Source organism: Budorcas taxicolor, chromosome 10 (assembly GCF_023091745.1).
Source record: "Budorcas taxicolor isolate Tak-1 chromosome 10, Takin1.1, whole genome shotgun sequence".
Classification (NCBI taxonomy): Eukaryota; Metazoa; Chordata; class Mammalia; order Artiodactyla; family Bovidae; genus Budorcas; species Budorcas taxicolor.
In genome coordinates, this window is record NC_068919.1 from 26116305 (window position 1) to 26260483 (window position 144179).

Genomic DNA, 144179 nt, shown 5'->3' on the forward strand with positions numbered 1-144179 from the left:
TCACCAACACTTGGGAACTTGAGCTTTTCTTTTTTTTCATATTTTTATTGGCCTATGCGGCAATTATGGCAGGAAACCTTCTCATTGTGGTCACTATAACCTTGGACTCTCATCTGCACTCCACACCAATGTACTTCCTCCTTGGAAACCTCTCCTTTCTTGACATGTCTGTTTCTACAATCACAACCCCTAAGATGGTTGCAGATTTTGTCAGGGAGAATAAAACTATTTCTCTATGGGGCTGTATGGCTCAGATGTTCTTCCTTCACTTTTTAGGGGGTAGTGAGATGACACTTCTCATAGTTATGGCGGTTGATAGGTATTTTGCAATATGTAAACCTCTTCACTACACAACCATCATGAACCACCGGGTACTCAGAGGCTCTGTGCTGCTATCATGGGCTGTTGGCTTTGTGCATACAATGAGCCAGATGGTGTTTACCATCACCTTGCCCTTCTGTGGTCCCAATATAGTAGACAATATTTTCTGTGACCTTCCGCTGGTTATAAAGCTTGCCTGCACTGAGACCTATGTTCTGGAGTTGCTAGTAATTGCTGACAGTGGACTATTGTCTTTCATCTCCTTCATACTCTTGCTCATTTCGTACACTGTCATTCTGGTAACCATTCGACATCAATCCTCTGGTGGTCTCTCCAAAGCTCTGTCCACACTATCTGCTCATATTACAGTGGTCACTCTGTTCTTTGGGCCATGTATCTTCATTTATGCTTGGCCATTTAGTAATTTTTCAGCAGATAAATTTCTTTCTGTGTTTTATTCAGTTATCACACCTTTACTGAACCCCATTATTTATACTCTGAGGAATCAGGAGATGAAAGCAGCCATGAATAGACTGAGGACCCAACATGTGAGCTCCAGAAAGACCTTCTAGGCAACTAGCATGATGACAAAGATTTCTAGACCAAAACCCATATATAGTACATCTTGGAATAAGTTGGTATTAATTTGTCTTTTTGTAGTTTTTTTTTAATATTCATAATGTATATTAAACCTACCAATGCTCCATCATCACATCTCTATGATATATTTTGTTTTATTGAAAGAATAATTTTTAATTGGGCTGGAAGAAGCACAAGCTGGAATCAAGACTGCTGGGAGAAATATCAATAACCTCAGATATGCAGATGACACCACCCTTATGGCAGAAAGTGAAGACGAACTAAAAAGCCTCTTGTGAGGCTCCTCTTAAAAGTGGAAGAGGAGAGTGAAAAAGTTGGCTTAAAGCTCAACATTCAGAAAACGAAGATCATGGTATCTAGTCGCATCACTTCATGGGAAATAGATGGGGAAACAGTGGAAACAGGGTCAGACTTTATTTTTTGGGGCTCCAAAACCACTGCAGATGGTGATTGCTGCCATGAAATTAAAAGATGCTTATTCCTTGGATGGAAAGTTATGACCAACCTAAACGTCCATCTAGTCAAGGCTATGATTTTTCCAGTGGTCATGTATGGATGTAAGAGTTGGACTGTGAAGAAAGCTGAGCACAGAAGAATTGATGCTTTTGAACTGTGGTGTTGGAGAAGACTCCTGAGAGTCCCTTGGACTGCAAAGAGATCCAACCAGTCCATTCTGAAGGCGATCAGTCCGGGGTGTTCTTTGGAAGGAATGATGCTAAAGCTGAAACTCCAGTACTTTGGCCAACTCATGTGAAGAGTTGACTCATTGGGAAAGACTCTGATGCCCTGATTGAGGGCAGGAGGAGAAGGGGATGACAGAGGGTGAGATGGCTGGATGGCATCACGGACTCGATGATCGTGAGTTTGAGTGAACTCCGGGAGTTGGTGATATACAGGGAGGCCTGGCGTGTTGTGATTCATGGGGTCACAAAGAGTCGGACACAACTGAGCGACTGAACTGAACTGACTGAATTTGTCTTTTTGTAGTTTTTTCAATATTCATAATGTATATTAAACCTACCAAATGCTCCATCATCACATCTCTATGATATATTTTGTTTTATTGAGAGAATAATTTTTAATTGAATTCAGTTCAGCTGGGATTAAATTTCTTAGATAAAGAAATAAGGAGAGAAAAAAAAAAACTGACTCACTAACTGTAGTGTGAAACCCAGAAATATTCAAGACTAAATTTCATTAAATAAAGAGAACTCAAGTATAAATTGGTCCACTTTTAAATTCAAAATGAGGGATCTTTCAGCTAAATTCTCCAGTTGACCAAATGTGCAAACAAAAGTATTAACTCACAAGCACATACACACATAAACTTACAATTTTGCATATCCTAATATGTATAAGATTATTGCTTTTTTGACAAGGAAAATTTTCTATAAGTAGATAGATACAAGGAATAGTCATCTGCTGGCAAGAAGCACATATTTAATTCTTAAGGAAAATAGAAATTCCACCCTAACATAAAAGTTACATACAGTTCATTTTCCCTTATTCCATCATTCATGTTTGTATTCACAGGTGTTCTCATATATCTATCAAGAGTCAAGTAAGAACATTAGTACTATTTCAATCCACATGGAAAAGGAAAAAATAAAGAAGTCTCTCTATATTCAGTTATTTACTTCACAATAAAACAGAAAGTATTCAAGCTACTTGCATTGCATGAAGTGTGCCAATTTACAAGTTTGATAAACAGCTCATGGGTATTAGAACACAAACACATTCTATGATCTCTTTGGCATCAAATTCAAATGCTCTGCTTTTCCCCAAACATCCAGTGTTCCTATTATGGGCATCTATCCAATACTTTTTCTTCATTGCCTCTAAACAATTTGTTATTGTTCAGTCATTTAAGTCGTATCTGACTCTCTGCAGGCCAAAGGAAGGCAGCACCCCAAGCTCCTCTGTCCTCCACTATCTCCCAGAGTTTGCTCAAATTCATGTCCATTGAGTTGGTGATGCTATCTAACCATCTCGTTCTCTGGTGCCCTCTTTTCCTTTAGCTTTCCTTTCCCACCATCAAAGTCTTTTCTAATGAGTCAGGTCTTTACATCAGGTGGCCAAAGTATTACAGCTTCAGCCTCAGCATCAGGGTTGATTTCTTTTAGGACTGATTGGTTTGATCTTCTTTCAGTCCATACTAATTATATGCTAAAGTGTGCTTTAAAAATGAATCTCTAGCCATATGTGCTTGATATATTTCACGCTAAATTTTTATTTAAAAAAATACTTTGAGGAGGGTTGGAAAGGTCCCTGGAGATCACTGGACATATTTATATCTTTCCTATAAAGTATTTCGATGGTAGAATTTAATCTAGACACTGATATGGCATGTGGTTTGATCAAATTTTTAACATTTTGCCTTATTTATTTCAGATTCCTCTTTACTACAAAAGTGGATTATTAGAAATAATAAAGACCTCTAAGCAATCCTCTATATCCAATTATTTTATCATAGCAAAGATAACAACTATCATCAACTCCATGAGTATCACTACCTTGTATATTTTAAAAAAATACTTTCCTCATTTTTCATACATTGTGAAAAAATACATTTTGCGTAGTTTTAACTTGATACAGATGGTACCCATATATTATTGCCATTATTCTAAAATTTGTTTTTTCACTCATTGTTATGTTGTAAAGATTCATCTACTTAAATATATCCTGCTCTAGTTCATTGTTTTTATTTCTTTTGACATTTTAATCATTTTAATTAAAAAATCTATTTCAACCTAAAGTGATACATCTGACATATTATAATAATTCATCTATGGTAGTTATGGAATTATGCCTAGAATAACCTGTTCCCTTTATAATTTTTCTCATATATGGATTAATATTAAGTAAATTATTCAGTTTTTCTTCCAAGCACTGTTTTCACTGAGAAATCCCTACAAACTAGTAAATGGTGAATTTGACATCACTATTTTGGAACAATTCTGTAGCGACTTCTGTTACAGCTAATTGTAAGAAATTAAAATTTGTAAAGGGAAAATTTTAATTTTAAGAAACGTTTATAAGATGTATAAAAAGGCAAACCAGAGCCACCTATATTATTTTGATTTATTATAAAATCCTAGTTCCTTTAATTCTATGATATCTTAAAATGTCATATATAAAATAAGATTAATTATTTACCATCAGTTGTAAAGTACAACATTTTTTTAGAGTTTATTATTTATTTGTTTTACTTAATAATTCTTAGTTTTGTAATCAAGGCCACTGTTTTATTTTCAAATCTGTGTTAATCTTTAGGCATGTGGCCTTCCTTGGTGGCTCAGATGGTAAAGAATCTTCCTGAAATGCAGGAGATCTGGGTTCCATCCCTGGGTCAGGAAGATCCCCTGGAGAAGGGAATGGCAATCCACTCCAGTATTCTTGCCTGGAAAATTCCATGGACAGAGACGCCTGGTGGGCTGCACAGTCCATGGGGTCACAAAGAGTCTGACATTCTTTTTAAAAATGTGGTTAAAATATAACATCTTAATTTTCACTTGTACAATGATGTTAAATATATGCACCTTGTGAAATAGATCTCTAGAAATTTTTCATCTTTCAAAAATGAAACTCCATAGCCATTATACGAGTGCTCTTTTCACGTCGCCTCACCCTGGCAACCACCAGTCTCCATTCTGTTTCTAAGGATTTGAGTACTTGAGTCAATCATGAAGTATTTTTATGTTCTTAAGATGGACTTTAGATTAGTGATCACATCATCATGATTATCTGGGTCGTGAAGATCTTTTTTGTACAGTTCTTCCCTGTATTCTTGCCAACTCTTCTTAATATCTTCTGCTTCTGTTAGGTCCAGATCATTTCTGTCCTTTATTGAGCCCATCTTTGCATGAAATGTTCCCTTGGTATCTCTAATTTTCTTGAAGAGATCTCTAGTCTTTTCCATTCTGTTCTTTTCCTCTACATCTTTGCGTTGATCACTGAAGAAGGCTTTCTTATCTCTTCTTGCTATTCTTTGGAACTCTGCATTCAGATGCTTATATATTTCCTTTTCTCCTTTGCTTTTTGCCTCTCTTCTTTTCACAGCTGTTTGTAAGGCCTCCCCAGACAGCCATTTTGCTTTTTTGCATTTCTTTTCCTTGGGACAAGCCAGACATCTTGGAATGTAAAGTCAAGTGGGCCTTAGAAAGCATCACTATGAACAAAGCTAGTGGAGGTGATGGAATTCCAGTGAAGCTATTTCAAATCCTGAAAGATGATGCTGTGAAAGTGCTGCATTCAATATGCCAACAAATTTGGAAAACTCAGCAGTGGCCACAGGACTGGAAAAAGTCAGTTTTCATTCCAATTCCAAAGAAAGGCAATGCCAAAGAATGCTCAAACTACTGCACAATTGCACTCATCTCACATGCTAGTAAAGTAATGCTCAAAATTCTCCAAGCCAGGCTTCAGCAATACGTGAACCGTGAACTCCCTGATGTTCAAGCTGGTTTTAGAAAAGGCAGAGGAACCAGAGATCAAATTGCCAACATCTGCTGGATCATGGAAAAAGCAAAAGAGTTCCAGAAAAACATCTATTTCTGCTTTATTGACGATGCCAAAGCCTTTGACTGTGTGGATCACAATAAACTGTGGAAAATTCTGAAAGAGATGGGAATGCCAGACCACCTGACCTGCCTCTTGAGAAATCTGTATGCAGGTCAGGAAGCAACAGTTAGAACTGGACATGGAACAACAGACTGGTTTCAAATAGGAAAAGGAGTACATCAAGGCTGTATATTGCCACCCTTCTTATTTAACTTATATACAGAGTACATCATGAGAAATGCTGGACTGGAAGAAACACAAGCTGGAATCAAGATTGCCAGGAGAAATATCAATAACCTCAGATATGCCGATGACACGACCCTTATGGCAGAAAGTGAAGAGGAGCTAAAAGGCCTCTTGATGAAACTGAGGAGAGCGAAAAAGTTGGCTTAAAGCTGAACATTCAGAAAATGAAGATCATGGCATCTGGTCCCATCACTTCATGGCAAATAGATGGGGAAACAGTAGAAACAGTAGCAGACTTTATTTTGGGGGGCTCCAAAACCACTGCAGATGGTGATTGCAGCCATGAAATTAAAAGATGCTTACTCCTTGGAAGAAAAGTTATGACCAACCTAGATAGTATATTCAAAAGCAGAGACATTACTTTGCTGACTAAGGTTTGTCTAGTCAAGGCTATGGTTTTTCCTGTGGTCATGTATGGATGTGAGATTTGGACTGTGAAGAAGGCTGAGTGCCGAAAAAGTGATGCTTTTGAACTGTGGTGTTGGAGAAGACTCTTGAGAGTCCCTTTGACTGCAAAGAGATCCAACCAGTCCATTCTAAAGGAAATCAGTCCTGGGTGTTCATTGGAAGGACTGATATTGAAGCTGAAAGCAATACTTTGGCCACCTGATGCGAAGAGCTGAAACTAAAACTGTGCTGTTGGAGAAGACTCTTGAGAGTCCCTTGGACTGCAAGGAGATCCAGTCAGTCCATTCTGAAGATCAACCCTGGGATTTCTTTGGAAGGAATGATGCTGAAGCTTAAACTCCAGTACTTTGGTCACCTCATGCAAAGAGTTGACTCTTTGGAAAAGACTCTGATGCTGGGAGGGATTGGGGGCAGGAGGAGAAGAGGACGACAGAGGATGAGATGGCTGGATGGCATCACGGACTCGATGGACGTGAGTCTGAGTGAACTCCGGGAGATGGTGATGAACAGGGAGGCCTGACGTACTGTGATTCATGGGGTTGCAAAGAGTTGGACACGACTGAGCAACTGAACTGAACTGACCCTTCCATTGTATGTACATTCCACATTTTCTTTATCCGGTCATTCATCATTGGACATTTAGTTTGCTTCCACCTCTTGCCTATTGTCAATATTGCTGCAATGAACATAGGTGTGTAAATATGTCTTCAAAATATTGTTTTTAATTCTTTATATATATATATATATATACTGAGAATTCAAATGTGTGTATCAAATGATAACTCTATTTTTATTCTGTTTTTTATTTTTGAAGAAACTCTATAATTTTTTTCCAGAATGGTTGTAACATTTTATATTCCCACTAACAATGCAAAGGCTTTCCACTTGTCTGAATGTCCACATCCTCATCAGCACTTATTTATTGGTTTTTGGCTTGATAGAAGCCATCCTAACAGTTGTGAGGTAATATCTCAGTGTGGTTTTGATTTACATTTTCCTGATGATGACTGCTGTTGAACATCTTTTTTCACATGCTTGCTGACTATTGTATATTTTCTTTGAATAAATGTCTATTCATGTCCTTTGCCCATTTTTCAATGGGTTATTTGGTTTCATATTGTTAAGTTGTAGAAGATCTTTATATATTCTATATATTAACTCCTTATATATATTATTTGTAAGTATTTTCTCCCATTCTGTAGTTTGCCTTTTCACTCTCTTGATTGTTTCTCTGGCTACAGAGAAGTTTTTAACTTTGATATAATTTTGTCTGATTTTTGCTTCTGCTATGTTTTGCTCTCCTATCTAACAAAATTAAATTTTAATACCAAATTCAACATCTTAAAAATTTCATATATTTTCTTCTTCAAGTTCAGTAGTTTCAGGTATTACATTTAGGTATCTACTTCATTTGGATTTAATTTTTGTATATGGTGAAATGTTAAAAGTCCAACATCATTTTTATATGTGTATATCTAGCTTTCTCACCCCTCTTGTTGAATTTAGTTTATTCATTTTAATGGCTGCAGTCCTCTTCTAATGGGCATTCTAAAATGTATTTCCCTCTCTGCTTGGAAAAAGTTTAGAATTATCTAATTATTTACTATTATAAATAATGTCTCAATTGAATATATATATACAGATATACATGCTCATATCTATCTATCTATCTATCTATCTATATATGTATAGATAGATAGATAGATAGATATGCCTCTTTGTGCACATGTGGTAATTTTTGTAGGATATTTACCTAGAACTGGAAGTGCTGAATTGTAAGGTATAAACCTTCTAACTTTACTAGAAATTACAGTTTCTTTCTAAGTTGTAGATGTTTATACTCTACCGAGGGTCCTAATTTCTCCATGACTTATCAATATTGAATTTTGCAAATTGCTGTGTTTTCTTTCCATTTAGGTGGATATAAAATTTTAAATAAAATATTAAATTTTAATTTTAAAACATTACATTTTCTTGGCTAATAGTGGATTTGGGCAACAATTTCAATATTTACTGGATATGCTTTTTCATCTTTTTAGTTCATACTTCAGAAATCTTTGGAGATGCTATCATTTTTATACAAAAAATTACATAAACTGAAAATGCCTTCACTCCTATAGATGATATGAAAAGTTTGTGATGTTTATACATACACAAAATTTAATTGTTACAGTTATCAATTTCTTTCCTTTAGATTTAAAACTTTTGTCTCCTCTATAGTACGTTTCATAATTAATCTTCCAAAGTATTTTATTGTCTTTATACTTTTTTATAATTTTAAACATTTATTTCTCACAGTTATTTAATCCAAGAAATTAAAATTTGTATTGCTGTATTAAAGGATTAATATCCATATAATTTAATATCTATATAATTTATTTTATATGGATACAAGCTATCATCTAAATATGATTTATTGAATAGATTTTCCCTACTGATTTTAATGTCATCTTCTGTATATATCAAAGATTCATCTATGCTTGGCTCTGTTCCTGGACTCTATCATTTTGTCCATTAGTTATTATATTTCTCAGATACAACAATACAAAATATTTATATGGTTGGTACTTAGCACAATTAACCTATACTCTCCAAGTATGCTACTTTAAGAGTATTTAAGTTATTCTTGTCACCTAACTCTTACAGATGATTTTAGCATAAGTTGTCAAATTAGACAATAATAATCTTAGGATATCAATTGAAATTGGAGAGAATTTATAGATCAGTTTGGAAAAAATAGATAAGTTTATGATTTTGATTATTTTAATCCATAAACAGTATATCGCTTTAGATAGTTACATTTTATTCTTTTATAGTGAGTGATTTTTGTTTGATTTGTTATCAGGCATTATATTTTCAAGCTAGTCCATAGAAATAGCTTTTGCTCTATATTTTAGTAGATCATTACTAATGTAGAAAAAGAGCAGTTTTCATATATTCATTGTATATTCATTAAATTTGTTGAAATTTTCTACCATTCATTTGTATTTTGTATATAGATTCCTCTTAAAGTCCCACTCCTTTAGTTGACCCCGTTTTGTCAGAGCTCTTCACTGTGACCCATCCATCTTGAGTGGTCCTACACGGCATGGCTCATTGCTTCACTAAGTTATGCCAGTCCCTTCAATGACAAGGCTATGATCCACGAAGAGGTATATAGAAAACATACAGCAATTTTGTCCTAATCTTTTCTAGACCAAGTAGTTATTGTTTTCTGGATTTTTTCATATTGAATGGGTTGGAACCACCGGTACAGTGCTGAAGAGAAGCATTTTTTCCCCCCTAAATACATAATGCTTGTTTCTAAAATACCATCATGGATGATATTTTTTTGAAATTAAGATGTATCTCTTCTATTAATAGATTGGTAATATTTTAATAATAAATGAATATTTAATTCATAAAACTTCTCTGTACAGTTTGAGATAATTATCCTCACTCACTCATTTAATCTGTTACAATAATGGACTTAACATTTTCAATGCTTTTTTTTAATCTTGATTATTTTTCTTTTTTTATAAGTGAAGTATAGTTGATATAGAATCATGTTAATTTAAGGTGTACAAAATAGTGATTTTTGACATTTATGCAGATTAAATATTGGCTACCACAATAAGTCTAGTAAACATGTCAGCATACAAAGTTGTTACAATATTTCTGATTATATTTCCCAAGTTTTAATCAAATCCTCCTGACTTCTCTATTTTATAATTGAAACTTTGTACCTCTTAATCTTCTTCACTTATTTTTCCACACCCCACACCAAACTCTTGTCTGGATATGTGTGTGTTAGTCACTCAGTCGTATCTGACTCTTTGTGACCCATCGACTGTGGCCCACCAGGCTGCTATGTCCATGGACTTCTCCAAGCGAGAATACTGGAATGGTTGCCATTCACTTCTCCAGGGCATCATCTCAGCCCAGGGATCAAACCCAGGTTTCCTGCATTACAGGCATATTCTCGACCATCTTAGCCACCAGGAAAGCCTGAGTCTGGATAAATGTCTGAATGTCTCCACTACTTTTCTTCCAGTCCAAAGATAAATATGCAAAAAATAGGTAGCGATACATGAAATATTTTCTTTGTCACTCACACCTACCTGAAAATAGGAAAGAAGCCATGGCATTTAAAGAACTCACTGTATCCTACAAGGATCAGAGCTGATTTTGACATGTCCACAAAAGATGGTCTTACCCATTTTCAGAGAGGAAACATAGGGACAGTTTTATACACAGACCACACACAAGTATACATATATTTGGTAAAGTTCAATAGTGCCTGGAAGGGTATTTTCCGCAAAATGTTCACTGATTATTACTTGCCACACATCCTAAAGTTCCACTATTTTTGTCATTCTTTTAGTGATAAAATCATTTCCTTAAAAAAAGTACTTAAGTATACAAAACTACAAACAGTAACATATTTGCTTGGTTTTAGTCATGCATACCATAAGTTTATCTCCTTTATTCCATGGCAACGTGCTGAGACCAAAGCCCTAGGGAATTGGTGTCCAGTGGATGTGGAGACTAGGAAAAGATAGAAGAAAAGGTAGAGAAGAACTGGAAAAAAAGACCTAGAAGCTCAATTTGTGTACCAGAAAAGCAGGTCTAACTATAAGAAACTGTACCTGGAGATTTGGGGTTCTAGTTGGAGTCCCAGAATCTGCAGGAACTGCTATCCAGTGTTGCTACCTTCTGAAATGAATCAATTGTTGTCTCTTGTTCCACGCAATGGCTTTGCATATGTTTATACCACTCAGTTCATAATACCAACACTTGAAATTAACTCAAACTCAAATTAATAAGCAAATTGTGATCTATCCATGTGCTGAGAAATTAAAAAGAATACTATAGAAAACAGAATGCCAATAAATTAAATATTTTACATAGAATGGGCAAATACCTAAAAAAGACACAAGAAGAAATAGAGATGGAAGACATAAAGAAAAAGAACTGAATTAGGAATTATAAAACTTACTAAAATCAAAAATCCAGGCCCTAATGGCTTCATTGGTGCATTCTACCAAATATTTAAATAATAAATAATTCCAATTCTCAACAAACTTTTCCAGATAATAGAGGAGTAGGGAACACTTTTACTCTGGTACAAAAGCAACACAAAAATAACACAAACAACTACAGACCAATATCTCTCATGAATATTGATGTAACTATATATTACATGTCAAACACACTTTACATATAAAGATATGGATTAACAATGAAAAGATGAAGAAGAAGAACAAGGTCAGAAGACTGACATTACTAGATTTTACTATAAAGTTACAGCAATCAAGACAGTATGATATTGCCTAACCTAGGTAGCATATTGAAAAGCAGAGACATTACTTTGCCAACAAAGGTTCGTCTAGTCAAGGCTATGGTTTTTCCAGTGGTCATGTATGGATGTGAGAGTTGGACTGTGAAGAATGCTGAGCACCGAAAAATTGATGCTTTTGAACTGTGGTATTGGAGAAGACTCTTGAGAGTCCCTTGGACTGCAAGGAGATCCAACCAGTCCATTCTAAAGGAGATCAGTCCTGGGTGTTCTTTGGAAGGACTGATGCTAAAGCTGAAACTCCAGTACTTGGACCACCTCATGTGAAGAGTTGACTCATTGGAAAAGACTCTTATGCTGGGAGGGGTTGGGGGCCGGAGGAGAAGGGGACGACAGAGGATGAGATGGCTGGATGGCATCACTGACTCGATGGACATGAGCTTGGGTGAACTCGGGTGAACTCTGGGAGATGGTGATGGACAGGGAGGCCTGGCCTGCTGCGATTCATGGGGTCGCAGAGTTGGACACAACTGAGCGACTGAAGTGAACTGAAAGAATGGAAAGATATATATGTAATGGTATAAAGGCCAAGAAATAGACATATGTAGGCGAGTTTGTCAATCAGTTGACAAAGAAACAAGCACAATATACCAAATATCTCGTTAATGCAGGAACAACTAGACATCCACATGAAAAAATCCCAAGAATCTAAAAATAGACCTTACATCTTTCACAAACACTAACTCATTATGGATCACAGATGTATTGTAAAATGTAAGCTATAAATATCCTAGAAAATAACATAGGAGAAGCCATGTTTGGTATACAATTTTTTATATAATAGCATTAAATTTTTTTTACACAATAAATGCAATTATTTTAATGGTGAACTTAAATCAGTGTTAAAACACTCAGTAATATTGCATATTTTATTTTTCTAAGGACTTCACTGGTGGCTCAGACAGTAAAGCATCTGCCTACAATGTGGGACACCGAGATTCAATCCCTGGGTCGGGAAGATCCCTGGAGAAGGAAATGGCAACCCACTCCAGTACTCTTGCCTGGAAAATCCCATGGACGAAGGATCCTGGTAGGCTACAATTCGTGGGGTCACAAAGAGTTGGACACGACTGAGCGACTTCACTTATTTTTCTAAATTTGTTGATGTATAGTTTACTTAAAATATTATTAATATATTCATTTCAAGTGTATATTACATTTTAAATGGCTCAGTAAAATTAGTGTGTTTCAGGTTACTTCTATTTATTTTTTATGTATTTATTTACTTACTATATAAATTTCGGGTGTATAGAATTATAATTTGACATCTGTAAACCCTACAAAGTAATCACCACCTAGTCTAAGTATACTTATCATTCATCATCAGTCAGTTGACACTCTTAACCCATTTCACCTACTCTTCAACCCCTTTCCCCTTTGGCAGTTACTAATCTGGTCTCTGTTCCTATGAGTTTGTGTTTGGTTTGTTGTCCCAGATTTCACATATTACTGAAATTATGCAGTATTTGTCATCTTCATCTGATTTATTTCATTTGGCATAAAACCTTCAAGGTCCATCCATGTTGTCACAAATGACAGAATTCATTCTCTTTTAGAGCTGGGTAATATTCCATTTTGTATATACACCACATCTCCTTCATCCATTCATCCACTGATGGGCGCTAGTTTCTTTATCTTGGATATTGTAAACAAGGGGACAGTGAATATAGGGGTGCATATACCTTTTCAAGTTAGTTCTTTGGTTTTCTTTGGATATTCAAAATGGAATTGTTGTTTCATATGTTAGCTCTATTCTTAATTTTTAGAGAAGTCTCCATATTTCTTTCCATAGTAGCTGCATTAATTTACAGCCTGACCAATAATGTACAAGGACTCCTTTTTTGTCACACCCACTCCAACATTTGTTGTTACATTCTTTTCAACAATAGTCATTCTAACATGTGTGAAGCAATATCTCATTATGGCTTTGATTTGCATTTCCCCAAGAATTAGTAGTATTGAACACTTTTTCATGTATTTGTTGTCTTCTTTGAAAAAAAGTCTATTCAGACCCTCTACCCATTTTTAAATCAGTTTTCTTGTTAAGTTGTATGACTTTATACATTTTATAACCACCTGTCAGATATGTGATTTACAAACATCTTCTCCCATTAGATTCTCTTTTAATTTTGTTTATAGCTTTCCTTGCTGTGCAGAAGCATTCTAGCTATTGTAGTTTAATTTGTTTGTTTTTGCTTTTGCAGGTCTTGCATCAGAAGACACATGCACAAAAACATCAGTAAAACTGATGTCAATGTGGTTATAGCCTATGCTTTCTTCTAGGTATTTTATGGTTTCAGGTCTTACACTCATGTCTTTTTTTTTTTTTTTCTTTTCCTGAACCCGTCTTCCACCTCCCTCCCCATATCATCTCTTTGGGTTATCCCAGTGCACCAGCCTCAAGCATCCTGTATCCTGCATCGAACCTAGACTGGCGATTCGTTTCTTACATGATATTATACATGTTTCAATGCCATTCTCCCAAATCACCCCACCCTCTTCCTCTCCCACAGAATCCAAAAGACTCTTCTATACATCTGTGTCTCTTTTGCTATCTCGCATACAGGGTTATCGTTACCATCTGTCTAAATTCCATATATATGCATTAGTATACTGTATTGGTGTTTTTCTTTCCGGCTTACTTCACTCTGTATACTAGGCTCCAGTTTCGTCCACCTCATTAGAACTGATTCAAATGTATTCTTTTTAATGGCTGAGTAATGCTCCATTGTGTATATGTACCACAGCTTTCTTAAACATTCATCTGCTGATGGACATCTAGGTTGCTTCCATGTCCTGGCTATTATAAACAGTGCTGCAATGAACACTGAGGTACACGTGTCTCTTTCAATTCTGGTTTCCTCGGTGTGTATGCCCAGCAGTGGGATTTCTGGGTCATAAGGCAGTTCTATTTCCAGTTTTTTAAGGAATCTTCACAGCGTTCTCCATAGTGGCTGTACTAGTTTGCATTCCCACCAACAGTGTAAGAGGTCTCCCTTTTCTCCACGCCCTCTCCAGCATTTATTGCTTGTAGACTTTTGGATCACAGCCATTCTTGACTGGTGTGAAATGGTACCTCATTGTGGTTTTGATTTGCATTTCTCTGATAATGAGTGATGTTGAGCATCTTTTCATGTGTTTGTTAGCCATCCATATGTCTTCTTTGGAGAAATGTCTATTTAGTTCTTTGGCCCATTTTTTGATTGGGTCATTTATTTTTCTGGAATTGAGCTTCATAAGTTGCTTGTGTATTTTTGAGATTAGTTGTTTGTCAGTTGCTTCACTTGCTATTATTTTCTCCCATTCCGAAGGCTGTCTTTTCACCTTGCTTATAGTTTCCTTTGTTGTGCAGAAACTTTAATTTTAATTAGCTTCCATTTGTTTATTTTTGCTTTTATTTCCAGTATTCTGGGAGGTGGGTCATAGGGGATCCTGCTGTGATTTATGTTGGAGAGTGTTTTGTCTATGTTCTCCTCTAGTTTTATAGTTTCTGGTCTTACGTTTAGATTTTTATCCATTTTGAGTTTATTTTTGTGTATGATGTTAGAAAATGTTCTAGTTTCATTCATTTACAAGTTGTTGACCAGTTTTCCCAGCACCACTTGTTAAAGAGATTGTCTTTAATCCATTGTATATTCTTGCCTCCTCTGTCAAAAATAAGGTGTCCATAGGTGTGTGGATTTATCTCTGGGTTTTCTATTTTGTTCCATTGATCTATATTTCTGTCTTTGTACCAGTACCTTATTGTCTTGATGACTGTGTCTTTGTAGTAGAGACTGAAGTCAAGCAGGTTGATTCCTCCAGTTCCATTCTTCTTTCTCAAGATTGCTTTGGCTATTCGAGGTTTTTTGTATTTCCATACAAATTGTGAAATTATTTGTTCTAGATCTGTGAAAAAGACCACTGGTAGCTTGTAGGGATTGCATTGAATCTATATGTTGCTTTGGGTAGTATACTCATTTTCACTATATTGTTTCTTCTGATCCATGAACATGGTATATTTCTCCATCTATTAGTGTTCTCTTTGATTTCTTTCACCAGTGTTTTATAGTTTTCTATATATAGGTGTTTAGTTTCTTTAGGTAGATATATTCCTAAGTATTTTTTTCTTTTCATTGCAATGGTGAATGGAATTGTTTCCATTAAAGACACTCATGTCTTTAATCCATATTGTGTTAATTTTTGTGAATGGTGAAAGATAATGCTCTAGTTTTATTTTATCACTTGTGACTGTCCAATTTTCCCAACACCATTTATTGAAGTCTATTTTTCTTCAGTGTATGACCTTTTCTCTTGCCACAAATTGTTTATATTCATGTGGGTTTATTTCTGGACTCTCACCTCTGTTTTATTAATCTTGTGTGTCTGTTTTTGTGCCAATACTAAAATATTTTTATTATGATAGCTTGATAGTTAAAATCAGACAATATGATACCTCCAGCTTTATTATTCTTTCTCAGGGTTGTTTTGGCTATTGAGGATTATTTTTGATTTTTACAAATTTTACAGTTATTTGTTATAGTTCTGTGAAATATACCTTTAGAATTTTGATAAGGATTGCACTGAATCTGTAGATTCCTTTGGGTAAAAGAACATTTCAGCAATATTAGTTCTTTCAATCCATGAACCCAAATCATCTTTTTAATTTGTATCTCCTAATTGCTTTCATCGGTGTCTGACAGTTTTTACTATATAGAACTTTAACCTCTGTAATTGTATTTATTCTTAGGCTTTTAAATTCTTTTTGATGAAATTTTTAATGGGTTTGTTTTCTTAATTTACCTTCCTGACACTTTGATATTAGTGTGTACAACTGCAACAGACTTCTGTAAATTAATTTAGTACTCTCTGAGTTTACTGAATTAATTTACTAGTTTTTACAGTTTCTTGGTGAAGTCTTTAGAGCTCTTTATATATAGTACCATGTAATCTTCAAATAGTGACATTTTTACATCTTCTCTTCAGATTTTGGTTGGTTGGTTTAGTCACTAAGTCGTGTCCAACTCTTGTGACTCCATGCACTGTAGCCTGCCAGGCTCCTCCATCCATGGGATTCTCCATGTAAGAATACTGGAGTGAGTTGCCATTTCTTTCTCCAGGGGATCTTCCCAACCCAGGAATTGAACTCGGGTCTCCTGCATTACAGGCAAATTCTTTACCACCTGAGCTAAAAAGGAAGCCCCATGGGATCTTCCCAACCCAGGGATCGAACCCAGGTTTCCCATATTGCAGGCAGACTCTTTATCAGTGAGCCACAAGGGAAGCCCAAGAAGACTGGAGTGGGTAGCCTATCCCTTCTCCAGCAGATCTTCCTGACCCATGAATCAAACCTGGGTCTTCTGCATTGCAGGCAGATTCTTTACCAACTGAGTTATCAGGAAAGCCCTCTTCAGATTTTGATGACTTTCATTTTTATTGCCTAAGTGCTAATGGCTAGAACTTCCAATACTATGTTAAACAATAGTGGAAGACTGGTCATCCTTGTTCTGTTCCTGATCTTAGAGGAAAATATTTTAAATTTTGTTCAGAGTTTTTATTGTTAATGGATGCTGGGTTTTGTCAAATGCAGTTCTGCTTCTGTTCAGATAATCATCTGATTTTTATCCCTCTTTTTGTTAATGCAATAAGTCACAGTGATAAATTTGTGAATACTGAAACATCTTTACATTTTTGGAATAAATGTCACTAGACTGTGATATATGATTAAATTAATTCATTGTTGGATTCAGTTGTTAATATTTTGTTCAGGAACTTTACATCTATGTACATCAATGTTATTGGCCTATAATTTGTGTGTGTGTGATGTCCTTGTCTGGTTTTGGTATCAGAGTAATGTTGGTTTCATTAACGTGTTTGGAGAACTTTCCCTCTCCAAGTTTTTAGAGAGTTTAAAAAAGGTAGGTATCAAATCTTTTTTGAATGTTTTCTAAATGGACGAGTAATCTTGCCATTCACATTAAGATTTTCTATTGGTGGTCATATATCACACACTGGTCAGGAAACGGTTTCCTAAAACTGGAATTAAATCTTAATTGTGTCTGATTACTTATATCTAGTTATAGATTAAGACTGCAGAATACATCTTAGTACTTACAAGTTAAATAAAAGTAATTTAAAAACCACTATTCTTAGCTCCTTTATGTGTGATTTTTCTTCACTCCCAGTTCTAATTTCAAGAATATGTAAAAGTTACTGCTCTTAGCAAAAATGTCCCTAAGAGATGTACACTGTAAATTATTTTCATGATTCTTGTTCTGTCTAGAACAGGTAATAGGACAGATTCACCCAAGGGATTCCTTCCAGTGGTGAATATATGTCAGGCTGAGGGAAATTTCTCCCACAGATACTGTTTCCACTCTACAGTGGATGTTATCTCAAGCATATATCAGAAGAGAAGAGTAAAAAGTAATCTGGTCTCAGAAAAATATAGTCTTAGTAAGTTATCTCATATTCTCTAGAACTTTCTGCCTTAAAATAATTTAAAAAATATTTCTATGTATCTGTTTCATGCATGCCCACTATGCTTAGAGTTGAGTATGACTTGTTTAGCTTCTGACCTTTAAAGATATAATCAGTTATCCTACTGGAATTTCCATGGTCACTTTAACAACAGTGTGCATACCATTATAATGCCATGCTTCAGAGGTGCTCTCAAGTCTGCTTCAAGAGATCACAGTTCTTTGAATATTATAACAACTACTTGATTATGAGCAACTTCCAGCTATCCTAGCTAAATGGTCCTTCCCATTTAAAAGATAAGAGTTTTATATCAGAGAGAGTACTACATACTAAGGTAACTTTCAGCATAAAGACAGAAGAAAAAATAATTATATATCCAGTGAGAAGTGATGCAGTACTAAGTTACTGTAGGGTTAATAGGATTTAACAGGATAGGAAGAAAAGAGGGCAGCTTTAGGTAGAGAAAGGAACTTGGACAATTTCCCTGTGTACTTTCCCTAGTGTATATCTCAGACTATCTATTAAATTCTCTGTGTCCAAGTTTCTCTTTGTAAAATTGAAAGTGTTGATAATCACAGTTTTAGAATTGCTATTATAAAAAATTAATAGAATGATCTTGCATCTAGATGGGGATGAAAAATGCTTGGCTGTATTTTAATACTCTGAAAAGGGTAACTCAATTTGTCTCCTAATTTTTTTTTTTTCATTTTCACTAATCCCAAAGTTATAACTACCTCTTATTGTGAAAACTGACCCTAAGCTATAGGATTCTAAAGGTACTTTAAAAAAATGTACTTGAAGGCTTTCTTAAAATACAAAACACTTCCTAGATAGAAGCAGATGTAAAAGGTGAAAAACTTGTTAAGCTTATGGAAAGCAAGAAGCAATTCTTGCTTCTTGATATTTCCTTTGCATCCATATCCTATAAAGTTGCTTAATGTAATTTAAAGAAAATGTAATCAGTTATTTTAAATAAAATTTACTTTATATATTTTGGTTATAGAAGGTGATTGGCAGTCAACTAAGATTGTTTCTTAAAACCTTTGGAAACTGAAGAGCCTTAATCATTTAATAAGGAGGGGAAATAACTAGTATTTATTAAACACATGCTGAATACCAGATAACTTTAAGTAATTTCTGTGTTTTCTCATTTGAAGACAAGTCTATTAGATTGGGGGACTTCCCTGGTGGCTCAGAGGGTAAAGTGTCTGCCTTCAATGCAAGAGACTTGGGTTTGATCCCTGGGTCAGGAAGATCCCCTGGAGAAGGAAATGGCAACCCAATCTAGTACTCTTGCCTGGAAAATCCCATGGACAGAGAAGCCTGGTAGACCACAGTTCATGGGATCGCAAAGACTAGGACAAGACTGAGTGACTTCACTTTCTATTAGATTGAGTGTTCTCTTTTCATAGATGAGGAAATAGAAATAGAAATAAATTTAGCTCAAGATCACAAGGTCAACAAGTAATAAAGCTGGAGTTTAGACCAGATCTGACTAATCTAAAAGGCCATGGTTATTCTACTAATTATCTCAAATGTTAGATTGATATTAATTGATATAATCAGTCTACTAATATTATGAAATATTAACAAGTTCAAAACTGATTTTAAAAACACTGTCATTTCTTTTTGGTAAATGGTTCCTCAGCAATGTACATATTAATCTTTTAAGAAATTCCTCTCTCAAACCCAGTTGAAATTCTGCTTTTGCTACTAGCTATCTTCTATATCTCTTATCCCAAGAGGTATTAAAATATATATATAGAAAACTAATCCTGATCTATTATCTTGACAGGTTTATCTTGACAAAAATTAAGTTTCCAAGTAAAGGTCAAATGGTTCAAATTTCTCAGGGGACATAGGTCTATTGTGTGTAATATAGGATACTTTCTTTAGAAATTAAACATATCTCTATCATGGAGGATATATTTATCTTTAAGCCATGAGACTATTATTACATGTTCTCCCTTTCACAGCACATGTGTGAATCATCTAATTTTTTGAAGAAATTATTTTTCCTTTCCATCCTTTATACTTCTGAGTTCACATTATAAGGGAAGCGGAAACCTGTGCTCATGATGAGGTAATAGTTTTCATTGTTCACCTGTTCTCCTTAGCACCACCCTTGAGATTTCAAAGGATAAAAGAAAATGCAGCACCTAAGAAGTAAAACAAAGCCAAGGGAAATAAAAAGAGAGGGAAGAGAGACACAGACCATTGTGGCTCAGCTGGTAAATAATCCACCTGCAATGTGGGAGACCTGTTTTCAATCCCCGGATTGGGAAGATCCCCTGGAGAAGGGAAAGGCTACCCTCTCCAGTATTTTGGCCTGGAGAATTCCATGGACTGTATAGTCTTTGGGGTCACAAAGAATCAGACAAGACTGAGTGACTTTCACTTTCACTTTTGGAGATACACAGTTATATTTCCACCATTCAGCTCAAGAGGAATTCTTAATGTACTTAAGGATTAATATAAGCTATATCTTTATTCTATTTAGAGGTCAGTAATTGATGATCTCTGAAGTTTTAACTTTATGTTCAGTCAGTACTAACAAAGACATACTTTGCTTACACATGTCTGTAGCTTATTGTAATCTTAGAAAATATTTTTTATACATTTACGGTAATATTTCAAAACCTAGGGGTTTCCTACCATCTACTGATATAATTGAAAGTAAATATTTTCTATTCATAAGCTTGAGTTATAAGGAACGTTCATTCAGATGTCATCAAAACAGAACCTGCGTCTGAGTTAACCTCCCTTTCTCACATATGTCTCCAGACATTTTTTCTAATAGATTTAGTTAACTAAATGAATTCTATTGACTTGTGATCTTAAATAATGATAAATTATGTGCTTGATTTTGCATGCGAATTATCATGCCTGGTATTTATTATATGGCTTTTTCCCTAAAGATTGTTCCGATATATAATGTAGAGAAATAAGGAAAAATTTTAATTAAATGATGTCTTATAGAAGACACTCAAAGGGGGCTTAAAGAAATCAGTGTGCATAATAGAGAGAAACTGTAATTTTGTGCCATGGCTTTTGTTCTGGATTTCAGGATCTATTCACCATCATCTTCCTAAGTAGACTACTCAAATCATAGTTATTACAGTGTAACAGTTGTTGGTCCTGCACTCAGATTCTTTTCACTGGGGAAGTAGACTGAAACTAGTTTCTCAGTGACACTACAATCTTTTCTCAGCATTTCATTTTGCTATCCACCTTTCTCACTTGTTCTTTGTGGGAATATCCTCTTAATTAATCATTTATAAGGAATCTATCTTGGAAAGCAGATTTTAGGCATTTACTTCTCTTTTGGTCATCATACCATGAGTATTTTCCCAATATTTGTCTTCCCAATTAAATTTTCACTTTCAGATATAGATGTTAATTTTCGATGAATTTAAGCTTCATTGAGATAGAATTCCAACCAATTTCTAAAGATTAAGTATCCTTTCCCATTCCACTAACTTAAAAATCTGTCTTTTCTCCTGGTTATTTTAGAGCACACACTGAATTAAATGGATGCAGGAAATCTGTCTGTAGTGTCAGAATTTGTGCTTCTGGGACTTTGTCACTCATGGACTATGCAGGTCTTACTCTTACTGATGTTTTTTATGCTTTACCTGACCACTGTATTTGGAAACATTGCCATCATAATCTTAATCATCACTGACCCCCATCTGCATTCTCCCAGGTACTTCTTATTGGCCAACCTTTCTTTTGTTGATATATGGCTTTGCTCAGTGACCACTCCTAAGATGATTACAGACTTTGTCAGAGAGAACAAAACTATTTCCTTTATAGGCTGCATGTGTCAGGTCCTGTTTGTGCATTTTTTTGGAGGGGGTGAGATGGTGCTATTGGTGGTAATGGCCTATGACCGCTATGTGGCCATCTGCAAGCCACTCCACTATTCAACCATAATGAACCTGCAAAAGTGCACTGGGCTTGTGGTGACTTCCTGGACCATTGGCTTTGTGCATGCCATGAGTCAAATGGCTGTGATTATGCAATTGCCTTTCTGTGGCCCCAGGGAAATTGACAGCTTTTTCTGTGATATACCACTGGTAATCAAGCTTGCCTGCATAGACTCTTATAACTTGGGAATATTAATGAATGCTGACAGTGGCGTTCCAGCCATGACCTGCTTTATAGTTTTGTTAATATCCTACACATATATTCTTCTTACTGTTCGCCAAAGCTCTAAAGCTGGTACATCTAGGGCACTCTCTACCTGCACTGCCCACATCACAGTGGTGGTGCTCTTCTTTGGGCCTTGCATATTCATCTATGTGTGGCCACTCAGCATCACCTGGGTGGACAAATTTCTTGCTGTGTTTTACTCTGTTATTACACCTCTTCTAAATCCAGCCATTTATACCCTGAGAAATAAAGAGATAAAAACTGCGATAAAGAGATTCAGAAGCTACTACATATATCCCAAGGGAAATATTTAATGCCCAGAAACCTCACTGGAAACACTTCAAATTGACAATATACTGACCTTATAAAAGAGGTTGAAAATTCTAGGCATTCAATTTATATCTTATATTTTATGCATGAGAAACACTGGGCTAGAAGAAGCACAAGCTGTAATTAAGATTGCCGGGAGAAATATCAATAACCTCAGATATGCAGATGATACCACCCTTATGGCAGAAAGTGAAGAGGAACTAAAAAGCCTCTTGATGAAAGTGAAAGTGGAGAGTGAAAAAGTTGGCTTAAAGCTCAACATTCAGAGAATGAAGATCATGGCATCTGGTCCCATCACTTCATGGGAAATGGCTGGGGAAACAGTGGAAACAGGGTCAGACTTTATTTGGGGGGACTCCAAAATCACTGCAAATGGTGATTGCAGCCATGAAATTAAAAGATGCTTACTCCTTGGAAGAAAAGTTATGACCAACTTAGATAGCATATTCAAAAGCAGAGACATTACTTTGCCAACAAAGGTCCATCTAGTCAAGACTATGGTTTTTCTTGTGGTCATGTATGGATGTGAGAGTTGGACTGTGAAGAAAGCTGAGCACCGAAGAACTGATGCTTTTGAACTGTGGTGTTGGAGAAGACTCTTGAGAGTCCCTTGGACTGCAAGGAGATCCAACCAGTCCATTCTAAAGGAGATCAGTCCAGGGTGTTCACTGGAAGGAATGATGCTAAAGCTGAAACTCCAGTACTTTGGCCATCTCATGGGAAGAGTTGACTTATTGGAAAAGACTCTGATGCTAGGAGGGATTAGGGGCAGGAGGAGAAGGGGACTACAGAGGATGAGACAGCTGGATGGCATCACTGACACGATGGACATGAGTTTGGGTGAACTCCGGGAGTTGGTGATGGACAGGGAGGCCTGGCATGCTGCAATTCATGAGGTCTCAAAGAGTCGGACATGACTGAGCGACTGAACTGAACGGAACTGAACTGAACTGAACTGAAGTACATGTTATGATCCGTGAATTCCATGACCCCACAAATCCACTTCTATAACCATTGTTGCTAATTGCTTTGCTATAAAATAAACCTGATCAAATGCAGTGTTTAGCAATAAATGATTTCTGACCATGGTTATTTTGTACTAAATTCCATTTAGCAAGCACTGGAGGTGGCTGGAAAAATAGGTTAGCATGCATAGAATTTATTAGTCTACTACTAAAGTTTCTTCTATAATGGATACCCTTTGGTAAGAATACACGAGACACAGATTTTTCATAATCTGTGCCCATTCTGAGAGATCAATTACCACCAATTCTCCCCCAGGAATTCTTTGCCACCAGTCTTCCAATTCCATTTACTTTAAGTTCTGACCATGTAACCGAACCATTAATAACTTTTCATGAATCAGTATATATGCATGCTTCTAGCCAAACAAAGTGGACAACCAAATACACTGCTTGCATTTCTTTCAAATGGGAGAATTTCTTATTAGTGTTTTTCAGGACCATAATCAGAATACTGACAATGTGCATGCTAAGTTGCTTCAGTCGTGTTCAACTTTTTGCAGTCGCATGGAGTGTAACCCACCAGGCTCCTCTGTCCGTGGGATTCTCCAGGCAAGAATACTGGCATGGGTTACCATGCCCTCCTCCAGGGGCTCTTCCAAACCCAGGGATCGAACCCGAATCTCTTATATCTCCTGAATTGGCAGGTGGGTTCTTTGCCACTAGCACCACCTGGGAAGCCCAAATACTAACCACAACTAAGTTATATTCAACCACAATATTTCAATAAATTGGGACTTTAAAGCTGTAGCCTTTTTCTCCTAGTTGCTACCAACATATCATGCAAAACCATCTATATGTTCAGGCCCAAATTTTAAATTTTCATTCTACTCATTATAAGGAATTCCTGTGTTAACTATAGGTGTACGTTGGGGGCAAAGGAAGGCAACTGGACAGTAGTAGTTGTTGAATGAATTGAGTCATAAATTAATGTAACTTCTCTATGCCTGTGGCCCTGCCTAAATCTAATCTCTTATGTATGATTTCCACTTGAAAATAAAATACTCTTTTTGCATCTCAATTTAAAGCCTTGTATAGTAAGACAGCATCCACTTCATGATGGTGTTGAGGAAGATCATCACAAAGACGTAATCACCATTTGGACTGATAAGCTGGACCTGGTCAATTGGAGGCTTTTTATCCCCTCCTCTGTCCTTCCAATATGTGTATTCCACTTGTTTGGGTCAGACAGTAAAGTATCTGCCTGAAATGCAGGACAACTCGTTTCAATCCCTGGGTCGGGAAAATCACTGGAGAAAGGGAATGCCTTCCCACCCCAGTATTCTTGACTGGAGAATTTCATGGACAGAGGAGCCTGGCAGGCTATAGTCCATAGGATCACAAAGAGTCAGGCACGACTGAGCAACTATCACTTCAAGTTCCTAGTGAAATATAGTCCAGACCCAAAAGGTTCCCTATAAATCAAGAAACAATCAAGGTACATAAAGCAATTCAAGCAACTTGGAATGAAATACTAACTTCCCTTTGGAAAGGCTGGCACCTGTAGTGGTTCAGCAAGTGTTTGTTGAATTGAAAACAGAAATGAAGAGTCAGAGGAAAGAGGGAGTGGGAGATTTGTTGTAATGTCGCAGAGGTGCTCTGACTTACCCATATAAGGAAAACAGCTGATAATTTTAGCACACTAGTCACTTATATTATACTGGCCCATATAATCTGATCTCTCAAAAAAAAAAGGAGCTCAGAAAACAATATTTTCTCTATAATTGAGCCCTTTTAAGAAATGTTTCCCACTTTGATCTCTGTGGTTAGTACTCCTTAGAACCGCTGCAGGACTAACAACAATTTTTTGGTGACCCCTTGCAACTGGGAAAGGTTAATTTTGAATTTATGCTGTATCTGCTTCTGTAACTTTAACTCTCATCTTGCCACTTTTGTAAGCATGAATAATGGACTGCCTTGAGGAGATAACCTGAGCTGCTTGCCTGTGACAGACCATAAGGAAGTGAAACCAACACATTCCGCTGCCTGAGGCTTGGCATTCTGGGGGATGTTTGCAAGGATTGAATAGTATTTACTTTGTCTCGTCATCTCCCCACCCCATCTCTGATCCATAAAAGAACCTGGCAACCAGGCCCTGATAAAATGATTATTTTGAGGTGCCAGCACCATCTTCTCAGTCAGCCAGCTAGCTCCTGATAAAGTCTCTTGTTGATCCCAACACCTTGTCTCTCAGTCATTGACTTACCCTGTGAAGAGCAGAGCAAGCTTGGACCCTTGATGATTCAGTGAACTGAGTCCCCTGGCCATTTATTATGAGATCTCTACTTTGAATTCTCATGACATTAAGAGAAGAAAAAAATATTGGAACTTTGGTTTAAAAAGTAAATGGAGAACAAAGGAATCTATGTCTAATAAAATATGACAGCAAAATATCTTCAAGGAAAACCAGTGTCTCCTGACATTTTAATGCCTATTGATAAATATCATTTAGACCAATACCAGTGAAAAAGGAATGTGAAGCTCACTCAGTCGTGTCCGACTCTTTGCGACCCCATGGACTGTGGCCTACCATGCTCCTCCGTCCGTGGGATTCTTCAGGCAAGAATACTGGAATGGTTGCCATTTCCTTCTCCAGGAGATCTTCCCAATCCAGAGATCAAACCTGGGTCTCCCACATTATAGGAAGACGCAATACCTATTAACAAACACATTAGTAAAAATTAATTAGAATTCCATTGGAAGCATATCCATGGAGTTTCCTTGAAAACACTAAACCTGCTTTTTACCTCATTAATACAATTACCATCCCCATTTTAGAGATACTAATATTAAATGATATGGAAATTTAACATGTTGGCAAAAGTTAATATGCAAACACAATAATTTTTTGATTCCAACGTCCATGGGTTTAATTCCTACGCTACATGTTCTCTCTTTTAGATCATTGCAGAACACATAAGTAAGAGTTCATGGGTCTACTTAGCTCTATGCTTAGCTGAGTATTTTTGCCTATATTATCTCATTTATTATTTCTAATAAAATGGTGAGATGGAAACCCAATATTCTTCCATATCAGATGAAGAAATAAGATTGTGACAGCTCAGTTAAAAGACGAAAAGGTAATGGAATTTGTGTGCTTTGGTATTCAGCCCTGTGATTTTTTTTTCTATACATTAAATTCAGATATACTGAATATCTCTAACTCTTTAATGCTATTCAAAAAATCCACGTGCACATACAGAAGACCAAACGTCACCATTCTTATCTTATTTAACACCATTATTTTGTTGTTTAGTTGCTAAGTCATGCTTGACTCTTTGCAATCCCATGGACTAGTAGCCCTCCAGGCTCCTCTGTCCATGGGATTTCTAAGGCAAGAATACTCTAGGAGGTTGCCATTTTCTTCTCCAAGGGGGTCTTCCTGACTCAGGGACTGAACCCTGGTCTCCTGCATTGGCAGGCAGTTTCTTCACCGCTGAGCCACCAGGGAGCTCCATTTTAATACATTGTCCCCAGAATTTGATTTCTGTTAGTTAAACTGCTATGATCTCATTTTATAATCAGTTCAGTTCAGTTCAGTTCAGTCACTCAGTCGTGTCCGACTCTTTGCGACCCCGTGAATCGCAGCACACCAGGCCTCCCTGTCCATCACCATCTCCCAGAGTTCACTCGGACTCACGTCCATCGAGTCCGTGATGCCATCCAGCCATCTCATCCTTGGTCGTCCCCTTCTCCTCCTGCCCCCAATCCCTCCCAGCATCAGAGTCGTTTCCAATGAGTCAACTCTTCTCATGAGGTGGCCAAAGTACTGGAGTGTCAGCTTTAGCATCTTTCCCTCCAAAGAAATCCCAGGGCTGATCTCCTTCAGAATGGACTGGTTGGTTTAGACTAATTTCTACATAACATCTAGCTTGGAGAGAAATGAGCAAAAACTTAGTGTGTGAACTGCAGCATTCTCTTTTACATAAGAATTATACATTTACCTAAAAAAGGGAAAGGTACACATAAGCCAAGTATGATTTTGAAAAAAATAAGGTAAAACAAAGTCGATAACTAAAGTCTTTATTCATAATGGAAAATGACATTTTCTCATTTATCTTTTTAGTATTAAATTTTATGCTATTTTATCATAGAGGTAAAATTCACATAATGTGATGTAAATCATTTGAAGAGTACAATCCAATGACATTTAATACATTCACAGTACTGTTCAATCATCATTTCTTTGCAATCATTGTCCACTAATAAGCCCCTGACACTTATTAGTTTGCTTCCTGTCTCTATGAATTAACCTATTCTGCATATCATACACAAAAAGAATCAAAACAATTATGTTACCTTTAGTGTCTGGCTTCTTTCATGTAGCATAATGTTTTCAAGTTTAACCATATTGAAACGTGTATTAGTGCACTGTTTCTTTTTATGGCTGAATGATATTCCTTGGTATGGATTACCATATTTGTTTATTCATTCATCAGCTGATGAACATTTGGATTGTCTCCACCCTTGGCCATTGTGAATAGTTCTATTCTAAACATTTGTGTACAAGTTGTTATTTCAATACCTGCTTTTATTTCTTTGGGATTAAATACTAGGAGCAAAATTGATGGGTTGTAGGATAATTGTATTTTTTTTATAATTTTTTTAAATAATTTTTTAAGGAACTGCAACATAAGAAGGATACATTGTATGGACACTTACTTGACATTTTTCCCATGATTACACCAGAATCATGGGCTCAAGGGAGGAACATCACAGATAAAGTCCTATTTTCATCACCTCCTATCAAGGGTCTCTACCATCAACATGATTTAAACTGCTAACGTTGCCCTTAATCATCTGATTGAAATCTTTGTCAGTTGCTTCACTGTAAAGTTTCTTTCCCTACTATCCACAATGCACTTTTTGAAAAAAAAAAAAAAAGTCATTATACTCGGCCAATACTTAAGGAATAGGGAGCTAAGTTCCCCTTGTATAGGACAGCATAATTTTTCTGTTATTCTTGTACATGGGTGATTTCTCTTCTACCTCATGTACTAATTTATTCAATCATTTATATCTGTATGAAATCATGGATTTTATTTTATACTTTGGATTATAATATAATACTGTTAATTATAATCTATATATATATTATATATATAATTTTTATAATCTAATATTGGGAGATTTTTTATTTGCCTCCTAAGTCCCTTTGATATATATCCACATCAAAGTTTGTGATTTTATGTGTGTTTGAGCACTTCTTTATATTCTAAGATTAAAGGATGCTCCAAGATTATTTTGCACCATTCTTCTTCATTCTTCCCTATTCCTACAATAGCCATTTCTCGAAAGATCCTTGGCTCCTGTTACTGGATAGTGGCATTAGAAGCAAATTTGCATTCATTGTTACTACAGTGTCATTCCTTTTAGGTCCTCACAGAAAATGCAGCAAATGTCTAAGTCCATATATCCAAAACTGCAACATCATAAAAAGTAATTTCACCATACTAAAATCTCCTATGCTTCAGCTATTCATCCATCCCCCTAAATCTCTAAGAATCACCTTTATTTTCACTGTCTCCATAGTTTTGCATTTTCTAGTATGTCGTATATGGGGAATCATATAGTATGTAGATTTTTCAGATTGGCTTATTTCATGTAGCAAGATATTAAGGATTTTCTATATCTATTCATGACTTGATAGATTACATCCCTTTATTGTTGTATAGTATTCCATTATAAGGATGTATCACAGTTTGTCCACGAACAAAATTCCGGAAATATTGGTTATCTCTAGTTTTTGATAATTATGAATAAGCTGCCAGAAACATTAAAATTCAGGTTTTGTATGAACAGAATTTTTTAACTCAATTTGGTAATACCTAGGAGTACTACTACTTTATCAAATGGCAATAGGATCTTTAGCTTTATAAGGCACCACAAAGCTGTCTTCCAAATGTATGTCTTTATTTAGAATTGTATTAACCAGGCTAGAGATTTCAATATACTATTATTTGGATGGCCACCCCATTTGATTTCTTTGTGTAGGAGTATAAGAATAACAGTCTTACTACCTTGATTAACTGAATAGAATCTTGTCACCATCCTCCTCTACTGTTGTGTCACCTAAAAACTTGGTGAAGCTAAAACATGGGATTCATTTCTTCCCTAGAACACATAGATAGATTTACCAGGTAGATAAGACAGTGACTATTAAGTTTATATAAATTCTTGAAACCTGTCCAGAGTTCCCCATCACTCAGGAAGAGTGAAATGTCTGTTTATCAAAAGTTCTCTAACAATGAGAAGGAAAAGAAATGAACAAAAGTTATCCTGCAGATATGCTGCATTATAGCCACCTTTTCTTTATGAGTTTATGTGGAGCTGAGATGAAGTATTTTGACTCTGCCTCCTCCATATTCAAGAATATTTTACTATAGTTGCCATATTTGTATGTTTGTGCTACCCTATGTTCAAGAATATTGGACTTGAAGTAGTTTCCTGATTTACCGTGAGTTTCCATTCCTTAAATATAGTCAACGATACTTTAATGCACAGATGTTCTAGGCTATATGTCAAGACAGAGGATCTTCCCATGCCTGATCATCAGCCAAGTTGACCAGTGGTGGGCTGACATCGTTAACAGTATCCATATAGTTAATGTCAAGCCCAATAATCCCATCTTTGTACCTCATTGTCTTTTCACATCTGCTTTCCAAACCACAAGCATCTATTCCTAAAGTGTGAAGAAAACACTAAAAATGTGTTGTTACATAAATTTCTCTCTTAATTTCTCTAAAAGCAACCACTTACATTGACTGACAGATATTTAAGCATAAATTGATTTTAAATAAATTGGAATTTAAAACATCCTTACATGTACTATATATTCCACAAAGCAAATAAGACTCTTCCATAACATATATGCTAACATATGCATATGTAATTGCATGGAATAACCACTAAGTATGGATAACTTTTTTTCTGATGAAAAAAGTAACAGAGATGGGTGGAGACAGACTATCACATTTCTTTCTCAAGCTTCTAAAATGTTGGAATCTTGTCAATAATATTGAATTTATATAATAGACCCTAAATGAAAAATAAATGTAGGCTTCCTTTATTGCCTTTTATCTTATAGAATATTGATAATATTTCCCTTTACTCAATGTTCAGTTCAGTTCAGTCGCTCAGTCGTGTCCAACTCTTTGCGACCCCATGAATGGCAGCACGCCAGGCCTCCCTGTCCATCACCAACTCCCGGACTTCACTCAGAATCACGTCCATTGAGTCAGTGATGCCATCCAGCCATCTCATCCTCGGTCGTCCCCTTCTCCTCCTGCCCCCAATCCTTCCCAGCATCAGAGTCTTTTCCAATGACTCAACTCTTCACATGAGGTGGCCAAAGTACTGGAGTTTCAGCTTCAGCATCATTCCTTCCAAAGAAATCCCAGGGCTGATCTCCTTCAGAATGGACTGGTTGGATCTCCTTGCAGTCCAAGGGACTCTCAAGAGTCTTCTCCAACACCACAGTTCAAAAGCATCAATTCTTCGGTGCTCAGCCTTCTTCACAGTCCAACTCTCACATCCATGCATGACTACTGGAAAAACCATAGCCTTGACTAGATGGACCTTAGTCAGCAAAGTAGTGTCTCTGCTTTTGAATATGCTATCTAGGTTGCTCATAACTTTTCTTCCAAGGAGTAAGTGTCTTTTAATTTCATGGCTGCAATCACCATCTGCAGTGATTTTGGAGCCCCCCAAAATAAAGTCTGACATTGTTTCCACTGTTTCTCCATCTATTTCCCATGAAGTGATGGGACCGGATGCCATGATCTTTGTTTTCTGAATGTTGAGCAATCTGCTTACCAATGCAGGAAATGCAGAAAAGACATGGTTCGATTCCTGGGTCAGGACGATGCTCTGGAGTAGGAAATGGCAACCCCCTTCAGTATTTTTCCTGGAAAATTTCATGGACAGAGGAACCTGGTGGGCTACAGACCATGAAGCCACAAAGAGTCAGACATGACTGAACAACTGTACATACACATTACTCAATGCTAAACCAAGATCATTGTTCAAATAATCAGAAATTTTTGATACTTTATAATGTTTCTAATCTTCATTGAAACCCAACAAAGCCAGCAGTCAAGGCTGTTTCACCATGGAAATATGTGGTGAACAGCAGTGACTAGGTCATCTCCCTCTGCTGGTCATCCCCTGTCTACCCACCCAAGTCATCTGGAACTAGACATGACAACTTCGTTCTGGAATAATTTTTTTTTTCTTTTCTAAAACAGTAAGCAAAGAGATGTTTTAAAACTGTACTTCCAGTAGAACTTTTATCCTTGTCCCCACAGGTCTCTTTCTGATCTACACAAAAGGAACACTTTCCAGGTGAACTCTCAATTCAGAGAGACTCAGAATAAAGTGGTCCCAAAGGAACCTAGCTTGAGAGTCTCCTATCCCAGAGGGCACTTTCTACACTAAATATATGTCTCACAGTCCCCCATGAATGCTGATCACAACAGAAAGCAGATTCTATTTTGACGAAGTAATAATTTTATTTCAGATTCTAGTTAAGAATATAAACAATGCTTTATTCTTGGGGAAAAAAGGTAATCAAGTATGGCATCGCTCTGGTAAGGATATAGTCTATATGTTCTGTAAATATCTTAATTTCCCCCTTAGTTCCCTTCCTCTATCACATTTAAGAGAATGTTTCAATATCATATTTCCATACGTGCTAATTAGGATGGTTTGGAATTGCCGTATGCTCCTGCTGCTAAGTCGCTTCAGTCGTGTCTGACTCTGTGAGACCCCATAGACGGTAGCTCATCAGGCTCCACCGTCCCTGGGATTCTCCAGGCAAGAACACTGGAGTGGGTTGCCATTTCCTTCTCCAATGCATGAAAGTGAAAAGTGAAAGTGAAGTTGCTCAGTCATGTCCGACTCTTAGCGACCCCACGGACTGCAGCCTACCAGGCTCCTGCGTCCATGGGATTTTCCAGGCAAGAGTACTAGAGTGGGGTGCCATTGCCTTCTCTGGGAATTGCTGTATACCTTCCAATAATATCATGGATTTCTTCTCCCAGTTACATGCTGGGACTTCTAGACTCCCTGCAGCATCAAAAGGAATACCTTCTATACAGCCCTACAGCTCCCTTTTTGAGGATGTGTTCATGTCCTCATAGAGCCACAATCATTGGTGTCTACAGTTACCCTGAATTAAGGGAAACTGTGTTCTAGACACAGGTATGTAACTGTAATTAACAGAAATTTCTGAATATTGAGAGAAGTGATTGCTATTAATTTAGCTCAGGAAGGAAAATGACTAAGAACACAAAGAGAAATCTCTTAAAGTTTGTAACAGTCAATAGTTACCATGTAAGTGGAATTACGCTGTTGAAACTGAACAGAAAGATGCACAGAATGACAGCACAAATGAAGGACTAGCATCAGAGAGCACTGGGATTGCACTCCAGTCATGCTGTTTCTCAGCTCTGAGACTCTAACAGGTTACACTGATGGTCAAACTCAGAATAAGATGTCTTTCACGGGCTTATTGTGAAGATTACTTTTGATAATGTGGGTGAAAATTTCTAGCACAGGGGAGCTAGTCAGAGAGAGACAGGGAGATACAAAAAAACAGAGAGACTCGATTTATGTATGACCCTAAAAATAGCAGCTTAAAAAAATGAGAATTGCCTCCTTTTCTTTTTTATTTTTAATTATCCTAACTTTTGATTCTTTTTTGTGGGTCTTGCTTTAACTCATTTGATTTTGCAACTGTACTCTTAAAAATCTTTAGATTTACTTCTCCCATGTAGTATTTGCTTGAAAATTAAATATAGTAGCTCAGCTGGTAAGGAATCCACCTGCAATGTGGGAGACCTGGGTTCAATACCTGGGTTGGGAAGTTCCCCTGGAGAAGGGAAAGGCTACCCACCTCAGTATTCTGGCCTGGAGAATTCCATGGACTGGAATGGCCCTTGGGGTCACAAAGAGTCAGACATGACTGAGCAACTTTCACTTTCATTTTTCATAATTAATTTAGCAGTGATATTTTATCTTTTGTAATTCAACTAAAATAATATTAACAACATTTACAGCAATTAGGTGAGAAAGTAAACATAACCTTTTTCTTCATTAGTATAACCTCGAATGACTGCAATCAACTTTTTTTTCAATGAAGTGCTCAAAAGTGATTACAGTTCACAGTAAGAAAGCATTCAATAAATTCCTGTTTACCCTATCAGAAAAAATTAAAAATCCCTTCTACATCTAGGGTTTTCTAATTCTGTTCTTATTTTCATCCCTAGTATAATAACTGTGTGGATTTAAACAACAAACATATAATCAACAACAACTTCAATTATAGAAAACAGGGAGAGTAAACCAAGACTAAAGGAAAGCAAAACCAGAAGCAATGAGTGCTAAGAGCAGTAATGCAACTTCATACAGTTTGGGAAACCCGTATCTTCTTATCTCAATTACAGGCTATATCGCTTTGAATTTCATGAACAGAATACGTTTCTTCCTGATGCTTGTGATTTACTCCTTATGCATGCAACATGTATTCTTCCACACTTTTGTTGATTAGCTTATCTGCTCTTATACATAATTAACTGTTTCTTGGTAAAAAGCATTTTGTCATTTTATCAAAGCTAGTATTAATATCTCTTTTTTACTGGATCTATTCATTAAAATTATTATTACTCTTCAATAATGTGTTAAATATTGTTTGAGTTTTTCAAATTTGTGTATAATAAATCTTTTTATCACACAGCTTCAAAAGATATTAATAAAATGTCACTTTTTGTAGTATTTTTTAGATTCCACATATGAGTGATATCAAACAGTACTGGTCTTTCTCTGGTATTTCACTAACAGTAATACTTTATAGGTCCATCCATGTTTCTGTAGATGGCAGAATTTAAGTCATTTAATGTAAGTCAACTATACTTCAATTAACAAATGCAAATGCCGTTTTTTTGAAATCATTATTTAACTCAGGTCTGCTGTATTGAATAGATCATCATTCTTGATTCACAGTATATTCTCCTAATTTTTCCATGTCCATTTTGAGTTTGTTTGCTTGTTTATATAATAATAAAACTATACCTATGAAACATTGCCCAGTCCAAGACCTAAACAGATGATAATAATGGACAATTGCTTATGTGTTCATCCTCACGCAGAATCTTGGCTTTCCACAATTGAGGTTACATTTTGGGACATAGTTTTATGACTTATACAAGTTCCTCCAAAATATACTGTTATTTTTGTAGTGCTCTTCATCTTATAAAATTTATGCTGAGAGGATCTATTTGAGGCTTTTTATTTCTTTATTACTATATTTTACTAACACACATTCATGTCATTTTATATAGCTGTACTTTGTTAAGATTCTATCACTATGTTTATAGGCACTGCTGTAAATTTTCCTTGTATACAGATACAAGAGTTTACATTGAGCATACAAATGGGAGTGAAATTGCTGCACCATAGAATATATGTATATTGAGCATTAAAAGAGAAGTCCAATTGCTTTTTACAGTGATTATGTAAGTACATACTTCCATTAGTAGCGCATAAAAAACACACTTGATGCGCAGACTGTTTATTTAGAAAATCTATTTTTACATCTTTTCTTCAGATAAATTTACAAGACACTGAACAGAATGGAAGAAGTAAACCAGTCTGTGGTATCTGAATTTATTTTGCTTGGGCTGTGTGACTCATGGGACCTCCAGGCCTTCCTCCTAGTGGTATTTTCTTCACTTTACTTGATCACCATTTTAGGCAATGTCTTCATTGTGCTCCTCGTTATTGCTGACCTTCACCTCCACTCCCCTATGTACTTCCTATTAGCTAATCTGTCATTCTCTGACTTATGCTTTTCCTCAGTAACTACCCCTAAATTGATCACAGACTTTCTGAAAGAAAATAAGACCATCTCCTTTAGAGGCTGCATGTGTCAGATGTTTTTTGGACATTTTTTTGGAGGGGGTGAGATGGTGCTCCTAGTGATGATGGCCTATGACCATTATGTGGCCATCTGCAAGCCACTCCATTACTCCAGCATCATGAATACAAAAATGTGCATTCGACTAGTGATGACATCATGGATCATTGGCTTTGTGCATTCAATAAGCCAACTAGCTATAATTACACAACTGCCCTTCTGTGGGCCCAGAAAACTGGATAGCTTCTTCTGTGATATTCCATTGGTGATCAAGTTAGTCTGCATGGACACTTATATTCTAGAAGTGTTGACAAATGCTAACAGCGGGGTACTTGCAACCGTTTGCTTCATTCTGTTGCTGATCTCTTACTCTTATATTCTACTTACTGTATGTCACCAATCAAAGGGTGGCACATCCAAGGCGCTCTCCACCTGCACTGCCCACATCACAGTGGTCATGTTATTCTTTGGGCCTTGCATCTTCATCTACCTATGTCCACTCAGCATCACTTGGGTGGACAAGTTCCTTGCTGTATTTTATGCGATCATCACACCACTACTAAATCCAGTCATTTATACTTTAAGAAACAAAGAGATTAGAAATGCCATTAAGCGGCTATGATGACTTAGATTTCTGTTGGTATTTCATCATTTCAAATTATCAGAATGTCTAGTGTGAGCACACTAAATTAGCCACACCTGGTGGCTCAGACGGTAAAGCGTCTGCCTGCAATGAGGGAGACCGGGGTTCGATTCCTGGGTCGGGAAGATTCCCTGGAGAAGGAATTGGCAATCCACTCCAGCACTCTTGCCTGGAAAATCCCATGGACGGAGGAGCCTGATAGGCTACACTCTATGGGATCACAAAGAGTCGGACACGATTGAGCGACTTCACTTTCACTTTCACCCTGTTACTTAAGACTGGGAAGAGTTTCCCAATTCACATATGGAAATCATGTGTATCTGTTGATGAAAATTTTGTGTCAATTCTTTAGGAGTCTAGAATTGTTAAAATGAGTTCCTGTTTGGAAAATTTGGCCGGTCTTTAAAAGCATGATTTTGATTGTTCTCAAGAATGACTTGAAATTAGTAAGAATGTTAATATTTTATATTACTATTCTTACTATTACCTCAACACTGACTACTATGTCAGTGTGGATAATAATTTTCTATTATCCTATGCATTTCTTTTAGCAGAACATTGCATATAGACCTTCTCTAATGTTTTCTTTAATATTACTGCATTATATTGCTCTCTTTACTTTTACAAAACATTCTAATTATCTTCTATAGATGTATCTATAAAAGTAATCATTAAGCATTCCTAATCATATTCAGAAAGTTGAATCATAACCGTAATCTAGATAGAGCTTTGTTCCCTCAACATCATGTTTTATTTGTGAAACACCGTAACTGTCTTTAAATGATGTGTATGAAATACAAAGATGGCTATATTAACAACCTTTAGAGAGTTTGCTTTTTTCCTTCCAATTTATAAATACGTTAGTCAGTTCATCATATAGATAGGTAAAAAAATTTAGTTTTGTAATAAACTATCCATTTAATTCACTGCAGTGTTCAAATAGCCTGTAAAAACAATATTATACACAAAGTTTGCAAATTACTCATTACTACATATAACAAAACAAAACTTTTCTTCAGAAATCTTCCTCAAAAAATTATACAAGTTTACATCCATTTATCTGAATCGATGGATCTAGATATATCTCAAATTTATATTACTTTTTCAAGATGACGTGTATGCTAATCACTCAGTCGTGTCCAACTCTGTGACCCCATGGACTGCAGCCTATCAGGCTCCTCTCTCCATGGAATTCTCTAGGAAAGAATATTGGAGTGGGTTGCCATTCCCTTCTTCAGGGCATCTTCCCGACCCAGGGATTGAAGGCAGGTCCCTTGCATTCCAGACAGATTCTTTACCATCTGAGCCTCCATGGAAGCAAAAGATGACATGGTTCTGTGTATTTTGTAACATTCCCAATAGAAAATCTCAGGAATAAACCCTTAAATAAAAGAATTGCTATTTTCATACGTGTATGTATTCTGACATTTTTTGTTCTTTTAATCTCTCTTTACTCAGTTTGGATAATATATATTGACTTGTCTTTGAATCCACTGAGCCTTTCTTCTGTCTGTTTTTAAATCAAGCCCCCTTAAATTCATAATTGCACATATTTAATTTTATTTCAAAACATCCCTTGATTCTTTCTTAGATTGTTTCTCTGAAAATTTTTTCAGTTTTTCAACTTCTTCACGTTGCTTTAGATTATATGAGTTATTGCTAAGTCACTTCAGTCATGTCCAACTCTGTGTGACCCCATAGAGGCAGCCCACCAGGCTCCCCCATCCCTGGGATCCTCCAGGCAAGAACACTGGAGTGGGTTGCCATTTTCTTCTCCAATGCATGAAAGTAAAAAATGAAACTGAAGTCGCTCAGTCATGTCTGACTTAGCGACCCCATGGACTGCAGCCTACCAGGCTCCTCCATCCACGGGATTTTCCAGGCAAGAGTACTGCAGTGGGGTGCCATTGCCTTCTCTGTATACGAGTTATACTCTTTGCTAATGTCAACAACTGAGCCATCCATAGTCTATTTCTATTATTTTCCACTTAATTACCAGTTACATATCCCTGCTACTTATATATCGTATTTTTTCTATTTTAAATTCTGTGTATAAACGACTATTTAGCTCTGGCATGATATGTGTGTATTAGTCACCCAATCATGTCTGACCCTTTGCGATCCCATGGACTGAAGCCCACCAGGTTCCTCTGTCCACAAAATTCTCCACAAAGGGACGCTGGAGTGGGTTGCCATTTCCTTTTTCGCAGGATCTTCATCCAGGGATCGAACCCAGGTTTCCTGCACTGCAGGTAGAATCTTTTCCATCTGAGTCACTCTTCCTCCACAAATTATCTACTCTCTCTTCTATGAGGAATAAAAGATTATGGTGTGATCATTTCAATCCAGCCAAGTACTAAAGCCTATTTGAATCTGGATTGTAAATTTTATAAGACTTAGTATTCCTCAGGTTTTTCCTGTTCCTTGTATCCCTTCCAAGTTTGGATGATGATTCTGCTAGCTCTTTTTCTCCTCAGTCTTAAAGAATTCAGGTGATTCCGTTTTGCCCTTCAGAACTTTTATGCTTAAAACTTTAGACTTTAGTCTTCTTCCTTCTCTTGCTACTTTCAAAAAGTATGGAAAATTACCCAAAGAGAAATTGGCTTTACATTGTTCTTTTTAATTAATGTACCTAACAAGAATCCATTAAAAATACAAATAAAAGCAATGAAATAATTGTGAACAGGAAAAATATAAAATGTACAACTGATTGATAATCTTAAATGAATCTTGGATTACAATACTCAAACATAGGGTCCTTTCACAGCTTTGCAGAAAATTTGGTTCAGTCTTCTAGTTATCAAAGTAATCTATAAATTAAATTAGTTTTGTTATTTACACAGGTTATACACAGTAACACATAACTGAGACCCATGTTTTGACATAAAAGAGTTATATAAGATGAGTTATCAAAGAAAAATAGTGATTTGGACAGAATGGCTGTTAGCTAATGATAATACCAGCCAGGCTATGGTCAGACCAACATGTTTCAGTGTTGGAGGAATATTCATTGATGGATTAAGTCATAATTTCAGAAAATTGTGAAATAACAACATATTCATAAATTTCGCTGTCTGAAGCCAATTGTAGATGACTTGAGTCTGAAATTGAGACAAGCTAGGGTGAGATTAGTAGCCAGAGGCCAAGCTCATGAAATATATTATGAGGCTCTCCCAAATGCTTTTATTCTGCCATCTGTTAATCTCCCTTTATTATGCTACCTTATCCATCTTCTGTCCACTCCACTTCTATTACCCTGTTTTGCTTCTGCAGGTTTTAAATCCTCATTTAAATCCACATTTTTTTGTCTTTCAGAAAAAATATGATTTTTTCACATCCTAGCTTTAAATCAAAGGAAAGTTAGATATTTCACAACTCTCTCAAACTTTTGACAATATTAGTTATAAGTTAATTCAATTAATTGAATTAAATTGATTCATTGAATCCAAGCAGGGTGATGTATAAGGCCATACACTCAGCAGATTCGAAGTGTATAACTGACACTTTTTCAAAAATTTCCACCAAGCAATTCCTGGGATTAATCTGACTATCAAACAACTTGTTACCTAAAGAGTTCAGTGTAACCTCATAATAAATGGTCTGAATATTCTAAAATGGTGACTTTAGGAAAAAAAAATCCCCTAATTTTGTATATTAATTTAAGCACTTTTATTACATGAAGCTGTTTGAAATAACTTGGGCTTCCATGAGTTACTTAGGAGACCTTCCTCCAAATCAGAAGCTTACTACTCAGTCTCCTCATTGCCGTCTTCATATCCTTGTTTCTCAGTGTGTAAATGGCAGGATTCAGGATGGGTGTAACCAAAAAGTCTAAAATGGCAAGAAACTTATCCACTGGCACCGTGGGAAATGGCCACATGTAAACAAAGATGCAGGGTCCAAAGAACAAAACCACCACAGTGATGTGTGCTGACAGAGTAGAGAGGGCCTTTCGCAAACCATCTGAAGAGCGTTTCCATACAGTGACCAGAATGAAAACATAGGAGATGATCAACAAGAAGAAAGTGCCCATGGATATGAACCCACTGATGGCAGTGACCATGAATTCCATTCTGTAGGAATCTGTGCAGGCAAGTTTGATAAACCAAGGAAGGTCACAGTAAAAACTGTCGATTTCATTAGGACCACAGAAAGGCAAATGGATCACAAAAGCCAACTGGACCACTGAGTGAATGAGGCCAATAGCCCAAGCACCACACAGAAGCAAAAGGCACACCCGTGGGCTCATGATGGTCAGGTAGTGCAGGGGCTTACATATGGCCACATAGCGGTCTAAGGCCATGGCAGTGAGCAGCACCATCTCAGATCCACCCAGGGTGTGAAGGACAAATATCTGGGTGACACATGCCTGGAAGGATATGGTTTTGTGCCCAGAGTGCAGGTCAGAGATCATCTTAGGCACTGTTAAGGTAGAAAAACACAAATCAATAAATGAGAGGTTGGCTAAAAGGAAGTACATGGGGGAATGTAGATGAGGGTCAAAGGTCACTGCAAACACAACAAGGAGATTCCCTAGAACAATTGTTACATAAAACACTGTAGAGAAGGCAAGGAGGAAATTCTGCACTGGTTTAGAGGTAGAAAATCCCAGGAAAACAAATTCAAACACCGAAGAGTCATTTGCTTCATACATTGACTTGGTCTGGAGATACCTAAAGACTAGAAACAAAACATAACCAAAGCATTTATCAAACATTTTTATTTAAAGAAACAGATTTAAGCTTTTATCAAATATGGTTTTAAATCAGAAATCTTCCCTAACAGCCATTAATATATTCTGAAAATATAATGCATTAATTTATTTCTTCAACTAATGCAGCTAATGAGTGTAACTGATATTACTAATGAGTACCCATTATATTGCAAGTTCAGTGTCAAGTTCTGAGGTGAAACAGTAATTCTGACTTTGAGAGAAAATGGACTAGATCTCGATGGGTAGATACAGGTAGATACATAGATTAAGTGAATTTAAATACAGATACATCTCTGACAACTGACTTCAAGGAAAAGAACAGTGGGCTATGAGAACAATATGACACATCACCATCATATTTACTCAAACTCTGCTAAATATGAGTTATTTTTGAAGAGTAAATACAGTGGTCCAGACTTTGGAATACCAAGTGTAAAGACCCTGAGATATGAAGGCCAATGAGGAAGGAAGGTGAATGATTGAGCTCAGGAGGAGAAACAGGCCAGACAGGATGGAATCTTGTATCCATGTTATGAACTTTGCTTTTTATCCTAAGAGCAGTAGGAAATCTGGGGGATATTCAGTTGTAGCTGGTAATCTTTTTGTTTTCAAACAGTTACAAAAGCTTCAATGTAAAGAATGGAAGGAGAAGGTAAACTTAGAGTGACTTCAGGAGACTAATGAATAATCATTCTCATCTGTGGACAAGATGAATTATTCAACCAACAGTGCTGGCACAACAGATAAAGCTTGGAAATATGTAGATTATTGCCTCATCATAAACTCAAGAAAGTTTCAAAAGGATATTTAAATATCAAAAAAGGGTAATAAACCAAGACAAATAAAAATAATATTCAAGCAAACATTTAAGATGGAAAATTCATTCTAAGAATATCTCTTACTAACAAATGAGGGAGGAAAAATAGTTGGCACTATCCAAAATATTCAGTCTTGCTATACTTAGATATAGGTGGATGTACAAAATTTTGTATAAATATCTACATATAGATATCTTATATGGGTATATAAACACTACAAAATAAAAAACACACTCTGAAAAATAAGTTATAAAATATCAGACAGATGACTAATATTTCTATTATGAAATCAGTTCTTCTAGAAAGATAAAGGAAATGTGAAATACAAATTTTAAAATAAGAAAAACATATAAGACAACCAACACATAAGAAGTCCCAATAGTTGATAGTCATATGAAAGTAAAAGTCTCACTAGTAATCAAAGAAATGTAGATAAGATTGCTCTGGGTGCTATTCTGTACTAACAAATTTCAAAGGTTCAAAAAATTGATGACATCATGGATGAGGCTGTGAGGAGAAAGTCATACTCATACACTGGTAAAAAGAATGAAAACTAATGCAGTTTCTTTAGAAGGCACATTAGAAATAGATACCCAAACTTCAAAATTTTCCTTTCATATGACTAAGAATCTCAATCAAGAAAAAATAACATATACATAATTAGTTCAGTTCAGTTCAGTTCAGTTCAGTTGCTCAGTCGTGTCCGACTCTTTGCAACCCCGTGAATCACAGCACACCAGGCCTCCCTGTCCATCACCGTCTCCCGGAGTTCACTCAGACTCACGTCCATCGAGTCAGTGATGCCATCCAGCCATCTCATCCTCTGTCGTCTCCTTCTCCTCCTGCCCCCAATCCCTCCCAGCATCAGAGTTGTTTCCAATGAGTCAACTCTTCGCATGAGGTGGCCAAAGTACTGGAGTTTCAGCTTTAGCATCATTCCTTCCAAAGAAATCCCAGGACTGATTTCCTTCAGAATGGACTGGTTGGATCTCCTTGCAATCCAAGGGACTCTCAAGAGTCTTCTCCAATACCACAGTTCAAAAGCATTAATTCTTCAACACTCAGCCTTCTTCACAGTCCAACTGTCACATCAGTACATGACTACTGGAAAAACCATAGCCTTGACTAGATGGACCTTAGTTGGCAAAGTAATGTCTCTGCTTTTGAATATGCTATCTAGGTTGCTCATAACTTTTCTTCCAAGGAGTAAGTGTCTTTTAATTTCATGGCTGCAATCACCATCGGCAGTGATTTTGGAGCCCCCCAAAATAAAGTCTGACACTGTTTCCACTGTTTCTCCATCTATTTCCCATGAAGTGATGGGACCAGATGCCATGATCTTTGTTAACATATACATATTACTATATATAAAAGAGATAAACAGCAAGGAACTAGTCTATAGCAAAGGCAACTATATTTAATATCTTGTAATAATTTTTAAAGCAAAAGAATCTGAAAAAGAATATATATAAATACGTATACATAGATATGTGCTTTCCTTGTGGCTCAGCTGGTAAAGAATCCACCTGCAATGTGGGAGACGTGGGTTGGGAGGATCCCCTGGAGAAGGGAAAGGCTACCCACTCCAGTATTCTTGCCTGGAGAATTCCATGGACTATCTAGTCCATGGAATCACAAAGAATCAGACACAACTGAGCAACTTTCACTTACTTACTTACTTATATATAGATATATACAAACATATATGAGTGAATCACTTTGCTGTATACCTAAAACTAACAAAACAGTGTAAATTAACTATACCTCAATAAAAGAAGAAAATTTGCCTAGTGTATTGAAACTAGATAAGTTAAAACAAACTACAAGGGGCACTCATGATAAAAATTACAGAAAGAAAAATAACATAATTATCAGCAGCAGAGAATATTCATAGTAAATGAATGTGAATTAAATATTCATAGTTCTTCCATCTGGAGAAAAGCATTGTTACTCATACAGAACAAAGTTCCATCTATGAACATATGGATAACAGACATTTTAATAAATGAGAAATCTACAAGAAGGGTATATAGGAAACCTATTTTCCTACAAAGTCTAGGGAAAAATAGAAAAATGTTTATCTTTAGTTCTTATCAGTAAATTGTTCATCTCCAGGCTTATATGCATATATTAGTTTGAGTCATAAGAAATTGTTCTTTCAGTTAGTTCACATTTGGTCAAATATCAATTTTATAGAATTCAATCTAATATATAAGCTATTTATTCATACATGATCTTCTAAACAACTTTAAACAAACCAAAGTAGTGATGCTTGTTCCACATTTGAATTAAATACCAGGAGTCCCGCACTTGCACTGCTCACACTAAACTTTCCTCCCGACCTCACACCACTAACAACCACGCTTTCTCTTGTTACTCCTCTCTTGGCACTCCACACCATGCCTGGGCTCTCCTGTGGGCACAACTCTGCACTGCCTCAGAGAGAAAGCAGCATAAGCCGGTTGAAGCTCCTTGAAACTGTTATAGTCAAGAACAGACATGCAGGCAGCCAGGCCAGTCAGGAAGGACATTGTGAGGGTAATGGATGTGAAGTGGGTCTTGTAGACAAAAGGAAATACTGCAGGGGTGCTGCCAGGAGGCCCCGATACAGGGGCAGGGAATGGAGGATTTTATAGCCAATAACAGAAAAAAATAGAATTGGACTGAGCAAGAGAGAATGAATGGGACAATCATCAGAATTAACTGCAGTGGGTGTGACATTTCAAAGGAGCAGATATCTATCTGAAGGCTTTGATCATGCAATATGTAGATTTTAAAATATACATTGTCTGGTATACAAAACAATGTATATTCACTTTGTTTCCAAATGTAAAAACTAAATTAAAATGTCTCAAAGACCAAAAGAAAGTTCAGTTTAAAAAAATACTGATAAATTTTGTATTAGTATTAGGAAAACTAGGTGATTATTTTTTTCTTGGTTTTCTTTTTTCTAAACTTTCTAAACATTAAAAATCCACTAATAATACACTCTTCATTTGTTATAGTTCAGTAAGAAAGGCAAAATATTGGCAATGGCAACCCACTCCAGTACTCTTGCCTGGAAAATCCCATGGATGGAGGAGCCTGGTAGGCTTGCAGTCCATATAGTCGCTAAGAGAAACGACTGAGCAACTTCACTTTCACTTTTCACTTTCATGCATTGGAGAAGGAAATGGCAACCCACTCCAGCATTCTTGCCTGGAGAATCTCAGGGACGGGGGAGCCTGGTGGGCTGCCGTCTATGGGGTTGCACAGAGTCGGACACGACTGAAGTGACTTAGCAGCAGCAAGAAAGGCAACATATTGGCATTAATCAAAGAAAGATTATATTTGATGCAAAGGTTAATATAGTAACTCTCAAGGAGATTAAACTTGAAAAAGTGGAGACACGTGCACAGGCACTGATGGTCGGAACAATAACAACAACACGTACGAGTGACCAATGAGCATATTGATAGACGCCTAGCCTTATCTGCAGCAGTGATTAGGAGACTCACAGTTTTCTGTTTCACCAACTGACAGGGAAATAAGAAAAAGAGACAGAGAAAATGAAAAAGAATTTCCAATATTATGAAGCTATAAAAATTAAATAGTTCTTTCTATATATATATATATACAGATCTGGAAAGATTTTCAGTTTAGGGAACACAAGAAAGTACATAAAAATAACACTATTCCTTCCATTTCGGAAAAAGTATTGAGGTTCTTAAAGCATTAAAATTAGAACTATCTTTTCATGTAACAATTTCACTTCTTATATATGCAAAGGAAATGGAATCAGTACCTTGAGAGATATTGACAGTTCTATGTTCATTGCAGCATTACTCACATTAACCAAATTATGAAAACAAACTAAATTTCTGGTGATGAATGACCAGTTAAAGTAAATGTGATACACACAACACAACAAAACACACACATACCAAAATACAATTCATTCTAAAAAAAAAAAGAAAATCAGGCCACTTGCAACAAGGTGATTAAAAGCGGAGAAAAGTGTAATAAGCCAGTCATAGAAAGCAAAACACTGCATCGTATCACATATGAGACATCTAAAAGAGTCAAATTCATGGAAGCAAAGAGTGAAATTGTGGTTTTGGGGGTCTGAGGGGAGGGTGCATGGGGAGATGGTCAAAGGAGACAAAATTTCACATATCAAGGTGAGTAAGTTCTGGAGACCTAATGCACAAGCAAGCTGTGCTTTATACTTGAAATTTGCTGAGAGGTAAATCTGCAGTGTTTTCACACACAAAACAATGGTAATTGTGCCAAGAGGTAGATACATTCATTAGCTTGATTGTGGTAATTATTTGATAATTATTGGTAATTGTTTGCAATATATAATATAGACATATAACAAAAAGTATTTGATATACATAATGTATAATAGACCTATATCAAAGCATCAAATTGTACACCTTACATATACACAATATTTGTGACAATTATACCACAATTTTTCTGAGAAAATAAAAACTTGTTATAAGCCACTTGCATTAAGGTTTGTTACTGCATAAAAACATTGTAAACTATCTGAAAAAGCCTATATTAATCATCATTTGTTGGGGCTTGTGTAGTCCTAGAAAAAGCTTCCCACCCATAGCAATTCAGGAACTAATCTAGTTAAATTTGATGTTACATGAAAATTGAGGTCCTGTTCTTATGAGTAATAATATTATTATCACCTATGTACAAAGTCAAAAGTATTAAATATATCTGTGTATGTATATTCATAGCTGGTATTGATTCCTGCAAAAATTGTTACATAATGACCCGTACTATGTCTTAAATTGATATAATGTTGATGTCAGTTTATTATATTTATTTAAGTACCTGGAAACAACCATCCAAATATTGAATTAAAGTGAGAACCTCTAATGGCAAAAAATTATTTTTATGAAAATATGTTTGTGCTCAAAAAAGTGTTCTAGGACTGTACATTAAATATTACCAATAGTGAATCCTGAAAAATAGGACTACATATGGCTTTTATTTCCTAAGGCCTAGATTTCTGTATTATTTAAATGCTCTAAAACAACCTGATATTGGCTTATGACTTAAAAATAAAATTTATTGATAAAACACAGAATAAAAGGCTCAGATGAACATACAACCCTTCAAATTCAGACTGTAGCGATGGCAGTATCATTTGGTCAAACATTTAAAAATTAGTTTTACAAGTGTGTAAACGACTGCTTACTCATAAAAAAATCACAATAGCTCCTTAACAGAAAATGTTCTCTATAAGAAATTAATGACCAAGTTAAAACCTTCTATTTGTGACAGTCTACTGTTAGTTTCTGTTTTTTTTAAACATGTTTCAATGCTATTCTCTCAAATCATCCCACCCTCACCTTTTCCCACAGAGTCCAACAGTCTGTTCTTTACATCTGTGTCTCTTTTGCTGTCTCTCATATAGGGTCATTGTTACCATCTTTCTAAATTTCATATATATGCGCTAATATACTGTATTGGTATTTTTCTTTCTGACTTACTTCGCTCTGTATAATAGGCTCCAGTTTCATCCACCTCATTAGAACTGATTCAAACGCATTCTTTTTAATAGCTGAGTAAAGAAACTGCTAGGTTCTTTAAAGCATATCTATTGTTTAGCTGATTGATACTAATAAGGAAGAAGATGAAAGGAAAAGGAAAGGAAAAAGAGGAGACAGAAAAGACAAGGACAACCAGAGGAAAGAAATAGGAGAGAAGAGAAGCAAGCAAGAAGGAATATCATGACAGCTGAAAGGGAAGCAGCAGCTGGAACAACGTTCTAGGGAATGGTTCCCGAGTCTTTTTTGCCTGCTCACTGCTTACAGACCCTCAGTAACTGCTGTCTTCACAGTCTCAGCAAGCACATAATGGGACTGTCTACAATTCATTTTCCCAGCCCCTTATCTCACCTCTCTGCCTCACAAACCTGAACTACAAGGACACTTGTTCTTTCTTTAATATCAAGGTTACTCCTATTTTTGTTCTGCACTATAGCTTTCCTTTTTCACGTGGTGGATTACTTTTTGTTCTAGAAATTCTGTCAATTGTTACTCAACAATGTCCCCCTCTCTCCTCCAGTCTTCCTGAGATATTCCTCCATTTTGCTATCACATTTTATTAGTGAGAGTCTCATATTCCTTTTCATGATGTTATAATTTACAATTGGCTAGTCGCTCTGTGGGCTTCCTGGGTAGCTCAGCTGGTAAAGAATCTGCCTGCAAGGCAAGAGACCTCTGCTCAATTCCTGGGTCGGGAAGTTCCCCTGGAGAAGGTATAGGCTACCCACTCCAGTGTTCTTGCCTGGAGAATCCCCATGGACAGAGGAGCCTGGTGGGCTTCAGTCCATGGGGTCTCAAAAAGACAGTAACAACTGAGTGACTAACAACAGTTGCTCTGTCTTCACTGCTAGGAGTATGAGCTTCTTAAGAGCAGAAACTATGTCTTAAAGATAAATCCTGACCAGATGAAGTTTTGTGGATTTAGGAGAGAAGACAAGGGTTTGGATGGCTGTGGGTGCGTATATACATATGTCTCAAAAATTGACAATAATAGTTTCTCATTAAACACACTGATTTTTTTATATTATTCCAAAGAAAACTAATGCTAGTAGAATTTTTAAAAAAGCAATTGTCATTCTAGAAATTTCCATGAACAACAGGTCAAAGATGATTCACATCAAAATCAATTCCCAAGGTCCTTTCTAGTACTTAGTGAAATACAATCCATGTCCAAAAATTTCCCTGTAAATTAAAATACAATTTAGGTGTATGAAGAGCTGTACAACTTGACAATTTGAATTTACCCTTGGAAAGACTGGCACTTGTGTATTCAACAAGGTTCAACAAATGAATATTGAATTGAAAAACAGAGATAAGAAAGAGCTAGAGGCAAGGTGGTACATGGGGAGAAGTTTTGTAATGTTGTAGTAGAGTTGCTGCATTTTGCCCATATAGGGGAAAGAACTGGTAATTTTAACAGGTTATTCACTTAAATTATACTCTCTCCACTTACCTGACCTCCCCAAAAAAGCAAATCCCAACAAATAATATTTTCACTATAATAGAATCTCTTAAGAACTGTTTCCCTCTTTGATCTCTGTGGTTAGTTCTCCCTACAGTTACTCCAGCTTTAACAATACCTTTGGATGACACTTTGATGACTCAGTGACCTGAATTCCCAGGCTGTTAATTATGAGATCTCTACTGAATTCCCATAGCATTAAGAGAAGAAAAAATATTAGAAGTTTGATTGAAAAAGTAAATGGGAAACAAAGGAAGCTATGATTAATAAATTATGACAACAGTATCTTCAAGGAAACTCAGCATCTCCTAACATTTGAATATCTATTGATAAATTAAATATCACTTAGACCAATACCTGGAGAAGGAAATGGCAACCCACTCCAGTATTCTTGCCTGGAGAATCTCATGGACAGAGGAGCCTGGTGGGCTACAGTCCACAGGGTCACAAAGAGCCGGACACGACTGAGCGACTTCACTTCACTTCTTCACTTCAGACCAATACCAGTGAAAAAGGAATGCCTATTAAGACACTCATTAGTAAAAATTATTTACTATTCTATTGTAAGCATATTCATGGACTATTCCTAGAAACCCTATACCTGCTTTTACCTCATTTATATAATTATCAAACACATTTTAGCCATAATAATATCTAAAAAAATAGAAATTAAATATGTTGGCAGAGGTCAATATGCTAAAGTCAAAACTAATATTCAAATGAAATAATATTCTGAATCAGGAATGTAATCCCTATACTGATGCTGCGCTCTTTTTTAGATCAATGCTATAACATACTAAAAAAAAAGAGCTCTTATGTCTATTAAGCTTTTTGCTTTTCTTAGTATTATACCTATACTATCTCATTTATTATTTCCAACAAAATGGTGAGATGGAAATATAATATTCTTCCCCATCAGATGAAGAAATAAGATTGTGATTTACCAGTTAATAGTAGGAAAGGGACAGAATGTGTGTCTTGGCATTCAGCCCTGCGTATTCTTTACTCATGAACTAAATCTAGACATACTGAATATATCTGACTCTATAACGCTGCTCAGAAAAGTAATGTGTACACACAGAATACCAAATATCACAATTCTTATATCATTTAACATTATTATAAGAGCTCCATTTCAACAGATTGTTTAAAAAATTGATTTTTGCTAAACGATTATTCTCATTTTACAAAAATTTAGACTAATTTCTACATAACCTCTAGCCTAGAGAGAAATAAGCAAAAACTTTGTGTTGGAACAGTAACATTCTCTTTTACATAAGTACACATTAGCCTAGCATGATTTAAAAAAAAATGAGCTTAAAAAACGGTGGATAACTAAAATCTTAATTCATAATTGGAAAATAATATTTATTCATTTATCTTTTTAGGATTGCATTTTATATATGGAGAAGAAAATGGCAACCCACTCCAGTACTCTTACCTGGAAAATCCCATGGACAGAGGAGCCTGACAGGCTATAGTTCGTGTGGTCGCAGAGTCGGACACAACTGAACAACTTCACTTCACTTCACTTTTATCTTATCAAGGTAAAATTAACATAAGGTAAAATCAATCATTTGAAAGCTACAAACCGATAGCATTTAGGCGTTCATTATATTGTGGAATCATCACTTCTACCTAGTTCCAAAATGTTTTCATACATAATGAAATGTGTATCCTTACATCAATCCTTTTTGTGGCTGAATATTATTGTTCTGTATGGATTAACACATCCATTCATCAGCAGATTAACATTTAGAGTGTTCTGTAATATTCACATACAAGATTTTGTTTTTGTACTTGTTTTTAATTCTTTGGGGTTATAGACCAGGAGAAGAATTGATGAGTTTTATGCATCCACAGGATTCTCCAGTATTCTTGCCTGGAGAATCCCATGGACGCAGGAGCCTGGTAGGCTGCAGTCCATGGGGTCGCTAAGGGTCAGACACGACTGAAGCAACTTCACTTTCACTTTTCACTTTCGTGCATTGGAGAAGGAAATGGCAACCCACTCCAGTGTTCTTGCCTGGAGAATCCCAGGGATGGAGGAGCCTGGTGGGCTGCCGTCTATGGGGTCGCACAGAGTCGGACACAACTGAAGCGACTTAGCAGCAGCAGCAGCATGGAAATTCAATTTTTTGAGCAACTGCAAATTAGGAAGTGTATCACCCCACTGAAATGTATTTGACAGTTTTCTCATGAGAACACCAGAGTTATGGCTTCAGGGGAAGCACACCACAGGTGATCTGCCATTTTGACACCTCCCATCAAGTGTCTATAACATCACCATGATTTATGTCTGTTGATGTTGACCTTGATCACCTGACTGAAATGTTTCTCAGGTTGCCTCATTGTAAATTTACTCTCCCTACTATCCACACCGTATTTTGAGGAAAGTCACTACACTCAGCCTATACTTGAGTAATGAGTAGCTATGTTCCCCTTGATTAGGGTAGTGTGCTTCAAAATTTATCTCTAATTCTCCTGCATGGGTGATTACTCTTCTACCCCATGTACTAACTTATTCAATCATTTACATCAGTATGAAATCATGGATATTTATAATTTGGATTATAATCTAAAACTGCTATTGGGAGTTTTATTTTCATTAGGCTCTTAAACTTCTTTGATGTATACCTGCATCAAATTTTGTGAGTTTATGTATGCTTGAGCATTCCCTTATTGTCTGGGACCAAAATATTCTCCTGACTTATCTTGTATCTTTATTTCCTATTCTTACAATAGCCATTTCTCGAAAGATCCCTGGTTCCTTTAACTGTATAACAGTATTAGAAACAAATACGAGCTCACAAGCTCACGAGCTCATGAGCTTGTTGCTAGGCCGTCCTTCCATTCAGGCACCCACAGAAGACACAGCGAATGTCTTAGAAAATATATTCAAAATTACATTATCATAAAGAATAATTTCACTGTACTAAAATCTTCTGGGTGTAACTTATTCATTCATTCCCCTTAACCCATGAACCCTTGACAAGCACCTAACCACCACCTAACCACCTAACACAGTATCCATAGTTTTGCATTTCATACAGATGGAATCACACAGCACATAGACTTTTCAGATTGGCTTCCTTTGTGTAGCAATAGACACTTAAGGATCCTGTATATCTTTTCATGACATGATAGATTATTTCTTTTTATTACCAAATAATATTCCATTGTACAAGTGTACCACACTTTATTTAACCATTAACAGATTGAAGGACATCTTGGATGGCTCTAGTTTTTGGTAATTATGGATAAAGCTACCACAAATGTTCAAATGCAGATTTTGTATAAACAGAATTTTTAACTCGGCTTGGTAAATGGCCACCAGTACTATTACTTTATCATACGGCAATACTATCATTAGTTTTGTAAAGCTCTACCAAACTATCTTCCAAATCTTTGTCCTTATTTAAAGTTGTTTTAATCAGGCTAGAGGTTTCCTTAGATTACTCTTTCATTGGTTGTCCCATTTGATTTCTTTAAAAGCCCCATGTCCTAGAAGTCACAGGAGTATAAGAATAACAATATCAACACCTTGATTAATGGAATAGAATGTCCACCTCCTCCAATTGTTGTGTCTCCTAAGATGGTGGAGCTGAAACACAAGATTCATTTATTCCCTAAAACACATGAACAGATATGCTAGATAGAGAGGAAGTAACCATAAAGTTTAGATAAACCCTGGGAACCTGTCCAGAGTCCCCAATCACTGAGAAATAGTGAAATGTCTGTTTAGCAAAAGCTCTGTAACAATGAGAAGGGAAGAAAATGAATAGAAAGTCATCCTGTAGATATACTGCATTTTAGCCACCCATTCTTGATGAGCTGATGTGGAGCTGAGATAAAGGTATTTGACTCTGCCCTCTGCCAACTCCATGCTGCTGCTGCTAAGTCGCTTCAGTTGTGTCCAACTCTGTGCGACCTCATAGACAGCAGCCCGCCAGGCTCTCCTGTCCCTGGGATTCTTCAGGCAAGAATACTAGAATGGGTCGCCATTTCCCTCTCTACCCAAACCCATATTCAAGGTTATTTTAGTGTAGCTATCATCATTAAATGTTTGTATTCCCAATATTCGAGATATTCATACAATGGAACCTAAATAAATGGTTTAAAGGTTATCTCTGTTTTCCATTCCTAAACACAGTCAGCTAAAGTTTAATGTACAGATGTTTCTAAACTGTGTGTGAAGACAGAGGACTCTCCTATGCCTGATTATCAGCAAAACTGACCAGTGGTGGATTGACATCACTGACACTATCTACATAGTTAATGCCAAGTGTAATAATCCCACTCTTCTGTTTCATTCTTTTCATGTCTGCTTTCCAAACCCTAACCATTCATTCCCAAAGTGTGAAAAGAACACTAAAAATGTGTAGTTACATAAATTTTCTCTTAATTTCTCTCTAAAAAATACATTGAATGAAGTATATTTAAGTATATTATTTTAGAGTAACTGGAATTTAAAATATCCTTCAACACTGTATATTTTTCAAAGAAAAAGTTTCTTCCATATATTTAAAAGTGTACATGTTAGTATGTAACTGCATAGAAAACAAACTGAAACCATAACCACCAATATGTGAACAATTTTATTTTTCTGATAAAAAAATTAACAGGAATGGGCAAATAGAGACACACTATCATATTTCCTTCTCAGAACACTAAAGTGTTGGATTCTTATCCATAAGATTAAATCATATAATATTGTATAAATGAAAATAAGAGGTAAACTTCCCTTACTATTTTGTTATTTTGAATAATATTGTTAATATTGCCCTTTGGGTATGACAGTTCTCAGTGGTATCCAACTCTTTGTGACCCCATGGACCATAGCTTGCCAGGTTCCTCTATCCAGAAGATTATGCCTGCAAGAATACTAGAGTTGGTTGTCATTTCTTATACCAGGGAATCTTCTCCAGCCATGGATCATACGTGTACCTCTTGCATCTCCTGCACTGGCAGGAGATTCTTTACTGCTGAGCCACTTGGGAAGCCCCAGTATTGCCTGGTACTCATTTTTCAATCATGATCATTGCTCAAATAATCAAAGAAACTTTTGACACTTTAAAATGTCTCTCTATTCTTCATTAAAACCCCATAAAACAAGCAGTTCAAGACTGACTGTTCTACAATGGGCATACTTGGTGTACAGTACTGAGGGAGCAACTGAGCACACACTGACGAGTCATCTCCCTCTGCTCACCATCCCATGTCCACTTACCCAAGTCATCTGGCCCTAGAGATAACAACTTAGTTCTGGGATAATGTTTTTCTTTTTTAAAAAGTTAATCAAAGAAATATTTTTTTTTTCTATGCTTAACTCTAACATTAGAACTTTTATTATTGTCCTCACCAGTTCTCACTCTGATCTTGACAAAAGGCACACTTTCCAGATGATGTTCTTAATTCAGAGAGACCAGAATGAAGTGGTCTCAAAGGAACATAGCATGAGTAGCTTGAAAAATTTGCTACTCCAGAGACCTCTCTCCATACTAAATATATGCCTCACACTCCCCCATGAACGCTGGTCACAGCAGGAAGTGGATTCTTTGTTTTGATGCAATATGATTCTATTTCAGAGTCTATTTAGAATATGGACAATGTTTTATTCTCAGGAAGAAATGTGGTCAAATATGGTGTCTCTCTGGTAAGGAGATACACTCTGCACTCTAAATTTCTTAACTTCTCCCTTAGTTCCCTTCCTTATCATATTGAAGACAATGTTTTAATGCCATATTTTCATGAACACTAATTAGAAAGATTTGGAATTGCATAACTTTCAGAAACATCAAGGATTTCTTCTCCAAGGTATTGGTGGACCTTCTGGACTCTCTACATGATCAGAATGAGTACACAGTCTCACAGCTGTGTAGGTGCCCTCTTTGAGGTAATATTCAGGTCCTCACAGATCCATAGTCATCAGGGTCTGCAGTTTTCTTGACTTAAGGAAACCTGTGTTCTAGGCACAGATATGTAACTGTAATTAACAGAAATTTCCAAATATTGAGAAAAGTGATAGTAACTAATTTAACTCAGGAAGGAACTTAATAGAGCTTATGGAGAGAAATCTTTCAAAGCCTACAATAGTCAATAGTTACCCTGAAAATGGAATTATGCTCTTGGAACTGAACAGGAAGCACAGAATGACAGCACAGATGAAGGACTGGCATCAGAGAGTATCGGGACTGCACTCCAGTCATGCTATTTCCCAGCTCTGAGACTCTAACAGTTTACTGCTAAGTCATGTCAGTTGTGTCCGACTCAGTGTGACCCCCTAGACGGCAGCCCACCAGGCTCCCCCATCCCTGGGATTCTCCAGGCAAGAACACTGGAGTGGGTTGCCATTTCCTTCTCCAGTGCATGAAAGTGGAAAGTGAAAGGGAAGTCGCTCAGTCATGTCCAACTCCTAGTAACCCCATGGACTGCACCCTACTAGGCTCCTCCATCCATGGGATTTTCCAGGCAAAAGTACTGGAGTGGGGTGCCATTGCCTTCTCCGCTAACAGGTTACACTGGGAGTCAAATTCAGAATAGTAACAAATATTTCATTTATTTTATTTGGTTATTGTGAAGATTACTTTAGACAATATGGGTGAAATTTTCTAGCATATGGGAGGTATTTAGAAAGAGAGTGACAAAGAAAGAGAAAGGTTTAGTTTTCCCATGACCTGAAATTAGCAACTCGAAGAAGAAAATAAATTGTCCCATTTATTCTTATTTTTAATTGTCCTAACATTTGATTTTTTGTGTATTAGTTCTGCTCTACTCATTTGATTTTCAACCATGCTCTTAGAATCTTTAGTCTCACTTCTCCTACTTAGGGTAGATTTGAAAATTACCTACCTATTTCATGTAATTAACTTTAACAGAATTATTAATATAGTTTTTATATAATTATCTTAGCAGTAATACTTTGCAATTTAACTAAAATAATATTTACAACCTATTAAGCTACTATTAGGTGAAAAGGCATAAGCTTTTATTCTTTGATAAATCATACACCACCTACAATCTATTTCTTTTTCACTGAGGTGCTCAAACGTGATCACAGATCATAGTAAGAAAATATTCGATAAATTCCTGTTTACCACACTGGAAAAAATTGAAAGTCCCTCCTACATCTATTACTTTCTAATTTTCTTTTTATTTTCATCCTTGGTACCTGATAAATCAATGGATTTAAACCAAACCAGTATCATCAAAAGCTTCAGTTACAGACAACAGGGAGATATATTCATGTAAAACCTCAGAGCCACAGCATTAAATTGATCATAATTCTTGATTCATAGTACATTCACAAATTTCTCAAAGTCTATTTTAAATTTTTTTGCTTGTTTATTTACAAACAATACTATAACTATAAAAACATGACTAATATAAGACCTAAATAGCTCATAATATCATACAGCTGATAATGCGTGCATACTCATCCTGATCCTTACCCCTCATGCTGGAGTTACTTACATCATTTTAAATACATAGTTTATACATAGAAGTCCCTACAAAATACATTATTTTCTATGGCTGTTCACTTTATAAAAATTATGATAACCTCTTTTTTCTTCATTATTATGCCTCAAAAAGATACATCTTTGTCATTTTATATATATTTTATATGTTATATTTCTGAATAATATTCCACTGTCCTGTTTATATGTATAATTATAAATATTTCCATACATACAGTTGTTAGAATTTATCTCAAGCATGCAAATGAGACTGAAATTGCTGAACCATAGGATGTATCAGTACTGAGCTTTACATGAAAAGGACAATTTTTTTCCAAGGTGACTATGTAAGTAAATGCTTCCATCAGCAATAAATAAGAAACCTGCTTGATTCAGAAAATATATTTTTACATCTTTTCTTCAGATTAAATTAGAATAAACTGAACTAAATGGAAGAAGTAACCAGTCATGGGGTCTCAAAGAGTTAGGCACGACTGAGCGACTAAACTGAACTGATCTGAACTAGTCTGTAGTGTTCAGATTTAATTTTCTTGAGCTGTGTGATTTATGGGAGCTCCAGGCCTTCCTCCTAGTGATATTTTACTCACTTTATTTAATCATCATATTAGGCAACATCTTCATTGTGCTGCTAATTATTGCTGACCTTCATCTCTACTCTCCTATGTACATCATATTAGTCAATCTTTGATTCACTGACTTATGCCTTTCATCAGTAACCACTCCTAAACTGACCTCAGACTTTCTCAAGGCAAACAGGACCATCTCCCTTAGAGCATGCATGTGTCAGATTTTTTTTGAACATTTTTTTGAGGGGATGAAATGGTGTTGCTTGTGGCCATGGCCTATGATCTTTATGTGGCCATCTGCAAGCCACTCCATTACTCTAGCATCCTGAACACACAAATGTGCATTCAGCTAGTGATGACATTATGGATCACTGGCTTTGTGCACTCAGTAAGCCAACTAACTATAATTATATAATTGCCTTTCTGTGGACCCAGAGAATTGGATAGTAATTTCTGTGATATTCCATGGGTGATCTAGCTAGCTTTCTTGGATACTAATGTTTTAGAAATGTTGATTCATGCTGACAGCGGGGTACTGGCCACCATCTGCTTCATTCTACTGCTGATCTCTTGCTTTTATATTCTGCTTACTGTCTGCCATCAATCCTGGGGCAGGGCATCCAAGGCTCTCTCCACTTGTACTGCCCACAGTGGTCATGTTATTCTTTGTCCTTGTATCTTCATCTCTTTTTCCATTCAGCACCACTTGGGTGGGCAAGTTCCTGCTGTAGTTTATGTGATCATCACACCACTACTAAATCCAGCCATTTATACTTTAAGAAACAAAGAGATGGGGAATGCCATTAAGTGGCTATGATGACAGACTGTGGATTTCTGTTGGTATTTCATCATCTCAAATTATCAGAATGTCTTCCGTGAGCACCCTAAATTAGCCACACCTGTGGCAACCCACTCCAGTATTCTTGCCTGGAGAATCCCAGGGACAGGGAGCCTGATGGGCTGCTGTCTATGGGGTCGCACAGAGTCGGACACGACTGAAGCAACTTAGCAGCAGCAGCAGCAGCATCCTGTTACTTAAGACTGGGAGGAGTTCCCCAATTAGCATATAGAAATCATGTATATCTCTTGAAGAAAGTTTTGCATCAATTCTTTAGTATTCTAGAATTGCAAAAATGATTTCCTGTTTGGAAAATGTGGTCAGTCTTTATAAGTATGATTTTGATTGTTCTCAAGAATGGCTTGAAATTAGTAAGAATTTTGATGTTAATTATTATGATTCGTACTATTACTTCAACACTGACCACCATATCAGGAAATTTTCTATTATTCTATGCATTTCTTAACAGAGCATTTCACATAGGCCTTCTCTAAAGTTTTCTTTAATAAGTTAGTGCATTATATTGTTATATTTATCTTTATAAAATGATAAATTAGTCTATCAATTAGACAACATTCTATTGCCTTCTATAAACATATATATAAAAGTAATCATTAAATATTTATAATCCTATTCAGAAAGGAAATTGGATCATAATCCTAATCTGGAGAGTTTTTTTCTCTTAACATCATGTTTTAGTCATTTGTGAAACAGTGTAATATCTTTAAAAGAACTATCTTAAATACAAGTGAAGTGAAGCGAAGTGAAATTGACTTAGTCGTGTTCAACTCTTTGTAACCCAGTGGACTATACAGTCCGTGGAATTCTCCAGGTCAGAATACTGGAGAGGCTTAGACTTTCCCTTCTCCAGGGGATCTTTCCAAACCAGGGATTGATCCCAGGTCTTCCACATTGCAGGCAGATTCTTTACCAGCTAAGCCATCAGGGAAGCTCATTAAATACAAAGATGGCTATATCAACAACCTTTGGAGATTTTGCTTTTTTCCTTCCTAGTCATAAATGTGTTAGGTAGTTCATCATTAGGTAGGCCAAAAAATGTAGCTTTGGAATAAACTATCCACTTAATTCACTGAAGTGTCCAAATAGCCTGTAAGAACTAGATTATGTTCAGAGCTTGTGATTAATTTATTACTACATTAAACAAAACTTTTCTTCAAAATCTTCCTCAAAATATTATACAAGTTTACATACATTTATATGAAATCTATACCTCAGATATGCAGATGGTACCACCCTTATGGCAGAAAGTGAAGAGGAACTAAAAAACCTCTTGATGAAAGTGAAAGTGGAGAGTGAAAAAGTTGGCTTAAAGCTCAACATTCAGAAAACAAAGATCATGGCATCCGGTCCCATCACTTCATGGGAAATAGATGGGGAAACAGTGGAAACAGTGTTTATTTTTTTGGGCTCCAAAATCACTGCAGATGGTGATTGCAGCCATGAAATTAAAAGATGATTACTCCTTAGAAGAAAAGTTATGACCAACTTAGATAGCATATTCAAAAGCAGAGACATTACTTTGCCGACTAATGTCCATCTAGTCAAGGCTATGGTTTTTCCTGTGGTCATGTATGGATGTGAGTGTTGGACTGTGAAGAACGCTGAGCGCTGAAGAATTGATGCTTTTGAACTGTGGTGTTGGAGAAGACTCTTGAGAGTCCCTTGGACTGAAAGGAGATCCAGCCAGTCCATTCTGAAGGAGATCAGCCCTGGGTGTTCTTTGGAAGGAATGATGCTAAAGCTGAAGCTCCAGTACTTTGGCCACCTCATGCGAAGAGTTGACTCATTGGAAACAACTCTGATGCTGGGAGGGATTGGGGGCAGGAGGAGAAGGGGACAACAGAGGATGAGATGGCTGGATGGCATCACTGACTCAATGGACGTGAGTCTGAGTGAACTCCGGGAGACGGTGATGGACATGAAGGCCTGGCGTGCTGCGATTCATGGGGTCGCAAAGAGTTGGACACAACTGAGCAACTGAACTGAACTGATGGATCTAGATATACTACCAATTTCATATTCCTTTCAAAAGATGGCATTATCCTTTGTATTTTGTAAATTTCCAATAGAGAATCTCAGGAATAAACCCTTAAGTAAAATAATTGCTATTTTCATATGTGTATGTATATATGCACATGAATTCTATTTTTATTTTTTTATATATTTGTACTTACTTTGGATAATATCTATTAACTTGTCTTGAATCTACTGATTTTTTTCTTCTGCTGTGTCCAATCTGTTTTTGTCTTCTTAAATTCATAATATTGCATATTTCATTTTCGTTTCTAAAATCGCTTGGTTCTTTCTTAGATATTCTGTTCCTCTGTGTAATTATTTTCAGTTTTTCAAATTCCTAATGTCTTTTAACTATATCAATTATTTTATGCTCTCTTCTGATTTCACAAATTGTGTCTTATGTGGTCTACTTCACTTAACTCATTTGCCACTAATTATCAATCACATATCCCTGCTTCTTGAATATTCCACAATTATGTTTTCCTATATTACACATTGTATATAAAAGATCATGTAGTGCTGATATAATAAATTCCTTCAGAAACGATCTATTCCTTCCTCTCTGAGCCATAAAATGTTAAGGTTTGATCACTTCAATCCGATCAAGTACTACCCTATTTGATTCTGCAGTGTAATTTTTATAATTTTGGTACATTTCAGGTTTGCTCCTGTTCCTTGGATATATCCCTTCCACATTTGGATTATGATTCTAATAGATCTTTTCCTCCTCAGTCTGATAGAGTTCAGGTGGTTCAGTATTGCCTTTCAGAACTTTTGAGCTTAGAACTTTAGTCTTCTCCATTCTCCTGCTACTTTCAAAAGTAAGGCAAATTCCTCAATCAGAGCTCTGGCTTTATATTGTACTTTCTAATTTAATATACCTAAAAAGAATCCACTGAAAATATAAATCAAAACAACAAAATAATTTTGAAGAGGAAAAATATGAAATACAAACTGATTACATAATCCTGAAAGAATTGTGGATCACAAATACTCAGGACAGAGGGTCCTTTCATAGCTTCACAATGAACCTGGCTCAGTCTTCTAGTTGTCAAAGCAAGCTATAAATTAAATAGGTTTTGTAATTTACACAGATCATACACACTAACACATATTTAAGACACATGTATTGAGACACAGTAGAGTTATATGAGTTACTAGAGAAAACAGTCAGCAAAAAAATTGGATAGAGTAGTTGTTGGATAATAATAATACCATCCAGGCTATCGTCATATCAACACATTTTGATGTTTGAGGAATATTCATTGATGGATTAAGTCACAGTTTCAAAAATTGTGAAATACTGACATATACATAAATTTCCCTGTCCTAAGTCAACTGGAGATGATTTGAGTCCATTTGAAATGAAACAAGCAAGGGAAGCATATTTTCAAACTCATAAAACATACTGTCTATGAGGTTCTCCTTCTGTTTTCCTTCCCAGTATCTGTCAGTCTCTATTACAGCATCTGATACATTTTCTTTCTACTCCACTTCTCACACGCTGTTTTTGTCCCCAGGTCATAAATACTCCCAGACACATATTTTTGTCTTTCAGAAAGAATGATAAATTTAATTATTCATATCCAGCATTTAAATTTTAGAGTTAGATATTTCATAATTTTCTGAAAATTTGCATATATTAGTTCTCCATTAATTCATTGAATTAATAAAATTCAGTTGATTAATTGAATATAGGCAGTCTGATGCATAAGGCCATACTTTCAGTAGACACTAGTCTCTAAACATTGCTTTTTCAAAACTGTCCAAATACTTATTGGGGCTTTAATTTGGCTGACATATCTTTATCTACAGAGTTAACTTGATAAATTCAATGTAACAACATAACCAATGGTCTAGTCTAAATATTATAAAATGGTAACTTCAGAAAAAAAACAGCCCTAAATTTGCATATTTATTTAACCACTTGTATTTCATGAAGTTGTTTGAAATAAACTGTGCTCCCATGAGTTACTTAAGAGATCTTCCAGCTCAAGAACTGACTACAGAGTCTCCTCATAGCCATCTTCATGTCTTTGTTCCTCAATGTGTAAATGGCAGGATTCAGGATGGGTGTAACCAAAAAGTCTAAAATGGCAAGAAACTTATCCACTGTCACTAGAGGAAATGGCCACATGTAAACAAAGATGCAGGGTCCAAAGAACAAAACCACCACAGTGATGTGTGCTGACAGAGTAGAGAGGGCCTTGTGCAAACCATCTGAAGAGCGCTTCCATACAGTGACCAGAATGAAAACATAGGAGATGATCAACAAGAAGAAAGTGCCCATGGATATGAACCCACTGTTGGCAGTGACCATGAATTCCATTCTGTAGGAATCTATGCAGGCAAGTTTGATAAACCAAGGAAGGTCACAGTAAAAACTGTCAATTTCATTAGGACCACAGAAAGGCAAATGGATCACAAAAGCTAACTGGACCACTGAGTGAATGAGGCCAATAGCCCAAGCACCACACAGAAGCAAAAGGCACACCCATGGGCTCATGATGGTCAGGTAGTGCAGGGGCTTACATATGGCCACATAGCGATCAAAGGCCATGGCAGTGAGCAGCACCATCTCAGATGCACCCAGGGTGTGAAGGACAAATATCTGGGTGACACATGCCTGGAAGGATATGGTTTTGTGCCCAGAGTACAGATCAGAGATCATCTTAGGCACTGTTAAGGTAGAAAGACACAAATCAATAAATGAGAGGTTGGCTAAAAGGAAGTACATGGGGGAATGTAGATGAGGGTCAAAGGTCACTGCAAACACAACAAGGAGATTCCCTAGAACAATTGTTACATAAAACACTGTAGAGAAGGCAAGGAGGAAATGCTGCACTGGTCTAGAGGTAGAAAGACCCAGGAAAACAAATTCAGACACCAAAGAGTCATTTCTTTCATACATTGGCTTTTTCTGATGATACCTAAAATCCAGAAACAAAATAACCAAAGAATTTATCAAATGTCAATATTTAAAGAAACAGATTTAAGCTTTTATCAAATTCAGTTTATGAAGAAAAAAAATCTTCACTAACAGCCATTAATATGTTATGAAAATATGAATTAATTTATTTCTTTAAGTAATTCAACTAATGAGTATAACTCATATCCTAATGAGTATCTATTATACCTAAGTCCAATGTCAAGTTCTGAGGTGAAACAGAAATTCTGACTTTTGAAGTTTTAAAGGTTCGATCTGGATGGGTAGATACAGGTAGATCAACATTAAATAACTTTAAATACAGATACATCTCTGACAACTAATTTGAAGGAAATATCAGAGGGCTATGATAATGTGACATATCACCATCATGATTAGTTAGGCTCTGTAAAATATAAGTTATCACTGAAAGTAAGTAGAGTAGTCCAGACTTTGGAAATGCCATGTGCAAAGGCCCTGAGACACAGGAGAGGGGGACAGGAATATGAATGACTAAAATCAGCCTGGAGAAATAGGTCAAATAGGATGAAATCTTGGATCCATGATAAGAATTTTGCCTTTTACCCTAAGAGCAGTAGGAAATCTTGGGGGATATTCAGCAGATCATATTTCTGTTTTCAGAGAGTTATAAAAATCTCAATGTAAAGAATGGAAGGAGAGGGCCAGAATAAACAAGTAACCTCAAGAGACTACTGAAGAATCCTATAACACCAGTGTGGACAGGGTGAATTATTCAATCAATGGTGTTGGCACAACAGGTAAATTTGTAAATACATAGATTATTGCCTCTCATGATAAACTCGAGAGTTTCAAAATGATATTTAAACATCAAAAGGGTAACAAACCAAAAGAAAGAAAAATAATATTTTAACAAACATTTAACATCTAAAATTCATTCTAAGAATATCTAGGTAACAAATGAGGGAGGAAAAATAGTTGGCACTATCCATAATATTCAGTTCTTAGCATACTTAGATATAGGTATATGTACAAAGTTTACATACATAGCTACATAGATATCTTATATAGATATATAAGCACTATAAAATAACAATTAAAAACACACTGAAAAACAAGTTATAAAATATCAGACAGATGACTAATATTTCTATGATGAAATCAGTTCCTTCAGATAGATAAAGATAGAAAGCGTGGTATACGAAATTTACAACAAGAAAAACATAAGACAACTGACACAGAAGAAGTCCTAATAGCTGATAGTCATATGAAAAGTAAAACTGTCACTAGTTATTCAAAGAAATGTAAATAAGATTGCGTTGGGTGCTATTCTGAATTAATAAATTTCAAAGGTTTAAAAAATTGATGAAATCATGCATGAGACCATGAGGAAAAAGTCACATTCATACACTGATAAAGATAAAAAAATTCAATTTGTTTAGAAGGTACTTTAGAAATAGATACCTAAACTTCAAAATTTTCACTATTTATGACTAAGTAAAAACACATACACAATACTATATAAAAAAATAGATAAGCAGCAATAACTGTTCCATAGCAAAGACAACTATATTTAATATCTTGCAATAATTTCTAATGGAAAAGAATCTTCCAAAGAAAATATATGTGTGTGTATATATATATATATATATATATATATATATATGAATGAATCACTTTGCTGTAAACCTAAAATATACAAAATGGTTAATCAACTATACTTCAATAGAAAAGAAAAATTTTTTAGTATATTAAAACTAGATAAACTAACAAGCTACAAGAGGCATCAATGATAAAAAAATATAAAAAGAAAATTTACAAATAACATAAATGTCTGCAATGGAGCATGCTGCTGCTGCTGCTAAGTCACTTCAGTTGTGTCCGACTCTCTGCAACCCCATAGACGGCAGCCCACCAGGCTCCCCCATTCCTGGGATTCTCCAGGCAAGAACACTGGTGTGGGTTGCCATTTCCTTCTCCAGTGCATGAAAGTGAAAAGTGAAAGTGAAGTTGCTCAGTCGTGTCCAACTCTTAGCGACCCCATGGACTGCAGCCTACCAGGCTCCTCTGTCCATGGGATTTTCCAGGCAAGAGTACTGGAGTGGGGTGTCACTGCCTTCTCCGCAATGGAGTATATTCATAGTTAATTGAATATGAATTAAATATTCATAGTTCTTTCATCTTGGGAGAGGATTATTACTCATATATAGGATAAAATTCATTGCTATGAAATATATGAATAACAGACATTTAAAAACTGAGTTCACAAGAAAGATATACAGGAAACCCATTTTTAAAACTTACATGTCTAAGAAGAAAATAGAAAATGTATATCTTTAATTCTTATCACTAAATTGTTCCTCTCCAGGCTTATATGCATTTATTCGTTTGAGTCATAAGAGACTGTTCTTTCAGTCAGTTCATATTAGATCAAATATCAATTTTATAGAGTTCAACCTAATATACATGCTATTTTTTTAGACATAATATTAAACTATTGTATCTTGAAACAAACCAAATTACTGATGCTTGTTCCACATTTGAATTGAATACCAGGAGTCCCCCACTTGCACTGCCACCACTAAGCTTTCCTCCAGGCCCCACACCACTAATACCCACGCTCTCTTGTCACTCCTCTCTTGGCACTCCACACCATGCCTGGGCTCTCCCATGGACACAACTCTCACTGCCTCAGTGAGAAAGCAGCATAATCTGGTTGGAGCCCTTTGAAACTGTTATAGCCAAGAAGAGACATGCAGGCAGCCAGGCCAGTGAGGAAAGACATTGTGAGGGTAATGATTGTGCAGCGGGTCTTGTAGACAAAGGAAACACTGCAGGGGTGGTGCCAGGAAGCCCTGATACAGGGGCAGTGACTGGAGGATTTTGTAGCCAATATCAGAAAAAAATAGAATTGGACTGAGCAAGAGAGAATGAATGGGATAATCATCAGAGTTAACTGCAGTGGGTGTGACATTTCAAAGGAGCTATAATCAAATCTCTATCTAAAGGCTTTGATCATGCAATATGTAGATTTGAAAATATACATTATCTGGTATACAAAACAATCTATATTCACTTTGTTTCCATATGTAAAAAAATATTTAAAGCTGTTTCAAAGACCAATAAAAGGTCAGTTTTTTTTAAGTAGTAATTAAAATTTTTTATTGATAGTAAGAAAATTAGGTGATTATTTTTTCCTGTTTTTCTCTTTAATTATCAATGAACGGATAAAGCAAATGTGATACACACACACAACACACAAACACCAACATAATATTTAAATTAAAAAAACAAAAATTTCCTGCCATTTCCAACAAGCACAAGAGCAACTTATGATTAAACATGGAGAAAGTGAAATAAGCCAGTCGCAGAAAGCAAAACACTGTCATACATGAGACATCATAGCAATTCAGAAATGGAGTTAAATTTAATGGTGCATGAAAATTCAGGTACTGTTCTCATGAGTAATCATAAGGTTATCATCATGTAGTTGCTGCTGCTGCTAAATTGCTTCAGTCGTGTCCGACTCTGTGCGACCGCATAGACGGCAGCCCACCAGGCTCCCCTGTTCCTGGGATTCTCCAGGCAAGAACACTGGAGTGGGTTGCCATTTCCTTCTCCAGTGCATGAAAGTGAAAAGTGAAAGTGAAGTTACTCAGTCGTGTCCTACTCTTAGCGATCCCATGGACTGCAGCCCACCAGGCTCCTCTGTCCATGGGATTTTCCAGGCAAGAGTACTGGAGTGGGTTGCCATTGCCTTCTCTGATCATCAACTAGATGTGAAGTCAAAAGTATTAGAGTAAGATATTTGGGTATGTATATTCATAGTCAAGTATTAATTCCTACAAAAATTGTTACATGATGATCAGTACTATGTCTTAAATTGGTAAAATGCTGATGCCAGTTTTTCATACATATTTAAATAACTGGAAACAACTAAACAACCATCCAAATACTGGATTAAAGCAAGAGCCTCTAATGGCAAAAACAGAATTCTTTTATGAAACTAATGTTTGTACTTGAAAAAAAGTTCCAAAACTGCACACCAAATATTACCAACAGTGAATCCTCAAAATAGGATACATGTGGCTTTCATCTCCTAAGTCCTACATTTCTGTATTATTCAAATGTTTCAAAACAATCTGGTACTGGCTTTTGACTTAAAAATGAAATTTATTGTGAAAATACAGAATAAGAGTCCCAGATGTATAACCCTTCAAATTCAGATTTTAGTGATGGTAGTACCACTTAATCAAGCATTAAAAACTGAAATAAAGTTTTACAAGTGTGTCAACAACTGTTTACTCATAGAAAATCACAATAGCTCCCTAACAGAAAGTGTTGTCCATAAGAAATCCATGGCCAAGAAAAAAATCTTCTCTTTGTGGCAGTCTACTGCTAGGGGCTATAAAATATATCTATCATCTAGCTGATTGATGCTAGTAAGGAAAGAGACTCCGATGAAAAGAAAAGAGAGGAGACAGAAGAGACAGGGACAGTAGCGAAAAGAAAAAGGAGAGAATAGAAGCAGGCAAGAAGGAATAGCATAACAATTAAAAGGAAGCAGTCAGAACAGCATACCTTAGGAGTGGTTCCTGAGTCTTTTTTGCCTGCTCACCAATTACAAACTCTCAGTCACTTCTCTCTTCACAATGTCTCAGCAGGGCACATAATGCAACAATCTACAGTGCATTTTCCCAGCCTCTGACCTCATGACTCCACCTCACTAATCTCTTGAACTACTAGGACAATTGTTCTTTCATTGACATGAGGGTTACTCATACTTTCGTTCTGCCCTATAGTTTTCCCTGCATTTTTCCCTTGGCCGATTACATCTAGTTTTCCCTACATTTTTCCCTTGGCCAATTACATCTTGTTCTAGAATTTCTGTCAGTTATTCCGCAGTGATACCCCCCAGTCTGCAAGAGATATTCTTCCACCCTGCTTACATGAGATATTCTTCCACACATCTTACTTGTGAGGTTCTCATGACAACTTTTTCATGACAGTATAATTTACAATTGACTAGTTTTTCTGTCTCCTCTGCAAAGGGTATGAGCTTCTTGAGAGCAGGGACTATGTCTTAGTCAGAGATTCTGACCATATGAAATCATGTGAATTTGGAAGAGAAAGCAAGGGGTTGGATGGCTGTGGGCACGCATGTGCATATACCTTGAAAACTGATAATAGTTTCTTGGTAAACACATTGGTTTTTTATATTATTCTCATTGAAAACTGATACCAGTGAAATTAAAAAGCAATTTTCATTCTAAAAATTGCCATGAAAAAAATGACAGGTCAAAGATGATTCACATCAAAACCAATTCCCAAGGTCCTTCCTAGATCTAAGTGAAATATAATCCATGTCCAAAAATTTCCCTGGTAATTAAGATACAGTGCAGGCATATGAAGAGCTTCAAGCCTCGAGAAAACTCGGACTTCCCCTTGGAAAGGCTGGCACTTGTATAGTTTCAACAAATGCATGCTGAATTGAAAAATAGAAATAGAGATGAGAAAGAGTGGAAGGCAAGGTGCAGGGGGCAGGGGGTAGAATTTTTGAAATGTTGTAGCAGAGTTGCTATACTTTGCCCATAGAGGGAAAGCAGCTGGTGATTTTAAAAGGCTATTCACTTAAATTATACTGTCCCCACTTACCTGACCTCACTTCCCCCAAAAAGGCCCCAGAAAACAATATTTTCACTATAAATGAACCTCTTAAGAAGTGTTTCCCTCTTTGATCTCTGTGGTTAGTACTCCTTACAACTGCTCCAGCTCTAACAACACTTTTGAGTGGCCCTTTGATAACGCAGTGACCTGAGTCCCTAGGCCGTTTATTATGAGATTTCTACCTTGAATTCCCATGCCATTAAGAGAAGAAAAAATATTAGAAGCTTGATTTTAAAAGTAAATGCAAATAAAAGGAGGCTATGATTAATAAACTGTGACAGCGATATATATTCAAGGAAACTCAGCATCTTCTAAAATTTTAATACCTACTGATCAATATCATTTAGACCAATACTAGTGAAAAAGGAATGCCTATTAACACACTCATTAGAAAAATTATTTCAAATTCTAATGGAAACATACTCATGCAATATTCCTAGAAACCCTATCCCTGCTTTTACCTCATTGATAAAATTACCAATCCTATTTTGGCCATGATAATATCTTAAAAAAAGAAATAAATATGTTGAAAAAGGTCAGAATACTAAAGTCAAAACGAATATTCAAGTGAAATAATATTCTTATCTCAAAGTTTATGAATTCATTCCCTAGCTATGCTGCTTCTTTTTTAGATCAATGCCATGATGTATTAAAAAGAAGTTCACAAGTCTATTAAGCTTTTCACTTTTCTGAGTATAATACCTATATGATCTCATTTATTATGTCTAAACAAATAGTGAGATGGAAATCCCATATTCTTCCTCACCTGATGAGAAATAAGACTGTGACTTCTCAGTTAAGGGGAAAAAATTTGTGTACCTTGGCATTCAGCACTGTGATTTTTTTATTCATTAACTAACTCTGGACACACTTAATATCTATAACTCTATAATACTGCTCAGAAAAGCAATGTGTACACACAGAAGATCAAATATCACCATTCTTATAAAATTTAACATTATTATAAGAGCTACATTTCAACATATTGTACTAAAATTCTTTTTGTTAAACTGCTATTATTCTCATTTTACAAAAACTTAGACTAATTTCTACATAACATTCAGCCTAGAAAGAAATTAACAAAAACTTAGTGTTAGAATTGTAGCATTCTTTTTTACATCAAAAATGCACAGTATCCAAGCATTTTTTTTTAAAAAAAAGCTAAAAAAAGTTGATAACTAAAACCTTAGTTCATAGTGGAAAATAATATTTACTAATTTATCTTTTTAGTGTTACATTTTATGTTATCAAGATAAATTAACATAATGTAAAATCAACTGTTTGAGAGCTACAAACCAATGGCATTTAGGCATTCATTATATTGTGGGATCATCACTTCGACCTAGTTCCAAACTATTTTCATCCATATTGAAATACGTATTTGATACACATTTGTGTCTGAATGGTATTCCTTTGTATGGATTACCACATTTGTCAATCCATTCATCAACAGATGAACATTAAGATGAACACCTTTGCCCATTGTGAATAGTTTTAGATATTCATGTACAAGATTTTAATACTTGTTTTTAATTCTTTGGGGTTAAAGACTAGGAGCAGAATTGATGAGTTTTATGATAATTCTGCTTAACTTTGTGAGGAACTGCAGAGTATGAAGGGTATCACCCCACTGAAATGTATTTGGCATTTTCTCATGATTACACCAAAGTTCTGGGTTCAGGGGACACACACCACAGGTGATCTGCCATTTTTGACACCTGACATCTGTGTCTATACCATCACCATGATTTATGTCTGCTGATGTTGACCTTGATCATTTGACTGAAATGGCAAGTTCCCTCACTATAGATTTACTTTCTGTACTATCCACACTGTATTTTGAGAAAAGTCACTATACTCAGCCCACATTTAAGGAATGGGTAACTATGCTCCCCTTGATTAGGGTAGCATGCTACACTATTTATCTCTAATTCTCCTGCATGAATGATTACTTTGCTACCCCATGCACTAATTTATTCAGTCATTTATATTAGTATGAAATTATGGATATTTATTTTATAATCTAGATTATAATCAAATACTGCTATTGGGAGCATTTTCATTTGGCTCTTAAGCCTCTTTGATGTATAGCTGCATCAAATTTTGTGAGTTTATGTATATTTGAGCATTCCCTTATTCTCTGGGACTAAAAGATGCTCCCAGATTATCTTGTATCTTAATTTCCTATTCCAACAATAGCCATATCTCCAAAGATCCCTGATTCCATTTATAGATAATGGAATTAGAAATAAACATGTGCTCATTGTTTCTAGAGTGCCATTGTTTTCAGGCCCTCACAGAAGACACAGCAAATGCCTAAAACAATATATTCAAAATTGCAGTTATCATAAAGAATTTCATTACACTAAAATCTCCTGTGCTTCACATATTCATTCAGTCCCATGAATTCATGAACGTCTGACAAACACCTAACTTTTCACTGTCTCCACTGTGTCAAGACAGAAGACCCTCTTATGTCTGATCAGAAGCCGAGTTGACTAGTGGTGGATTGACATCACTGACACTATTTACATAGTTAATGTCAAGTGTAATAATCCCACTCTTCTGCTTCATTCTTTTCATGCCTGCTTTCCAAACCCTGCCATTCATTCCCAAAGTGCAAAAAGAACACTAAAAATGTGCAGTTGAATAAATTGTCTCTAATTTCTCTTTATTTCTCTAAAACAACCATTTACATTGAATGAAATATATTTAAGCATAATATTATTTTAAATTAATTGAATTTAAAATATTCTTCCATACTCCATATCTCAAAGGAAAAACTCCACCATATGTGTGTGTGTGTGTATATATATATATATATATATATATATGAGTGCACATGTGCACATGTAAGTATGTAACTGCATAGAAAATAAACTGAAACCATAACCACCAATATCTGAATAATTGTATTCTTCTGTTGAAAAAAATGTAACAGCCATGGGCAGATAGACACATGTTATCATATTTCCTTCTCAGATCACTAAAGTGTTGGATTCTTGTCCTTAAGACTAAATCATATAATATTGTATACATGCAAATAAAAGGTAAGCTTCCCTTACAATATTCTGAAGAATATTGATAATATTGCCTTTGCGTACGTGTATGCTCACTTGTGCCTGACTCTTTGTGACACCACGGTTTCTCTCTGGTAAGAAGATACACTCTACACTACACTTTGTAAACTTCTTAATTTATCCCTTGGTTCTCTTTCTCTGTCATATTTAAGACAATCTTTTAATGCCATAATTCCATGCACATTAATTAGAATGGTTTGGAATTTTTGCATAGCTTTCAGAAATATCAACAGTTTCTTCTCCAAGGTACATTTTGAAACTTCGGACTCCCCATAATATCAAAATGAGTAACTGCTACAGGGTCTTACAGCTACAGAAGTGCCCTCTCTGAGGTAATATTCAGGTAATCACAGACCCACAATCATCAGGGTCTACAGTTTTCTTTGAGTTAAGGAAAACTGTGTTTTGGACACAGATATGTAACTGTAATTAATAGAAATGTCCAAATACTGGGAAAAGTGATGGTTATTAAATTAACTCTGGTAAGAATATGATAGAGATTATGGAGAGAAATCTCTCAAAGCCTACAATAATTAATAGTTACCCTGGAAATTGAATTATACTCTTGGAACTGAACAGGAGAGAAAGAATGACAACACAGATGAAGGCCTGGCATCAGAAAATGTTGGGATTACACTTTAGTCATGCTATTTCTCACTCTGAAACTTCAATGGATTGCACTGACAGCCAGGCTCAGAATAGTAAGAATATTTAACTTATTTTATTTGGTTATTGTGAAGATTATTTTAGACAATGTGGGTGAAAATTTCTGTCATATGAGAGGCATTCAGAGACTGACAGGGAGATACAAAGAAACAGGGAGGTTTAGTTTTCCCATGGTCCTAAAATTAGCAGTTCAAAGAATAAAATGAAATTATTTTTTCAATTCTTATTTTTAATTTTCCTAACTTTTGATTATTTTGTGAATTCTGCTCTAACTCATTTGATTTTACAACTATCAGTTCAGTTGAGTCTCTCAGTTGTGTCCAACTCTGCAATCCCATGAATGGCAGCACGCCAGGCCTCCCTGTCCATCATCAACTCTGGGGTTCACTCAGATTCATGTACATCAAGTCAGTGATGCCATCCAGCCATCTCATCCTCTGTCGTCCGCTTTTCCTCCTGCCCCCAATCCCTCCCAGCATCAGGGTCTTTTACAGTGAGTCAACTCTTCACATGAGGTGGCCAAAGTATTGGGATTTCAGCCTCAGTCAGCATCAGTCCTTCCAATGAACACTCAGGACTGATCTCCTTTAGGATGGACTGGTTGGATCTCCTTGCAGTCCAAGGGACTCTCAAGAGTCTTCTCCAACACCACAGTTCAAAAGCATCAATTCTTTGGCGCTGAGCCTTCTTCACAGTCCAACTCTCACATCAGTACATGACTACTGGAAAAACCATAGCCTTGACTAGACGGACTTTAGTCGGCATAGTAATGTCTCTGCTTTTGAATATGCTATCTAGGTTGGTCATAACTTTCCTTCCAAGGAGTAAGCATCTTTTAATTTCATGGCTGCAGTCACCATCTGCAGTGATTTTGGAGCCCAAAATAATAAAGTTTAACACTGTTTCCACTGTTTCCCCATCTATTTCCCATGAAGTGATGGGACCAGATGCCATGATCTTCGTTTTCTGAATGTTCAGCTTTAAGCCAACTTTTTCATTCTCCTCTTTTACTTTCATCAACAGGCTTTTTAGTTCCTCTTCACTTTTTGCCATAAGGGTGTTATCATCTGCATATCTAAGGTTATTGATATTTCTCCTGGCAATCTTGATTCCAGCTTGTGTTTCTTCCAGTTTCTCATAATGTACTCTGCATATAAGTTAAATAAGTGGGGTGACAATATACAGCCTTGACGTACCCCTTTTCCTAGTTGGAACCAGTCTGTTGTTCCATGTCCAGTTCTAACTGTTGCTTCCTGACCTGCATACAGGTTTCTCAAGAGGCAGGTCAGGTGGTCTGATATTCCCATCTCTTTCAGAATTTTCCACAGTTTATTGTGATACACACAGTCAAAGGCTTTGGCATAGTCAATAAAGCAGAAATAGATGTTTTTCTGGAACTCTTTTGCTTTTTCCATGATCCAGCGGATGTTGGCAACTTGATCTCTGGTTCCTCTGCCTTTTCTAAAACCAACTTGAACATCTGGAAGTTCACGGTTCACATATTGCTGAAGCCTGGCTTGGAGAATTTTGAGCATTACTTTACTAGCATGTGGGATGAGTGCAATTGTGTGGTAGTCTGAGCATTCTTTGGCATTGCCTTTCTTTGGGATTGAAATGAAAACTGACCTTTTCCAGTCCTGTGGCCACTGCTGAGTTTTCCAAATTTGTTGGCATATTGAGTGCAGCACTTTCAAAGCATCATCTTTCAGGATTTGAAACAGCTCAACTGGAATTCCATCACCCCCACTAGCTTTGTTCATAGTGATGCTTTCTAAGGCCCACTTGACTTCACATTCCAGGATGTCTGGCTCTAGATGAGTGATCACACCATCGTGATTATCCAGGAAGTGAAGATCTTTTTTGTACAGTTCTTCTGTGTATTCTTGCCACCTCTTCTTAAGATCTTCTGCTTCTGTTAGGTCCATACCATTTCTGTCCTTTATCGAGCCCATCTTTGCATGAAATATTCCCTTGGTATCTCTAATTTTCTTGAAGAGATCTCTAGTCTTTCCCATTCTGTTGTTTTCCTCTATTTCTTTGCATTGATCACTGAAGAAGGCTTTCTTATCTCTCCTTGCTATTCTTTGGAACTCTGCATTCAGATGCTTATATCTTTCCTTTTCTCCTTTGTTTTTTGTCTCTCTTCTTTTCACAGCTATTCGTAAGGCCTCCCCAGACAGCCATTTTGCTTTTTTGCATTTCTTTTCCATGGTGAGGATCTTGATCCCTATCTCCTGTACAATTTCACGAACCTCATTCCATAGTTCATCAGGCACTCTATCTATCAGATCTAGGCCCTTAATTCTATTTCTCACTTCCACTGTATAATCATAGGGGATTTGATTTAGGTCATACCTGAATGGTCTAGCGGTTTTCCCTACTTTCTTCAATTTAAATCTGAATTTGTTAATAAGAAGTTCATGATCTGAGCCACAGTCAGCTCCTGGTCTTGTTTTTGTTGACTGTATTAGAGCTTCTCCATTTTTGGCTGCAAAGAATATAATCAATCTGATTTTGGTGTTGACCATCTGGTGATGTCCATGTGTAGAGTCTTCTCTTGTGTTGTTGGAAGAGGGTGTTTGCTATGACCAGTGTATTTTCCTGGCAAAACCCTGTTAGTCTTTGCCCCTGCTTCATTCTGCATTCCAAGGCCAAATTTGCCTGTTACTCCAGGTGTTTCTTGACTTTCTACTTTTGCATTCCAGTGCCCTATAATGGGTGAATTTAACTCAGATGACCAGTATATCTACTACTGTGGGCAGGAATCCCTCAGAAGAAATGGAGTAGCCATCATGGTCAACAAAAGAGTCTGAAATGCAGTACTTGGATGCAATCTCAAAAACGACAATAATCTCTGTTTGTCTCCAAGGCAAAACATTCAATATCACGGTAATCCAAGTCTGTAATTATTTTAACAGTATTATTAATATAGTTTTATATAGCAGCAATATTTTGCCATTTCTAATTTTTCTAAAATAACATCGACAGCCTATTAAGTTAATATTAGGTGAAAAGTCAGGCATATGCTTTTATTCCGTGATATAACATACACCACCTACAATCTATTTCTTTTTCACTGAAGTGCGCAAAAGTGATTATAGTTCTCAGTAAGAAAATATTCAATAAATTTCTGTTTACCATACTGGAGAAAATTAAAAGCCCCTCCTACATCTATAGCTTTCTAATTCTATTTTTATTTTTATCCTTGGTATCTGATAACTCTGTGGACTTAAACAAAAACAGTATCATCAACAGCTTCAGTTACAGACAACAGGGAGGGTATACCCAGACTAAACCTCAGGGCCACAGCATTGAATTGATCATAATTCTTGATTCATAGTATATTCAACATCTTTTTCAATGGTCATTTTGAATTTTTATGCTTGTTTATTCAATGATAAAACTGTACCTATAAAAACATGACTAATATATGACCTAAACAGTTAATAATATCATACAGCTAATAATGTGTGCATACCCTTCCTGATCCTTAGCCTCCTACAGTTGGAGTTACTTATATCATTTTTAATAGATAGTTATATATAGAAATTCCTACAGAATACAGCATTTTTATATTGCTGTTTACAAAAATTATGCTAACCTCTTTTTTCTTCATTATGGTGTCTCAAAAAGCTATATATCTGTCATTTTATATAGTTGTACTTTACATGCTATGATTCTGAATAATATTCCATTTTCCTGTTTATATGCATAATTATAAATATCTCCATATGTACAGTTGTAAGAATTTATCTCAAGCATACACATAAGACTGAAATTGCTGGACCATAGGATGTGTGAGTATTGAGCTTTATAAGAAAAGCACAATTTTTTTTCCAAAGTGATTATGTAAGGATATGCTTCCATCACGAATAAATAAGAAATTTTCTTGATTCAGAAAAAATATTTTTATGTCTTTTCTTCAGATAAAATTAGAATAAAGTGAATAAATGGAAGAAATAACCAATTTGTGGTGTCTGAATTTATTTTTCCCCAGCTGTGTGACTCATAACAACTCTAGGCCTTCTTCCTAGTGATATTTTCTTCACTTTATTTAATCACCATTTTGGGCAGCATCTTCTTTGTTTTCCTAATTACTGCTGACCTTCATCTCCACTCCTCAATGTACTTCCTGTTAGCCAATCTTTTTTTCATTGATTATGTCTTTCAACAGTAACTACTCCTAAACTGATCTCAAACTTTCTCAGAGCAAACAGGACCATCTCCTTTAAGGCATGCATGCGTCAGATTGCTTTTGTTCCTCTTTTCTTTTGTGGGAGGGTGAGATGGTGCTGCTTGTGTCTATGGCCTATGACCATTATGCAGCCATCTGCAAGCCACTCCATTACTCTAGCATCACGAACACACAAATGTGCATTCAGCTAGTGACGACACCATGGATCATGGGCTTTGGGCATTCAATAAGCCAACTACCTATAATTATACAATTGCCTTTCTGTGGACCCAGAGAATTGGATAGTTTTTCCTGTGATATTTGGTGATCAAGCTAGCTTGCAAGGACACTGATATTCTCAAAATCTTGATAAATGGGGGTACTTGGGGGTACCCCAAGTGGGGTACTTGGTCACCATCTGCTTCATTCTTTGCTGATCTTTTACTTTTATATTCTGCTTACTGTCTGCCATCAGTCAATGAACAGGGCATCCGAGGCTCTCTCCACTTGCACTACCCACATCACAGTGGTCGTGTTATTCTTTGGGCCTGCATCTTAATCTATCTGTTTCCACTCAGCACCACTTGGGTGAGCAAGTTCCTTGCTATATTTTATGTGATCATCACACCACTACTAAATCCAGTCATTTATACTTTCAGAAATAAAGAGATTAGAAATGCCATTAAGGTGCTCACTTCGGCAGCACATATACTAAAATTGGAATGATACAGAGAAGATTAGCATGGCCCCTGCGCAAGGATGACACGCAAATTCGTGAAGTGTTCCATATTTTTACACCATGACCAAGTGGGCTTTATCCCAGGGATGCAAGGATTCTTCAATATCCACAAATCAATCGATGTAATTCACCACATTAACAAATTGAAAAATAAAAGCCATATGATTATCTCAATAGATGCAGAGAAGGCCTTTGACAAAATTCAACACCCATTTATGATAAAAACTCTCCAGAAAGCAGGAATAGAAGGAACATACCTCAACATAATAAAAGCTATATATGACAAACCCACAGCAAACATTATCCTCAATGGTGAAAAATTGAAAGCATTTCCCCTAAAGTCAGGAACAAGACAAGAGTGCCCACTTTCACCACTACTATTCAACATAGTTCTGGAAGTTTTGGCCACAGCAATCAGAGCAGAAAAAGAAATAAAAGGAATCCAAATTGGAAAAGAAGAGGTGAAACTCTCACTGTTTGCAGACGACATGATCCTCTACATAGAAAACCCTAAAGACTCCACCAGAAAATTACTAGAGCTAACCAATGAATATAGTAAAGTTGCAGGATATAAAATCAACACACAGAAATCCCTTGCATTCCTATACACTAATAATGAGAAAGTAGAAAAAGAAATTAAGGAAACAATTCCATTCACCGTTGCAACGAAAAGAATAAAATACTTAGGAATGTATCTACCTAAAGAAACTAAAGACCTATACATAGAAAACTATAAAACACTGATGAAAGAAATCAAAGAGGACACTAATAGATGGAGAAATATACCATGTTCATGGATCAGAAGAATCAATATAGTGAAAATGAGTATACTACCCAAAGCAATTTACAAATTCAATGCAATCCCTATCAAGCTACCAGCCATATTTTTCACAGAATTAGAACAAATCATTTCAAGATTTGTATGGAAATACAAAAAACCTCGAATAGCCAAAGCAATCTTGAGAAAGAAGAATGGAACTGGGGGAATCAACTTGTCTGACTTCAGGCTCTACTACAAAGCCACAGTCATCAAGACAGTAAGATACTAGCACAAAGACAGAAATATGGATCAATGGAACAAAATAGAAAGCCCAGAGATAAATCCACACACCTATGAACACCTTATCTTTGACAAAGGAGGCAAGAATATACAGTGGAGTAAAGACAATCTCTTTAACAAGTGGTGCTGGGAAAACTGGTCAACCACTTGTAAAAGAATGAAACTAGATCACTTTCTAACACCGCACACAAAAATACACTCAAAATGGATTAAAGATCTAAATGTCAGACCAGAAACTATAAAACTCCTAGAGGAGAATATAGGCAAAACACTCTCTGACATAAATCACAGCAGGATCCTCTATGATCCACCTCCCAGAATACTGGAAATAAAAGCAAAAATAAACAAATGGGATCTAATTAAAATTAAAAGTTTCTGCACAAAAAAGGAAAATATAAGCAAAGTGAAAAGACAGCCTTCTGAATGGGAGAAAATAACAGCAAATGAAGCAACTGACAAACAACTAATCTCAAAAATATACAAGCAACTTATGCAGCTCAATTCCAGAAAAATAAATGACCCAATCAAAAAATGGGCCAAAGAACTAAATAGACATTTCTCCAAAGAAGACATACAGATGGCTAACAAACACATGAAAAGATGCTCAACGTCACTCATTATTAGAGAAATGCAAATCAAAACCACAATGAGGTACCACTTCACACCAGTCGGAATGTCTGCGATCCAAAAATCTGCAAGCAATTAATGCTGGAGAGGGTGTGGAAAAAAGGGAACCCTCCTACACTGTTGGTGGGAATGCAAACTAGTACAGCCACTTTGGAGAACATTGCAAATAGAACTACCTTATGACCCAGCAATCCCACTGCTGGTCATACACACCGAGGAAACCAGAATTGAAAGAGACACATGTACCCCAATGTTCATCGCAGCACTGTTTATAATAGCCAGGACATGGAAACAACCTAGATGTCCATCAGCAGATGAATGGATAAGAAAGCTGTGGTATATATACACAATGGAGTATTACTCAGCCATTAAAAAGAATACATTTGAATCAGTTCTAATGAGATGGATGAAACTGGAGCCGATTATACAGAGTGAAGTAAGCCAGAAAGAAAAACACCAATACAGTATACTAACACATATATATAGAATTTAGAAAGATGGCAATGACGACCCTGTATGCAAGACAGCAAAAAAGACACAGATATGTATAACAGACTTTTGGACTCAGAGGGAGAGGGAGAGGGTGGGATGATTTGGGAGAATGGCATTGTAACATGTATACTATCATGTAAGAATCGAATCGCCAGTCTATGTCCGACGCAGGATACAGCATGCTTGGGGCTGGTGCACGGTGATGACCCAGAGAGATGTTATGGGGAGGGAGGTGGGAGCGGGTTCATGTTTGGGAACGCATGTACACCCGTGGTGGATTCATGTCAATGTATGGCAAAACAAATACAGTATTGTAAAGTAAAATAAAGTAAAAAAAAAAAAAAAAAAAAAAGAAATGCCATTAAGAGAGTATGATGAGAGACTGTGGATTTCTGTTGGTATTTCATCATCTCAAATTATCAGAAAGTCTTCTGTGAGTTCCTTAAATTAGCCACACCTATTCTGTCACTTAAGACAGGGAAGAGTTTCCCAATTCACATATGGAAATCATGTATATCTCTTGATGAAAGTTTTGTGTCAATTCTTTAGTATTCCAGAATTGTCAAAATGAGTTTTTGTTTGGGAAATTTGGCCAGTCTTTATAAGTATTATTTTTATTGTTCTCAATAATGACTTTAAATTAATAAGAATTTTAACATTTTTATTACTCTTCTTTTGTTACTTCAACACTGACACCATATCTGAAAATTTTCTATCATTCTATGCATTTCTTTTAGAAGAGCATTTCACATAGAACTTCTCTAAAGTTTAATAAGTTAGTGCATTATATTGCTATATTTATCTACAAAAATGATAAATTATTCTATTAATTAGTTAACATTCTATTACCTTCTGTAGTCATATCTATAAAAGTAATCATTAAGTATTCCTAATCATATTCAGAAAGAAAGTTGAATCATAATCATAATCTGGAGAGACGTTTGTTCCCTCAATATCATGTTTTAGTCATTTGTGATAATGTAAATTCTTTAAAAGATACATATTAAACACAAAGATGTCTATATTAACAACCTTTGGAGAATTTGCTTTTCCCTTCCTATTCATAAATGGGTTAGGCAGTTCATCATACAGGTAGGTCAAAAAGTAACTTTGGAATCAGCAATCCTTTAATTCCCTGAAGTATTCAAATAGCCTTTAAGAACTATATTATGTTCAAAGTTTGCAAATTATTCATTACTACATTAAACAAAACAAAACTTTTCTTCAGAAATCTTCCTCAAAATGTTATACAAGTTTACATCCATTTATATGAAATCCATGGATCTAGATATACTACCAATTCCATATTACTTTCTAAACATGACATGGTCCTGTGTAGTTTGTAACATTTCCAATAGAGAATCTCAGGGATAAATCTTAAATAAAACAACTGCTATTTTCATATGTGTATGTATATATGCACATATATTCTGATATTCTTATTCTTTTATATATTTGTACTCACTTTGGATAATATCTATTGATTTGTCTTGAATCGACTGATTTTTTCTTCTGCTGTGTCCAGTCCATTTTTAAGCCTTCTTAAATTCGTAATATTATACATTTCTTTTTCATTTCTAAAATCAATTGGTTCTTTCTTAGATATTCTGTTTCTCTGTATAATTTTTTTTTCAGTTTTTCAGCTCCTTAATGTCTCTCTCTTTAACTATATCAATTATTTTATGCTCTTTTCTGATTTCACAAATTGAGCCATATTTGGTCTGCTTCTCTTTACTCACTTCCTTCTAATTATCAATCACATGTTCCCACTTCTTGCATATTCCATAGTTACTCTTTTCTATTTTACACATTGTATATAAAAGATCATGTACCTCTGATCTAATAAATTCCTTCAGAAATAATCTACTCTTTCCTCTATGAGGTATAAAATGTTAAGGCATGATCCCTTCAATCCGATCAATTACTGACCTTATTCAAATCTGCATTGTAGTTTTTAGAAGACTTGGTACACTTCAGGTTTGATCCTGTGCCATAGATATAACCCTTCCACGTTTGGCTTATGATTCTAATAGATCTTTAGCTCCTCAGCCTGACAGATTCAGGTAATTCAGTATTGCCTTTCAGAACATTTGAGCTTAGAACTTCAGTCTTCTCCACTCTCCTGCTACTTTCAAATACTATTGGCAAATTCCTCAGAGTTCTGGCTTTATATTGTACTTCCTAATTTAATGTAGCTAACAAGAATCCACTAAAAGTATAAATCAAAGCAAAGAAATAATTGTGAGCAGGAAAAATATAAAATTACAAACTGATTGCATAATCCTGAAAGAACTGTGGATTACAAATACTCAGGACATAGTGTCCTTTCATAGCTTCACAGTGAACTGGCTCAGTCTTCTAGCTGTCAAAGCCAGCTATAAATTAAATTAGTTTTATAATTTACACAGACCATACACACTAACACATATTTGAAACCCATGTTTTGAGACACGGTAGAGTTAGATAAGATGAGTTACTATAGAAAATAGTCAGCGACAATTTGGAAAGAATAGTTGTTGTATATTAATAATAACATCTAGGCCATGATCATATCAACACATTCTGATGTTTGAGGAATATTCATTGATGAATTAAGTCACAGTTTCAGAAACTGTGAAATACCAACACATACATAAATTTCCCTGTCCTAAGTCAATTGGAGAATGATTTGAGTCCACTGGAATTGAAACAAACAAATTGTATTTCAGACTCATAAAATATACTGTTTATGAGGCTATCCTTTTTGTTTTCCTTCCTACTGTCAATCTCTATTATAGTATCTGTTCTGTTTTCCTTCTACTCCACTTCTCACAGTCTGTTTTTATTTCCAGGCCAAAAATACTCCCTCATACATATTTTTGTCTTTCAGAAAGATAAATGTAGTTATTCATATCTAGCACTTTAAAGAGAGTTAGATATTTCATAGTTTTCTGAAAAGTTTGCATATATTAGTTCTATATTAATTAATTCATTGAATTAATAAAATTCAGTTGATTAATTGAATACAGGCAGTCTGATGCATAAGGCCATACTTTCAATAGACACTAAGTCTATAATCACTGCTTTTCCAAAACTGTCCAAATATTTCCTGGGACTTCAATTTGGCTGACAAACAAATCGTTGTCTAGAGATTTAACAAGATAATTGAACGTAACCTCATAACCAATGGTCTAGTCTAAATATTATAAAATGGTCAGTTCAGTTAAGTTCAGTCGCTCTGTCATGGCTGACTCCGCGACCACATGGACTGCAGCATGCCAGGCTTCCCTGTCCATCACTAGCTCCCAGAGAATGCTCAAACTCATGCCCATAGAGTTAGTGTTGCCTTCCAACCATCTCATCCTCTGTCATCTCCTTCTCCTCCTGTCTTCAATCTTTTCCAGCATCAGGGTCTTTTTCAATTAGTCAGTTCTTCACATCAGGTGGCCAAAGTATTGTAACTTCAGCTTCAGCATCAATCCTTCCAATGAATATTCAGGAGACCGATTTACTTTAGTACTGGCTGGTTTGATCTCCTTGCAGTCCAAGAGACTCTCAAGGGTCTTCTCCAACATCACAGTTCAAAAGCATCGATTCTTTGGCATTCAGCTTTCTTTATGCTCTAATACATGACTTATCCATATATGACTACTGGAACAACCATATCTTTGACTAGATGGACCGCTGTCGGCAAAGTGGCTCTGATTTTATATGTTGTCTTGGTTGGACATTGGTTTTCTTCCAAGGTGCAAATGTCTTTCATGGCTGCAGTCACCATCCACAGTAATTTTGGGGCCCAAGAAAATAAAGTTTGTCACTGTTTGCGTTGTTTCATCTTTTCACCATGAAGTGATGGGACCAGATGTCATGATCATAGTCTTTTGAATGCTGAGTTTTAATCCAGCTTAACTGCAGAAAAAAAGAGCCCCAAATTTTATATATTTATTTAACCATTTGTATTACATGAAGTTGTCTGAAGTAACTTGTGCACCCATGAGTGACTTAAGAGATCCTCAAACTCAAAAGCTGACAACTCAGTCTCTTCATGGCCATCTTCATGTCTTTGTTCCTCAGTGTGTAAATGGCAGGATTCAGGATGGGTGTAACCAGAAAGTCTAAAATGGCAAGAAACTTATCCACTGGCACCGTGGGAAATGGCCACATGTAAACAAAGATGCAGGGTCCAAAGAACAAAACCACCACAGTAATGTGTGCTGACAAAGTAGAGAGGGCCTTGCCCAAACCATCTGAAGAGCATTTCCATACAGTGACCAGAATGAAAACATAGGACATAATCAGTAAAAAGAAAGTGCCCATGGATATGAACCCACTGATGGCAGTGACCATGAATTCCATTCTGTAGGAATCTGTGCAGGCAAGTTTGATAAACCAAGGAAGGTCACAGTAAAAACTGTCGATTTCATTAGGACCACAGAAAGGCAAATGGATCACAAAAGCTAACTGGACCACTGAGTGAATGAGGCCAATAGCCCAAGCACCACACAGAAGCAAAAGGCACACCCGTGGGCTCATGATGGTCAGGTAGTGCAGGGGCTTACATATGGCCACATAGCGGTCTAAGGCCATGGCAGTGAGCAGCACCATCTCAGATCCACCCAGGGTGTGAAGGATAAATATCTGGGTGACACATCCCTGGAAGGATATGGTTTTGTGCCCAGAGTACAGGTCAGAGATCATCTTAGGCACTGTTAAAGTAGAAAGACACAAATCAATAAATGAGAGGTTGGCTAAAAGGAAGTACATGGGGGAATGTAGATGAGGGTCAAAGGTCACTGCAAACACAACAAGGAGATTCCCTAGAAAAATTGTTATATAAAACACTGTAGAGAAGGCAAGGAGGAAATGCTGCACTGGTCTAGAGGTAGAAAGACCCAGGAAAACAAATTCAGACACCGAAGAGTCATTTCTTTCATACATTGGCTTTTTCTGATGACACCTAAAACCCAGAAACAAAATAACCAAAGAATTTATCAAATGTCAATATTTAAAGAAACAGATTTAAGCTTTTATCAAATTCAGTTTTATGAAGAAAAAAAATCTTCACTAACAGCCATTAATATGTTATGAAAATATCATGCATTTATTTTTTCAAGTAACACAACTAATGAGTGTAACTGATATCCTAATGAGTATCCACTATATTCTAAGTCCAATGTCAAGTTCTGAGGTGAAACAGTAATTCTGACTTTTGAAACTTTACAGGCTAGATCTAGATGGGTAGATACAGGTAGATATTGGTATTAAGTAACTTTAATTATAGGTACATCTCTGACAACTAATTTGAAGGAAATATCAGAGGGCTATGATAACAATATGACACATCACCATCATGCTTATTCAGGCTCTGCAAAATAGGAGTCACCGCTTTGGAAAGGCCATATGCAAAGGCCCTGAGACACAAAAGCAAGAATGTGAATGACTGAGATCAGGCTGGAGAAATAGGCCAAACAGGATGAAATCTTGGATCCATGATAAGAATTTTGCTTTTTACCCAAGAGCAGTAGAAAATCTGGGGGAATATTCAGCTCCAGCTTTATCATAGTTCTGCTTTCAGACAGTTATAAAAGCCTTAATGTAAAGAATGGAAGGAGAGGGCCAGAATAAACTTAGAGTGACCTCAAGAGACTATTGAGAATCAAATCACATCAATGTGGAGAGGGTGAATTAGTCAGTCAATGGTGTTGGTACAACAGATAAACTTGTAAATACATAGATTATTGCCTCTCATCATAAACTCAAGAAAGTTTCAAAAGGATATTTAAACATCTAAACGGGCAACAAACCAAAAGAGAGAAAAACAATATTTAAGCAAACGTTTAAGATAGAAAATTCATTCAAAGAATATCTCTAATTAACAAATGAGGAAGGAAATATATATTCACAATATTCAGTTCTTCTATACTTAGATACAGATATATACCTAGTTTTGTATAAATATCTACATGTAGATGGAGATTCCCTGGTGGCTCAGATGGTAAAGAGTCTGCCTGCAAATCGGGAGACCCAAGTTCCATCCCTGAGTCAGGAAGATCCCCTGGAGAATGAAATGGCAACAGACTCCAATATTCTTGCCTGGAAAATCCCACGGATGGAGGAACCTGGTGGCTACAGTCCACAGGGTTGCAAAGAGTCAGACACAACTATGAGACTTCACTTTCACTTTCTACATAGAGATCTCTTATATTGAAATATAAGCACAATAAAATAAAAACTGAAAGCACACTGAAAAATACATTATAAAATATCAGACAGGTGACTAATATTTCTATTATGAAATTAGTTCCTCCAGGTAGATAAAGAAGTGTGGTATACCAATTTTAAAATGAGAAAAAAGTATAAGACTACTGACACAGAAGATGTCCTAACAGCTGATAGTCCTAAAAAAGTAAAATTCTCACTAATAATCAAAGAAATGTTACTAAGATTGCGTTGAGTGCTATTCTGTACTAACTAATTTTGAAAGTTTAAAAATTGATGAAATCATGGATGAGGCTATGAAGAAAAAGTTATATTCATACACTGATAAAGAGAAAATAAATTCAATCTGTCTCAGTTCAGTCACTCAGTCGTGTCCGACTCTGCGACCCCATGAATCGCAGCACGCCGGGCCTCCCTGTCCATCACCAACTCCTGGAGTTCACCCAGATTCATGTCCATCAAGTCAGTGATGCCATCCAGCCATCTCATCCTCTGTTGTCCCCTTTTGCTGTCCCCAATCCTTCCCAGCATTAAAGTCTTTTCCAATGAGTCAACTCTTTGCATGAGGTGGCTTAGAAGATACTTTAGAGATAGATAACTAAACTTCAAAATTTTCCCTACTTATGACTAAGAATCTCAAGTCAAGTAAAAACATATACATGCTACTATATATAAAATAGACAAATAGCAAGGAACTATTCTATAGAAAAGCCAACTATACTTAATATCTTTTAATAATTTCTAATGGAAAAGAATCTGAAAAAGAATATATATATAAAAAGAGAGCATTACATATATATATACATGAATTAACCACTTTGCTTCCCTGGTGGCTCAAACAGTAAAGCATCTGCCTGCAACGTGGGAGACCCAGGTTCAATCCCTGGGTCGGGGAGATCCCCTGGAGAAGGAAACGGCAACCCACTCCAGTACTCTTGCCTGGAAAATTCCATGGACCTACGATTCTGGTGGACTACAGTCCATGGGGTCGCAGAGTCAGACACAACTGAGTGACTTCACTTTCACTTTTAACCACTTTGCTGTATACCTAAAACACAAAAAACTATCAACTATGCTTCAATAAAAAAAAGAAAATTTGTTTAGGATATTGGAACTAGATAAGTTCACAGTTAAGTTACCAGGGGCATTAATGAAAAAAATTTCCTAAAGAAAAATTAGAAATAACATTAAGGTCTGCAATGGAGAATCAGATCAGTTCAGTTCAGTCACTCAGTCATGTCCAACTCTTTGTGACCCCATAAACTGCAGCACATCAGGCCTCCCTGTCCATCACCAACTACTGGAGCCTACCCAAATTCATGTCCATTGAGTTCGTGATGCCACCCAACTATCTCATCCTCTGCAGTCCCCTTCTCCTCCTGCCCTCAATCTTTCCCAGCATCAGGGTCTTTTCAAATGAGTCAGCTCTTCGCATCAGATGGCCAAAGTATTGGAGTTTCAGCTTCAACATCAGTCCTTCCAATGAATAGTCAGGACTGATCTCCTTTAGGATGGACAGGTTGGATCTCCTTGCAGTCCAAGGGACTCTCAAGAGTCTTCTCCAACACCACAGTTCAAAAGCATCACTTTTTCGGTGCTCAGCTTTCTTTATAGTCCAGCTCTCACATGCATACATGACTACTGGAAAAACCATAGCCTTGAGTATATTCATAGTTAAATGATATGAGTTAAATATTCATAGCTCTTTTATCTTGGAAGAGCATTATTACTCATACGAAAAGTGAAAGTGAAAGTCCCTCAATCATGTCCAACTCTTTGTGACCCCATGGACTATACAGGCCATGGTATTCTCCAGGCCAGAATACTGGAGTGGGTAGCCTTTCTCTTCTCCAGATCTTCCCAATCCAGGTATCGAACCCAGGTCTCCCATATTCCAGGCGGATTCTTTACCAGCAGAGCCACCAGAGAAGCCCTATTACTCATATATAGGAACATAATTCACTGATATGAAATACATGAATAATAGACATTTTAAAAATGAGAAGTTTACAAGAAAGATATATAGGGAATCAATTTTTAAAACTTGTATGCCTACAGAAAAAATAGAAAATGCTTATCTTTAATTCTTATCACTAAATTGTTCCTCTCTAGGCTTATATGCGTTTATTAGTTTGAGTCATAAGAAATTGTTCTTTCAGTCAGTTCACTTTTGGTCAAATGTCAGTTTTATAGAGTTTAACCTAATACATGTTAGTTTTTTAGACATACTGTTAAACTACTGTTTCTTGAAACAAACAAACCAAATTACTGATGCTTGTTCCACATCTGAGTTAAATACCAGGAGTCCCCCACTTGCACTGCCACCACTAAGCTTTCCTCCAGGCCCCACACCACTAACACCCACGCTCTCTCTTGTCACTCCTCCCTTGGCACTCCAAACCATGCCTGGGCCCTCCTGTGGGCACAATCCTCATTGCCTCGGAGAGAAAGCAACTTAAGTCTGTTGGAGACCCTTGAAGCTTTTATAGCCAAGAATAGACATTCAGGCAGCCAGGCCAGTGAGGAAGGACATTGTGAGGGTAATTGATTGATGTGAAGCGGGTCTTGTAGCCAAAAGAGAAAACTGCAGGGGTGGTGCCAGGAGGCCCTGATACAGGGGCGATGAATGGAGAATTTTATAGCCAATAACTGGGAAAAAAAGTAGACTTGGACAGAACAAGGGAGAATGAATAGGACAATCATCAGAGTTAACTGCAGTGGGTGTGACATTTCAAAGAAGCTATAATCAAGTCTCTTATCTAAAAGCTTTGATCATGCAATATGCAGATTTTAAAATATACATAGTCTGGTATACAAAACAATGTTTATTCACTTTGTTTCCAAATGTAACAGAATACATAAAAAATTTTTCAAATTTGGTTTCAAAGATCAAAAGAAAGTTCAGTTTTTAAAAAAGTACTAATTAAAATTTTTACTAGTAGTAGGAAGTTAGGTGATTATTTTTTCCTGTTTTTCTCTTTTCTAAACTTCTAATGTTAAAAATGCATTATTAATACATGTCTCTTCATTTGATATAGTTCAATAAAAAGAGGAAATATTGGCATTAGTCAAATAAAGTGTTGCTTTTGATAGAAAGGTCAATATAGTAACTGCACAAGGAGGAGATCAAACTTTAAAAAGTGGGGATACATGCACAGGCATCCACAATAGAAACAATTACAACATGTACAAGTGACCAGTGAACATAATGGCAGATGCCCAGCCTTATCATGAGCAGTGACTAGGAAACACAGTTTTCTGCTTCACCGACTGACAGGGAAAAAGAAAGAGAAAGAGTAGAGACAGGTGAGAATGAAAAATATTACCAATATTACGAGGATTTCAATATAAAAGCTACATTATACATTGTTGATGGAATTACCAGTTGACAATGTTTATTAGAGTTTAAAACACACAAATCTACTTCTTGACATAGCTGTACAAGAGCAACTATTATGCTTATGTACCACTTATATTTATATAAAATGTATATATATTTATATATACATGTACACACACATATATATAATAGAATGCTATTGATACATGACAATCAATAGAGAATGCATTAATCACACTGCAGAATATATATATATATATACACACACTGTGTAATACTGTGAAGCTATAAAAATTAAACAGTTTTATATATACAGATTTAGAAAGATTTTCAATTTAAGGGACAAAAAAAAGTACATAAAAATAATATTCTGCCTGTCATTGTGGAAAAAGTGTTGAGGTTCTCAAAAAATTAAATTAGAACTACCTTTTCATGTAGACTTTTCAGTACTTTCATATGCAAAGGAAATGAAATCAGTATATTGAAGAGATATTGACAATGCTGTGTTCATTGCAGCACTATTCACATTAATCAAATCTGGAAACAAATGAATTTTCTGATGATTAATAAATGGATAAAGCAAATGTGATACACATACACACCACACACACACACCAAAATAATATTTGGCCTAAAAAAAAAATTCCTGCCATTTGCAACAAGCACAAGAGTAACTTGTGATTAAACATAGAAAAAGTGAGATAAGCCAGTCACAGAAAGCAAAACACTGCATGCTATTATACATGAGATATCATTGCAATTCAGAAACCTAGTTAAATTTGATGGTACGTGAAAATTCAGGATCTGTTCTCATGAGTAATCATAAGGTTGTCATCATTTAGATGTGAAGTCAAAAGTATTAGAGTAAGATATTTGTGTATGTATTTCCATAGCCAAGTATTAATTCCTACAAAAATTGTTACATGATGATCAATACTATGTCTTAAATTGGTAAAATGCTGATGGCAGTTTCTTATATGTATTTAAATAACTGGAAACAACTAAAGCAACCATCCAAATACTGGATTAAAGCAAGAGCCTCTAATGGCAAAAATAGAATTCTTTTTATGAAATTATGTTTGTACTTGAAAAAAATTTCCAAAACTGCACATCGACTATTACAAATAGTGGATCCTCAAAATAGGATACATGTGGCTTTCATCTCCTAAGGACTATCTTTCTGTATTATTCAAATGGTTCAAAACAACCTGGTATTGGCTTTTGACTTAAAAATGAAATTTAGTGTGAAAATATAGAATAAGAGTCCCAGATGTATAACCCTTCAAATTCAGATTGTAGTGATGGTAGTACCAATTAATCAAGCATTAAAAAACTGAAATAAAGTTTTACAAGTGTGTCAACAACTGTTTACTCATAGAAAATCACAATAGCTCCTTAACAGTAAGTGTTGTCCATAAGAAACCAATGGCCAAGAAAAAAAAATCTCTTTGTGGCAGTCTACTGCTAGGGATTATAAAATATATCTATCACTTAGCTGATTGATACTAGTAAGAAAGAAAATGAAAAGGAAGGAGAGAGAGAAGACAGAAGAGACAGGGACAGTAGAGAAAAGAAATAGGAAAGAATAGAAGCAAACAAGAAGGAATAGCAAACAGTTAAAAAGGGAGCAGTTAGAACAGCATATCTTAGGAGTGGTTCCTGAGTCTTTTTTGCCTGCTCACCAATTACAAACTCTCAGTAACTTCTCTCTTCATAATGCCTCAGCAAGGCATATAATGCAACAGTCTACAACCCATTTCCCTCTGATCTCACCTCTCCAATCACAAATCTCTTGAACTAGGAGGACTATTGCTCTTTCATTAATATCAGGGTTATCCATACTTTTGTTCTGCCCTATAGTTTTCCCTGGCCTTTTCTACTTGGCCGATTACTTCTTCTAAAAATTCGGTCAATTATTACTCAGTGATGGCTCCCTCTCTCCTCCAGTCTTCATGAGATATTCTTCCACCCTGCTATCACATCTTACTTGTGAGGTTCTCATGATAACTTTTCCATGACAGTATAATTTACAATTGACTAGTTTCTCTGTCTCCTCTGCAAAGGTATGAGCTTCTTGAGAGCAGGGACTATGTCTTAGTCAGAAATTCTGACCATACGAAATCGTGTGAATGTGAGAGAGAAGACAAGGGGTTGGATGGCTGTGGGCACACATGTGCATATACCTTGAAAACTGATAATAGTTTCTTGGTAAACACACTGGTTTTTTTATATTATTCTCATCGAAAACTAATGCCAGTAGAATTAAAAAGCAATTTTCATTCCAGAAATTGCCATGAAAAAAATGACAGGTCAAAGATGATTCACATCAAAACCAATTTCAAAGGTCCTTCCTGCTGCTGCTGTTGCTGCTAAGTCACTTCAGTAGTGTCTGACTCTTTGCGACCCCATGGACTGCAGCCTACCAGGCTCCTCCATGCAGGGGATTTTCCAGACAAGAGTACTGGAGTAGGGTGTCATCCTCAAGGTCCTTCCTAGTTTAAGTGAAATATAATCCAGATCTTAACATTTCCCTGTAAATTCAGATACAATCCAGGCACATGAAGAGCTCCTTGCAATCTGAAAAGTAAAACTTCCCCTTGGAAAGACTGGCACTTGTATAGGTTCAACAAGGTTCAACAAATGTATGTTGAATTGAAAAACAGAAATAGAGATAAGAAAGAGTGGGAGGCAAAGAGGTGGGGTGGAGGGGGGAGAGTTTTTGAAATGTAGCAGAGTTGCTGTACTTTGCCCATAGAGGGAAAACAGCTGGTAATTTTAACAGGCTATTCACTTAAATTATACTGTCCCCACTTACCTGACCTCACTCCCCAAAAAAGGCCCCAGAAAACAATATTTTCACTATAAATGAACCTCTTAAGAAGTGTTTCCCTCTTTGATCTCTGTGGTTAGTACTCCTTACAACTTCTCCAGCTCTAAAAACACTTTTGGGTGGCCCTTTGATGACTCAGTGACCAGAGTCCCCAGGCCGTTTATTATGAGATCTCTACCTTGAATTCCCATGCCATTAAGAGAAGAAAAAATATTAGAAGCTTGATTTAAAAAGTAAAGGTGAAACGAAGCTGTGATTAATAAACTATGACAGCATTATCTTCAAGGAAAGTCAGGATGTCCTAACATTTTAATACATATTGATAAATATCATTTAGACCAGTACTAGTGAAAAAGGAATGCCTATTAACACAATTAGTAAAAACTATTTTAGAATTCTATTAGAAGCATATTCATGCAATGTATTCCCAGCATCCCTATCCCTGCTTTTTTTTTACCTCATTTATATAATTACCAAACCCATTTTGGTCATGATAATATCTTAAAAACAGATATTAAATATGTTGGCAAAAGTCAGAAGGCTAAAGTTAAAACCTTCAAGTGAAATTATTTTCTGATTTCAAAGTCCATGAATTTAATCTCTGTGCTATGCAGCCTCTTTTCAGATCAATGCCATGATGTATTAAAAAGGAGCTCACATGCCTATTAAGCTTTTCACTTTTCTGAGTATCATACCTATGTGATCTCATTTATTATGTCTAACCAAATGGTGAGATGGAAATCCAATATTCTTCTACACCTGATGAGAAATAAGACTGTGACTTCGCAGTTAATACTAGAAAAGGGGAAATAATTTGTGTACCCTGGCATTCAGCACTGTGATGTTTTTTATTCATTAACGAAGTCTGGACATACTTAATATCTCTAACTCTATAATACTGCTCTGAAAAGCAATGTGTACACACAGAAGATCAAATATCACCATTCATATAAAATTTAGCATTATTATAAGAGCTACATTTCAACACATATTGCTAAAATTCCTTTTGTTAAATGCTATTATTCTCATTTTACAAAAATTTAGACTGATTTCTGTGTAACATTCAGCCTAGAAAGAAATGAGCAAAACTTAGTGCTGGAACTGTACCATTCTCTTTTACATCAAAAGTACATACTAGCCAAGACAGGTTATGAACAAAAAATGAGCTAAGGAAAAGTTAATAACCAAAGTCTTAATAGTAGTGGAAGATAATACTTGCTCATTTATCTTTTTAGTGTTATATTTTATGCTATCAAGATAAATTAACATTATGTAAAATTAACCATTTGAGAGCTACAAACCAATGGAATTTAAGCATTCATTATATTGTGGGATCATCACTTCCACCTAGTTCCAAACTATTTCCACCCATATTGAAATGTGTATCTGAAACACATTTGCGGCTGAATGATATTCCTCTGTATGGATTACCACATTTGTAAATCCATTCATCAGCAAATGAACATTTGGATGAACACTTTTGCCCATTGTGACTAGTTCTATATATTCATGTACAAGATTTTCTTTTAATACCTGTTTTTAATTATTTGGGGTTAAAGACTAGGAGCAGAATCGATGAGTTTTATGATAATTCTGTTTAACTTTTTGAGGAACTGTGAAGTAGGAAGGGTATCACTGCACTGAAATTTATTTGATATTTTTCTCATAATTTCACAAGAGTTATGGGTTCAGGTCCTTAAAGAGGTGGGAATACCAAACCACCTGACCTGCCTCTTGAGAAACCTGTGTGCAGGACAGGAAGCAACAGTTAGAACTGGACATGGAACAACTGACTGGTTCCAAATAGGAAAAGGAGTACATCAAGGCTGTATAGTGTCACCCTGCTTATTTAACTTATATGCAGAGCACATCATGAGAAGCACTGGCTGGAGGAAGCACAAGCTGGAATCAAGATTGCCCAGAGAAATACCAATAACATTAGATATGCTGATGACACCATCCTTATGGCAGAAACTGAAGAGGAACTAAAGAGCCTCTTGATGAAAATAAAGAGGAGAGTGAAAAAGTTGGCTTAAAGCTCAACATACAAAAACTAAGATCATCGCATCCGGTCCCATCACTTCATGGCAAATAGATGGGGAAACAGTGGAAACAGTGGGTAACTTTATTTTCTGGGGCTCCAAAATCATTGCAGTTGGTGACAGCAGCTATGAAACTGAAAGATGTTTGCTCCTTGGAAGAACAGTTATGACCAACCTAGACAGCATTAAAAAGCAGAGACATTACTTTGCCAACAAAGGTCTATTTAGTCAAAACTATGGTTTTTCCAGTAGTCATGTGTGCGTGTCTGAGTTGGACTATAAAGAAAGCTGAATGCCAAAGAATTGATGCTCTTGAACTGTGGTGTTGAAGAAGACTCTTGAGAGTCCCTTGGACTGCAAGGAGATCCAACCAGTCCATCCTAAAGGAAATCAGTCCTGAATATTCATTCGAAGGACTGATGCTGAAGCTGAAACTTCAATACTTTGGCTACCTGAAGCGAAGAGCTGACTCATTTGAAAAGACCCTGATGCTGAGAAAGATTGAGGGCAGGAGAAGAAGGGGACTGCAGAGGATGAGATGGTTGCATGGCATCACTGACTCAACGGACATGAGTTTGGGTAAACTCCAGGAGTTGGTGATGAACAGGGAGGCCTGGCATGCTGCAGTCCTTGGTGTTGCAAAGAGTCAGACATGGCTGAGTGACTGAAGTGAACTGATCGGTTCAGGGGAAGCACACCACAGGTGATCTGCCATTTTTGACATCTCCCATCAACTGTGTCTATACCATTACCATGATTTATGTCTATGATTTTGACTTTGATCAATGACTGAAATTTCAGGTTGCCTCAGCGTAGATTTACTTTCCCTGCTATTCACACTGTATTTTGAGAAAAGTCACTACACTCAGCCCATGCTTAAGTAATGAGGAATTATTTTCTCCTTGATCAGGGTTGCGTGCTACACAATTTATCTCTAATTCTCCTGCATGGGTGGTTACTCTTCTATTCCATGTACTAATTTATTCAATCATTTATATTAGTATGAAATCATGGATATTTATTTTATAATCTGGATTATAATCAAATACTGCTATTGGGAGCATTTTCATTTGGCTCTTAAGCCTCTTTGATATATATTCACATCAAATTTTCTAAGTTTATGTATGTTTGAGCATTTCCTTATTTCCTAGGACTAAAAGATGCTCCTGGTTTATCTTGTATCTTAATTTCCTATTCCCATAATAGCCATATCTCCAAAAATCCCTGGTTCCTTTTACTGGATAATGGTATTAGAAATATACACTTGCTTATTGTTTCTATGGTTTCATTGTATTTAGCCCCTCACAGATGACATGGCAAAAGCCTAAGACAATATAGTCAAAAATACAGTATCATAAAAAATTTCACTGTACTAAAACCTCCTGTGCTTCACGTATTCATTCATTCCCATGAACTCATGAGCCCCTGACAAGCACCTAACTTTTCACTGTCTCCATAGTTTTGCATCTTCCAGAATATCATAAAAGTGGGATCATACTATATACAGATTTTTGAGATTGGCTTCCTTCATGTAGCAATAGACACTTAAGTATCCTCTATATATTTTCATAACTTGATAGATTATTTCTTTTTATTATGGGTAATATCCCATTGCTGGAGAAGGCAATGGCAAGCCACCCAATACTCTTGCCTAGAAAATCCCATGGATGGAGGAACCTGGTAGGCTGCAGTCCATGGGGTCACCAGGAGTCAGACACAACTGAGCAACTTCACTTTCACTTTTCACTTTCACGCATTGGAGAAAGAAATGGCAACCCACTCCAACGTTCTTGCCTGGAGAATCCCAGAGAAGGGGAGCCTGGTGGGCTACCATCTATCGGGTCGCACAGAATCGGACATGACTGAAGCGACTTAGCAGCAGCAGCAGCATCCCATTGTACAAGTACTTTATTTAACCTTTAACAGATTGAAGGACATCTTGGATGTCTCTAGTTTTTTATAATTATGAATAAAGCTGTCACAAACATTCAAACACAGCATTTGTATGAACAGAATTTTTAACTAAGTTTGGTAAATACCTAGCAGTACTATTACTTTAGCATATTTATTTCTCTAAAAACAAACATTTACATTGAAACAACCAGTACAATGGAATATATTTATGCATAATATTATTTTAAATAAATAGAATTTAAATGTCCTTCCATACTCTGTATCTTTCAAAGAAAAAGACTCCTCCATATGTATATACTGACATGTGCACATGTAAGTATGTAACAGCATCGAAAAAAAAGTGAAATATAACCACCAAAATGTGAACAAATGTATGCTTCTGATGAAAAACAATTAGCAGCAATGGGCAGATAGAGACATATTTCCTTCTCAGATCTCTAAAGTGTTGGATTCTTGTCCATAAGGCTAAAATTATATAATATTTTTTAAAACTAAATAAAGGTAGGCTTCCCTTATTGTTTTGTTATTTTGAAGAATATTGATAATATTGCTTTTTGCATAAGTGCGTGCTCAGTTGTGTCTGACTTTTTGTTACCTGATGGACTATAGCCCACCAGGTTCCTCTGCCCAAAAGACTGTGCCAGCAAGAATTCTGGAGTAGGTTGTCATTTCCTATTCTAGGGGATCTTCTCCTTCCACGGATTGTCCCTGTGTCTTTTGCATCTCCTACATTGGCCAGAGAAATCTTTACTACTGAGCCACCTGGGAAGTCTCAATATTGCCTTGTACTCAATCTTAAATCAGGATCATTGCTCAAATAATCAAAGAAATTTTGACACTTTAACTTGTCTCTCTATTCTTCATTGTGTGTGTGCTCTATTCTTCATTAAAACCCCGTAAAACAAGCAGTCCAAGGCTGACTGCTCTACAGTGGGCATACTTGGTGTACGTTATTGAGTGAGCAACTGAGCACGCACACACTAACCAGTTCATCTCCCTCTGCTAGTCAGCCCATGTCCACTCACCCAAGTCATCTGGGACTAGAAATGGCAACTTAGTTCTGGAATACCGCTTTTCTTTTTTAAAAAGTTAATCAAAGAAATGTTTTAAAACTGTGCTTAACTCCACCATTAGAACTTTATTATTGTCCTCACCCTGACCTTGACAAAAGGCAAGATGACATTCTCAATTCAGAGAGACAAGAATAAAGTGGTCTCAAAGGAACATAACATGGGTAGTTTGAGAGTTTCCTACTCCAGAGGCCACTCTCTACACTAAATATATGCCTCACACTCCCGCATAAATGCTGGTCACAACAGAAGGTGGATACTTTGCTTTGATGCAATATGACTCTATTTCAGATTCTATTTAGAATATGGAGAATGCTTTATCCTGGGGAAAAAATGTGGTCAAATATGGTGTCTCTCTGGTAAGAAAATATACTCTACACTCTGTCAATTTCTCAACTTCTCCCTTAGTTCCTTTCCTCTGTCCTATTTAAGAAAATGTTTTAATACTATATTTCCATGCACATTAATTAGAGTGGTTTGGAATTATGCATAGCTTTCAGAAATGTCAAGGGTTTCTTCTCCAAGGTACATTTTGGAAGTTCTGAACTCTCTACATCATCAAAACGAGTAACTTCTACACAGTCTTCCAGCTACGTAGGTGTCCTCTTTGAGTAGTATTCAGGTCTTCACAGATCCACAATCATCAGGGTCTACAGTTTTCTTGAGTTAAGAAAAACTGTATTCTAGGCACAGATACATAATTATAATTAACAGAAATTTCCAAATATTGAGAAAAGTGGTGGTTACTAGTTTGACTCAGGAAGGAACCTGATAGAGATTATGGAAAGAAATCTCTCAAAGCCTACAATAGTCAATAGTTACCACGGAAATGGAATTACGCTCTTGGAACTGAACAGGAGATTCAGAATGACAGCACAGATGCAGGACTGTTATCAGAGAGCATCGGGATTGCATTCCAGTCATGCTATTTCCCAGCTCTGAAACTGTAACAGGTTACACTAAGACCTAGACTCAGAATAGTACGATATATTTCGTTCATTTTATTTGGTTAATGTGATGATTACTTTATAGACAATGTGGGTGAAAATTTCTAGCATAATGAGAGGTATTCAGAGAGAGTAACAGGGAGATACAAAGAAACAGAAAGGTTTAATTTTCCCATGACCCTGAAATTACCAGCTCAAAAATGACAATTAACCATGACCCTGAAATTACCAGCTCAAAAATGACAATTAAAGTTGTCCATTTTTAAAATTTTTACTTTTTAGTTTTTCTTGAGTTTTTTTGTGAGTTCTGCCCTAACTCATTTGATTTTATAATTATACTCTTAGAATCTTTACAGTTACTTCTACTTAAGGTAAAGTTGAAAATTACATGCTAATTTATATAAGTAATTTTAACATGTTAATATAGTTTTTGATATAATTATCCTAGTAGCAATATTTTGCCCTTTCTAATTTAACTAAAGTAATATTAAAAGCCCATTAAGTTAATATTAAGTGAAAAAGCTGGCATAAGCTTTTGTTCTTTGATATAACATACACCACCTACAATCTATTTCTTTTTCACTGAAGTGCGCAAAATGATCACAGTTCATAGTAAGAAAATATTCAATAAATTCCTGTTTACCACACTGGAAAAAATTAAAAGCCCCTCCTACATCTATAGCTTTCTAATTCTATTTTTATTTTCATACTGGTACCTGATAACTCCGTGGAGTCAAACAAAAACAGTATCATCAATAGCTTCAGTTACAGACAACAGGGAGCGTAAACCCAGATTAAACCTCAGGTCCACGGCATTGAATTGATCATAATTCTTGATTCATAGTATATTCACACCATTTCTAATGGCAATCTTAGATTTGCTTGTTTATTTAATAATAAAACTATAACTATGCTGCTGCTGCTGCTCTAAGTCGCTTCAGTCGTGTCCGACTCTGTGCGACCCCCTAGACGGCAGCCCCAGGCTCCCCCGTCCCTGGGATTCTCCAGGCAAGAACACTGGAATGGGTTGTCATTTCCTTCTCCAGTGCATGAAAGTGAAAAGTGAAAGTAAAGTCATTCAGTCATGTCCGACTCTTAGCGACCCCGCACTGCAGCACCAGGCTCCTCGTCCGTGGGATTTTCTAGGCAAGAGTACTGGAGTAGGTTGATATTATAACTATTATATTAAATAATTATAATATCATATAGCTAATAATATGTGCATCCTCATCCTGATCCTTAGCTGCCCAGAGTTGGAGTTACTTACATCATTTTTTAATACATAGTTATATATAGAAGTTCCTACAAAATACAGCATTTTCTATTGCTATTCATTTTATAAAAACTATGCTAATCTCTTTTTTCTTCATTATGGTGTCTCAAAAAGCTATATATCTGTCATTTTATATAGTTGTACTTTATTTGTTATGTTTCTGAATATTCCATTGTCCTGTTTATGTACATAATTATAAACATCTCCATGTATATAGTTGTAAGAATTTATCTCAAGCATGCAAATGAGACTGAAATTGCTGGACCATCGCATGTGTTAGTATTGAGCTCTATAAGAAAAGCACAACTTTTTTTCCAAAGTACTTATGTAAGGACATGCTTTCATCAGCAATAAATAAAAAACCTGCTTTATTCAGAAAATATATTTTCATTTCTTTCCTTCAGATAAAATTAGAAGAAACTGAACTAAATGGAAGAAGTAACCAGTCTGTAGTGTCTGAATTTATTTTTCTTGGGCTGTGTGATTCATGGGAGCTCCAGGCCTTCCTCCTAGTAATATTTTCTTCACTTTATTTAATCACCATTTTAGGCAACATCTTCATTGTTCTCCTAATTACTGCTGATCTTCATCTCCACTGCCCTATGTACTTCCTGTTAGCCAATCTTTCGTTCATTGACTTATGCCTTTCATCAGTAACCACTCCTAAAATGATTACAGACTTTCTCAAGGCAAACAAGACCATCTCTTTTGGAGGCTGCATGTGTCAGATTTTTTTTGGACATTTTTTTGGAGGGGGTGAGATGGTGTTGCTTGTGTCAATGCCCTATGACCGTTACGTGGCCATCTGCAAGCCACTCCATTACTCTAGCATTATGAACACACAAACGTGCATTCGGCTAGTAATGACATCATGGATCATTGGCTTTGTGCATTCAATAAGCCAACTAGCTATAATTATACAATTGCCTTTCTGTGGACCCAGAGAATTGGATAGCTTTTTCTGTGATATTCCACTGGTGATCAAGCTAGCTTGCATGGACACTTATGTTTTAGAAATGTTGATAAATGCTGACAGTGGGGTACTGGCCACCATCTGCTTCATTCTACTGCTAATCTCTTACTCTTGTATTCTGCTTACTCTCTGCCATCAGTCGAAGGATGGGGCATCCAAGGCGCTCTCCACTTGCACTGCCCACATCACAGTAGTCGTGTTATTCTTTGGGCCCTGTATCTTCATCTACCTATTTCCACTCAACATCACTTGGGTGGACAAGTTTCTTGCTGTATTTTATGCAGCCATCACACCACTACTAAATCCAGTCATTTACACTTTAAGAAACAAAGACATTAAAATTGCCATTAAGAGACTATGATGATAAGCTTATGGATTTCTGTTGGTATTTCGTGATCTCGCATTATAAGAATGTGATAATTCCCAATTCACATATGGAAACCATGTGTATCTCTTGGCTAAAGTTTTGTGTCAATTCTATAGCATTCCAGAATTATCAAAATGAGTGCCTGTTTGGGAAATTTGGCCAGTCTTTAGAGCACTGATTTTGGCTGTTCTCAAGAATGATTTGGAATTAACAACAATGTTAATGTTAATTTTACTATCTGTACTGCTACTTCAACACAGACCACCACACCTGGAAATTTTCTAATCTGTTATGCATTTCTTTTAGCAAAGCATTTCATTTGGATCTTCTCTCTCTCTTTTTTTAACAAGTTTATACACTGAATGCAGGGGTTTGTGCATGCTCAGTCATGTCTGACTCTGTGATGCCACAGATTATGGCCCACCAGGCTCCTCTGGACAAGGATACTGGAGTGGGTTGCCATTTCCTACAACAGAAGATTTTCCCTACTCAGGGATCAAACCCACGTCTCCTGCATCTCCTGCATTGGCAAGAAGATTCTGTACCACTGAGCCAGTGCACTGAATACTGCTATCTTTATTTTACAAATTGATAAGTTAGTCTATTGATTAGTTAACATTCTAGTTACCTTCTGGAGAGGTAGCTAAGAGGGAATCATTAAGTATTCCTAATCATATTTAGAAAGAAATTTGAGTCATAATCATAATCTGGAGAGAGTGTTGTGCCCCCAACATCATGTCTCAGTCATTTCTGAAACAGTGTCTTTAAGAGATACATATTCAACACAAAGATGGCTGTATTAACAACTTAGATATTTTGCTTTTTCCCTTCCTATACATAATTGGGCTAGGCAGTTCATTATACAGGTGAGTCAAAATATCTAGTTTTGGAATAAACTATCCATTTAATTCACTGAAGTGTTCACATAATCTTTAAGAACTAGATTATGTACAGAGTTTGTGAATTATTCATTACTACCTATAACAAAAGAAAACTTTCTTCAGAAATCTTCCTACTCTGGGCCTCAAAATTTTATATAAATTTATATCCATTTATCTGAAATCAATGGATCTAGATATACTTCAAATTTCACATTACTTTTTAAAGATGACATGGTCTTGCGTATTTTGTAACATTTCCAATAGAGAATCTCAGGAATAAACCCTTAAATAAAATAATTGCCATTTTCATATGTGTATGTGTATATGATATGATATGTATTCTGATTTTTATAAATTTTTCTACATCTGCATACTCAGTTTGTATACTATCTATTAACTTGTCTTCGGTAACATTGATTTTTTTTCTTATGCTTTGAACATTTTGTGTTAAAGCCACTCCAGTATTTTTGCCTGAGAAATCCCATGGACAGAGTTGCCTAGTGGGCTACAGACCATGGGATCACAAAGAGTTGGACACGACTGTATGACTTAAACAAACCAACAAATTCATAATTTCACATTTCTTCTCATTTTCTTTTTATTGAAGGATAATTACTTTACAGAATTTTTTTGTTTTCTGTCAAACCTCAATAGGAATCAGCCATAGGTGTATATATCTCCCCTTCCTTTTGAAACTCCCTCCCATCTCCTGCCCCATCTCACCCCTCTAGGTTGATACAGAGCCTCTGTTTGAGTTTCCTGAGGCATACAACAAATTCCCGTTGGCTATCTATTTTACATATAGTAATGTAAGTTTCCATGTTACTCTTTCCATACATCTCACCCTCTCCTCCTCTCTCCCCATGTCCATAAGTCTATTCTCTATATCTGTTTCTCCACTGCTGCCCTGTAATTAAATTCTTCAGTACCATTTTTCTAGATTCTGTTTATATGTGTTAGAATACAATATTTATCTTTCTCTTTATGACTCACTTTACTCTGTACAATAGGTTCTAGGTTCATCCACCTCATCAGAACCGACTCAAAGGCATTCCTTTTTATGGCTGAGTAATATTCCATTGAGTATATGTACCACTACTTCTTTATCCATTCATCTGTCAATGGACATCTAGGTGGCTTCCATGTTCTAGCTATTGTGAATAGCTGCAATGAACAATGAATTACATGTGTCTTTTTCAGCTTTGGTTTCTTCAGGGTATATGCCTAGGAGTGAGATTGCTGGGACATATGGTGGTTTTATTCCTAGTTTTTTTAAGGAATCTCCATACTGTCTTCCATAGTGGCTGTATCAACATTCCCATCAACAGTGCAAGAGTGCTCCCTTTTCTCCACACCCTCTCCAGCATTTATTGTTTGTAGACTTTCTGATGATGGCCATTCTGACTGGTATGAGGTGATATCTCCTTGTAGTTTTGATTTGCATTTCTCTAATAATGAGCAACATTGAGCATCTTTTCATATTTGTTAGCCATCTGTATGTCTTCTTTGGAGAAATGTCTGTTTGGATGTTTTTCCCACTTTTTGATTGGGTTGTTTGTTTTTCTGGCATTGAGTTGTCTGAGCTGCTTGTATATTTTGGAAATTAATCCTTTGTCAGTTGTTTCATTTGCTATTATTTTCTCCCATCTGAGGGATGTCTTTTCACCTTGCTTATAGTTTCCTTGGCTGTGCAAAAGCTTTTAAGTTCAATCAGGTCCCACTTATTAACTTTTGTTTTTATTTCCATCACTCTAAGAGGTGGGTCATAGAAGATCTTGCTTTGATTTATGTCATCAAGGGTTCTACCTATGTTTTCCTCTAAGAGTTTTATAGTTTCTGGTCTTAACATTTAGCTCTCTAATCCATTTTGAGTTTATCTCTGTGTATGTTGTTGGGAAGTGTTCTAATTTCATTCTTTTGCATGTAGCTGTCCAGTTTTCCCAGCACCATTTATTGAAGAGGCTGTCTTTGCCCCATTGTATATTCTTGCCTCCTTTGTCAAAAATAAGGTACTTATAGGTACATGGGTTTATTTCTTGGCTTTCCATCTTGTTCCACTGGTGTCTATTTCTGTTTTTGTGCCAGTGCCATACTCTCTTGATGACTGTAGCTTTGTAATATAACCTGAAGTCAGGAAGGTTGATTCCTCCAGCTCCATTCTTCTTTCTCAAGACTGCTTTGGCTATTCAGGGTCTTTTGTGTTTCCATACAAATTGTGAAATTTTTTGTTCTAGTTCTGTGCAAAATGCCACTGGTAATTTGATAGGGATTGCATTGAATCTGTAGATTACATTTGGTAGTAGTCATTTTCACAATATTGATTGTTCCCATCCAGGAACATGGAATATCTTTCTGTTTATGTCCTCTTTGATTTCTTTCATCAGTGTCTTATAATTTTTTGTGTACAGTTCTTTTGTCTCCTTAGGTAAGTTTATTCCTAGATATTTAATTCTTTTTGTTGCAATGGTGAATGGGATTGATTCCTTAATTTCTTTTTCTGATTGTTCATTGTTAATATATAGAAATGCAACTCTGTATTGATTTTGTATCTTGCAACTTTGCTAAATTCACTGATTAGCTCTAGCAATTTTTCCATACTATCTTAAGGTTTTCTGTGTACAGTATCATGTCATCTGCAGACAGTGAGAGCTTTACTTCTTCTTTTCCAATCTGGATACCTTTTATTTCTTTTTCTTCTCTGCTGTAGCTAGGACTTTCAGAACTATGTTGACTAACACTGATGAAACATTAATTTTGTTCCTGATCTTAGGGGGAATGTTTTCAGTTTTTCACCATTGAGAATAATGTTTGCCGTAGGCTTTTCAAATATGCCCTTTACTATTTGGAAGTATGCCCATTTTTTGAAGCGTTTTAATCATAAATGGGTGCTGAATTTTGTCAAAGGCTTTTTCTGCATCTATTGAGATTATCATGTGGTTTTTATCTTTCAATTTGTGAATATGGAGTATCACATTGATTGATCTGTGCATATTGAAGACTCCTTGCATTCCTGGAATAAACCCAACTTGATCATGATGTATGAACTTGTTAATATGCTGCTGAATTCTGTTTGCTAAAAATTTTTTTGAGGATTATTTAGTCTAAGTTCATCTGTGATACTGGCCTGTAGTTTTCTTTTTTTGTGTTGTCCTTGTCTGGTTTTGGTATCAGGGTGATGGTGGCCTCAAAGAATGAGTTTGGAAGTGTTCCTTCCTCTGCAATTTTTTGAAAGAGTTTTAGAAGGATAGGAGTTAGCTCTTCTCTAAATATTTGATAGAATTATCCTGTGAAGCCATCTGGTCCTGGGCTTTTGTTTTTGGGAGATTTTTGATCACAGTTTCAATTTCAGTGCTTGTAATTGGGTTGTTCATAATTTCTATTTCTTCCTGGTTTAGTATTCAAAGATTGAATTTTCTAAGAATCTGTCCATTTCTTCCAGGTTATCCATTTTATTGCCATATAGTTGTTCATAATAGTCTCTTATAATCCTCTGTATTCTGCATTGTCTGTTGTAACCTCTCCTTTTTCATTTCTAATTTTGTTGATTTGATTTGCTTTCTTTTTCTTGATGAGTCTGGCTAAAGGCTTGTCAATTTTGTTTATCTTCTCAAAGAACCAGCTTTTAGTTTTATTAATCTTTACTATTGTTTCTCTCATTTCGTTTTTATGTATTTCTGCTTAGATCTTTATGATTTCTTTCCTTCTACTAATTTTGGGGGGTTTTTTGTTCTTGTTTTTCCAGTTGTTTTATATGCAACATCAGGTTGTCTATTTGATCTTTTTCTTGTTTCTTAAGGTAGGATTGTATTGCTATAAACTTCCCTCTTAGGACTGCTTTCACTGCCTCCCATAGGTTTTGAGTTGTCATGTTTCCATTTCCATTTGTTTCTAGAAATTTTTTGATTTCTTCACTAACTTGTTGGTATTTAGAAATGTGTTGCTTAATCTTCATGTGTTTGTGTTTCTTACAGTTGTTTTCTTGTAATTGATATCCAGTCTCATAGCATTGTGTTTGGAGAAGATGCTTGATGCAATTTCAATTTTCTTAAATTTACTGAGGTTTGATTTGTGAGCCGAGATGTAGTCTATCCTGGAGAATGTTTCATGTGCACTTGAGAAGAAGGTGCATTCTTCTGCATTTGGATGGAATGTCCTGAAGATATCAATGAGATCCACTTCATCTAATGTAACATTTAAGATTTGTGTTTATTAATTTTCTGTTTTGATGATCTGTCCATTAGTGTGAGTGGGCTGTTAAAGTCTCCTGCTATTATTGTGTTACTGTCAATTTCTCCTTTTATGCCTGTTAGTGTTTGTCTTATGTATTGAGATGCTCCTATGTTGGGTGCATAGATATTTACAATTGTTATGTCTTCTTCTTGGACTGATTCCTTGATTACTGTGTAGGGTCCTTCTTTTTATTAATTTAAATTTATTTATTTTAATTGGAGGCTTATTACCTTACAATATTGTATTGGTTTTGTCATACATCAACATGAATCTGCCACGGGTGTGTACATGTGTTCCCCATTCTGAACCCCTTCCCACCTCCCTCTCCATACCATCCCTCTGGGTCATCCCAGTGCCTCAGCCCCAAACATCCTGTATCATGCATCAAACCTGGACTGGCAATTCATCTCTTATATGATATTATACATGTTTCAATGCCATTCTCCCAAATCATCCCACCCTCTCCCTCTCCCACAGAGTCCAAAATACTGTTCTATACATCTGTGTCTCTTTTGCTGTCTCACATTCAGGGTTATCATTACCATCTTTCTAAATCCCATATATATGCATTAGTACACTGTATTGGTGTCTTTCCTTATTTCTTGTAATCTTCTTTATTTTAAGGTCTATTTTGTCTCATATGAGGATTGCTACTCCAGCTTTCTTTTGCTTCCCATTGGCATGGAATATATTTGTCCATCCTCTCACTTTCAGTCTACGTGTGTCTTGAGGTCTGAAGTGAGTTTCTTGTAGACAGCACATATATGGGACTTGTTTTTGAATCCATTCAGCCAGTCTGTGTCTTTTTGTTGGAGCATTTAATCCATTTACATTTAATTATTGATATTATGTTCTTATTGCCACTTTCTTAATTGCTTGAGGTTGATTTTGAAGATCGTTGTTTTTTTGTTTTTTTGGTTTTTTTTCCCTTCTCTTGTATCTCTTGACTATTCAAGTCCATTTAACATTTGTTATGAACCTGGTTTGATGGTACTGAATTCTCTTAACTTTTGCTTGTCTGGAAAGATTTTTTCCTCCATCAATTGGAATGAGATCCTTGCCAGGTACAGTAATCTTGGCTGTATATTTTTCCCTTTCAGTACTTAAAATATATCCTGTCATTACCTTCTGGCCTGCAGAGTTTCTGCTGAAAGATCAGCTGTTAAGCGAATAGGGTTTCTCTTGTATGGTACTTGTTGCTTCTCCCTTGTTGCTATTAATATTCTTTCTTTGTGTTTAGTCTTCGTTAGTTTGATTAGTATGTGTCTTGATGTGTTTTGCCTTGGGTTTGTCCTGTATGGGACACTTTGTGCCTCTTGGACTTGATTGACTATTTCCTTTTCCATGTTGGGGAAATTTTCAACTATAATCTCTTCAAAAATTTTCTCATAACCTTTCTTTTTCTCTTCTTTATCTGGGACCCCTGTAATTCAAATATTGGTGTATTTGATATTGTCCCAGAGATCTCTGAGACTATCCTCAGTTCTTTGCATTCTTTTTACTTTATTCTGCTGTTCAAAAGTTATAACCAACATTTTATCTTCTAGCTCACTGATTCGTTTTTCTACTTCAGATATTTTGCTTGTTGAGACCTAACAAACGCCATGATAGGCTTCAGGGACTAAGGTAGGACTCAAGGGAAAGGCTGAGTCATTGCCCAGTGAGGTCATCCCCGTGGATGCCAGGACTTGTCTAATCAGCATACTCCCCATAACCTTGTTTGAGTTTATCAGGATGTAAAAGACATCCCCCTGCAGCCAATAAAGATTAGCCAATTAGTAAATACTAGGAAACTCCTGCAGCCAATCAGCCCTTGCCAACTCTCTGTTCTAAAACCTATGAATACTGCTGTAAATCTGGGCTCAGGGCTCCTTGCTCCACTCCACTGCATTGGATGTGGCAGGAGCCCTAGCTCGAGCTAGAAATAAAACCCCTTCATGCTTTTGCATTGCTGTGGATGTCTTATTCTCTCAGTTTTGGGGACTCGGACTCTGGGCATAACATTGCTATTGATTATTTCTAGAGTATTTTTAATTTCAGTTATTGTTTTGTTTGTCTCTGTATGTTTATTCTTTAATTCTTCTAGGTATTTGTTAATTTATTCTTGCATTTTCTCCATTTGTTTTCAAGGTTTTTGATCATTTTTACTATCATTATTCTGAATTCTTTATCAGGTAGTTTGCCTATTTCATTTTAATTTATTTGGACTTCTGTGTTTCTAGTTTGTCCCTTCATTTGTGTAGTATTCCTCTGCCTTTTCATTATTATTATTATTATTTTAACTTACTGTGCTTGAGGACTCATTTTCCCAGGATTCAAGGTTGAATTCTTTCTTCCTTTTGGTTTCTGTCCCCCTAAGGTTGGTCCAGGGGTTTGTGTAAGCTTCCTACAGGGTGAGATTTGTGCTGAGTTTTGTTTGTTTGTTTTTCCTCTGATGGGCAAGGCTGAGTGAGCTGGTAATCTTGTCTGCTGATGATTGGGTTTTTATTTTTGTTTCGTTTGTTGTTTAGATGAGGCATCCTGCACAGGGTGCTACTGGTGGTTGGGTGATACCAGGTCTTCTTTTCAAGTGGTTTCCTTTGTGTGAGTTCTCACTTTTGGTGGCTCCAAGAGTAAAGCATCTGTCTACAATGCAGGAGACTCGGGTTCAATCCCTGGGTTGGGAAGATCTCCTGGAAAAGGAAATGACAACCCATTCTACTACTCTTACTTGGAAAATCCCATGGACGGAGGAGCCTGGTAGGCTACAGTCCATGGGGTCATGAAGAGTCGGACACAACTGAGTGACTTCACTTTCACTTTCAGGGTTAGTTCTCTGTTAGTCCAGGGTCTTGGAGTCAGTGCTCCCACTCTAAAGATGCGGGGCTTTATCTCTGGTCAGAAATGAAGATTCCATAAGTGTTTTGTTATGGCATTAAGTGAGATTAAAACAAATATCCAAAAGCGAGAAACCAAAGATGAACCTCAGACAAATGGCAGTAAGAAAATCAGGCAAATAATAATTAAAATAATGGAATATACACATATACATATGCACCCATGAGCAAAGTCAAAACAGTCCAAAAAAATAAAGTACAGTAGATTGACCAGGTGAACAAAGTAAATCAATATTTATACTTACCAGTTAAGAACAAAGCTAACTAAAGCACAAACTGGAAAACAAAACTAAAACAAGGTACAAAGTGGGGAATAAAGCAATGAAAACAAAATTAACAAATATGTTGAGAGGAAACGAAAGAAAGAATAGATATGCAAATTTAAATATAGGTAGATGAAGAAGATTTGTATACATTAAAGATTAACTGCAAGGGGGAAAGAACAGTAGTAAAGGCAAGATTAACTGCAAGGGGGAAAGAACAGTAGTAAAGGCAAAGGAATAAATGCCAAAAAAAATAGGTTTTTAAAAATTAAAATTATAAAAAAAAAAGAGAAAAAAATGGAAGAAGAAGCAAAAAAGGAAAACTCCACAGAACTGCAAAAGCCCAACATAGAGGCTGAGGTTTATAACAACAATAAAAAGTGTAACTGAATATATACATATACATATACACCCATAAACAAAATCAAAACAGTCCAACAAAAGTAAAGTACAATAGATTGACCCAGTGAGCAAAGGAAACCAAAAATTATATCTACCAGAACAAAACTAACTAAAGCACAAACTAGAAAACAAAACTAAAGCAAAGTGCCAAGTTGGGAATAAAGCAATGAAAATAAAACTAACAAATATGTTATGTTGAGAGGAAAGCAAAGAAAGAAAAGAAAGAAAGACTACATATGCAAAGTTAAATACAGGTAGATGAAGAAGATTTATATACATTAAAGATTAACTGCAAGGGGAAAGGAACAGTAGGAAAAGCAAACAAAGGAATAAATTTAGGAAAAATATTAGGCTTAAAAAATTAAAATTAATAAAAGAGAAAAGAAAAGAAAAAAAGGAAAACTCCACAGAACTGCAAAAGCCCAAGTAGAAGCAGAGGTTTATATCAACAATAAAAAATTTGACAGAGGAAAAAAAAAGCTCAAAACTTAATTAGATTTTATAATGCCAATAAAATCAACAACTAGAACAGAAGGGGATAGAAAGGAAAAAGAAAAAGAAAAAATCCAAAAGAATCTATAGATCAAGTCAAAACATAAGAATAGTAAATGTTTTTGTTGAGTCACTGCTGTCAGAGTCCTTTCCCTCGCTGGGAAGTCACAGTCCATCTCATCTTCCTAGGATGCCCTCCAACACTATGCTGATCTCTGGACATGCTATGGCGGTAACTCAGATTCTAATCAGGTCATATTTCTCTGTGTTCTTGCCTCCAATGTCCACAGGTATCAGAACTAGTGCTTTTCTTTTGTGGGAGCTCTTAATGACCTTATATATATTCCATAGGCAGAGTCTGCCTAGTTGATCGTGTGGATTTAATCTACAGCTTGTACAGCTAGTGGGAAGGTTTTGAGTCTTCTTCCTTAGCCACAGTAACCCTGGGTTTCAACTGTGGTTTTATTTTCACTTCTGTATGTGGGTCATCCACTGGGGTTTGCTCCTGAGGCTGCTCTGAAGGACTTGGGTTTGCTCCTGTGAGGGCCAGGTGCGGAGGTGGTGCAGCTTCTTGGGTTGCAGGGGTTCGAGCAACACCAGGTACTCAGGGGAGTTCGTGGCTAGGGCAGCAGGAAATACAGTGCTCTAAAGGGGTATGGCAACCAGTATTGGCCAAGCCAGTATTCTCCCCTGGAGAACCCCCTTCCCTGACAGAGAAGCCTGGCAGGCCACAGTCTACAGAATCGCAGAGTTGGACACTACTGAAGGAACCCTGCGCACAGAGACACAAGCCTCCTTTTGCTGGTCGCAGCTCTGCCTCAGGGAGAGTTGAACGTGAAAGCGGTGCAGTTGCTTGGCTTGTAGGGACCCATATGGCACCAGGTGTGCAGGGACATGGACAACCTCTGCAGCAGGAGCTATGGCCCTATCAGAGTCTTTTTTTGAGCTCCTTGTAGCTAGGGATCAGAAGGCCTCTTTGGCCAGTCTTTCTCCATAGCTTCCCCCCCGCTCAACCCCGTTCAGGCACTTAGAGGGCTCCCTTGCCTGGGGTCCTTCTCTGTTGTTTGGAAGGTCAGACACATAGAGGGCCCCCCTGGCTGGGATGCTACTCTGTAGATCAGCATGTCAGGCACTTAAAGGTGCACCCTGGGTGGGATCCTGCCCTTTAGTTCAGTGGTCAGGGATTTGATGGGCCAACCTCTCTATTGTTCAGCTGCTGATGCTGTGTATGGGGAGAGAGAGGCTATGGTGATGGCTGCATCCCCTAATGCAAGACTCAGCAGTATTGCCTTGCTTCCGTGGCTGCCTGGCTTTCCTCCACAGGCATTTCCCACCACAATCTCCTCCCTCACATCCCCTCGATCCATCTCTCCTCAGTCAACAGCAGCCCTCTCCCTGGGATTGCTCCACAATTCCTAAACTCCAGCTCCCAGCCACCACGCCTTCCAGGGGACCTGCGTCCCTGTCTCGGGTATGTATGGCTGTGGCAAGGACTGTCTGATTCAATTTAGGCTGTCACAGATCAGCTGTTTCACTCTCAGCCTTAAATCTTTCTCCTCTGACTTAGACAATTGCTCCGATGTGGGGATCGGATCCCTGCTTCAGTTTCCCCACTCGCCGAGGACAGGCAGTCCTACTAACTCTCCTGCTTCTCCCCCTAGTTCCTTCATCCTATGGAGTTTTGTGTGGGTCTATATATTCTTTTCCTCTGGTCAGGTACTCCTGTCCACTCTCAGCTGGTGTGCATGCACTTCTGTGTCTGAAGGTGTATTCATGACGTGTCCGTGGAGAGACATGTACTCCACCTCCAACTGCTCCTCCACTGTCTTGTTAGGAATATTTCTTTTTCACTTCTAAAATACAACTTGGTTCTTTGTTAGGTACTGTTTCTCTCTGTAATTTAACATTTCAGTTTTTCAACTTCTTAATGTCGCTCTTGATTTTATAAATTATTTTACACTCTTCGCTAATTTCAACAATTGAGTATTTGTGGTCTGTTTCTATTAACTATTTTCCTCTTAATTTTCAGTCAGGTATCCCTTCTTTTTGCATATCCCATAATCATTATAAAAACAATCATTTTTGTATTTTACACATTTTACATAAAAGATCATGTAGTTCTAACATAATATTCCTCCACAACCTATCTATTCTCTCCTCTATGAGGCATAAAAGGTTAAGGCATGATCACTTCAATCCAGTCAAGTACTGAGCCTATTTGAATTTGAATGCAGTTTTTATAAGACTTGGTACACTCAAGTTTGTTCTTGTTCCATGAATATATTCTTTCCAAGTTTGGATTATGATTTTAAAAGATCTTTGTCTCCTCACTTTGAAGAGTTCAGGTGATTCAGTTTTGCCCTTCAGAACTTCTATGCTTAGAACTTTAGTCTTTTCCCTTCTCTTGCTAGTTGCAAAAGTAAGATAAATTGTTCAAATAGAAATCTGGGTTTACACTGTTCTTTTTAATTAATGTACCTAACAAGCATCCACTAAAAATAGAAATAAAAGCAACAAACAGGAAAAATATAAAATATACAACTGATTGTATAACCCTAAAAGAAGCTCAGATCACAAACACTCAAACATAGTTTTGCGGGGAATTTGGCTCAGTCTTCTAGTTAACAAAGCAAACTATAAATTAAATCAGTTTTGTAATTTATACAGATTATACACACTAACACATATTTGATATCATGTTTTGAGGCAAAAAGGAGTATAAGAGATATAAAAGAGTATAAAAGTTAAGTTACCAGAGAAAAATAGTCAGCAAACAATTTGGATAGAGCAGTTGTTGGATAATAATAATACCAGCCAGGATATGATCAAGTCAATATGTTCCAATGTTTGAGGGATATTCATTGATAGATTAAGTCACAATTTCAAACAGCATGAAACAGCAACGTATACATAAATTTCCCTGCCCTAGGCCAAATGGAGATGAGTTGAGTCCATTGAAATTGAGGCAAACAATTGGAGCATAGTTTCCAATTCATGAAACATAATATTTCTGAGTCTGTCTCTGATGCTTTTCCCCCTGACATCTGTCAATCTCCCCTTATTATACTACCTTATCACTTCTGTCTGCTACTTTTTTTACACCATTTTATTGCCACAGGTTTTAAATCCTCCCTTACATATTTTTTGTCTTTCAAAAAAATATAAATTTTTCTTATCCTAGGTTAAAATCAAAGGACAATTAGATGTTTCATAGTTCCCACAAAGTTTGATAATATTAGTTATGTTAATCAATTGCTCAAATTTAATTGAATAACTGAATTCAGGTATTCTAATGTGTAAGGCTGTACACTCAGAAGATTCAAAGTCTGCAACTGATGCTTTTTCAAAATCTTCCACCAAACATTTCCCAGGGTTTTAGTTTGGCTGACAAACAACCTGTTACCCAGAGAATTCAATGTAATCTCATAATCAATGGTCGAGTTTGAATACTATAAAATGATGACTGTCTTTAAAAACAAAAAGCCCCAATTTTTATATATTTATTTAAACATTTGTATTACATGAAGTTGTTTGAAGTAATCTGTGCTCTCATGAGTTACTTAGGAGACCTTCCTCAAACTCAGGAGCTGATTACTTAGTCTGCTCATTGCTGTCTTCATATCCTTGTTTCTCAGTGTGTAAATGGCAGGATTCAGGATGGGTGTAACCAGAAAGTCTAAAATGGCAAGAAACTTATCCACTGGCACCGTGGGAAATGGCCACATGTAAACAAAGATGCAGGGTCCAAAGAACAAAACCACCACAGTGATGTGTGCTGACAGAGTAGAGAGGGCCTTGTGCAAACCACATGAAGAGCGTTTCCATATGGTGACCAGAATGAAAACATAGGAGATGATCAACAAGAAGAAAGTGCCCATGGATATGAACCCACTGTTGGCAGTGACCATGAATTCCATTCTGTAGGAATCTATGCAGGCAAGTTTGATAAACCAAGGAAGGTCACAGTAAAAGCTGTCGATTTCATTAGGACCACAGAAAGGCAAATGGATCACAAAAGCTAACTGGACCACTGAGTGAATGAGGCCAATAGCCCAAGCACCACACAGAAGCAAAAGGCACACCCGTGGGCTCATGATGGTCAGGTAGTGCAGGGGCTTACATATGGCCACATAGCGGTCTAAGGCCATGGCAGTGAGCAGCACCATCTCAGATCCACCCAGGGTGTGAAGGATAAATATCTGGGTGACACATGCCTGGAAGGATATGGTTTTGTTCCCAGAGTACAGGTCAGAGATCATCTTAGGAACTGTTAAAGTAGAAAGATACAAATCAATAAATGAGAGGTTGGCTAAAAGGAAGTACATGGGGGAAATGTAGATGAGGGTCAAAGGTCACTGTTAGCACAACAAGAAAGTTCCCTAGAACAATTGTTACATAAAACACTGTAGAGAAGGCAAGGAGGAAATGCTGCACTGATAATGAGGTAGAAAGCCCCAGGAACACAAATTCAGATACTGAAGAATAATTTGCTTTACTCATTGACTTTATGAATGACTTTTACCTGAAAGGAACAAATAAAATTAGTTACAAAGGAACACGCCAGAGATACTGATAGATATCACTGTGCTTTAATTTCTGATATTAAAGAAACTCTTCACTCTGGATCACAAAATGTCTTTTTAAAATTCATACAAGAGTTTATTCATTATCAAATACTCATCAAGAAGCTACCATGAAGACCTCATATGTTCTTGGCACTGTGCCACATTCAGGGATAAAATGCAGTCTGTCATTAAACTAGTTGTGAAGCTAGGCATTAAGTAACCACTTACATAGCCAGATGAATAAAAAGCTGCTATGATATTTGGAAGAAAAAAAAAAAAGTGCTTAGAGGACTATAAGAGCTCATAGTCATGTCATCTACCCTGACCTGGAAGATGTTCATGGTAATATCTATGTGATGAATGGAGTTAAGTAAATGAGGAAAAATAGGAAAAGTGATCTATCCAGAGGAAAGGTATGGAAACTGTTGTGAAACATGAAGAAACAGAACAATTTGCAATAAATAAAAGACAACCAGTACAGGTCTGATCAAGGTAAAATTCAACAGGTGTGCTAAGAATTTGATCCATATTTCAGAAGTGATAGAAACCCACTGAGGCAGAATAGTGACATATCATATTTGTGCTTTAAAAAATTTAGAGTATCTGCAAAGTAAAGAATTTAATAAACTAATTAAACTTTAAATCTTTTTGCACAGCAAAGGAAATCATAAACAAGATGAAAACACAACCTTCAAAATAGGAGAAAATATTTGCAGACAAAGCAACAGACAAAGGATTAATCTCCAAAATACACAAGAAGCTCATGCAGCTCAATATAAAAAAAAAATCAATCAAAAACTTGGCAGAAGATCTAAACATTTCTCCAATGAAGACAAACAAATTGCCAACAAACTCATGAACATCAATAATTATCAGAGATATGAAAATCAAAACTACAATGAGGTATCACCTTACACCAATCAGAATGGCCATCATCAAAAAATCTACAAATAATAAATGCTGGAAAGGGTGTGGAGAAAAGGGAACCCTCATGTACTGTTGGTGGGAGTGCAAATTGATACACACTCTATGGAAAACAGTATGGAGACTCTTAAAAAACTAAAAATAGAACTACAGTAGGACCCAGCAATCCCACTAATGGACATATACCCAAAGAAAACCATAATTCAGAAAAATACACACACCCTGATATTCACAGCAGCACTATTTACGACAGCCAGAATATGGAAGCAACCTAAATGCCCACCAACAGAGGAATGGATAAAGACATGGTACATATATACAGTGGAATGTTACTCAGTCATAAAAAGGAAGGAACATGGGTCATTTGCAGAGATGCAGATGGACCTAGAGTCTGTCACACAGTATGAAGAAAGTCAGAGGAAAACAAGTACCATATATTAATGCATATATGTTGATTCTAGAAAAACATTATTGATGATTTTACTTGAAAAGCAGAAATAGGGACATAGACATAGAGAAGAAACATATGATATCAAGGGGGAAATAGAGAGGCGGGAGGAATTGGGAGACTGGGATTGACACATATATATGGTACTATGTACAAAAGAGATAACAAATGAAAACATACTTTATAGTACAGAGAATTCTACTTAATGCAGTGTGATGATCTGAATTGGAAGGAAGTCCAAATGGGAGGGGATAAATATATATGCTTATATATATACATATGACTGATTCATTTTGTTGTACAGTAGAAACTAAAAGAACATTGTAAAACAACTATCTTCCAGTAAAAATCAATTTTTACAAAAAAGAATGTAGTAGAATGCATTAGAGGGAAGGGAGAGAGACAGATTAGAAGTCTAAGGGCCATTATCAAATCAGTATAGAAATAATAAATTTGCCCATAAATGGGTATTGATACAGCTACCAAACTTGTCAAAAATAAACTGAATATCTTATCTTACAACTGCAACTAAAATTAATAATTAAAAAAAATAAAAGAAACATACATGAAAATGGAGGCTTATTTTTAGATAATACTTTATATACAAAATCTCTTTCTAAGCATACGTCCACATGTGCAAATCATGCAGAAAAAAAAATTACAGTTTAAGATTCAAAATCTAAAGTATCTATATAAGTTTAAAAAATAAATGTGGGGAAATAGTCATTTAAAATAATGACAAACCAAAACACTATGGACTTGTTATTATGTTTGCAGAAAAATTTCAGAGTTAAAAAAGTTCTGAGGCTGTGAGAACACAGACTCTTTCATACTATATAATTCAAGAGTATAAATTCATATACCTTCTCCAGAACACAATTTCAAAATCTATTTCAAATATTTTAAAATTGCCTTATAGTTAAGACTCCCATTACAAAACATTTTTCTTAAGGTAATAATAACAGATGAGATAAAATACTTAGCTATTGTGGCAAATGTTACACAACATGAGAAAAATTAAGGTTGTATATAACCTAAATTCAAAACAATAAGAAACTATATTTCAATACAATAGTGCATTCAAATGGGAAAACCACTCAACCTAATAAGTAGAAAAACATCATGAAAAAATTTATAATGAACCTTAAATTTTAAAAAGCAGCATACAAAATAAAATTATAGAAAACACAATTTCAAAAACTTAAGCCTGGAAAATAGACATAAAGGATAAGCAAAAGAATGTTGATCTCAGCGTGTGTGTGTGTATGTGTGTGTGTGTGTGTGTGTGTGTGTGTGTATAACTATCAGTTTGAATCATATGAAATTGGTGTTTCACTAGATCAAAAAAGTAAAATACCAATTTTAAAGGGTTCTAACTAATATATTAATTTATTTTTTACCTTATAAGTTTTTCTAAACTACCTTTCCTTTTTATAACCAAACATTATTAATGCTTAGTCCACATCCGAATTGAATACCATGTGTCCCCCACTTGTACTACCACCATCAAGCTTTCTTCCAGGTCTTCACCACTAACACATATTCCTTCCCAGGTCATCACTTCTCCTTATGCCACTGCGCATCACGCCCAGTTTCCAGCTTGGGCACAGCCTGCACCACATAGGCGAGTAGGAGCACCACCATGGAAACACTTTAGCCAATAACAGATTTGAGGGCAGCCAGGCCAGGCAGAAATGAGCTTCCTGAGGGTTATGGAGATGGAGCAGGTATTGTAGCCAAAATAAAACATGACAAGGGTGATACTAGGAGACCCTGACAAAAGGGCACTAGATTAAGAATTGATATAATTCTATATTACAGAGGCCTAAAGTGAAAAATCTTGTAGAACAAAATGAATAGCATGATTCTATTTATATGCATGTAAAAACACCTTAAAGAATAAGAGATGAATAAGAAGAATAAGACATAAGAGATGTAGGTTCAATCCCTGGGTCAGGAAGATCCCCTGGAGCAGGAAATGGCAACCCACTCCAGTATTCTTGCCTGGAAAATCCCATGGACAGAAGAGCCTACAGTCCATAAGGTCACAAAGAGTCAGGCATGACTGAAGTGATTAACACACACACACATCCTCTATCTCCAGTCTCACAGCTCATTCTCCCTTACCCCTACAGAGTACACTCCAACTTTCTGGAACTGCTTGGATAAGCCCATTTTGTTAATGTTAGTCCTCTTGCTTGCTTAAGACTGAATTGACAAGTGCATACTGTTAGTTCTGTGGACTGCTCCTCACCTGTAAGTACAGTCCATGCAAAACTCCCTCTTTCTTCCAGCTGAAACTGACCTTTTTCTTTTATGTGGTCATGTCATGCTATGCTGTGGGGAAAACTGGGCCTTGCTCTGGTGAGCAGGGCCATGCTAAGTAAATCTTTAATCCAATTTCTTGCTGATGAGTGGGGCCGTGCACCCCCACTGTTAGTTGTTTGGCCTAAGGCAGCCCAGTCCTGGAATCTGAAATCTCTATGATAGGGTTAGAGGCTCTATGGTAGGGCTAATGGCAACCTCTTCCAAGAGGACTTATGCCAACAATCCACATCTCCCAGGACTGCTGCTGCCAGTAGATCAACAGAGACCCCACAGCAGGTCACTGTCAACCCAGCCCTCTCCAGGAGACCCCCAAACACTCATAAGCAGGTCTGGATGAGCTATTTAAAATACTAAAAGATGCTGCTGCTAAAGGGTTACATTCAATATGCCGGCAAATTTGGAAAACAAAGCACTGCCCGCAGGACTGGAAAAGGTCAGTTTTCAATCCAGTTCCAAAGAAGAGCAATGCCAAAGAATGTTCAAACTACAATACAACTGTGCTCATTTCACAGGCTCTCAAGGTAATGCTCAACATCCTTCAAGTTGGAGTTTAACAGTATGTGAACTGAGAACTTCCAGGTGTACAAGCTGGATTTAGAAAGGGCAGAGGAGCCAGAGATAAAATTGCAAATATCTGATGGATCATAGAGAAAGCAAAGGCATTCCAGAAGAACATTACTTCTGCTTCACTGACTACGCTAAAGCCTTGACTGTGTGGATTACAACGAACTGAAAAATTCTTAAAGAGATGGGAATACCAGACCACCTTACCTGCCTCCTGAGAAACCTGTATGTAAGTCGAGAAGCAACGGTTAGAACCAGACATGCAACAATGGACTGATTCAAAATTGGGAAAGGAGTACGTCAAGGCTGTATATTGTCACCCTGCTTATTTAACTTATATGCAGAGTCAGTTCAGTTCAGTCACTCAGTCGTGTCCAACTCTTTGTGACCCTATGGACTGCAGCATGCCAGGCTTCCCTGTTCATCACCAGAGCTTGCTCAAACGCATGTTCATTGAGTCGGTGATGCCATCCAACCATCTTATCCGCTATTGTCTCCTTCTCCTCCTGCCTCCAATCTTTCCCAGCATCAGGGTCTTTTCTAATGAGTCAGTTCTTCTCATCAGGTGGCCAAAGTATTGGAGTTTCAGCTTCAGCATCAGTCCTTTCAATGAATATTCAGGATTGATTTCTTTTAGTATGGACTGGTTGGATCTCCTTGCAGTCCAAGGACTCTCAAGAGTCTTCTCCAACACCACAGTTCAAAAGCATCAGTTCTTCAGCGCTTAGCTTTCTTTATGCAGAGTACATCATGTTAAATGCTGGGCTGGATGAATCACAGTTGGAATCAAGATTGCCAGGAGAAATATCAACAGCCTCAGATATGCAGATGATACCACCCTAATGGCAGAAAGTGAAGAGGAACTAAAGAGCTTCTTGATGAATGTGAAAGAGGAGAGTGAAAAAACTGGTTTAAAACTTTACATTCAAAAAACAAAGATCATGGCATCCAGTTCCATCACTTCATGGCAAATAGATAGGGAAACAATGGAAACAGTGACAGATTTTATTTTCCTCAGCTCCAAAATCACTGTGGATGGTGACTGCAGTGATGAAACTAAAAGACCCTTGTTCATTGGAAGAAAAGCTATGACAAACCTTGACAGCATGTTAAAAAGCAGAGACATTACTTTGCTTACAAAGGTCCGTATAGTCAAATCTATGGTTTTTCCAGTAGTTATGTACAGATGTGAGAGCTGGACCATAAAGAAGGCTGAGTGCCAAGGAAGTGATGCTTTCTAACTGCAATATTGGAGAAGGCACTTGAGAGTCCCTTTGACTGTAAGGAGATCAAACCAGACAATAATCAACCCTGAATATTCATTGAAATGACTGATATTGAAGCTGAATATACAATACTTTCACCACCTGATATGGAGAACTGACTCACTGGAAAAGATCCTGGTGCTGGGAAAGATTGAGGGCAGGAGGAGAAAGGGACAACAGAGGATGAGATGGTTGGATGGCATCATCCACTCAATGGACATGAGTTAGGACAAACTGTAGGAGATGGTCAAGGACATGGAAGCCTAGCATCCTGCAGTTCGTGGGGTTACAAAGAGTTGGACATGACTTAGCAACTGAAAACAACAATGTGTTGTGCAAGCATAATGTTTAGGATGGGTGTGTGCGTGCTAAGTCGCTTCAGTCATGTCTGCTTCTTTGCGACCCTATGGACTGTAGCCCACCAGGCTCCTATGCCCATGGGATTCTCCAGGCAATACTGGACTGGGTTGTCATGCCTCTTCCACGGGATATTCCTGACCCAGGGTTCAAATCTATGTCTCTTAATCTTCTGCATTGCCAGGTGGGTTCTTTACTTCTAGTGCCACCTGGGCTAACTTGTATGACATCTACCACACATATGAGTTCCCTAAGGACAGATAATATATTAACAAATCCTGGCCCATAGTAAGTGTTCAATAAATGTCTATGAATGCATGGATAGATGGATGAACGGATGTATAATTTGATGATAATAGATTGTTGGTTTAATATTTTATCGTATTTTTGACCCTGACCATAGACGGATTTTGTTTTTGTTAATCAAAACATTGTTTTAAACAACTATCAGTGTAAATTACTTCCTCACAACTTGCCTGTCACTTTATCACAAGCCAAGAAATTGAATCCAACAAGTTTAAGGATGATTCATTCAAAGGATAATATAAATCCAAATTGACTTTTGAAGCATACATGGGCATCTTGTTTAAATTAATTTTAACAAAAAAGAATTGATAACAGGGAATTCAAATAGCATCATATCCCACAGAACAACAAGTAGCAGAAGTCAGAAAAGAGAGAGACCTAACAAGTGTGCAGCCCTGTTGAAACATGCTGTACTAAAGAAACTGTCCTCAGGGCCTATTGTCAAAAACCATGTCTTTTAGAAGCTGGGATACACAGACAATGGGGCTGGGTCCTGAACATGGTGATGACATTCCCTCTAGGTACTGCACTGTCCAGGTGAGTTTTACTGTATTATTTATTAGTTAAATATTCATCTAGCTGTCTATGTCCTATGTATTTTTTCCTTAGGAAGCACATTACAATAGGTTTCAGAGTCCTCCACATAACTTTAATTTCTATTTATCCACCCATCTCCGAATCCTATCAATTCAGGGAACTTCTAGACCTCACATCCTAAAGCACTCCTCACTGCAGCTTAGAGCTACATTGATTGCTTCTAATCAATTTTTGATTCTCATTAAATGAAGAAGGAGCCAGAAACTCCTGATACAGAAGCAATGAATGTTGTGGACCATATGTAAGTAATGACCTGGTGATATTCTTCAGTCATTATCATACTAAGTGCTTTCCTTTATTTCTTAAAACTATCTCTAACCTGAATGGTAAGTTTATCTACCACATCCTCCTACTGATACCCACAATTATCTCAATGCATACTTCTCTTGTAAATTGTATACAAAGTTGGTTATTGCTACATACATGAGAAAATTGCCTTTCCCCAATAAAAATTGAAGTGTTCAAAAAGTAAACAGAAAAGTATTGCTATCCTGCAGTTTTACACTATTCATCGCTATATTCTACTAATCTTGATTATTTCAAAATGATCAGAATCATTTTGCTGTAAAACAGAAACTAACATAGCATTGTAAATTGATTATACTTCAATTTTAAAAAGATCAAAACATTTATGAAAATGTACACAACTTTTTGTCTTTATTTAATTTCTTGGATGTGTCTTCCCTTTGTTATTACTCCTTTATCTTTTTAATACAGGTTTGATATAAGCAATTTGGTATTTCTCTACTCTCAACTCCTCCATAAATTTCTAAAACTAACTTTGGTATGCTTATATTAATTGATAGCCATGACAATTGAAACAGTCTTCAGGAAATATTTTTTAATACTGGTTTACTGACTCATTTATCCAAAAACTATGAAGTCATTGTAGATAATTTTAGAAATTTTTATTTGAAAAATATTTGTAGAAGTCTTAGTAAGAGATTCCTTCTGAATAAATCCCTTTCACTAAAAAGTCTGTGATCTACCCAATAATATCCAAATATATTGTTTATAAACAATTACAAATATATATAAACATACAATTATATCTATATACAAATATATAAACAATACAATTATATATTGTTTAGAAACAATATCTCCAAATGTTTATAAACATTTCTAATGCCTGTGCAATGCAAAAAGATCACTATGAAAATTCTATAATGTATTTACATGTTGAAATTGTTTTTAATCAGAGGAATGAAAGCTTCGTTTATTTCTTCAATTTATTCTGTGAGAAAAAGAGTAATAAAATACAATATGAAGGAACACAATGTGATCCTGGCAATGAGGAAGAAGAGTCACTGAAAGCCTCCTTCATTTCTGTTTGCATTCCCCTACTGAGCTGAATCACACTCTCCTTGACTTGTGTCTGACAAGATTCTATGACCAGAGAAGTTTTGTTGCCTTCTACAAGTCAACCCTCTGGGAAAGTATGAACATTTTTCTAATAATTTTGAATCCACTGATTTGTGAACCTCAAACCACTTTTTCTGTGCCTAAATAATGAAGTTTCTAAGGTACTGAAGTATAGCTAACTTACATAAAACATATATTTCTATCAAATGAGGTTCATGTCCATAATACATTTTTATTTCCAGAGGAGTATTCACTAAATCTGATGTGGCTGGTAGAATACTGCCCATTTCACTCCTTTCCCACTCCTACACTGCTCATCCACATGCACAATACCTGTAATACCTCAAGGGTCACACATAGATCTTCTGATGGTTTCGAGAACAGTATAATATCAAGCCTGGGTAGAAAATCCAGTACTTCATGAAATACACTTGAAAAAATAGAAACAACCAGCAGAATTCATCTGACCTAAAAGTATGTGATATGGAAAAAAAAAAAAAAAACCTAATCTTAATGAGCTTTCAAAAAACTTCGTGGCCCAGTCCAAAGCAGTGCATGTAACAATAAACTGTACAAGTTGTTCAAGTCTCTCTTGGAATATGCTACAACCCAGACACAAAACATCTTCCCATAACTCGAGTATAATTCAGATGTATAGAACAACCCACATAGCTTGAAACAAGTTTCAGTTTTCCCTGCTAAGTGTTATCACCCAAGAGGTATTCAGTAAATATTTATTGAATTGAAAAATAGAGAAAATTTAAAATTCTGAATTTTAGCAGACTACCAAATTTGTCTTGCTTATTTACTTACCAGATCAAAATGAACAAACAAAAAATATGAAGGAAAAAAAGGGTTTGTAGAAAGCAATAACCTCAGATATGCCGGTTTATCATTTAAAATTGTTTTCAATTTTGATGCCCCTGTGGTTCTTATTGGGACATCTAGAGTATGTTATGAGGCTTTCCTGGTGGCTCAGTTGGTAACGGATCCGCCTGCAGTGCAGGAGAGCTGGGTTCAGTCCCTAGGTTGGAAAGATCCCCTGGAGAAGGAAATGACAACCCGCTTCAATATTCTTGCCTGGGAAATCCCATGGACACAGGAGATTAGCAGGCTACAGTACATGCGGTCTCAGGAGTTGGATTTGACTTAGTGACTAAACCACCAACAACCAGAGTAAGTTATAGCTGCTTCATCACAAATATCAGCTCTCAGTGACCACTTGATACTTTGGTGACCTAATAGTCCTCAGTCCATTCAACACGGGAATTCTGCCTTAAAATCCCCATGGCCTGAAGAAAAATGCAATATTAGAAGTTTGCTACAGAGTTAAATTAAATTAAAGGAAAGCAGAAAGTGTTTGTGCAACCAAGCATGCCTGAGGAATCCTTTAGAATCAATATTTCCAGATAATAGAAAGTCTATCAATTACCCTGGAAACTAATATCAGTGAACAGAGAATAGCCATGAAAATGTTAACTAAACATAATTTAAAGTTCTATTGTGAAGGATATTTGCATTGAAAGAGCTTAACTGAGAAACTCTGTGCATGCATTCTCCTTGGAATGAAGTTAAGCCTCAGGTGAAGTAAGTAACTTGATTAATATCATCCTGCTTATTGTGGAGCCAAGACTCGAATCCAGATCTGTCTGATTTCAAAGGCCATGTAATTAACCACTATGCTTCCTTGTATATCATGGTGATAGCATATTAACAAAGGTTTGCAGGCTTGTGCAGTTTTTAAATTTTGTAATCAATATGGAAAATATGTCACATTTATAGTGAGGCTATGAAGTAAAAAAGCAGTATTCTCCTGACTTATTAAATTAAGAATGAGAACTTATAACACATGATTCACATAAGTTTGGTAGCAAGACAGAGAAAAGAACTCATAATCTAACCCTGATATTCTGCACCAATGCCAGACACACTAAATACCTGAAATTCTTCTCAGAAAAGAAATCTAGCAAATACAAATTTCAATCACACATATCTTAATCATAGGTATTCAAAGCTATAAAAAGAATTCCTTTTAAACACCTAGGTTCAACTGAAATAAATATGAAAAATTAATTGTTGTTAATGAAATTGCAATTAATTAATGTCCTGATACTAAATATTATACCATTGTCTTCATAAAGCCTAATCCAGAGAGCTAAAAAGTAGCTGAGAAATTTTGTGAGATAATTGTTTAAAAGTCTCACAGGAAGAGAAAGGACACAAAGTTGTGTATTTTTTAAATCATGCTTGTCCAAAGTGATAATCCAATGAGTAATTAATAATAGAAATTAGTCCCTAAATATATGTCTAAAATATTAATTAATTGATTGATTAATTTTGATAAGAACAAATTATACATATATAAGCTTTCAAAATATTATTATGGTTAAGGAGTGAGTTTTCTGTCGCTAGAAGAATAAAGCAGAAGTGAATAACGACCTGACAAAATTGCCATAGGGCACTCCTGGTGACTCAGTCAGTGAAGAATCCATCAGCAACACAGGAAGCGCCAGTCCAATACCTGGGTCAGCAAGAGCCCCTGGAGAAGGGCAGGGCAACCCACTCCAGTGTTCTTGCCTGGAGAATCCCATGGACTGAGGAACCTGGTGGGCTACAGTCCATAGGGTTGCAAAGAGTTGAACACAAGTGAAGCAACTGAGCATACATGCATAATTGCCATAGGATAAAATTATGTTAGATGATTTCTAAATTTCAAAAGAGTTTAAAAGGTCCATCTAGTCAAGGCTATGGTTTTTCCAGTGGTCATGTATGGATGTGAGAGTTTTGGACTATAAAGAAAACTGAGCGCCGAAGAACTGATGCTTTTGAATTGTGGTGTTGGAGAAGACTCTTGAGAGTCCCTTGGACTGCAAGGAGATCCAACCAGTCCATCCTAAAGGAGATCAGTCCTGGGTGTTAATTGATAGGACTTATGTTGAGGCTGAAACTCTAATACTTTGACCACCTGATGCAAAGAGCTGACTCATTTGAAAAGATCCTGATGCTGGGAAAAATTGAGGGTAGGAGGAGAAAGGGATGACAGAGGATGAGATGGTTGGATGTCATCACCAACTGAACGGACATGGGATTGGGTGGACTCCAGGAGTTGGTGATGGACAGGGAGGCCTGGCATGCTGTGGTTCACGGGGTTGCAAAGAGTCGGACACGACTGAGCGACTGAACTGAACTGAATGTAACTTCTCCATTTGAAGTTTAATTTGGAATATACATTTAATGGTAGATCAGTACTTGGAAAGTAAAATAATTTATTCATCCTCTATTGCTGAGCTGCAAAAAACATTTCATAATCACTGATTTAAATCTTTTAATTATAAAATTTAATTGGAACTGTTTTATAATCTACCCAAAAATTAAGAAACAAAGAAGAAACAGAAAAACTAATCAATAAACCAATTATTCTATTTCTAGGACATTAAACAAATTTTTGGACCAATTGAATTAGTTATATATGGGATTGTAACATGACTTTTAAAGTGAGAAATGTTAAAGTGGTGTGTACAAGCAGACACGACTGCTCTAGGGGTTGGGCAGCATGAGTTCATTCTTGCAATCACTAATGTTTATTACCTTCTGCTTGTTAACAAGAATAAAACACTTTTAAATGTTAAAATCTCATACTTGACTTTCAAATAATACTCTCTATGGAGGCCAAATGGAAAGTCCAAGGAGGAAAGAGTCAAGCCCAAGCAAGCATCATTCTAAGTAGCCATACAATAATAGAATTAGACAGCATCAATGAAAAGTTACGTTTATCCAACTGTAAAATCTGAAAGACAAGAATCTGAAAGATCAAACAAGACAAACAGAGTTATAGTATATATCTTCTTATGAGATTTGCAAACATTTATCTGTCCCCCAATCAAGGATCCACTATTTGACTTGGATGGATAGTCTTCCCACACTCCAGGAATGCTTGACTTAGGGGTTTGTTTGAGAATTGGTTTTTAATGTTTTTTTCCTAGGGTGATTGGTACGCTTAATTAAAAAAATAATAATTTCTAGAGCCACTTTTGGTGATATATATTTTCCTTGAAATCTATCAACTTTATTTTGAATTTCAATTTATTTTAAAAAATGCATATAAAATTTTGTAAAAATTTATTCTGTTTTTGTGATAACGTTTTTACTTTCAATTAATACATTGTGTTTTATTTAAAAATACTAGTTAATATTTTAATTACCATATTTGCCTCAGATTATGTTGGAGTTATTTTATTCTACTATAAATCTGTTTTTTATTGTTAATATTTGCTTTGCTATATATTATTTTATGCTAGTTTGTTTGAGTTTACCATAATATTCATCACATTAACTCTAAAGTTGAAACAACAGTTATAATATTGTGTTCATTCTTATTTAGTTAAAAGTTTAAAAGCTAAAAAATTTTCTTTGAGCAATGTCTCACCCACAATCTAATTACTATTATCATTATTATAACCTAAATAACTTACAATTTTAAATTGCATTTTACTTGACTAAAAATTGTAAAAGAGTATTTTGCTTTTATTAATGACTTCATTTTATCTTTCTCACTATGTCAATTATGCTTTTAAAAAATTTAAGTAGTTTCCTTAGAATTAACAATATATATTTTTGACTAATCTAAATTCACTTTCAAACAACACTTCTGCTTCTCATGTAGCACACATTCCTCAAAACAATATTCCCAATCCTCCCTCTGTCCCTCTGTGACATTGTTATTATTCATTCATTTATTTATGATACAACAACCAACACGTTATTACCGTTATTACTATAAACACAAGACTTATCTTTTAAATTAATTAGGAATAAAGCAAAACATTTTTTGATCATGTATTCCTTCTTTAGGGTCCTTCATTTCCTTACGTAGATCCAAGTTTCTGACCCACATACTTTTCTTGCTTTCTGCCCGAAGAACTTATTTAACATTTATTGCAGCAAAATGTTGCCAGAGATGCAGTCCTCCAGTTTTTGTCTGTGGAGATGTTATATCTCCTTCACTTTTGAAAGATTATTTCACTGGATTGAGAATTCTAGGTTGATTTTCTTTTCTTTCCATCCATTAAATATTTCACTCCATTCATTTTGCTTGCATGCTCTCTAACAAAAAGGCCAATATAAGTCTTATCCTGTTCCTTCATAGGAAAGATGTCTCCCCAACCTTTGGTTCCTCTCAAATTTTTCTTTCTCTTTTGATTTCTGCAGTTTGCCTTTGCTATGCCTAGTTGTGAGGTTTTATTTTGTTTTATATTTATTACTATTGGTCTTCTCTGATGTCCCAGGATCTAGGAGAAATCTAGCAGGGATTTCATTACTATTTGACAGTTCTCCAACCAGCGTCATTTCAAACATTTCTTCTGCTCTATTCTTTTTCTTCTCCCTCTGGTAGGCCACTTATATTCACATTATGTCTCTTTCGTTGTTGTTCAGTCAGTCATGTATGACTCTTTGTGACCCCAAGGATTGCAGCACACCATGCTTTCCTGTCCTTCACCATCTCCTGGCGCTTACTCACACTCATGTCCATTGAGTCGGTGATGCCAACCAACCATCTCGTCCTCTGCCGTCCCTTCATCTCCTGTCTTCAATTTTTCCCAGCATCAGGGTCTTTTCTAATGAGTCAGCTCTTTGCATCAGGTGGCCAAAGTGTTGGAGCTTCAGGTTCAGCATCAGTTGCTCTAATGAAGATTCAGGGTTGATTTCCTTTAGGATTACTAGTTTGATCTCCTTGCAGTCCAAGGGACTCTCAAGAGTCTTCTCCAGCACCACACTTGAAAAGCATCAATTCTTCAGCACTCAGCTTTCTTTATAGTCTAACTCTCACATCCACGCATGACCCCTGGAAAAACCATAGCTTTGACAATGTCTCTTTTCATTGCCCCACAATTTTAGCTGTTCTCTTCTGATTTCTCTTTCTTTCTCTGCATTTCAGTTTGGGGATCACGAAGCATATTGTTTTTTCCCTTGAACTCATTGAGACCAAATAGCTCTAGTGTCCTTGTTTTATCCTCCTCCCTTGACTCTGAGTTTCCCTAAATATTCCTCCTCAGAAAGAATCTGTGCAGTTCACGCCTTTCAGCTGAAATCTACTATTACTATACTGGATCCCTGTTGTTATGGTGGTAATTTGTGAAGCAACAGAAGCACTCTATATTTTTGAAGATTAGATATCTATCTTATAGGGGTCTGTGGCTTAGAGATGAAGTTTTATAAATGTTTCTTCAATGTGTTTAACTCTTCTGTCTGTCTCTGTTTCCTTCCCTGAAAACAACACTCCCAATCTATTTTCTTGAGGCCTCAGTTCAATTTAGTTCAGTTGCTCAGTCATGTCTGACTCTTTGCAACCCCATGAACCGCAGCATGCCAGGCCTCCCTGTCCATCACCAACTCCCGGAGTTTGCCCAAACCCATGTCCATTGAATCGGTGATGCCAACCAACCATCTCATTCTCTGTTGTTGCCTTTTACTCCTACCCTCAATCTTTCCCAGCATCAGGGTCTTTTCAAACGAGTCAGCTCTTCACATCAAGTGGCCAAAGTTTTGGAGTTTTAGCTTCAACATCAGTCCTTCCAATGAACACCCAGGACTGATCTCCTTTAGAATGGACTGGTTGCATCTCCTTGCAGTTCAAGGGACTCTCAAGAGTCTTCTCCAACACCACAGTTCAAAAGCATCAACTCTTCAGTGCTCAGCTTTCTTTATAGTCCAACTCTCACAGCCATACATGACCACAGGAAAAACCATAACCTTGACTAGATGGACCATTGTTGACAAAGTAATGTCTCTGCTTTTTAATATGCTTTCTAGGTTGGTCATAACTTTCCTTCCAAGGAGTAAGCCTCTTTTAATTTTATGGCTGCAATCACCATCTGCAGTGATTTTGGAGCCCAGATAAATAAAGCCAACCACTGTTTCCACTGTCTTCCTGTCTATTTGCCATAAAGTGATGGGACTGGATGCCATGATTTTAGTTTCCTAAATGTTAAGCTTTAAGCCAACTTTTCCTCTCCTCTTTCACTTTCATCAAGAGGCTCTTTAGTTCCTCTTCACTTTCTGCCAAAAGGGTGGTGTCATCTGCATATCTGAGGTTATTGATATTTCTCCCAGCAATCTTGATTCCAGCTTGTGCTTCTTCCAGCCCAGCGTTTCTCATGATGTACTCTGCATAGAAGTTAAATAAGCAGGGTGACAGTATACAGCATTGATGTACTCCTTTTCCTATTTGGAACCAGTCTGTCATTCCATGTCCAGTTCTAACTGTTGCTTCCTGACAGGCATATAGGTTTCTCAAGAGGCAGGTCAGGTGGTCTGGTGCTCCTGTCTCTTTCAGAATTTCCACAGTTTATTGTGATGCACACAGTCAAAGGCTTTGGCATAGTCAATAAAGCAGAAATAGATGTTTTTCTGGAACTCTCTTGGTTTTTTGATGACTTTTTCTTGACTATGTTGCAGTTTGTTTTCTTAGCTGATACAGGAAAACTGCAGAGGGTTGGCATGGCAAGAATTTCCTTTCCTAGCTTGGAAAAATTTTTAAATTGTGTTCGGACAAAGTCCTTTTACCTGCCCTTCATTATGGAGAAGGCTCTGGGTATTTTTCACAATGTTTAACTTTTCCCTTCCCCAGTCATAACCATGGGGGAAAGATCTATCTCAAATCTTTACACTGAGAACCTGGTGGGGTTCCTGGAGGTAAAACTCACAAAAATGTGCCCCACCACAGTAACGTGACCCTCATGAGTTTCTCATGCCAGTCCAGACTCAACCTATAACAAATCATGAAAATCATCATTCAAGTCTCCCTATCAGTTTATGGTCCCTGTGGCTTCTCCTCTAGTTAGGTTGTCCTCAGCTATGTTTCCCGGAATATGTCTCTCCCTTCAGGCATCAGGGGCTAGTTTGTCTTAGGACCTTTTTTGTATCAGTTATAGAAGCAAAAAAGTCATTGATTTTCAGTGTCCAGTATTTTTCATAATTTAAAATATGAGTGACATATTACAAGCTCTTTATCTGTCATAGAGAAATCAGAAGTCTCCTATAGCATGTTTTTGCTGTAATCTCAAAATTGTATGGTGACAGATTATAAGGTCATCACTTCCTTTTGCTTTATGAACCTATAGTTCTTACATAGTCTCAAACTGGCTCATTTCAGATTGCTATTCATGCTAGAATAAGCTCATTACTTCTGAGACAGACATTGGCAGAAACAATAGACAACGATAAGCTGGAAAAGTAGGAAGCAAGAAAATTGTAAATGTACGATGTGAATTTTCATAAATGAAAATGGTCAAGCAACTAACACCCAAGAAAATAAATAAAACATTACCAGATTTTCAGAAATACTGTATTGCATTACAAAGTTTTTTCAAGTTCCAGACAAATCATACTCCAAAATCTGCTCTAGCAGCATCCTATCCCCAGTACTAGCACTCACTAGTCTTTTGTTATTAAGCTGTCTAAGACTAGGGAAAATCGTTTATCCTCTTTTTGCCTGTATTCTCCTCTGTTCATGTATCTAAGTGTCTTTATAATTAGATGATGCCTGAAAATTGTATTTAACACCCAAGCAAGTGAATAAGTGTTGAGTCTTAATGTTCTCAGACTGAGATGGTCAAGACAAAAAATGTCTGGTAAAGCAAAATAATTGTGTTCATATTTCATGAGCTCTAGAAATTAAGGAGATAAAACTTGGAGAGGGGGAAAAGCCAGACAGTAAAGATGGAGAAGTAACAAGGGGCCAGTAATGGACATTTTCAGTGTCAAGGAAGCACTGAGACTGTTAAGACTTATTCCTCTGCAGGACCAAGAAGTAGAGGTCCATAGCAGTCCTTAAGTCATGAGCACAGTTGCAACATTTCAGTGATGAGCTCCCTGTCACCTGCCCATGTACATAGCTCATTTAACTTCTGCTGGAGCCAAAGCTTATATCTTATTCTACTTCATGACATGGTAGATACAGAGTAAAAGAAAAAACAGAATAGATGTATTTTAAACTTCCTTTTTTTACATACAATAACCTTTTAGCAATATTTTAACTGATGTAACTTGAAAAAGAGTGCATAACTACATGATACACTCAATTCAGAGAAAGCAGGAAGCCAAAGATCCCCGAGGAGCATGTAGGAAAAGTCTTTCCAAATACTTGGCTCTATTTAAACAGACATGGGAAGTTTCTAAGCCCAGAGGCTACACTTTATAGTGTAAACTTGCCATGCTGAGAGGGCGCTCTCCCACCAGCACTGGTCCTGACAGAAAATTAATTGGACTTCATTTCAGACTCATGCTAGAACATAGAGAAAACCTTCTCAGACAGAGACAAGAATCTGGCTTCTGATGTGATCTCTACAGAGTAAGTATATCCCAGTTAACTGATTTTTGAACTTTCACTAATGCCTCTCCCTTATTTTAAGACTAATTTCTTTGTTTTTTTTTTTCTTTAGTATGTTTTCACACATCCTTACAGAACTTAGTTTTAAATGTGTGATGCAGTTAATGTGCTCAGGGGAATTTTGCATTTTCTCCTAACTAATCCCTGGGACTTCTGGATTACCAACAGCGGTTAACGCGTACTAAAAAACAGCTCTGCTTTTTACAATCTTAGCAGTTCCCAGCTATCCTGGTTGAGAAACATCTGTTCTTACAGACTGTCCAAATTATCCTGATGTCATCTGATTGTTTTTGCATTTTCCTTGTTCAACCACTTGATCAGTGTGATAAATACAGAAAAACCTCAGTCCTTACCACTAATAGGGGCCTAAGTACAGTCCAGTGAAGATAAATGATGAAGTTAAAATTATTTTACTATAAATGTGAACAACTTTTCTTACTGTTATTGGCCTTTACATATGTCTGTATCTGGGTTACTTATTCAAAGGGCAAAATGTCTTATTTCAGAAATCGTTATTTTCTTAGTCTTTAGAAATTGGAAGCCATTTCTAATAAAGAAGTTACATTGGAGTTAGACAGACCTCCATTTATATTCCAGTTCTGTTACTTTCTAGATTATGAAATGGAAAAATCAAGCTTTCTCATCTATAAAATTGCAGTAAGTGCTGGGCTTATTGAAAAGAATAATATTGGTATTAAGCACAGTGAGTAGTACATAGTAAGTACTAGTTAGTCAACATCTTAGTCATCCAGTTCCAAGCTTGAAAAAGGTAAAGGAAAAAGAGAGAGATGAAGGTATTAAGAGAGATGAAGAAAGAAAAGGAGGGAAAGGGAATGAAGAAAAGAAGGAAAAGGAAGAGGGTTAAGGAGGCAGAATGAAGGAAGGAGGGAGGGAAAGAAGGAAGGAAGAAAAGTAAGAAGGAAGTACTTAACTCTCTGGCATAGAGAAAAAAATATTTTCCACAGAAATCATTAAAAGTAATACAGGTTAGTTCATGACCAAATGAACTTTGAGTTTACATTTTCTCCCGTCAAGGACAATCAAGAGTGGAAGGAGCTTTCACATGTCTATTGTATAAGACAGTCACAAAAGAGAAACCCCTTTGCTACTGAAAGGCAAAGGGCAGTAATACACGAAGCAGAAATTGGTAATTAATTCCCAGTCGTGATAATAGATTCAGTATTGATGGTAAGAGTCACTTACAGCTATTTATCTTAAGCAATGATGATGAATCTGAAAAGGAGACAATCTCTCAGTGTTTCTCAATCCCTTGAATCTGCTGAGGGTGAAATTTGAGCTTGGGCAGGTCAGTGAACCTACTTTTTATAACTACAGAATCTGATTTCATAATTATGTATCTTTTTCTTTACTCTTCACAATCGATTTCTCCCTCTGTCTTTTTTTCTTTGTTGACTCATTTTATCTGAGTGATTTTGACTCATTTTGTTTGTATCCTTTTGGTATTATTCTCATAGTTAAAAATACATTATAAGATGAATGTAAAATCTTATTCAAAATGCTACGGTTCTTTATTGGAGTGGTATGTAAAATATCTTGACTTTTTCATCCTTTTTCTCTCTGAACATTAGGATCAGAAAAATAAAATGGCTATTCTATTTCTACTGACACAATATAAAAAAGGATACTACCTTTATTTTTACCAGAGGAATTCAATCATTAGTCTTATGGTTTCCGGAAAATTATCTAAATTACCTAGCACTTGCTATCCACTATAACGGGCTTCCCAGGTGGCGCTAGATGTAAATAACCCACTTGCCAATGCAGGAGACAAAAGAGGCACAGGTTCGATTCCTGGGCCAAGAAGATCCCCCCAGAGGAGGGCACGGCAACCCACTCCAGTGTTCATGACTGTAGAATCCCATGGACAGAGGAGCCAGGTGGGCTACAGTCCATAGGGTCACAAAGAGTCAGACACGACTGAAGCGACTTAGCTGCTAAGTCACTTCAGTCGTATCCGACTCTGTACAACCCCATAGACGACAGCCCACCAGGCTCCCCCCGCCCTGGGATTCTCCAGGCAAGAACACTGGAGTGGGTTGCCATTTCCTTCTCCAATGCATGAAAGTGAAAAGTGAAAGTGAAGTCACTCAGTCATGTCCAACTTTTAGTGACCCCATGGACTGCACCCTACCAGGTTCCTCCACCCATGGGATTTTCCAGCAAGAGTGCTGGAGGGGGTTACCATAGCCTTCTCCAGAAGCGACAGCGCACACCTACAAATACACTATAACAAATAACACTTATTTAGCACTGACTATATGTCATAGCTGGAGAAGGCAATGGCAACTCACTCTAGTATTCTTACCTAGAGAATCCCATGGTCAGAGGAGCCTGGTGAGCTACAGTCCATAGGGTTGCAAAAGTATCAGACGTGACTTAGCAACTAAACAACGTATGTCATAGCATTGTCTGATTTTGCTTTGTTTCAACTCATATAGTCCTCAAAAATAAGTTAGTGACTTTCAGTATCTGTAACAGGAAAAAATTAACACATTGGAAAGTTCAGTATCTCACCCTAGAACAGCTAGTAAATGGAGGATCTGGAGATACAGACAGTTTGCTCCTAAATCCACATTATACTGTGTGTTGGAAATGGCTCCAATATAAATATTCTTATCCCTCAACTAATTTTGATACATTGGATTTTATATTAGGAAAACAAAACAAAAAAAATCTCTAAAAATATACCAAACAAGCTGGGGATAAGGAAACAAGCCTAAACTGATTTAAAATCCCACCACCTTTAGAATTTGGGGAGCAGATACTAATGCAAAATGCCATCTGCATATCCCCCCAAATAAAAATGGGCTTCCCAGGTGGCACCATGGTAAAGGATCCACCTGCAAATGCAGGAGATGCAAGAGACGTGGGTTCGATCCCTCGGTTGAGATCCACTGGAGAAGGAAATGGCTACCCACTCCAGTATTCTTGCCTGAAAATTCCATGGACAGAGGAGCCTGGTGGGCCCCAGTCCATGAGGCCTCAAGGAGTAGGAAATGACTGAATGAGCAGAAAATAAAAAGATTTGTTTTCTCTATAAATGCTTTCTTATCAATATATCTTTATATGTTAGTTAATGCATACCTTTGCAACCCCGTGGACTGTAGCCTACCATGCTCTTCTGTCCATGGGATTTTCCAAGCAAGAGTACTGAAGTGGGTTGCCATTTCCTTCTCCAGAGGATCTTCCTGACCCAGGGATCGAACCCAGGTCTCCCGCATTGTAAGTAAGATGCTTTACCGTCTGAGCCACCGGGGAAGTCACACCTAACTTAGTGTACACTAATCTTTTTTAAAAACCTCTATTGTGTAAATGTACCCACTTAATCCCTTGTTCTAAAAAAGTTTGTAAAATATACAAAATTATACATGTCAGCTATTTGTATGTTTGCATGTGTGCATGGGTGTTCTTTGGAAGGAATGATGCTAAAGCTGAAACTCCAGTACTTGGGCCACCTCATGCGAAGAGTTGACTCATTGGAAAAGACTCTGATGCTGGGAGGGATTGGGGCAGGAGGAGAAGGGGACGACAGAGGATGAGATGGCTGGATGGCATCACCAACTCGATGGACGTCTGAGTGAACTCCGGGAGTTGGTGATGGACAGGGAGGCCTGGCATGCTGCGATTCATGGGGTCACAAAGAGTCGGACACAACTGAGCGACTGAACTGAACTGAACTGATGCTAAGTCACTTCAGTCTTGTGCGACTTTGAGACCCTTGGACTATAGCTGCTAGGATCCTCTGAGCATGGGATTCTCCAGGTAACAATACTGAAGTGGGTTGCCATGCTCTCCTCCAGGGGATCTTCCTGACCAAGGGATTGAACCCATGTCTCTTACACCCTCCTGCGTTGGCAGGCAGGTTCTTTACCATCAGCATCACCTGGGAAGCCCATTTGTTCATTTATTTCAATTCATTCAAAGACATAGGATTACTGAGTCACAGTACAAATATATACATTTTTTACCCTATTACTCCATTGCCCTCTAGATTGCTTATACCACTTCACATTCCCAACAGCTGAGAATAAAACATACTGCTTTCTGAATCCCATAGCAACAAGTTTATTTATTCTGTTGAGGAAAAAAAGTACAAAATTGGAATCTGCTTTCTGAATTTTTAGGAAACATAAAAATTTCTTCAACTTCAAGTTTAAAAATTTACTATGACATATTTTATTAAAATGTAATCCTTTTACTACTGTGTTTAAGCCTTACATTTAAATTCTTCATTCACAACTTACTTTTATGTAAGATATATAGTAAAATACACTTTTACATTTCCAATGTTGAGCTACATGTTTAACAACTATTGAGTACTCTGAATTTATTGAGTAAACTTTTATTCTCCTATATAATTTTAATGTCCTCTTTCTTTATACTAAATTCCCTAATTTGTATATCATTCTTAACTGTGTTTTGTTTATTTATCTGTTCAATTTTACTCAAACTGATCATCATTTAATTAGTAGAGGTTTATAATATGTTCCAATATATTTTCCAGATAGCATTCTTTTTTCTCCTCTAACTCCAATTCTGTTCCCTCTTCAGCATTTCCCTGGGCTTTTAAAATGGAGTTTGGTGCACTTTGTTATGTTCCAGATTTCCACTGAACTTTTAATGAGCACTGCAGTTATTGTTCAGAATAATTTAGTGATAATTGATATTTTTATAATTTTGAGTCTTTTTATAAGTTAGCATTATTTTTAGCTTCCACTTAAGTCAAGGCTTCAAATATTTCAGAATGATTTGTTTCTCAGTAAAATGCATAAATTGCTTATTTGTTTCCCTCATAAATGATGTCTTCTGTTATCATATTTTATCAAGTTATTAGCATCAATTTTATTCAAATATTTTACTACATTTAGTAGTTTCTATTCAATTTTCTCAGGTTTTTGAGATGGATAATTGTGTAACTTGCAAATAATTGCAATTTTGATACTTTTCTTTCAATAGTATTATTTGATTTAATCTCATCTATGGTACATGAAACATGTTATTGCAGCCTTCCTTCTTTGTGTTCCTGATTTTAATGTTTCATGCCTATGCTGATTGTTGGTTTAAAAATTATATTAAAAGCAGTTTGTTCAAAATAATTAATTATTCCTAATTTACTGAATTTTTATGTAAATCATTTTTAAAATTTATTCAGTAAGTAGTACATTCAGTTTCCTAAAATTTCAATAAAAATACTCTCAAATAAAATTTTTCTCATCTCTCAGGGCTTTAGGTGTTATGTTGTGGGATCAATCATTTTTTTTCTTGATAGTCTCACCAAAAGCTTTAAGTAGAAAATCTATGTGATAATACTTGATCTCTAGATAAATGAGCTCTGAAAATAGACTATAGAAAGAGATAGTCTTGGGGACAACGAATCAGAGAGATCATTCGGTAGCCTTTTCAAATATCAAGATGGGAAAATGTGTAGACTAGAAACAAAAAGAAAAATGACAACAGAAATGAGAAAGGAATTTAAAAATACTTGAGAATAAAAATTATGCAAATGGAGATGGAAATAAAAGGACAGAAGAGAGTGACACACAGGCATTTCAATGAGGCACCTGGAAGAACAGTAACAATATTATAAAGGTGTTGGAGTAGATGACAACATTATTAATTCAGTTTTGACATGTCAACTCAAAGATGGAGATGTGGCTTTCATTTGTATATACAGTTTTGGATAAATTACTCTGGAGTATAATTGAAGCTACAGACTCAGAATTCAAAATACAGGTACTTGTTAAAATGAGTAAACTGATATTGAATTTTTAAAATGCTTATTAAAAAACTTTGAGTCACACCAGAAATTAAGAATGAGCAGAGGAGAAGTGATCACTGAGTTAGTGAGAGACATAGAGAAATCAGAAAATTAAGTGAATAATTATGGGAGGACTGTCATGGACACAGCGTGATTGTGTTCAACAAATTAACAGAAAACCTGATTTATAAAGGATCAAACAACTTGGAATTTATTTCTATCACATTACAAAAATAAATCTGAAAGGAGACTGTTGCTGGCTTTAAGTGATTCAATATGCCCTTTGGTTGCCAGATTCTCCCTAAATTTTTACTATATTATTTGCATTTTACAGGCTTTAGAAATTTGCAGTTGCTGCACCTTTAGTCATGTCCTTTGAGTTAAATGCAGAGGGGAAAAAATAGACCATAAGGACTTTTTCTGCATGAACATTTGTCATTTCATTGGGGAAAGAAAGCCCTCTGAACACCCATTTATTTATGTCTCATTGAACAGTTAGCTCTAGGTCACGTGTGCCATCTTAGTCTAATTCATGGCCACAGTAACTGGTTTAGAAAAATATAGTGACTAGTTTAGAAAAATCATATATCATGCTCGCAATTTGGGATAGGGCTATTCTGTTCTAAAATTTAGACTTCAGTCCACTACTTAAGCAAATGGAATTTCTGTTGGCAATAAATGGCAAGAGGGTTAGCTTTACAAAAGCCAAGAAGCCAACAGTAGAGGTAGTTACATAAACAAGTTTGTGATAAACAGTATCGCATCCTGCAAGGAGATCAAGGAAAATGGTGACTGAAAATTTATTAATAGGCAATGCATTCATATTCCAGGGGTTTTTCTATAGATAGGGGATCTTGGAAACTGAGTTGTTTCGACTTACTGATGAACAAAAGAGCCAAAGACGAGTTAGGGAAAGAATAATTAGAAAGAGACACTAGATTAGAGATTTGATCTGATATTTTTTAAGTTGTGAACTACTTTAGTAGGTAAAAGGAAACAAAAATTTTAATTAAGTTTAATTGATGGATCCTTGGGGCATCCCAGGTTGTTCGGTGGTAAAGAATTCACCTGCCAATGCAGGAGACACAGAAGATGTGATTTCCATCCCTAGGTCAGGAAGATCCCCTGGAGAAAGAAATGAAAACCATTCTGGTATTCTTACCTGGAAAATTCCATCAACAGAGGAGCCTGGCAGGCTACAAAGAGTCAGACATGATTTAGCAACTGAGCAATGACAATGACAATGAAGGATGGGGAAGATCTAGGGAAGGTTTTAGCCTTGAAGTGCATACTTCCATGGTTATCCTATAGCTCTGGATAAAAGTCCTGGCTCTGACAACTGGTCCACTGCAGACTTCATTAATAAAATTAGTCTAATAAAACTGCATTTATATATGGAATTCTATGAGGTTTAAATGAGATAATGAGCTTAGTGCAAAGCTTTGTATAGAGGATATATTGATAAATGTCATCTGTTAATTTGTTTAACATTTTCTACTAATAGGTATTTTGTAATCAATATTTTTATTGAATTATAGAGGTCTATATGCACTATGATAATGTTTCATGAATCAAATATGAAAAATCACTATCTGGACACCTTACTTCCTTGATAAATCGTGCCAAAAAGAAAAAAACAAAACACACACACACACAGGTGAAGCAAGGTAACACACATTAAACAATTTCAATCTGAAGATTCCTATTTAACCAGTGAAATAAATTCAGCTAAGGGTACCTTGCAATTTTGTGTGAGAACATTGATATAAAAGTGTCAGAAATGACTAAATTGATTCACATGAGAGCACACCTAGGTAGATGATCATGGAAAATGTCCAAAACCTGAGAAGCAAAAAAAATTTTATGCATCTGAAAATGGAATAAGAAGAGAAGTAACCACACTTACTTTCATTCAAATTTTCATAAATTTTGATGTAATCATTCTTCTTATAATGTTTCCATATTCTTTTTTTACTAGTTAAATGATTTATTAAAATACAAATGAGTAGGATGAATAAGAAGTCTACTTTTGTACTATTAATTGTAAATTTTCATTTTCTATCCCCAGGTGATTTGGTAATCAGCTCTTCTGCCCAAGTCAATGGATAGACCAAATGATTCTGTGGTTTCTGAGTTTGTGTTGCTTGGACTCTCTGGTTCTTATGAAATGCAAGTTTTTCTCACGTTGATATTCTCCTTGATTTATTTAGGGATCATCCTGGGAAATCTCTTCATTTTGCTTTTAGTAATTTTTGATTATCATTTACATTCTCCTATGTACTTCTTATTAGCAAACTTGTCCTTCATTGATGTGGGGGTTGCTTCTACCACAGTCCCCAAGATGATTACAGACCTCTTAAATGAATACAAGATAATTTCTTTCCAAGGTTGTATGGTACAAATATGCTTCATCCACATAATGGGAGGAGTGGAGATGGTGTTACTTATAGCCATGGCATTTGACAGGTACACAGCAATCTGCAAGCCTCTATACTATTTGAACATCATGAACTCTAAAATATGTGTTTCATTTGTAATCACTGGCTGGGTAATTGGGGTGATTCATGGTATGTCTCAATTTGCTTTCATTATAAACTTGCCCTTTTGTGGTCCTAACAAAGTAGACAGCTTTTATTGTGACTTCCCCAGGATCATAAAACTTGCATGCACAGATGGAGCCAAATTTGAGTTTATTGTTGCTGCCAACAGTGGCTTCATGAGCACGGGCACCTTCTTCCTGCTAATCCTCTCCTACATCTTCATTTTGGTCACTGTCTGGAAACGTTCTTCAGGAGACTTATCCAAGGCATTTGTCACTTTGTCAGCTCACATCACTGTGGTGGTTCTTTTTTTCACTCCATGCATGTTTCTATATGTTTGGCCTTTCCCCAGATCATCAATTGATAAATACCTCTTCATTGCTGACTTTGCTCTCACCCCTGTCTTAAATCCCATTATATATACATTACGGAACAAAGAGATAAAGGTAGCCATAAAAAGATTGATCAAAAGACATGTCAAATCCATCTGTCTTTTGGACTTCTCTACTCAGGCAAGCGAGTCAAGCTAAGTTGTTCCAGTCGTGTCTGACTCTGCAACACTATGGACTGTAGCCCTCCAGGCTCCTCTGTCCATGAAGATTCTCCAGGCAAGAATATTGGAGGGGGTTGCCATGCCCTCCTCCAGGGGATCTTCCTGACCCAGGAACTGAGCCTGTATCTCTTATGTCTGCACTGGCAGGCAGGTTCTTTACCACTAGTGCCACCTCTACTTAGGTACCTAAGACCTAAAATAGACAAAACTGGATGTATCATCTACCTCACTGAACAAAATTCTGCTACATCTGTGTGGTATTTATTCATTACATTTGCTACCATGGAAAATATCCATCTACCACATAAGGTAATTATTTTATTATTTTAAAAATAGCATGCTGCTGCTGCTGCTAAGTCGCTTCAGTCATGTCCGACTCTGTGTGACCCCATAGACGGCAGCCCACCAGGCTCCCCCGTCCCTGGGATTCTCCAGGCAAGAACACTGAAGTGGGTTGCCATTTCCTTCTCCAATGCATGAAGTGAAAGTGTAGTGGCTCAGTCATGTTCGACTCTTAGTGACCCCATGGACTGCAGCCTACCAGGCTCCTCCGTCCATGGGATTTTCCAGGCAAGAGTACTGGAGTGGGGTGCCATCACCTTCTCCAAAATAGCATGAATATCTACTAAATAACATTTTGGATTGAAAGTGTGACTATTTTGACAATAACAAACATCATAAAATCTCTTCATCTTCTTATAAAATTTGTAAGTAAATTAGCTTGGTTTGGGAAATGTCAGGAACCATCACATTGAATGGTTATATATTTTGTGTAACTCTACTTAGTTACTTAGGCTGCTTTCCCTTAGAAGACTCAAAGACAAAATTTAATCACAGTAGCTTATTTGGGATCTGATTTTTGGAAGCACCAGTGAAGGAATGAAGAAATGATACTGAAAAGGGAAGGATGCTTATATGTTAACATAACTGTGCAAGCTTATTGTGGTCCTCCAGGAGACCCTATAGGTTCTATGACTTAGAATTCTCCCAGCTGAAGGACAATGTATTTGGAGTATTTGTTCATGATTAGAGGATGTATTAATCTGTTGGCATCCCCAGAATATCCTATAGCAAATATTATGTATCTGGGTAAGAGAGAAGATGTGAAATAGGCTTTCTGGTACTGACAGTAAAGAACTATCTCCAATAAAAGCAAACTTAAAAGCAGCCTCCCATTAATGCTTTGTTACTTAGATAAGTGGTAATTAAAGTTTTTATTGCAATAGACCCCAAACTAGTAAGTGGGCACAGAGAATCAGTGATATAAAATATTTCTCTGCTTTCTACAATTCCCATAAACAGAGTTAGAAGTGGACCATTCAGCCATGGGCATGGTTCTGCAAGCCATGACCAGATTTTGAGATCAGTCCCTAGAGATGACCACCACCTGCTACCCACAAAAGCCAACTTATTTCTTCAAGAAAGGAAGTGAAATAGTTTCAATACAAAAACTGTAGCTATAGACCACAATAAGCTTGCAAAGACTATAGCTAAAGAATTTTATCATACCTACAGAAAATTCAAATGAACCAAAGAACATTTTAAAATTCTACTTTACTTCCCTTACTAGAATTGTTACAATTAAATTCACTCCGAAATTTTGACTCTGAATGTGATACAAAAGGTAAGCTATCAGACAATGCTTTCAATTTAGAGAAACAGAAATGTAAAATCCCCTTGCTCTACCTACTCACAGAGCTCTGGAAGCTATTCTCCACCATAAGTATAATTCACATTAAGGGTAACACTGTCCCATAAATATTTCTCAAAGGAGACAATGTATTGTTTGTATTCCTGCAAGCTGACTGTATTTCAGGTCCTAAATAGAATTTTAAATCAGTTTTATCCATGAAGAATCTGATCCCAAATAATGACGTTTCCAAATGTTATATATCTTATGCTCTACAACAACCTCTTAACCTCCTCCTTGCCTTTCTTCCTCCCTCACAGTTAAACCAGCTTTCTTACTATTTCAATATCAACTTTTCATATATACTAACTTGCATTTTCTGGAAGTTTTTTCAAGTTATCAGAAACATTAAGGGGTTCTTCTCAGCTATGTCCTGGAACTTTTTGACTCTCTAGAGCAAATGTCCTTCCTGCACCAAAAGGGATGCCTTCTCTACAGTCCAAGAGCTAGGTATTGAGATTCAGGAAGGCCTGATCCCAGTTCATGGTCCACAATTCTATAACAGGAGATGATCCTGGACAGAGATATAAAATGTTAATTACCAGAAATTTCCAAACTGGGAATTGATTGCCAATGGTATTGTTTGCTAATAGTTTTTTTCAGGAAGAACTTGAATGAACTATATAGAGGGAAGCCTCAGAAGTTATGAAAACCTTTTAAGGTGTTCATGGAAACAGAATGAAGTTTTAGAATTGACAATATCAGAATGGCACCCCTGAAAGAGGAATCAGGGGAGCTTAGATGCCTACTCCAGTCATGTGATTTCTCAACCTTGTGACTTCTTGCAAGACATGCTGAGACATAACCTTTTGACATAAGATCCACTTTAATGGGGTTACTATGAAGACTAGATCATGCAATTTGAAAGGGAGCTCTTGGCATGAGAAATACAGTCAGGTTCTCTTTGCCTGATTTTTCTTTTGCTTTCCACATATTTTACACTTTCTTATGGAGAGTTCTGTCTTGCATATTTGAAGATAAAAATATAAACTCTTGGAAGCTTTATTTCTCCAACCTGAAATATCCTGTCCTTTAAAAATGAATTGCTACAGTATTCTTTGAAGTGTGGAAGTAATCTATATCTGTCTACTAACGTGAATTAATTTTATGGTATTATTAATATTCTGTCATTTGTAAATCTCATAACACCTTTCAAGGAAAGTGTTGAGAAAATAAAGCAGGCATGGGCTTTGTTGTAATCCACAGCACTCAGGATCTCTCTCATCTGAAGTGTCCAGGAGTGAGTAGACTATAATCTATGAAAACGTCCAATATATCCTTTTGACTTCACAAGAAAAAATTATAGTATTTGACTTCCAATATTTTCTAATTCCAGTCTCACTTTTCAAACTTTGCCATCTGCTGGCAATGTTAAAGGCAGAAAACTACTTTTCTACATACTATGAGAGTGAACAAAGACTAAATTAGAAAAAACTTTTAAACAGGTTGTAATGATAAATACAGTTATATAATATTTTTCATATGGATACTGGCCATTTCACCTTTTTAAGTAGGATTCTTATGAAGAGTTGCATTATTAAATGAACAATTAACCAGATGACCCCCAAATCCCACTATTTGGTATTTACTGAAGTGAAATAGAATAGTTAAATATATAAATCTATGAAAGAATATTTACTCAATCATGAAAAATTGGAGACAACTCTTAATATCCTAAACTGGGGATATCCATACAATACAGTACTATTTATCAGTGAAAACAAATGACTAACATATGCATCAAACGGATGAATCTCAAGTACAGAGTAAGAAAAGCCAAATGCAAAAGAGAACAAATTGCACAATTCCATTTTTATGCTATTTTGGAAAAAGGAAAATACAGAGACAGAAAAGAAACCAATAGTTTCATAGACAGCGATTTTGTGTGTGGTTGAGTAAAAGAGACACAGGAGAATATGATGTGAAATGAGACTGTAATGCATCATGGTGCAATGGTTTCCCAATATACGTGTAACTATAAAACTCTCCTTGGTCTTTCACTTAATAAGACCTAGGAACGTCACTTAGCCTCTTTTGCCAGTTTTCTCCTTTGTAAACAGTTCTATATGTCATCATAGTTAGTGAGATGATACCTAAAAGGTGTGTGGTAGTACCCAAGCAACTGAATTAGTGTTGACTCTATGTGTTCTCAAAAACTGGAATGGTTATGGATTCTAGAGTAAGCCAAATATATTCATTTAAATATTTTGAGATCTAGACATGAAAGAGATAAACAAAACTTTGAGAGGGAGAAATTGAGACAGTAAATAAGGAGGAGAGAGATAGGGACAATAAGGGAAAGGAAATAAACTGGGATTTAGTAAAATGGTCTTTGACTTTTAATTTATTTAAAATCAAAGCTTCCAACCAAAAAGATAAAGAAAAACATCTCTAATGGCATTCATTGATATGTACATCTATCACTACTGATAGGAATAGGAACAGAAGGATGCACTACAAGACTGATACTTGTTACCTCTGAGAGTGGGTGAGATTTGGAGGGGACAGATGAGGTGGGACTTTGCTGCTGCTGCTGCTAAG

The 144179-nt window shown here is 36.4% G+C and overlaps 8 protein-coding genes, 1 non-coding gene and 3 pseudogenes across 9 annotated transcripts in view; 8 read left to right on the forward strand and 4 right to left on the reverse strand.

Moving 5' to 3' along the window:
• LOC128053981 (olfactory receptor 4L1-like) overlaps positions 1–893 on the forward strand; it is a 942-nt gene extending 49 nt beyond the window's left edge. The window contains exon 1 of the mRNA XM_052646502.1: positions 1–893. This exon is cut by the window's left edge and continues 49 nt beyond it. Within this exon, the coding sequence (XP_052502462.1) occupies positions 1–893 (893 nt within the window).
• Positions 894–21459: 20566 nt separating this feature from the next.
• On the forward strand, positions 21460–22401 carry LOC128054120 (olfactory receptor 4K14-like). The gene has a single exon (XM_052646698.1). The coding sequence runs from the start codon at positions 21463–21465 to the stop codon at positions 22399–22401; it is 939 nt and encodes a 312-aa protein (XP_052502658.1). The 5' UTR covers positions 21460–21462.
• Positions 22402–35069: 12668 nt separating this feature from the next.
• Positions 35070–35975, forward strand: LOC128053732 (olfactory receptor 4K3-like). The gene has a single exon (XM_052646124.1). The coding sequence runs from the start codon at positions 35070–35072 to the stop codon at positions 35973–35975; it is 906 nt and encodes a 301-aa protein (XP_052502084.1).
• Positions 35976–39711: 3736 nt separating this feature from the next.
• On the reverse strand, positions 39712–40659 carry LOC128053733 (olfactory receptor 4F15-like). Its single transcript, XM_052646125.1, has one exon. The coding sequence runs from the start codon at positions 40648–40650 to the stop codon at positions 39712–39714; it is 939 nt and encodes a 312-aa protein (XP_052502085.1). The 5' UTR covers positions 40651–40659.
• A 4996-nt stretch (positions 40660–45655) lies between these two features.
• LOC128054777 (olfactory receptor 4F17-like) lies at positions 45656–57403 on the forward strand (annotated as a pseudogene).
• Positions 57404–61436: 4033 nt separating this feature from the next.
• On the reverse strand, positions 61437–62372 carry LOC128054060 (olfactory receptor 4F6-like). The gene has a single exon (XM_052646615.1). The coding sequence runs from the start codon at positions 62370–62372 to the stop codon at positions 61437–61439; it is 936 nt and encodes a 311-aa protein (XP_052502575.1).
• Positions 62373–64492: 2120 nt separating this feature from the next.
• On the forward strand, positions 64493–80867 carry LOC128054778 (olfactory receptor 4F17-like; annotated as a pseudogene).
• LOC128054925 (U6 spliceosomal RNA) lies at positions 76641–76747 on the forward strand. The gene has a single exon (XR_008200067.1). It is a non-coding gene; the product is annotated as a U6 spliceosomal RNA (small nuclear RNA).
• Positions 80868–82852: 1985 nt separating the features above from the next.
• On the reverse strand, positions 82853–83788 carry LOC128054049 (olfactory receptor 4F15-like). Its single transcript, XM_052646597.1, has one exon. The coding sequence runs from the start codon at positions 83786–83788 to the stop codon at positions 82853–82855; it is 936 nt and encodes a 311-aa protein (XP_052502557.1).
• A 15128-nt stretch (positions 83789–98916) lies between these two features.
• On the forward strand, positions 98917–99819 carry LOC128054218 (olfactory receptor 4K14-like). Its single transcript, XM_052646834.1, has one exon. It carries the CDS (start codon positions 99088–99090, stop codon positions 99817–99819), a length of 732 nt encoding a protein of 243 aa, XP_052502794.1. The 5' UTR covers positions 98917–99087.
• A 12710-nt stretch (positions 99820–112529) lies between these two features.
• Positions 112530–113478, reverse strand: LOC128054040 (olfactory receptor 4F6-like; annotated as a pseudogene).
• A 25478-nt stretch (positions 113479–138956) lies between these two features.
• LOC128054131 (olfactory receptor 4F21-like) lies at positions 138957–142112 on the forward strand. Its single transcript, XM_052646716.1, has 2 exons — positions 138957–139841; positions 142089–142112. The coding sequence occupies exons 1-2, from the start codon at positions 138957–138959 to the stop codon at positions 142110–142112; spliced, it is 909 nt and encodes a 302-aa protein (XP_052502676.1).
• The last annotated feature ends 2067 nt before the right edge of the window (positions 142113–144179 follow it).

Bases quoted from the DNA above. Each gene is read 5' to 3' on its own strand.
- LOC128054120 (XM_052646698.1), top strand. From the start codon at position 21,463: ATGGATGCAGGAAATCTGTCTGTAGTGTCAGAATTTGTGCTTCTGGGA.
- LOC128053732 (XM_052646124.1), top strand. From the start codon at position 35,070: ATGGAAGAAGTAAACCAGTCTGTGGTATCTGAATTTATTTTGCTTGGG.
- LOC128053733 (XM_052646125.1), bottom strand. From the start codon at position 40,650: ATGTATGAAGCAAATGACTCTTCGGTGTTTGAATTTGTTTTCCTGGGA.
- LOC128054060 (XM_052646615.1), bottom strand. From the start codon at position 62,372: ATGTATGAAAGAAATGACTCTTTGGTGTCTGAATTTGTTTTCCTGGGT.
- LOC128054049 (XM_052646597.1), bottom strand. From the start codon at position 83,788: ATGTATGAAAGAAATGACTCTTCGGTGTCTGAATTTGTTTTCCTGGGT.
- LOC128054218 (XM_052646834.1), top strand. From the start codon at position 99,088: ATGTACTTCCTGTTAGCCAATCTTTCGTTCATTGACTTATGCCTTTCA.
- LOC128054131 (XM_052646716.1), top strand. From the start codon at position 138,957: ATGGATAGACCAAATGATTCTGTGGTTTCTGAGTTTGTGTTGCTTGGA. The intron at 139,842-142,088 runs GTAGCCATAAAA...TCCAAGAGCTAG, and splicing joins TACGGAACAAAGAGATAAAG to GTATTGAGATTCAGGAAGGC.